Source organism: Nelumbo lutea, chromosome 1 (genome assembly GCF_056320005.1).
Source record: "Nelumbo lutea isolate HS-2025 chromosome 1, American lotus-T2T, whole genome shotgun sequence".
NCBI classification, from domain to species: domain Eukaryota; kingdom Viridiplantae; phylum Streptophyta; class Magnoliopsida; order Proteales; family Nelumbonaceae; genus Nelumbo; species Nelumbo lutea.
The window spans coordinates 166288674-166410556 of NC_142684.1; the positions used below are offsets into that span (position 1 = coordinate 166288674).

Consider the following 121883-nt stretch of genomic DNA (forward strand, 5'->3'; position numbering starts at 1 on the left):
GATTATTTTTTTTTAATTTGTTTAATAATAAATTTTCCTTTTATTTATTCTTTGAAAAAAAAGGGAAAATTTATGAAAGAAGGAAGAAGAAAAAGAAAAGCAAGTGATTTTAAGAGATCTCCAAGTGGGACCTACCAGATGAAGGGTATCCAACCATCCATCTTGTGGGACCGGACATGTTTATAGTTTCTATACACCTGGACAGAAATCCATGAAGTAGTAGTAAGGTGACAAGGTCTCTACTCTAATCAAAATGGGAACGGAAAGGAGTTCTGCGTGGCGCGGTGGAGTGTGGAGAGGGTATTTTGGTTAAAACATAAATAGGAAGGAAAGGGGATTATATTTTGACGCAAATACCCTCTTTTTTCCCTCTGCCCTAGCTTTTTATCGCTAAAGGCTTCGGAAGCCCTTCTTCTGCCCTTTGCCCCTGCAATTCTCATCTCCCACCTTCTACCCCTCCGTCTTTCAGGTTTTCCTCTATTACCCGCCAAATTCTTGTTTCTCTTTTCAAATGTTTCGTTTGTAGGAAGAAGCTCCACTACTGCTCTTTTCACTTCTCTTCTTCCTCGAAACCCTAATTGCAGTTTCGGGTTTTTTTTTTTTTTTTTTTTTTTTTCCTTCATTAGATCTGTATCAGATTGTTCTCTGTTTCTAACCTTGTTTTTTTTTTTTTTTTTTTTTTTTTTCTTCTCGTGTTTCCAGCTTCGTTTCTGTGAAGGTGCTCTAAGCTTTCGAAGCAGTTTCTGTTGGAACGTTCAATCGTATTCGGAATTAGGGTTTTTTGAGTTCTTTTACTTTTGGGGATCGGGTTTCTCTACTTTGGTGATATCTCCGCGGAAGTTTCTTCCCTTTTGAGGTATTGTTCAAAACTGCGCTTTCTGGTTTTTGTAGTTGTTGATTTTGTTGGTCTGCTGTGTTACGGTGTTTTTCCTTAGTTTTACAGTTTTGCTTAATGGGCTTGGTTTGCTTATTTTGATTTTTTTTTCTTCTTATATTACCAGCGGTTGTGGAAGAATCCATGTGTCAGTGGGAAACTTGGAGGGGTCGTGAATTCATTGTTTTTGGTGATTCACGGATTCGAGAAGCTAATAGTTGATTACTCGGGTGGTGTTATTCTCTTTCATGTTTCTTCTACTTGTTTGACTTCTTTTACTTATTTGGTGGAGGTTTGAATCGGCAAAAAGAAAATCAAGACTGTTCTTTTATTTACATCATCTGTTCTGCAAAACAGGCTTGCTTGGATAGCGTATTGAAAAGCAGGTTTTTTAACAGTAAATTGAGCATTTTGCTTGAGGGATTTTTAATAACTGTCTCGTGGTTCATTCTCGATGGCTAACCACGATTTGATTCTTGGGCAAAACCACGATTTGGCGCTTGGGCAGAACCAGCAGTTGGCTCTGGGGCATAATCATAATCTGGGTTTAGCACAGAACCATGATTTGGGTCTTGGTCAGACCCACGATCGTGACTTGGGTTTGGGGCAGACACACGACCATGAACTTGGCTTGGGACATGTGCATGATCATGAACTAGCCTTGGGGCAGGCCCATGATCATGAATTGGGTCTCCGGAAGACACATGGCCTTGATGCAAAAGAAGATAATGAATTAACACTGGCTCAAAATCATGACCCTGAAGCTGGTGAAGATGATGATGACACTGATGAGAATGATCAAGAATTGGCTATTGCTTCACAGAACCATGAGTTAGTGTTGTCGGAGAACCATGAATTGGCTATTACTGACAACCACGAACTTGATCAGGACCTAGAGCTAGCTGTGGTCCAGAACCAGGAGATGGGGATAGAACCTGCTCAAGATATGACTCCTCAGCAGACTCAGCTGGTATTATCCCCTGTTCTTCAGACCCGTAGTATTATTACAAATCCAGATCACCAACTCAGTGTTGGGCAAGAATTTCCAGATGTGAAGAGCTGTCGCAGAGCGTTAAGGGACACTGCCATTGCTCTTCATTTTGAAATACAGACTGTGAAGTCAGACAAGACACGGTTTACTGCCAAATGTGCTAGTGAAGGATGCCCATGGCGCATTCATGCTGCGAAACTTCCAGGTGTTCCAACTTTCACTATCAGGACCATAAATGATCAACACACTTGTGGAGGAATCACACATCTTGGCCATCAGCAAGCATCCGTTCAATGGGTTGCAAATTCAGTGGAACATAGTCTTAGGGAAAACCCACACTACAAGCCAAAGGAGATATTGGAGGAGATCCACAGGGTTCATGGGATAACCTTATCATACAAGCAAGCCTGGCGTGGGAAGGAGCGAATCATGGCTGCTGTGCGTGGATCCTTTGAAGAAGGGTATCGCCTCCTTCCACAGTACTGTTCTCAAGTAAAGCGGACAAACCCAGGAAGTATTGCTTCAGTTTATGGAAACCCAGTAGATAATTGCTTCCAACGTCTCTTTGTCTCATTTCAAGCATCAATTTATGGCTTTGTAAATGCATGCCGACCACTTCTTGGTCTTGATAGGACCCTTTTAAAGAGCAAGTACCTTGGAACTTTGCTTTTTGCCACTGGTTTTGATGGGGATGGTGCTCTATTTCCTTTGGCATTTGGGGTGGTTGATGAAGAAAATGATGATAACTGGATGTGGTTCTTATCTGAGCTGCATAACCTTCTTGAAGTTAATACAGAGAATATGCCAAGGCTTACTATCCTGTCAGATAGACAGAAGGGTATTGTAGAAGGAGTGGAGGCAAACTTCCCAACAGCTTTTCATGGTTTCTGTATGCGTCACCTGAGTGATAGTTTTCGAAAGGAGTTCAATAATACCATGCTTGTCAATCTTCTCTGGGAAGCTGCTCATGCTCTCACAGTTATTGAGTTTGAAGCCAAGATACTGGAGATTGAAGAGATCTCAACAGATGCTGCTTATTGGATTCGACGTATCCCACCGCGCCTCTGGGCTACAGCATATTTTGAGGGAACACGATTTGGGCATTTAACTGCAAACATAGTTGAATCATTAAACTCCTGGATACTTGAAGCCTCTGGTCTTCCAATAATTCAGATGATGGAATGTATACGTCGGCAGCTAATGACTTGGTTCAATGAACGGCGTGAAACAAGTATGCAGTGGACAACAATACTTGTTCCTTCTGCTGAGAGGCGTGTTCAAGAGGCTCTTGAGTGTGCACGCACCTATCAAGTGCTTCGTGCTAATGAAGCAGAATTTGAAGTGATTTCTCATGAAGGAACAAATATTGTGGACATACGTAACCGTTGCTGCCTGTGTCGAGGTTGGCAGCTCTATGGGTTGCCCTGTTCACATGCTGTGGCAGCACTTCTTTCCTGTCGGCAGAATGTGCATCGCTTCACAGAAAGCTGTTTCACAGTTGCAAATTATCGGAAGACATACTCACAGACTATTCATCCTGTTCCAGATAAAAGCCTCTGGAAAGAGTTGTCAGAATCTCAGAATGGAGAAAATAAAGCTGTGGAAATTGACATAAATCCGCCAAAGTCACTTCGGCCACCTGGAAGACCCAGAAAGAAGCGAGTTCGTGCCGAAGACCGTGGCCGTGTGAAGCGAGTTGTACATTGTAGCCGTTGCAACCAGACAGGTCATTTTAGAACAACATGTGCTGCACCTATATAGTGTCTTTGGTCAACAATAGCAAACTGGGGTTCTTCCATCTTCTTGTGCAAAAAAAGAAAAAAGGTTTAGGTCTGTTTAATACATCTACAGCTTCTATCTATAGGTTAGTTTTATTTGAATCAGGGCTAGTAAGGCGGTCCAAGTTCCAGTTTTCCACAAGAAAGCTTCACTTTAATAAATGTAATGATATTGAGAATGTGGTTCATTGTTTTAGTTTTCAATTTACAAAAGATGTACAGTTTATTTTGGGTTTTGCTTCTTATGGACTTCACTCCTAATAACTTCTAGAGTTCTTTAGTCTTCGTTGGCATTTTATATTAGTGATTAATTTTATGGCATCGATGTGATTTGGTACCTATTTTCTGAATCCTATGCTGTATTAAAGTTTCCTTCTCTAATTTAATTTGATTTTCCTCGTCACTATTATTCTTTCCATTTATATCCTGATGCATTTCTCACTTAATGGTAACATGTGCATTGACCAGTGCTAAATATTTCCTTAACAGGCTGCTATTATGCTTTAAATGACCCATTGGTTCACTTTCTTTGAGTAACTAAACTAGGCCTATCAGGTGCAGGAGCAGGACCTCTTTAAAATGAGGTCAATGAGGTCTGTTCAAACAGAACAACCAATAATTTTCTTTTCAGCTTATGGTTTGCCAAGCATCAAATGTATCTTATCTCATGGTGTTGGCACTAAATTCAGAATATTACCTATCCTTGATCCTATGGTGGAAGACATTTATAACCTTGTTGAATAGGGTGTTATGGGGAGGTTCTTCACAGATTTCCCATATAGCTTTTGTTTCATTTATATCCTGATGCATTTCTCACTTAATGGTAACATGTGCATTGACCAGTGCTAAATGTTTCCTTAACAGGCTGCTATTGGGCTTTAAATGACCCATTGGTTCACTTTCTTTGAGTAACTAAACTAGGCCTATCAGGTGCAGGAGCAGGACCTCTATAAAATGAGGTCAGTGAGGTCTGTTCAAACAGAACCACCAATAATTTTCTTTTCAGCTTATGGTTTGCCAAGCATCAAATGTATCTTATCTCATGGTGTTGGCACTAAATTCAGAATATTACCTATCCTTGATCCTATGGTGGAAGACATTTATAACCTTGTTGAATAGGGTGTTATGGGGAGTTCTTCACAGATTTCCCATACAGCTTTTGTTTCAGTAGCAGTAGCAGTGAAGAGCCATGAGTACCATTTGATTAAGAGCCTATTTTCCCGACAAATTTGGCTACATGCATGCATTGGCTTCAACCCAGAGTTATATGAGGAGATGCAACTCTACACATAAATTCAGAAATGGATCCAAAACTTGGACGTGCATGTAAATTTATCATGATATGTATAAAATCTTTGTAGATAGATCCTTCTCGTCTTGTTCTCAAGCAGGTGTTGGTTTTGTTGTCCTCGCTATTGATGATCATTTCGTTGCAGCAGTAGGTCAAAAGTGTATTATGGTCCAGGTCGAGGGCAAGCAGAAGAATGAGCTACCTGCCCTTTACAATTGATTCAAGCTTATGGTTTGTGAAAAGTAAGTTTCTCAGGTTCATTCAACTTCAATGGTGACACAGTTGAGCAAATATCCTAACAAATGGACGGAACAAGCGCTCATCCAGGAAATCAAATGGATGTTCACATTTTTTTGATATATATGTAGTGTACGGTATATAGAAAGGGGATATAAATATAATAGTGTATTAGCTCATATTTGTGTTTCTAGCTGGCTAAAGGGGTTGTTTTATTTATTTTGCTCTAGCGATGCTTGGCGTTGTAAGATGAATTTAGTGTGAATAAAAGGGTCTCTTTTTGCCAAAAAAAAAAAACATATTTCTGAATTCTGACGATATAAGAAAGCAGTTACGAAATGATTACTTTCTCGTGTAGCCAGTAGCCACCACTGAATTTGAAATTGAAATAGTCACGATTCAGTCAGATGCAAAATTATACACACTCCACTCCCTTCTCTCATCTCCATTGCAAAATTTGCACTGCCTTTTTCCTAGCTTCTCTCTTGTATTGAATGGGGACCACATTTTTTATTCATTTCAAATAAACAACCCTCTCACCTTCATTGTCAATTTACTTTCTCCCAAACAAATAAGGTGAAGCATGAACCAGAAGTATACCAGAATTTGCATTTAGGTTATTTTGCACTATCATATATATGTAATGCAAAACAAAAGCGCCTGAGGTTATTTTGCATTGGGTTTCTTCCAATTAAATGGTTCGGAACTTCGGATGAAGCCAAAGCCTTCCATCTAGCCATTACTCATCTATAGACTGTAGAGTATCATCTCTAAGATGAAACAGTTCCACTGTGTTCAATCTGTTCAAATAATTGCTGACTTGTTTAGTTATTTTCATAATTTCGTGCTCTTTCATTCCATCACATTCAGCGTCATGAAAATCAGATGGCTCATACTTTGGCTACTACCTTTAGACATTGTAATTGTGCTCAAATTTGGGACCACTTCCCTCCGGATATTATTTGTAATCTAATCAATGCATAATTTTCCTTTGCAGCTAAAAAAAAAAAAAAATCTGTTCAAACAGATGGGCTCCCTTGAAATGAGACCCAGTTTCCATAGGCTCAACGCTGCAATCAATTTTCTGTCACCTGAATCGGGTTGATTTCGGTATTTTCTTCATGGAATATGGAAGAAAATAAAACTGATGGGAGATTTTGATATAATTTTAAGGGTAAATTGCCAAACTTCAGGAGAGATGATTTCATTTTAATTACCAAACTTCAGGGCAAGTTTCAGCAATTTACCCTAATTTTAATGTTGATAAAACACAATTTTGACATCAGTTTAATTTGATAGCGTTGATCACTGCACATTCCTTGTAAATGTCAATTAAAATCTTTTTGGCCGTGTTTGATTTGAAGAAAAAAGTAGGAAAAGGAAAGGAAAGGAAGGGAGACCTTTACAAATGTTGTATAGGTTTCCCTACATTTCCATTCCTTTCCATACTCTATCCTTCAAATCAAGCATGGCGTTAATGAAGAGAGCAGGATAGATTTTCGATGATGGTGAGGTTGTTCCAGGTGCGACATCAAGTACAGAAGATCAGTTCTGTGACTTCTGTCCATGACGATATTCCTTTGAGGTTTCGAGGTCAAAGTTCAAAGCAATGTTTTCAAAACCGGACCAGATTGGACAGTCAGACCGGAAAATCGGGACTTAACTAGTTCTGTTTCAACCTAGAACCATTTTTTGGCCAAAATTTGTTGATTTGGTCAGCATACTACTGACCCAGGTGGTTGAACCATCAATCCATTGACCCGGATGATGGTTTTTGGTTGTTTTTGTATTACTTTTTAAATTTTTGCCAGCATGGACCATCCATTCGGTTCAAACGGCCGAACTGTTCTACTTGAGAACTGGACCCCAAAATAGTTCCCTTTCCAGTTTGATTTTAAAAACCTTGGTTTAAAGTATCAATATGATTGGTACACAATTTTGTTTTATCACATGATTTAAAAGGGGCAAAAAAAAAGTTTTACGTTGCAAGCTTTGGATCAGGCCATCATCACTGGAAAGGCTTTCCATAAAATATGACCAATTTTCCTAATGTATCGGTTACCTTGAAAACCGATATGCATTGGCCGTATAACATCCAACTTGTTGCTTAGGCTCAGTTTGGAAGGAGTACAAATACAAATATATAGGGTTTGTATTTTGTATTTTGTACAAATACAATTTAGCATTAAGGCTCAGTTTGCACTCTACACATTTGCATTTTGTATTTGTATTCTTTCCAAACTGAGCCTTAATGCTAAATATAAGTTATATGAGACATGCAAATTAAGATATTAGCTTCATTTCATCCACGAACATCATGGTGTAGATGTAAGAACATAATCCGGAGAACTCAAAACAACCTTGAATTTCGAAAGGGATTTCGCCATCTCCTTCAGGTATAAAACTGCCGGGTTAACCCACACCCATCCCGAAAAAGTCAGGCAAGATTGGATTAAGTTGACAATCAACTTAACATTAGGGTTGAATTTTGTCAACCCAACTTCACTTCGGGTTGGGTTAGGTTAGGGTTGACCGCTTGAGCAACCCGACCAACCTCAATCCAATTCTTCTACAATGTATTGTAGTTAAATGACATACAATAGTATCAATTTGTGTGTAATGGAACTACATACAAATAAAAAAGAAGTCTCAATTTTTCTCAACTCTTAAACCCTAATCCTAATCACAAGTTGTCTAGTGATTTTCATTCAATGAGTTTATGTTTTCTTATTATGATTTTAAATTTTCAATGATTGATAATGGGCTCTAATCATTTGAAACATTCCTCTTTCACATTTGTACTACAAAATAAATAAATAAATACATGGTCAATCTATGGTCATGATTTCAGTGTTGGCCTCTTAATAAAAGATCAAGAGAATTTGAAACATTTTGAGATTTCAAGATGGGAGAAAGGTAAGGTTGGCCTCACCCAAACCCAACAACTTCGGGTTGGGTTAAGGTTGAGTGATTTTAGGTTAGGTAGGGTTATGGTTTTACTCGGTCAGGTTCACAGGTTGGGCTAACACTAACCCGTTCTGACTTGCGCACCTAATCACCTGCTAGCAAACTTCAAATGGTTGAATGATTTGAGAATTTGGGACATTTGAAGGGTTTAGAATTTGATTTATGTTCTTATTATGTTTTAAAAAACGTCTCTAATTCATAGACGTCTTTTTTATCATCACAATGTTACATTGCTCCCCATAAATAAATAACCAATTTAAGTTTATAGAATTGCCCATCCGCAACTAGCCAACTACAAGTATTCCGGTTTAATTAGAAAGCACAATAATTAGATCCAAAATTTGAACATATTCGCCCCAGGATAATCAAAATTTGAATGCTTTCACTCCAAGATGCCCTCTAACAAGTAATTATAATATATTTTATCGTTCTGGATCAATCAATAATTTTACATGACATCACGATGATTGTTGCAGGATTCTAGCAGCTACAGGTTGAAGTGCAAATGTGCAATTGCCAACCAAAGCAAATGGACTAATCGCCATTGGCATAATAATGTTGGCTTCACTCCATGGTTCAGAGGTTCAGAGGTACAATGCGTGTCTTTAAGGCCCTGCTCTCCAGGCTCGACCATATATGTTCGTCATGTGCTGTGACTTTCATGCTTCTGTTCCACTGCTTAATTGGAGTGTCATTTTTATGTTCATTGCCGCTAATTCTGCAGCCAAATACCTGAATACATAGGGCATGGCAACAGTCTCCATCCCTTTACTCGTTTTACAGGCATGGCAAGTTACCTTTTTCGGAATCCTCCCTGGAGGTAGTCCACCAAACTCCCGCACTGCTCTCTTTTGTGGTTGAATGAAGGACGTTGTGAGGATGCTACCGCAAAGGGAGCAGACATCAGCAATGTGATAATCAGAGCATGTGTGCAGCCTGTCATGCAACAAATAAGCAGCCCCATGAGCAAGGATCGAGTCTCGTTCCATTTCCCCGAAACGGATACCTCCACCACGCTTTCGTCCCTTGATGGGTTGTCTGGTGACCTGATCCAAAGTCCCAGTAGATCGAACCTGCGCCCAGAAGTGTATGTTAGCTAATCAGATCACCGTTAATTAAGTCATCACAAAGGACCAAGAAATGCTTAGTGGCACATCAACTAATAAACACATTGTGAAATGTTGAAATTAACTTGACTATTTCTTTTTTGGTGCGTGCCTGTGTGGGTGCATGTTTTGCACATTCAGCGTGCACATGAACAGGCGCACAGATATAGGAAAAAGGTTCCTTAATCTTGTCAACCGGGAAGCTTCCAAGTAACTTAATTAACATAAGACATCCACAGGTTAGGGTTTTTGGGATAAAATTGTTCAAAATTTTCTACAAATATCTCCAGAAGAAAAAAAAAAGGTTAGGGAAGGCAAGGATTATTGGGATCAAAGTTCCATAATAGAGTAGATGAGAGGAGTTTGAAAGGCTCCCTCAGTCACCCTGTCACATGGAAGGTTCTTGATTCATTTATACTTGTCTAGAAGAAAGCAATTCTAATGAAAATTCACGTGTATCTGTAATTTCACGAAAGAAATGACATTGGATCATCTAGATGGTGGAGCAACAATACAGCACATACGGCTCTGAAATCTGAGTCCAATGGAGAGAGGCCGAAGTATAAGATTGTTTCAGAAGGTGAACAGGTGGAAATCTGAGTTGAAGGTAGAGGCCAAGCGATTTTTGTTTGATCTTGGAAGGGCTGGGGGCTGGAGGTAGAAACCGGCTGAAAATTAGAGAAGACAGAAGGGTGACAGTAATTCTAAATGATGCAGCAGTTCTGTGGTTGAAAGGTTTTATCGATGGAGTTGCTTATTCTGCAAGGAAGGAAGGTTGGAGGAACTCCCTAGAAATCCATAGGAGGAGATTTGAAGTAGACTGAGAAGGAATGGAAAAGGCTGGTTCATTAGTGTCACTGAACTCTTTGATAAAAGGAGAAAGTTGGTGTGCTTTCCAGAAGGGAAGAAGGGACAGGGCTGGTTGGAGGTTGCTAATAAGTTACAGGAAGTTTTGTTACATACTACTGATGGACTGTTAAAGGTGCAGGATGCAATTTTGGAGGTGTCCAGTGAGCATAAGCCCAAGACCCAGATAACAGTGGACAGAAATGAGGGAGTACTAGAAGTTCCAAAACAGAGGTCATCCTCTGGTGGAGAGATATTCGGCAGTTCGATGGAGGTTAAAAGATTCCTGTTTGAGGCGGAGAAAACTATGTGGGAGAGGAGAATGGTAATATCAGCTACAAAAGAGGTGAAAAACTGGAGGAAACTGCTCGGCACAGTGGCCTGTAACTTAGGCACTTCGGCTAATTTAGCTTTGAAGCCATTCTCTGACAGGAAAGCTGTAATCGATGTTGGTGAAGAAGATTGGGACTTCACTATCTTTGAATCCGAACTGGGTTTGCTTCAGTTCCAGAAGTGGAAACCGTTCTGTAATGAAATGGAACAGCACTCGGGAAGCCTTTCACTTAAGTAATTTGGCCTTCCATTTCACTTGTGGAGTGAGCTAAACTTGGAGAAACTGGTTACGTTGCTGGGAAGAACTGTGGTGGAGTTTAACCTTCAAGATCTTGTAGCTTCCGAGGTCAAGGTTGCAGGAGTGAAACCAGAAATGATACCCAGATCTGTTGAAGTGTTTTCAGAAGGTTGCTGGTATCATGTGTGGCTAGTTTCGGAAGTGGAAGCGTCTCTTTGGGGAAGAGGTTCCAAGGTTGAAGATGCTGATGTGGCGGGCTAGTACACACGTGGCGTACACTCGGTGGTGAATAACAGAGGCGCGCAGAGAAGTCCCCATGGGGAAGCTGAAAAGTTAACTAAGGAAAACCAAATGTCAAGTAATCTTATTGAGGAAAAACTTTCAAAAATTTTCAAATTAATTGGTGTGAAGGTGGGCCGCTTTTCCTTTGCTGACGTGGCCAAAAGAAGGGGTGGGTCGGTCAATTATAAGGGGCGCATGGGTGACTCCGAACCAAACCAGGTTAGACCCGGTTCTTTTTTGAAGGTTTTAGCCGGCCCACGTGACTGTTTAAGTGATCACGTGGGTAGGGGCTTGTCTCGTGTGACACTAGACCGAAAGAATGGTCTAGCTTCTTCTCCACCGAAGCCTATTAGGGCTGGTTTCGACCAGACGTTGAAGATAGGCTCCAGACGCCAGTTGTGGTGGTCCGCGCGCTCAGAGGAAGTTTTGCAAGGTGCAGAGCATTCCGTCTCAGGCAGGCGAACTCCAAGGAGTGCTCAAGCTAGTGCGTTTGCTGGGAAGGAAGCGGTTTTTGATCGGGTGGCTTGCAGTGTGGAGGGGGTTGATGAAGAAGATGAATCGGTTGGCTCTACCAGTCTGGATAGTGTAAGGGAAGAGATTTGGCAGCTAGAAGAAGTGGAAGACACACTATACCTAGGGCTCCTCTTTTCGGAAGAAGATGGAAATGAAGTCCTTGGTGAGAAGCCCCTAACCGTTGGAGAAGAGGAGGTCAAGTTAGCAGATTGCAAACAAGTGCGTGGGGAAGGAAATCTGCTCTCAAAGACAAGCGCCTTTGCCGAACCAGTTTGCTAGGCAGGATGTATGTAAGGAAGGAATTGAGGCTTCCCAGTGGCAAAACAGTAACGCTTCAGCAAGGAATAAACAGTTGGGTACAGAGAGTAGTCCATGTGATTTACAACAGAGGAAATTTACCAGCCCAGTTCCATCTCGAGGGTTTAGGACACACTCACAAACCAATACAGGGAGTGCCGGATTCCACTCTCAAACCCTGTAACCCTCCTCGTCTTCAGCAAAAGTCAGGTATCTGTGTCCATTCGTTTTGTGTTACTAATGACTTTCTCTTGTCTGCTGTGCCAGATTCAATTCCCATTCCAGAGGACGTGGTGGAGTAGAGGAAACAAAGGAAAGGAGTAGAAGTGGTGAGGGTAGGGGTAAAGGTGGAGGGGCAGAGGAAGGTAGAGATAGAGATACAAGACTTAGGGAAATTTTTAGGAGGTTGGTAGATGAGCTTGGGGAAAATAACACACAAAAGGAGAGGGCAGAAGTTTTAATTTCTGGGGTAGGAGGAGGTGAAGAAATAAATGAGGATGGGGGCTCTGAAGGGCGAGAGGTTACGAAGGTGGATGGTGAGGATACTGTGGCAGATTTTGTGCGGAAACTGGGGTGCAAATTAAAAGACCCAAATGATCTCAAATTTATTCTGGAAAAAAAAGGAGGGGGGTAAGGTGAGGAAGAAAAAATTGAATGAGGTTGAAAAATTGACGAGAGATTTTGGAGGGGAGAAGAATGCTGGTATCAAGGGGGATAGAAGGAAAGGGATAAAGTATTGCGGCTTTGGGTTTGAAGGGAAAAGAATAACTCAGTAAAATGAAAATTGTCAGCTGGAATGTTAGAGGGTTGGGTAGTGCTAGGAAGAAGGGCAGTAATTAAAGATGCAACAAAAAAGGTTAATCCGGATATAATTATGATTCAGGAGTCCAACAGAGTAGAGTTTGATGTTAGGTGGGCTAGGAGTATATGGAGAACTAGGGTGGTTAGTTGGGGGAATAATAACTTTATGGAAAAGTCAGGTGTGTATAGCAATGGAGGAATTAATAGGCCGATTCTCAGTTTCGTTGAAATTTAAGCACGTGGAGGATGGATATGAATGGGTGTTAACAAATGTCTATGGACCTAATGATTATAGAGAGAGGAGGAATCTTTGGGAATTGGGGGGATGCAAGGGGATTGTTGGATGGTCTGTAGTGTTTAGGAGGCGATTTTAATGTAATTAGGTTTTTGGAAGAAACAAATAATCCCAGACAGAGGGTGACCACGAGCACGAGGAAGTTTAATCAATTTGTGGAAAGCTTTGAACTTAAAGAAATCCCATTGGCCTGCAGTAGTTACACTTGGTCCAATTTACAAGTGAATCCCATTTGCTCTAAGTTGGATAGATTTCTTTTTTTGGTGGATTGGGAGGAACATTGGGGTAGCTTGGCCTTTAGAGCACTTCCAAGAGTAACTTCAGACCATTGGCCCATCATGATTGGTGTGGAAGAGATGGGAAGCACAAGGCCTGCACCTTTCAGATTTGAGAATATGTGGCTTCTTCACCCGGGTTTTAATAATAAAACTAAGGAGTGGTGGTTAAAGAGTGACCCTGTAGTTGAATGGAAAGGAATGAGGTTCCATAAGAAATTACAACTATTGAAGGGTAAAATCAAGGAATTGAACAACTTAGAATTTGGGCGGTTGGAAGAGAGAAAGCAAACGGTAATTGATCAATTGGAAGATCTGGATGGGAAGGAGGGGAGGGGAGAGATAACACAGGAGGACAATGAACAGAGGTGGAATTTGCGGAAACAAATGGAGGATAAATTGTTCAAGGAGGAAGTCAGTTGGAAACAAGAGTCAAGGTGTATATGGTTGAAGGAGGGAGATAGGAATACAAAATTTTTTCATGTTTGGCAAGTGGGAGAAGAAGGAAGAATTTTATTTCAAACTTGGAAATAGAGGGGATAGCCTTATCTGATCAGGGGGAGATTGCTAGGGAGTTTACTAACCACTTTAGGTCTATATACAAAAAACCCTTAAGTAATAGGGTTTGGATTGAGGGGATGGAATGGTCGAGGTTGAGATCAGAAGATAAGGAGTGGTTGGAGAGAAAATTTGAGGTGGAGGTCAAGGAGGCAGTATTCTCCATGGATAGATCAAAGGCTCCGGGCCCAAATGGTTTTACGATGGCATTTTACCAGGATTGTTGGGAGGTATTGAGGGAAGAGCTAATGTTAGTATTTGAAGAGTTCCATAGAAGAGGGGTGATTAACTCGGGGTTGAATTCCACATTTATTGCTTTGGTTCCCAAGAAGAGAGAGGCAACACATCCAAGGGATTATAGACCTATTAGCCTAGTGAACAGTCTATATAAGATCATTGCGTAGGTGTTGTCCCTTAGGATTAGATAGGTGCTCAATACCATCATCTCAAATAATCAAGGAGCTTTTGTGAGGGGCAGGCAAATCACTAATCAAATTCTTATAGCAAACGAGAGTGTGGAGGACTTCAAGAGATGTAAGAAGAAGGGGGTAGTTTGTAAGCTAGATTTGGAAAAAGCTTACGACTTGGTAGACTGGTCTTTTTTGTTGGAGGTGATGACTAATTTTGGGTTCGGTGATAGATGGGGCAGATGGGTGTTGGGGTGTATTAGGTCTTGCCACTACTCTATTTTGGTGAACGGAATGGTGGTAGACTTCTTCCCAGCATTGAGGGGAATAAGACAAGGAGACCCCCTTTCTCCTTTCTTGTTCACCTTGATTGCAGAAGTACTAGGGAGTCTAATCTCTAAGGCAAATTCTAGAGGGCTAATTAAGGGTTGGAGAGTTGGCAGGGAGAGTATACCACTAACACACTTGCAGTTTACAGATGATACGATTTTGTTTTGTGAGGGGGGGGGGGACATGAATTGGATTAGAAATGTGAAACTTACAGTAAAACCATTTGAGCAAATGTCCAATCTGAAAGTTAATTTTGATAAAAGTTGTGTTGTAGGTGTGAATATGGGGGAAAGTGAGATCCTTGAGTGTGCAAATATTTTGGGTTGTGGACTTTTGAATTGGCCTTTGATTTACCTCAGTCTTTCTCTAGGAGATAATCCTCAAAAAGGAGGTTAGAAAAGAGACTTGCTTCTTGGAAGAAAAACTACCTATCTCTTGGGGGAAGAATTACCTTAATCAGGTCTACCCTAGCTAATCTACCCATCTATTATCTCTTAGTCTTTAAGGTACCTGCAAGGGTTGCTAGTAAGTTAGAAAAATTAATGAGGGACTTCTTGTGGGAACCAGGAGAGGAAAAAATGGATCATAGGGTTAGATGGAAGATGGTGTGTAGGAATAAGTAGGATGGAGGGCTAGGCATTGCGAAAATTAGGAAGAGGAATTTGGCTTTGCTAGGGAAATGGTTGTGGAGGTTTTCTAAGGAGAGGGAGAAACTGTGGACGAAGGTAATTTATAGTATTCACGGTCTTGCAGAGAATGGTTGGGACTCTGGGATTCCGGCTATAGCTACAAGAGCATCACCTTGGAAATCCATCCAAGATGTTTTGCCTCTCTTCTCTCCTTGGATCAGGTATGATTTACACTCGGGTAATCTCATAAAGTTCTGGGAATATGTTTGGGTTGGGAAGACCCCTTTGAAAGAACAATTTCCGGGTTTGCTTGGAACTTGGGTTTGAGAAGAGCACTCAGGGACAGAGAACTAGTTAGTGTTTCATCTCTTTTGTCCAATCTTGAGGGGATCTTCTTGGAACCCACAAAGACAAATAGTAGGATCTGGTCTTTGTCTCCCTCTGGATCCTTCACTTGTGCATCCTTCTTTAAAGTCTTGATATAACCAGAAATTCCTTTTGGTCCGTCATTCCCTGTCAAGGAAGTGTGGTGTAAACCTATACCTCCGAGGGTTAGGAGCTTTTGTTGGGAAGTTTTCCTTGAAAGAATCAACACAGGTGACCTACTTCAAAGAAAAAGACCCAATAGCTGTTTATCTCCACACTGGTGTGTTTTACACAAAGTTGCTGGTGAGTTTGGGTACCACTTACTAATATCTTGTGTTTTGGCAAAAAATATTTGGGATTGGTTTACTTCCTTATTTGGGTGCAGGTGGACACCTCCAAATAGTCTGCAAAGCTTGTTTTCCTCTTCACCTATTGAATGCTCAACGAAAACATCAAGAATTATGTGGAGATGCGTGAGAGCTGCTGTTTGTTGGACACTATGGGAGGAAAGAAACGGAAGAATCTTCTCAAAAAAGGAGAGAGGCTTGGAAACTTTAGTAGAGTTGATTCATATAAGAGTAATACACTGGCTGAAGACAATGAAGGAGTTTACAGATTTTTCAACAAATGATATGCTAAGAAAGTGGAAAGAAGTTGCTAGCTCAGTTACAAGGAAGAAGACTTTGAATCTCATGTGGAACCCTCCACCTCATGGTTTTGTCAAACTAAATTTTGATGGCAGTAGTATGGGGAATCCAGGGCCTTCGGGTATTGGGGGGGGGGGGGGGTCCTAAGGGATGAGAGAGGTAATGTACTAATGTCCAATTGGAGTGGGAGACTCCTTGAGGGCTGAGGTGTTAGCAGTGTTGGAAGGGGTACAAAGGGCCAAAGAAATTCGAGTCAAGAAACTGCTTATAGAAGGATATTCTGTGATTGTTGTGAATTGGCTGAAAGAAGACACTTCCAAGATGTGGAGCTACAGCAATGAGAAAAGAAAATTCAAGTGGCTGATTAAGGATATGGAAGTCCAATGTACATGGGTTAGAAGAAATGCTAACTCCTTTGCTGATGGATTGGCTGGGCAAGGATTTTTTAGAAATTCTGGGTTTTGGGCTCAAATGTGAGGGTCTGAGTGTTTAAATAAGTTGTACTTCTTTTCTGGGGAGTTAAGTATCTTTAGCTCCCCTTCCCTGTAACTTTTTTCCTATTTTAATGAATTATGTGGTTATTGATAAAAAAAAAAATAGAAGAAAGCAATTCTATCTTACCTGAAATTTGTCAGAAACCATGTGCCGGAGACGCTGGTAATAAACAGGCCCAATAAAAATCTCACAGGTAAGCTCTGTCCCAAGAACTCCGCTGTACAATACCTCTACACCATGATAATTGAACCCATAAGAGGTTAACATGGACCCCAGTTCATCAACAAGTGAGCTTGATTTGGATGATGACTTCTTATCATCTTCCTCAACTGAGCTTGCAAAGGGCGTAGCATTAATAAATTTTCCATGCAAGCTTCCTCCCTATTACCAAGACACTTAAGCACACACCTTTAGTAAGCATGTACTATATATCATTTAAAAAAGAGAATCATGAATCAAATTCTCAGTATGAATTTCCTAAAGCTATTCAAATAAGTAAAAATGAAGGTAGAAATGCAATAACCATTAAACAGATATTACTGGAAAGGAATCATGCTAGTTTAGGGTATGATATTCTTAATGCATCTGGTGAATACTTTGTACTCAATAAACTGCAAATTAGATTTTTCACAGCCACATGCACTGAAAGCATATTAAATAAATTAAGACATATCATACATTGAATGTAACAGGTTGGTGGAAAAATTGCACACTCCAAGGGATATTAAAAAGTTAGGGAGGCTCTCTTAGAGTAGAAGTTTTAGCTTTGATGGAAGGCATATAATCGGCAAAAGAATTGAACGTTAGAAAACTGATTATTGAGGGAGATTCGAAATGACTAGTGAGCTGGATACAAAGTGAAGAGATGAAGATGTGGACTTACAGCCATGACAAGAAGCAACTTAGGCGGTTGGCAAGAGAAATGGAAATCTCTTTCAATTGGATAAAGCATTGTGCTAATTCTGGGCACAGTTGTAAATCAGGACTTGGGTGTGGGGAGAGAAAAGAGCTTTTGTCTCTCACTGTCCATTTACCATTTACACTATTATTTCTATGCTTTGTACATTCATTTAATGTTTCTTAATAAAATTTTGATGTTATCAATCGAAAAAAATGAGTAATCTTCAGATGATTCCAAATCAGCCAATAGCATAGATGAGGACTTTGAAAAACAAGGAGTCAATAGGGGACAAATATATCAGGGTCTGGTCCCACAGAGCGGGAACTTGTAAACAGAAAACAGTTTAATAGGAGGCTAGATAAAATTTTCTGCAATAGATAACAAAATGTAGCATAAAATGGATAACAAATATGCATTTCAAATTAAGCATATCCGATTTTAATCTCAAAAAATGATACAAAATATTGAAAGCATAAATGACAATGAAAATAAAAAGAAATTAACTTCTAATATGATAACTAAAATCCTGGAATAACAATGCATTTAAAATCACTATTCTATGAAGTTCAAGGGGCATTCTAAGTTGAGCAATGTGTATGTTAAGGCTAAAAGTTTGGGTTAAAATATTCATACAAAGCACATCTTGAATAATTTAAGTTGGATACGAATCAAATTAAGTGGATACATATCATTCCCAAGATCATTACTAAGATCACCCAAATGTGTGCCACATCAATCTCAATTGATGAAACCATGAGGATGTACTAGAGTTCAGTGAGCATGTTAGACAGTAATCCCCTCATTTCATTAGTGCACTCCAACCTCACCATAACATCATCAGTGAAACCACCTTGGTGTAAGGCAAAGGGTTATCTGAACAGGATCTTTAAGGATCCAATCACTTCAAACAATCAAATATGGACAAGGATTTGGCAAATCTAATACATATCCCCTATCAACACCCATGTCACTTTGTGTCCAATACAGGTACTTGAGGTAAGATGGAAGGTCCAGATATAAGAAGCTCCAATCTTTGTAGAGCTTCACAAGTAGATAATTAACAAGGCAATCTCAGGACTTTTGTCTATTATATATATTGTTTATGCAAATTGGGCAATATAAATGCAAAGATAGAGCTTCAGTGGGATGAAGTTAGTTATGCCCAGGCTCTAAGGTATAGACATCCATCTTCACTGTTACACCCCCTTACCATTTCAAACTATGCATAGAAAATAGTTGGGGTAGCCACCACCAGCATGCTGGAGGGATGACAGGGACATAAGAGAAAACAAAGGAGGAAGTGATAAGATGCTTTCCTTGTAAAAGGACAATATGATGTGCACGAGAGGAAGGAAATTTATTTCTTACATATAAAAATGAAAAGCAAAAGGAATAATACAATAGTTTTAATGAACTGAGCCCACCAAAGAACCTACAGGCCAATTAAGGTTAGCACTTGAGACTTGCCATGGGCGTGATCCAAGACGGAGCCTGAGTCTAACCTTAAAGTGTCAGGCATGAACCAAGCTAGGCAAAAATCAGCTTCTTTACACCCCTGGGTATCACTACATTAGATGCCAGATATGGTGTTGTTAAAGAAACAGACATGAAAAAACTGAACACAACTTATTTTTCTCTTGAAAATGCAGAATGGCATATACAAATATTACACAAAAGCTTGCACTACATTAGATGCCAGACATGGTGCTGTTAAAGAAACAGACATGAAAAAAGTGAACACAACTTATTTTTCTCTTGAAAATGCAAAATGGCATATACAAGTATTACACAAAAGCTTGCACTACTTGATCTTAGGTTATGTTGCTTCAGAGTATTATACCTATGGATACATGTATTATATTATATTTATATATGCAAAAATTTGAAGATATGTTAGGTTCGGATTAGGTCAGATTGACCAGGCCCTCGACCTTGACCCAACCCAATTTTTCAGGTTGGTTTCAGAAGCTTATATGAGTTAATAATCATAGATAAGCCTTGTTTTGAAGGAAATTGTTACATAATATCCAACTTGGAATCCAACAAACAGAAAATGAAACTAATCACCCAACTGGTGATTGATTGGTGGTACCTTGGCGGCTATAGATTCTAGAAGCATCCCAATTGTCATTCTTGAAGGAAATGCATGTGGATTGATAATAAGATCTGGTTGCATTCCTGTTACTCCTGAGAATGGCATATCAATATCAGGCCACAATTGAGAGCAAACACCCTTCTGCCCATGTCTACTGCTAAACTTGTCACCAATGATTGGATTTCTAGGACGCCTGAAACGAATGTTTACCTGTGTAAAGTAATACCAAGAATAACGTAAGTCAAGGTTATGGAAGCATAAAAGGAAGTAATAATCCACATGCTAATGGTATGAAGTGTAAAAAGCAAAAGCATTTGAGAAATGTAGAGTAGCTTTAAGCAAAACCCTGATACAATGAATATGGTTAAGGTGTTCTGTGTAGTTAGAGTAGCTTTAAGCTATAAAATAAGAACAAAAATTGTATAAACCAAGTGAAAGAGAAATGTATTCCATAAGAGACTAAAAGGTACACAACCAATCCTCTTGTAATAAACATGGTCCTAGAAAAAAAAAAAGAAAATTAAAATATCTTCCATAAGGAGAATAGCATATGGAAGAAAGCTACACAAATTTTCTTTCCAATGAAGAAAGAAAAAAATCTTCATAAAACAGAAACGGAATTTGTTCATTGAACATCATATAATGGAAATGTCTCCCAGTGGAACTGCATTTACAAGTCTTGTGCTAACCGATTAAACAATCTTTTTTAATTAGCATACTTCCATAGACCACCATCTTCTTTTGCAGCCAGCCAATAACCAATTTTGAATCCCCTTCAGCAATAAGCTTGCAACAGTTCAACTCCTTAGCCTTCTTCATACCCCTCCACTACTGCCATCAAAGTTCAGTTTAACGAACCCAGGGGCTGGGGAGTAATTTTGGTCTTTCAAGGGGATGAATCAACCACATCCTTCCAATTCCACTGTACCACTCTAATAGAAACTGTCTCAATAATGGCCTCCTTACTCCTTTCCTTGTCGGAAAACATTCTTGAGTTCCTTTCTTCCCAAACTGTCCAGAAAATAGCAGCCCTAACACATCTCCATAGAGTTCTACCCCTCTTCTTTGGACGTCCGAAGAAAGAAGAGGCAAACAAGCCATGTACATCCAGTGGCTATGTGTGTGTGTGTGTGCGGGGGGAACCAAACCCAAATATTTGAAACAAACAGGTGGGATATTAATAAGTGGTAGCAGCTTTCACCATTAGCCTTACACATGATACACCATTTGGGAGATAAGCACCAGTTAGGTCTTTTTCTTTGCAGCAAGTCACAAGTGTTACACCTTCCTAGAAAGGCTTCCCAACAGAAGGCTCCAATCCTAGGAGGAATTGGTTTGCCCCAAACTTTGAGGACCGGAAAATTGTTCGCCAGGCAATCAAAAGGCTGCACTAAAGCTTTGAAAAAAGAGGCACAAGTAAACACACCAAAATAAGTCAAAGTTCAAACCCTATTATCCTCTCACCTCCCAAGATCTGAAATAGAGCTGAGAAAGAATAGACTTCAGAATCCCTAAAATCCCTTCTAAAACCCAAGTCCCAATCAAAACCAAAACATGAGTCTGGAGGAACCAAAAAAGTGGACACTGACTCATCTTTAAAAGAAATGTGAATAGGAAGAGGAGAATTGGTCTTTCAAGCACACAGCCCACCCAAGAAGTGAATAAGAACCAAGATAGAATGGACTTCAGAAACCCTAAAACCCCTTCTAAAACACAAGTCCCAGTCAAAACCAGAACCTTTTGTCTGAAGGAACCAAAAATTTGGACACTGGCTCATCTTTAGAAGAAGAAGAAAGGGAGTACAAATGGGTGAGTGGAACCCAATTTCTACCCACCTTCCAACCTCTCATCAGGTTTCTAGAGTTGGCCCTTGTTATCAATCTGTCGAAAACTTTGGCAATTACGGTGAACAAGAAAGGAAGGGGGTCCACTTGTCTACTCCCTTTAACTACAGGGAAGTGATCTACCACTACACGATTAATGAAAATAGATTAGTGGCAAGTCTCTAAATAACCATGTATCCACTTGCACCACTTTGTCCCAAATCCAAAGTTCTCCATCACCTGCAGCAAGAAAGACCAGTGCACCAAATCATAGGCCTTTTCCAAGTCAAGCTTACACATAAATCCCTTCCTCCCACTCCTTCTCAAGTCCTCTACAATCTCATTAGCAATTAAAATCTGATCAGTTATCTGATGTGAGGGAGCAAAACTCTCAACCTCATCGAAAGCACCTTAGCAATGATTTTGTACAGGTTGTTTACCAAGCTTATTGATCTAAACTCCTTAGAGTGATTAGCACCCTCCGTCTTTGGAACCAAAGCTATAAAAGTAGAGTTAAGCCCCAGATTTATCACCCCCTCTCAAAGAATTCATTAAAAACCTTCGAAAGATCCTATTTTAAAATGCCCTAACAGTCTTGGTAGAAAGCCACTGTAAACCTATCTGGTCCTAGTGCTTTAGCTCTATCCATAGAGATGATGCTTCCTTAACCTCTTCCAGATTAAACCTCCTTTCGAGCCACACTTCTAAATCTTTTGGAGCCTTTGGCCAATGGCCAGTCCAACCCCTCCAACCATACCATTTAGGGGCCTCCTAAAAATAGCTATAAAGTGATCCACACATGTCCTGGCTATCTCATCAATCACAAGCTTAGAAAAGTTTTTCCTCCTCCTCCCGTTGGCCAAAGCATGAAAGAGCATTGTATTCCTAAACCTTTCCTTCAACCATTTATGTTTGGATTTTTGCCTTCAGCTCACTTCTTCCTTAAACAATAGATCCTCTAACTGCTTCCTTAAATGCTACAGATTCCACTCCTTGATTCTAGATTTTAACTCCTTTAATTTCTAGTGAAATATATAATATACATTATATGTTATAATATATAATAAAGTAAATTTTATTAAAATTCGGTTTTAACCAAAATAACCAAAAACCAAACCAAAAATTTTGGTTTCAGTTATTTCAGTTTTGGTTCGGATTTTTTCTTTAGTTCAGTTTTTAAAATTTTGGTTTTTAACCAAATAAACCAAATTGCTCACGAACCAAATAAACCAAATGCTCACCCCTACTTCCATTCCACCATTATTTTACTTTCCCAACAAAACACAGGTGATAGAGCCACATGTTTTCGAACCTGAACAGGGCTGGGCCCTAGCTACCCATCTCTTTTTTAGCAATGGAAATAGGCCAATGATCAGAAGTAAATATAGGCAAAGCTCTGGAAACCAAATATCCCCAATGTTCCCCCCAATCTGTAGTGAACAAGAATCCATCCAGTTCAGACCAAGTAAAATCATTGTGCAAGAGAGGCAATTCCTTTAACTCAGTATTGGACTAAGCAACCAATGCTGGCATCAAAAACATAGGCTGACTCCCTAGTGTCAACTAGAAGGATATTTTTAACCATTGTTACTATGGTGCCAAGTCTAGTTTGGGTGACAGTGGAATGCCTTGTTATTTGAATGTAAGAGATAATAGAATGAATGTGAGTAAAGTTTGGGTGACACAAAATTGATCTAACATGACAAAAGAATCACAACAGGGACACAACCCTTGTTGTTTGAATGTGAGAGATAAGGAATGAATGTATGTCTTTATTGCAAAGAAAAGAAAAGAATTCATAGTGTAGGGATAAGGAAAATGAATGCTTGTCATTACCGCAAAGAAAAAGGAACAAAAGAATAAGTGCAAGGATAAGGAAATTGAGACCTACCAAAAGAGCCCTGTTATGTAAGTGGTTGTGAAGGTTCTCAGTGGAAGCTGGCAGCATTTGGAGAGAATGGAACACGACATGTGGAGGAAGATTAGCAGAAATTACACCAAATTCATCAAAGAAATTCGTTATAGGGCTGGTAATGGAGACCCAGTTAGTTTTTGGAGGGGTCTATGATGCTCTGATAAGCTACTGATGGAGATGTTTCCAGGCCTATAAGATAGCTGGGAATAAGCATGCTTCTGTTGCTGATTGCTTTGAAGCAACTAAATGATTGGGAATTTCTAATGATGAAGGAACACTTCACAGTTCTCTACAAGCAACAGCCCTGTAGTTCTGGCCAAGACTCCAGAGTCTGGGAATGGGGTCTAGGGAGATATTTTCAGCTGCATACCTCTTCCTTTATCTAACTAGGTATGTCAGGTTAACCTACCTTGGGAACAAAGTTTGGATAACAACCAGTGTTTTAAAAGCACAAGGGGCATGCTGCGCCCCAAGGCACAAGGCATACACCTTTTCGAAGCAACGCACAAAACCTATTTGAAAATTTAAGATACATAAACATAACCTGTAAAACATATTAAAATGAAAATTTAAAAATAAAATCAAGCAATAGCTTATAAAACATATTCAAGCATTAAAGCACTCAATCTCTTTATTCTTTTTCCCAATTCCATTACTTCATAGTTCATATAACTAATGTGATGTTAAGCATTATGCTAATTCTACAAACCACCTTTGTACCAAGTCCCTAGAGGCAAGGTGCTAATTAAATTCTTAATTGTCTTTTAAAAATATCTTTTATTAATATGAATGTATGAGAAACATTAGCAAATATGGGGTTTTCAGAGCTTTGGTGAGCAAGTGAAGTGAGTGAACCAGAGAAGATACCAGTCACTAGGCTGAAGAGCAAGGCACACAACTAGCCGCACCAAGCACGCCTTTTGAAAGTGCTGTTCCTGCGGGCGAGGCGAGGTGCATACCTTAAAATGTGCATTGCCTGTGCACCTAGGCACCTGTTGTGGATGCATTCGTGGGAAGAATTACCGCCGCCGGCAGCAGCAGAGAGGGGGGCCCACACAGCAGCTTATCTTGCCACGTCAGCTCTTCTTGCCAGCTCGCCAATAGTTTACTTATTCCAGTTCTGTTCTTACTTATCTAGTTCTGTTCTTACTTATCTATTAGATATAGGAACTGAGTTCTGTTAGAAGTCTGTTAGAAGTAGTTCTGTTCTTACTTATCTATTAGAGATAAGAACTGAGTTCTGTTAGAAGTCTGTTAGAAGTAGGAGTTTGATTTAAAGTTGGATTGTCCTAGCTTAGTCGAATGGAGTAAGGAGTCTCCTCTTGTAATCTCCTATTTAAGGAGCTGTGATTTGGGAATAAAGTATTCAGTTTCCAGTCAAGAGAAGAGTAAAAGGAGAGTTTGGGTGGTCTCTTGGACAAATCACCCATTCGGTTTTCCACAATAGGGTATGCACGCAAGGGAAGGCGCAAGGGGAAGCAAGAGGTTCTCCCCGTGGACCGACCAGTGACGAGATCCTACGCCCGGGCCCATAACATTCTGGTATCAGAGCCTACCGTCATGGGGGAATAGGAGCCATTGTCTTCCAGGGTCCACGAGCTGGAGCATAGGCTCGCAGAAACCAGCATGGAGGTTCGTGAAGTCAAGGATGATGTTCGGCAGCTGCGACGCCTGCTGGAAGCGTTCCTCTCCAACAAAGAAAGAAGTTCTGAGGGAACCGCCACCACCAACAGCCACCGTCCAGACTGGGCAGAGACGTCCAACGAACAGCAGATCGCTGCCCCGACCGCCGCTGTTATTCCCAAGTATAGCCGGCTGGAATTTCCATCTTACAATGGCACCGGAGACTTGTTAGGATGGTTGTACCGCTGCGAACAGTTCTTCCGTAACCAGCGTACTGATGACAAGGATAAAGTCAGTCTGGCCGCCTCCCACCTATCAGAAGAGGTGCAACTTTGGTTCTACAGACTTGATCAAGAATAACCCGGTCTCAGTTGGGGGCAGTTTAAATCATATTGTCTCCTTAGGTTCGGACCACCGTTGACAAGCAACCCACTGGGCGAGTTAATCAACCTCAAGCAAATTGGAACCGTGGCAGAATACCAACGCCAGTTCCAAACCCTTCTCGCCAGAGCAACCTCGGTTTGCGTAGATCAGCAAGTCGATATGTTCACATGGAGATGCAACACCCTCCCAACCTGGTCACAGCCATGAACCTAGCACGCGCCTTCGAACGCAAATTGCAACTCAGCCACGGAACCTTCAGTATGGGGCGGCCTCCATCAGCATGGGCATCCCCGGAACCACTCGGAATGGCTCCATATCCAACAGCCAGCCAAGAACGGAAGCCACAGACGAGCACCAATTCCAGATCAGCACCCAGTGTGGGGAGCAGCGTCGTTACACCCCCTATTAAGCACTTGTCCAAGGCTGAGATGGCAGAACGCAGGGCGAGGGGGCAATGTTTTAATTGCGATGAACTCTACTCAGTAGGACACAAGTGCAAGAGACTTTTCTGCCTCCTGGTGAAACAAGAGGAAGATGAGGATGAACCCCCTTCATTAGAACCCGATCCAGGAGGGCAAGGTCATTCCACCTATCCGGGATTCCTTTGACGGTGTTTCCCAACACCCATCCTGAATTCGAGCTTGAGGACAAGCTCGTAGTCCAAGAGGGGAGTAATGTTGTGGATGTATTCATGGGAAGAATTACTGCCGTCGACAGCAGCAGAGAGGGGGGACCCACACAGCAGCTTATCTTGCCACGTCAGCTCTTCTTGCCAGCTCGCCAATAGTTTACTTATTCCAGTTCTGTTCTTACTTATCTAGTTCTGTTCTTACTTATCTATTAGAGATAGGAACTGAGTTCTGTTAGAAGTCTGTTAGAAGTAGGAGTTCTGTTCTTACTTATCTATTAGAGATAAGAACTGAGTTCTATTAGAAGTCTGTTAGAAGTAGGAGTTTGATTTAAAGTTGGATTGTCCTAGCTTAGTCGAATGGAGTAAGGAATCTCCTCTTGTAATCTCCTATTTAAGGAGCTGTGATTTGGGAATAAGGTATTCAGTTTCCAGTCAAGAGAAGAGTAAAAGGAGAGTTCGGATGGTCTCTTGGACAAATCACCCATTCGGTTTTCCACAATAGGGTCTGCACGCAAGGGAAGGCACAAGGGGAAGCAAGAGATTCTCCCCGTGGACCGACCCGTGACAAGATCCTATGCCCGGGCCCATAACAGCACCCCTGAGGGGAACACCTTTTAAATCATTGCTAACAACAATGAAAATTTTCCTGCAAAATCTCACTTATGGTATGGACTGCCCCTAGGGAGAAATCTCACTGCATGTATAATATGTTCCCAGCTGGAGGAAAATAACAACCTAATTTACATTGCTGGCTGGCCCATGAGATTAGGTGTTCGCATATGTATGATCAAGCTAAAGAGGCAAATTATTGTGGTCCTCTTTTACCAGCTGCAATCGACAAGAGTTTCATAGTGCACACCATGAAATGCAAGATACTTGCCATTTTATGGGCCTGGATGGATGTAATCCTCTCTACAAGTATGTATCTTATACATCTCTTTTTTGTGAAGCTTTTGAATATACAACCTTTTCTTTGTACAACAACTCATAAGTAATATAGTAAATACTTTACCTTATTCAAAAATATAATAATAAGCAAAGTATATTCTATGGCTCTCTAAGTTGAAAACTAGTTTTTATTTTTATGTTTTTTTATGATGCCGCTTCAGATGCATACGTTTATATTCAATTTGAATGAATTAGTTGCACACCTGTAACCATTACATCTCCCATATGGAAACACCAATGCAAGGCACAGTGCAACCCCAAAAAATGCCTCATCGCCTATGCAACTATCTAGGCAATAATGATTAGACAGCTACATTTCAAACTATACTGCTTTTTCTCTTATGCCTTAGAAGATCTCAACATTTGAAGCAAAAATTATGAATCAAAATGAGAAGTGCAGAACCATGCTGAGAAAAGGATGTATGAATTTGTGCACACCTGTAACCATTTCAGTAAGGTTGTTGGCCCATGCACAGTGCTTTTATTAACCAGGGCTTTTTGCATGTTTTGATTTTCAGATAGTTCAATGCAGTATATAACCTTTTTCTCAAAAAATATTGTATATGAATGAATTAAAACTCTTAGCGTATATGGAATTCCAAACAGCTATTTAAAACCTTGAATATTTGAATAAATTAAAAAGCACACCTAGAAATCTTAGCATAGTTTCCTAGCTGCTAGCTACTTCCTCTGATGATGATCCTAAGGCTGAAGCCTAACACGCCACCTAAAATATTGGAAAACAAGAGTCTAATTACCTTCTGCATAGGCTTCTTAGGCTTTCTCACATCAACAGCAACATAGTCTACAATAACGGGTTCTGAACCCTTTAGTTTGGTTGCTTTTGTTGTACCTGTAACTGTGTTGTAGATGCTACAATATGGTTCATCTGGATGAACTTTCTGAAAGCAGATAGAATGAGATCAAGGATCAACAAAAAAAAATCGAAGAAAAAAAAGAGCCAAAAGAAAAGAATCAAACCTGTCCAACATATGGAAGTCCATCTGAATCAATCAAAGAGTGTGTAGACTTGTCCACATTACTCCTTGCAAACAGTTTCAGATCTTCATCTGACTTGCCGCTTTGATCTGCCAAGTCAATAGTTTCTGTCTGCATAAGAACAACCATTAGCATGGAAAAAGATTAAATTTGGAAAGATAACAGAGACCAAGTGTAAAGAGACTGGGCCGAATGGGCCCTAACATCCTCTCTTGTAATATCTTTTATTTTATTGTTGATGGGCCACACTTAATGGGCCTGTTATTTATTCTTGTTTTATTCTCTTTATGTAACTGCCAAGCTGGCCGCCCACTTAAGGGCATTCTTGTCATCATCTATTTTTTTAGATCTTAATAAAATAGGCTTAGAGGAGAATGAAGATTAATTTTTGACTCCTTCTCTTACCTCTACTTTTTGCCATCTTCTTATCTTGTATAGCTGTTCAGACCTTTTCTTTACTTCTTTTAATCCCTAAATTTGTTCTTGATATTTGAGGACTGATTTACATCTTGGTATTAGAGCAGGTTTAGTTCTTTCTTTTTCTTCGTTCCCATACACTCTAAAATCAAGAGAGTGTATGGAGAGATAAGTTCTCTATAGTATAGAAGATCACTTGCCTAGTTGGTAGAGGGTGTGGAGAGTTTAGATCTGGCTGGATTTTGCCAAGAAGCGGTGTTGTTCTAATGCTGCCCGAAACCCTAGCCAACTAGAGATTTTTGAGGTTACCAGGAAAGGTGAAGATTGGGTGTGGCGCTCTGTGCTTGGAAGGTGTCTCGTGATTGTTAAAGGAGGGCGGTTCAGGTTTGGAAGAGTTTGGGTTGGTCTAGTAGGTACGGCTGCATCTTCTCTCTTCCTCCCAACAACTGGACGGAGCAAAACCCTAGTTTTTCAAGAACCCAAGTTCTAGTTTGACTTCAAATAAGTTTATATAGACAAAATTTCTGGTTCTTTGATTTTCGTTTGATTGATGGAAACATACGGAAGTGAGTTCAAGCAGGTGCCGGTTTTTGGCCTTGGCTTAGTAGATTCCGTTTTGACTGGTGTAACCACAATCAAGCTAGATGGGACAAATTATCTTGCTTGGGCATAGTCTATAAAAATCTATTTCTGTAGTAGAGGAAAACTCAGGTATCTCACAGGCAGTAAGGTGAAACCCGAAGAGACAGACCCTGAATTTGAAAAATGGATGCAAGAGAACTATACTGTCATAGGATGGTTGGTCAACTCTATGCAACCTCATATAAGACAACACTATCTCTGAATGTCTTCGGCTAAGGAGATATGGGACAGTGTTACTAAGACCTATTCACAAAAATTGAATGTAGCCAGAGCTTATAAGTTGAAAAGTGATGTGAAAAACCTGAGACAAGGGGAGAAGAGTGTAGCAATCTACTACTCTATACTGAAATCCCTATGGCAGGAAATTGATGTTATGGAGACAGTGGTATGGGAGAGTAAGAAGGATGTTGAAATGTATAGAAAGCTGGTGGAGAGAAATAGGGTGTTTGAATTTCTCACTGGACTCAACCCTGAGTTTGACATTATTAGACAAAATATCTTGGCCAGAGACGAGGTTACTCTTTCATAGGCGTATGCTATGATAAGTAGTGAGGAGAGTAGGTGGCAGATTCAGTTGCAGAGTACACCTACAGAACATTTTGCACATGCAGAAATGAAGCCAAAGGGCCCTACTGAGAAAAGAGAGCAAATGTGTGAATATTGCAAGAAACCAAGACATACAAAGGACACCTACTGGAAGCTTCATCCTGAGCTTCTCCCTGATAAATTTAAGAATAACAATAACTCTAAGAAGGGCAGTCAGGTAGGAAAACCTAAGACTGCTAATGTTGCTACAGTACCTGAAGGAGGAAGTAAGGAGAGTGAAGAGAAATCAACCATTGAGCAGTTGGCTTCAATGAATCTGGATTTTGAAAAGTATGGGAGGCTCCTAAATCACTTGGAAGCTACGGTTTCTTCAGCTCACCCTTCCAACAACACATCATCTTCATCAGCTTTTGCTCACTCAGGTATTCGTGCTTCTGCAAATCATGCTTCAGTTTCAGGTAATCATAAAATCCCTTGGATTATTGATTCCGGTGCATCAGACCATATGACCAGCATGTCTAACCTTTTTTGCTCATATCACCTTCTCTCTAGAAAAGAGAAAATATCCTTTGCCCCCATCTCTGGTAAAGGTGATATAAAGACCTCTGACACCCTTTTCTTATCCTCTGTTCTTCATGTCCCTAAACTTAACACAAACCTTTTATCTGTTAGTAACTTAACAAAATCCATGAATTGCAGCATAACCTTCTTTCCCACTCATTGTGTTTTTTAGACCCTGCAGTCTCAGAGGATGATTGGGAGTGGCCATGAGGTGAACGGAATATACTTGCTGGACACACTGGATCAAGCTTTGGGACCACATCATGGAGTTGCCTTAGAGTCAGTTGTGTCGGAGTCTGTTAACAAAATTTTATTATGTCACCTTCGGTTTGGTCACTTGTCTTTTTCTGCTTTGAGTCATTTGTTCCCAGATATGTTTAAAGGAGTGTCTTTATCGAGTCTTCATTGTGAGTCATGTGAACTGGCAAAGCATTGTAGACATTCCTATTCAATTAGCAAAAAAAGATCTCTTTTTCCTTTCCATATTATTCACTCTGATGTGTGGGGGCCATATCATATGCCAACCATTGGGGGTTAAAGGTACTTTATCCTTTTTATTGATGATTATTCGCGTTACACTTGGATTTATCTCATGAAATCCAGGGATGAAGTACCAGCTATTGTGAAAACATTTCATGAACTCATCCTCAGCCAGTTTAATACTCGTATCAAAATATTCCACTCTGACAATGCTAACGAGTATTTTGAGAGAACCCTCTCCACCTATTTAGAAACTTTTGGGGTTATTCATCAAAGCTCTTGATCCTACACTACACAACAAAACGAGGTGGCGGAAAGAAAGAACAGACATGTGGTTGAGGTTGCCAGATCCCTCTTATTTGCATCTCATGTTCCTATAAAGTTTTGGGGAGATGTTGTTCTTACTGCTACTTTTCTAATCAACCGTATGCCCTCCCGGGTCCTTGGCTTTAAAACCCCTTTTAGTCTTCTCTTCCCAAATGAGGATATCTTTTCTCTTCCTCTCCGTGTTTTTGGGTGCACTTGCTATGTGCATATTCATAGTCATCAAAGGCACAAGTTTGAACCTAAGGCTCATAAATGTGTTTTTCTGGGATATGCTTCCACACAGAAGGGTTATTGCTGTTTTGATCCAGTTCGTGGCACCCGCTTTGTATCTCGGGATGTCACCTTTGCCGAGTTGACTCCCTTCTTTAGCATTCCTCCTAAGGGGGAGAAATTTGACGAGCCCTTTGCTATGTCTCCAGCTGTTCCTCTTCCCATTCCTTGTGAGTCCGATCATGGGGTGTCCACTTCCCCCACTGGACCTACCTCTGATAATCCTTGTGAGTCTGATATTCCTGCTCCGCTCTCCAAAGGTGGTACCAAAGGCAGAGATTCAGACATGTGCAGGTTGTTTCCACTCCTTCAAAAGAGCATCTCGCTACTCCCATCATTCCTAAGGTAACAGGTCAGCCCTCTAAAAACCCATCTCTAACTGCCCCAGACCTTGACCTTCCTATTGCTCTCCGCAAGGGCAAGTGGAAGTATACAACCAATTGTATCTCCAAACACTTGTCTTATAGCCTTCTCTCCCCTTCCTACTACTCCTTTCTTGCCTTTGTTTCTTCCCATGTGATACCCAGGTCTGTACTGGAAGCAATATCTCAAGTTGAATGGAGGGATGCTATAATGGCCGAAGTAGATGCATTGCATAAGAACCATACATGTGATATTGTTGACTTGCCAGAAGGGAAGGAATCAGTGGGTTGTAAATGGGTGTTTACCATTAAATATCACTCGAATGGCTCTGTTGAGAGGTTTAAGGCTCGGTTGGTTGATAAGGGCTACACTCAAATGTATGGAATTGACCATCTTGAGACATTTGCTCCTGTAGCTAAGATGACCTCAGTCAGGGTTTTACTATCTCTAGCTGCTACTTTTGACTGGCCCCTACACCAGTTTCATGTTAAAAATGCCTTCTTGAATGGAGACCTGCATGAAGAGGTCTATATGTCTCTACCTCCAGGAGTGTATGGGAAGGAAATGAAAAGCAAGGTGTGTAAACTACACAAATCTATTTATGGTCTCAAACAGTCTCCTCGAGCTTGGTTTGAGAGATTTCGGGCCGCTCTTGTCTCCTTTGGTTACACTCAAACTCAATATGATCATACACTGTTCTTGAAGAGAAATGACTCTCTGGTGACCTTCTTGATTGTTTATGTTAATGATATTGTGGTCACGGGTAATGACACTGAAGAGGTTAGTAAACTAAAAGGATTTCTCAACTCTGAATTTGAAATCAAGGATTTGGGAGATCTTCGGTATTTCTTGGGCATTGAAGTTGCTCGATCTAAGGATGGTATCTTCATCTCTCAGCATAAATATGTCCTTGATCTTCTTGCTGAAATTGGTAAACTTGGAGCTAAACCCATCTCCACTCCTATTGATTCTAATCATAAGCTTTCTACTACAGATGGTGAGCTTTTGTCTGATAAGGGTGTGTTTCAGAGACTGCTTGGGAAGTTGTTATACCTTTGCATGACTCGGCCAGATATTTCCTATGCAGTAAGTGTTATTAGTCAATTTATGCATTCTCCCAAAGATACTCATTTAGCTGCTACAGAAAAGGTTCTGTGCTACTTGAAAGGTACCACAGGGAAAGGTATTCTATTTGCTAAACATGGTCACATGAGGCTGGAAGCTTTTACTGATGCCGATTGGGCAGGATGTATTGATGATAGAAGATCCACCTATGGTTATTGTGCTCTGGTTGTTGGGAATATTGTGTCATGGAGGAGTAAGAAACAACATGTAGTTGCTAGATCCTCAGTTGAAGCAGAATACAAGGCAATGGTACATGGTGTGTCAGAATTACTATGGCTACGTTCCCCTCTAGAAGAATTGGGAGTGGACTACAAGAAACCAATGATGCTCTATTGTGACAACCAAGCTGCTACCAACATTGCATATAATCTTGTTCAACATGACAGAACTAAGCACACTGAGGTTGATAGGCATTTTATAAGGGAAAGAGTTTCCTCGGGAGAAGTTTGTTTACCATTCATCACATTAGAAGAGCAACTAGCTGATATCTTGACCAAGGGAGTTCCAAGAGGGAAAATGACACACTATATAAGCAAGCTGGGCATGATTGACATCTATGCTCAGCTTGAGGGGGAGTGTAAAGAGACTGGACCGAATGGGCCCTAACATCCTCTCCTGTAATATCTTTTATTTTATTGTTGATGGCCGCCCACTTAAGGACATTCTTGTCATCATCTATTTTTTTAGATCCTAATAAAATAGGGTTAGAGGAGAATGGAGATTAATTTTTGAGTCCTTCTCTTACCTCTACTTTTCGCCCTCTTCTTCTCTTGTATAGTTGTTCAGACCTTTTCTTTACTTCTAATCCCTAAATTTGTTCTTGATATTTGAAGACTGATTTACATCTCCAAGCAAGCCAGTATGCAAGTACAAATGCACCAACAAATCAAAGGAGAAAAATCAAAATGGAAGCTAAAAAGAAAAAGTACCGCATTCAACTAATTGCTGAAAATGGCATTATTACTATTTATTTCATAAAGACCAATGTGTCATTCAAATTTCAGTAAAGTTGGTCAATCAACAAAAACAATCATATTCCTTGGTACATTTCTCCACATCACTCCCTCAAAAAGTCAAGTGAGACCAAATTGCCTAGATTCAGAAAGGACAGTTGAAACTTTCCATTCAATTCAGACATCACAAAAATTAGATATTTTGACTTTTCTGTAATTACACAGAAAAAGGCTGGAAAAAATAGATGCAAACCACATTTAGTCCATCATTTAGCTCTTTTAAAATCATGCTGGATTAAAACCTAAGAATTGTTTCTTCAAAAGCCCAGACTGTCTGGACATCATCCGATTGTGTGGATGACATTAGAGGAAAGAGTGGCTCATGTCATGGTCAGGTCACGCCTGGTTTATAAATTTAGTTTGAACAGAAGAACTGAAAAGAATTTTCTAGCAATTTGTCTTTTAGAATAATATTCTTGAAATATAAAATTTATCAATATAAAAAGAGACGAAAATATACATAAAAAATGTTGAGCTTGTTATAGTGATGGCATGCATAATAACAAACACAAACCTGATATATGTAGCCATGACAAAGGCCACGCTCTACAGAAGACTTATTCAAGATCATGGCATCCTCCATATCATATCTGGCAAATATAATTAAATTAGAGCAGATGAATACTCCAAAATAAACAAAGACTAAAACTTAAATACTTACCCAGAATATGCTAAAACTGCAACAATAGCATTAGTTCCAGTGGGGAATTCATCAATGCTATACTTTGTATATGCACTTGTTCGTACAATTGGAGTTTGGGGAGTCTACATAAGCATGCAAAACATTGTTATAACAGGGCAACAATGCAAACAGAGAATTCTATGAGAGGAATTTCATACATACGACGTGCACAGTAGGCTTATGTAGATTACAGTTCACCAGAGTAAACCATGGTTCATTAGTATTAAAAACAACAAAAAAGTTCAGCAGAAGGGTAGGCAAACGGACTACATTAAAGAAAACCCTCTGACAACAAAAAATACACAAACCAACTTAATACATAGATCATAGTGCAAATACGTAAGATTCTACTATGGGTGCTCATGAGAGATACTAAGCATAAACTACACTTCCACAGGAGATTAGTACCATCTGAGATTTCTAATTTATCTTTCGTAAATGAACCAAGCCCCCAATATAGTGCCGGAAAAGATGGGGTTCTCCCTCCCACCTCTTTTATTCAAACCTCATAGTTACAATGATATTACCAAGATTAGAACTTCTGAGGATAGCAGTTCTTTTAACCCAATTAACTCTCACACCCATGACTCGTGTCAACCATTTAAGTTTCTTTTTTTCACTGTTATATTTCAACAACCTGCCTTCTTCCTTTTGTAGTTTACCCACCACCAACTTTGAATCTCCTATAACCAACTTACTAATGTGCATATCCTTTGCTCTTTGCACACCTTCCATCATAGCTAAAGCCTCAGCCCCCAACAAATCCCCTACACCTCTTGGCCCTGAAAAAAGATCAATAATATTGCCCTCCTCATTCCTGAAAATACCATCGATGCCTGAAGAACCTGGCCACCTGGGTTGCTAGCACTACTCCCATCAAAGTTTGGCCTGGTGAAGCCCTGGAGTGGTGGGGACCAAACAGGACTCATAACAGACTTATGTCAATCTGAACAAGTCACATCCCTCCAATTACCCATAATATCACCTACTATAAAATCAGCAAACAACTCCAATGAAGGGGGTTTCTGGTCCCTGCATACCTGAACTAAGATGAGAGGTCAAAGCTTCAAGTTTCAGAGGACTGGCTTCTAGCTTCTTGGTTCTTGCTCCGAAGAGGGTTTTCAGCACTGTTTTGTTTGGTGTTAGTTTCTATTGGGCTCCTCCCAATAGCGTGGCAAACTTGTTTTATATCAAAACCAGTCTTCTAAATTCAGTGTTGTGAGAGGAAGGTATGGGAGAGGAGAGGAAGTACAAGGTGGCGGGGAAATGGAGACTGGAGTTGTTCATTGAAGCCAAATCTTTCCTGTTTGAGCAGGGAAGGACAAAGGGGAAGGCCCTCTTGAAAATCAGAGAAGGGAGCAGGGCGTCAATTCTCCTACAAGAGGAGGCCTGTGTGTGGTTGAAAGGTTTTGTAGATGGAACTGTAAATTCCTTATGGGAAGAAGGTTGGAGAAACTCGTTGACCTGTGAGAACAAGAGGTTCGAATCTGTGCTAAAAAGGAATGGAAAAGGGTGGTTCATAATGGTTACCGAACTCTTTGGTAATAACAAAAAGCAAGTGGTGTATTCCAGAAGGCCTGAAGCGGAGAGGGTGGGCTTCTTTCGCTTCTAATCTTCAGGCTTTTCTCTTGGATGTCGAAGGTAGAGTAGAAGAAGCCCCTGGTTCGAAGGTTTGTTCTGTCCTGTGTAATCAGGTGCCCTGCTCTAAGCTTTACCCTGAAGTTTTGGTGTCCAGCTCGACTGTCCTCCGACGAGTTGCTTTGGAAGAAGGGAGTGGGAGCTGGGAGAAGAGGGTGGTCCTAGTGGCAAAAAGGGTGATAGAAGATTGGACAAAAGTTTTAAAAGTATTAGCAGAGAGGTTGGGATTAGATGAAGATGTAATGTTGCTGCCTTTTGCTGAAAAGAAAGCTATACTGGATATTGGAGTTAAGAAACTGTTCTCCAATACTTTCCTTGTAGAAGGAAGTTTGATTCAGGTCCAGAATTGGGCTCCAGATTGCAACGAAGTTGAACCCAGAACCAGCAGCCTTTTGATTAAACTTCTTGGTCTTCCCTTCAACCTTTGGAATGATCAAATACTGAGGAAAATTATTAGAGCGTTGGGTGGAGTTCTGTTGGAGGCTAACTTAAGAAACTTGAGAGCGGTGGAACTTAAGGTTGCTGGGATCAAACCAGAGAACTTGCCGCAGACCTTCAAAGTTCTTTCAGAAGGTGCTTGGTACAAGGTCTGGTTAGCTTCAGAAGATGAAGCCTTGCTTTGGGGAAGACGACCAGAGGTTGAAGGAACTGACGAGCTCGCAGGGTGGTGTACACGTGGCCTTCAGGGGCTGGCAGGAAAGCCTGTTGTGTGTGGGCGAAATACAGCGGAAGGGGAACAGTCGTAGGGGCGCCCCAAGTCTCGAAGCCTTCCTTTTAAGGCTTCTTTTTCAAATTTTTTTGAAGAGGGGTTGTTTAAAGAGGGTGGCCCGTCCTATGCTGACGTGGCTAAGTTGGGAAAGAGCCGTTTGTGCTCTAAGTCTCTATCTGAACCGGCTTTAGGGAAGGTCGGGCCGATCGGGTCAGTGGTTGGGCCTACTCTCAGTTTTAAAAGCCCGCGTGGCAACTTAAGTCATCACGTGGGGCGGGGCAGGCTTGGGGCGATGATAGATGGCAACTTTCATCTATCATCGTCTAAGTCTCCCCCTCACTCCGGCCTTTGTGCCGGGTCCGACGGGCAGCCGGCGACGTGCAAAATCTTAGCATTCCTGATAGCCCGAACCCGCACTATTCGAGAGGCAGACCAGAAGAGAAGGAAGAGGCTGATCAAGGTTGGCTAAGTTGCGGTTCAGATTCTGATTATGATGAAAGTTCAGAAGCCTGTGGGAGTTTAGGCAGTGCGGCAGATGAAGCTTTAACTAAAGGTCAGAACAGAGATACTTTTAGCCTGAACTGCTTGTTCTTAGGGGATTCAGGGGGGGAAGGAAAGGAGGAGGGGGAGGAGCGGGTGTTTGATCTTAACCCAATTCTGGCTGAGCCCCCCCTAGTTCTAGTGCTTTGCAAGAGGCCGAAAAGGAGGTAGCTCGGGTCTTCTCAGAGCGGAACAAGGGTACCTCACAGAGAGGTACATACTTGGGTACAGAAAGGGGTCATTGTGTTGATACAACGACAGGGATTTTCCTCCCCCATCTCTGGGAGACAGAGTGCTCTAATTTCTCAAAAAAGAAAGTGACTACCTCTCCTTCGCCTTTGCTCTCTCCTCACTTCTCTACCTCAGGTAAATCCCTCAACTCTGTCAATTCAGTTTTGGATACTGATGAGCGCTCCGTATCTCTTGTTCCATATTCTCTTCCCAACCAAGAGTCGGAAGCCCTTGGTCTAAAAGCCACAGTGAGTCTACAAGGGGGGGAAGTGGGGGAGAAAACTTGCAGAGAGACAATTATTTGGGAAATCTTAGAAAGCCTCTTGGGTGAAGTGGAAAGGAAGGATTTGCAGAGAGGGAGCCTGGAGGGGACAGACAGGGTTGTAGTTGGAGGTAATGTGAGAAGGAACAAGAAGCTTCTTAGGAGTGAGGAGAGTGCTTCTTTAGAAAAAGAGGAAACTAATGGGGAAGAGTTAGTTGCAGAGTTTGTGAAAAAGTTGGGGTGCAAGCTGAAGAACCCGAATGATCTAAAAGCCTACATGCAAAATAAAGATGACAGCAAGATGAAGTTTAGAAGGCTGAGTGAAGTGGGGAGGTTAAAAAAAGATATTGAGGGGGACAAGAAGTTTGAAGTGAAAGAGATTAGAAAAAAAGGGTCTAAATAGATCTTGGAGGAGTTAGGGTTAAGGCTTATAGTTTTCAATGAGAATCCTAAGTTGGAATTGAGGGAGTTGGGCAGCATTAGAAAGAGAGCAACAATCAAAGAGGTAATTAAGAAATTTAACCCGGATGTGGTTATGCTTCAGGAGTCCAAAAGAATGGACTTTGATTGTAGATGGGCAAGGAGTGTGTGGAGTTCTAGAGGTATTAAGTGGGTGGCTTCTCCTTTGTGGGGTTCCTAGGAAGGGATTGTGACCCTGTGGAAAGAAGAGATTCTCTTAAGTGTGGAGGAGCTAATTGGAGATCACTCTGTCTCCCTAAAGTTCAAACAGGTGACCGATGGATATGAATGGGTACTAACAAATGTGTATGGCCCCAATGACTATAGGCAAAGGGAGAAATTATGGGAAGAATTGAGTGACATTAGAGGCCTTTGGGATAGACCTTGATGTGTGGGAGGGGATTTTAATGTAGTATGGAGGAAACCAACAATCCCAGACAGAGAGTGACAACAAGTATGAGGAAGTTCAACCAATTTGTGGACTCTTTTAATCCAAAGAACTTCCTTTCCTAAATAATAACTTCACTTGGTCCAACCTTCAATCACGATCAATTTGCACCAAGTTGGACAGATTTTTGTTCTCAACAGATTGGGAGGAACATTGGGGCAATATTACTTCTAGGGCTCTCCCTAGATTTACTTCAGACCACTGGCCAATAGTTTTGGTCAAGGAGGAATTAAGAGGAGTAGGGCCTACCCCTTTCAAGTTTGAAAATATGTGGTTGACTCATCCGGGTTTCATTGAGAAAATCAGAGAGTGGTGGGAGCAAGCTAATCCGGTAGTTGTTTGGGAGGGAATGAGGTTCCACAAGAAACTCCAATACTTAAAATTTCAATTAAAGAAGTGGAATAGGCTGGAGTTTGGAAGATTAGAAGAGAGAAAGAAAGTTCTGGTGGAGCAAATCGAGGACTTGGACCTGAAGGAAGAGAGAGGCCCCTTAGGAGAGGAAGAAAGGAGTTGAGATGGGTTTTAAGGAGGCAGATGGAGGACATCCTGATTGAGGAAATCAGTTGGAGGCAAAAATCTAGGTGTAAGTGGTTAAAGGAGGGAGACAGAAGTACAAGGTTTTTCCATTCAGTGGCAAATGGAAGGAGAAAGAAGAATTACATCTCTAATTTGGAAGTTGATGGAGCAGTTTTATCTCACCCGGCTGAAATTGCGAAGGCCCCAGTAAACCACTTCAAATCTATTTTTAGAAGGCCTATGAATGAGAGAGTGTGGTTGGAGGGTTTGGATAGGCTGACTCAAAGTGCAGAGAAGAGAGAGTGGTTAGAAAAAAGGTTCGATATGGAGGAGGTAAAGGAAGCAGTTTTCTCTATGGATAGGACAAAAGCTCCGGGTCCAAATGGGTTCATAATGGCCTTTTACCAGGATTGTTAGGATATTTTGGAGAATGATCTTTCATCGGTTTTTGAGGAGTTCCACAGGAGGGGTGTAATAAACCCGGGCTTGAACTCAACTTTCATTGCCTTAGTCCCAAAGAAGAAAGATGCTTCTCAACCAAAAGATTTTAGAGCTATTAGTCTGGTGACTAGCTTGTACAAAATCATTGCAAAGGTTCTATCTCTCAGGATAAAAAAGGTGCTCCACTCTATTATTGCACCCAACCAAAGTGCTTTTGCGGCGGGAAGACAGATCACCGATCAGATTCTCATTACAAATGAGAGCTTAGAGAGCTTTAGAAAGTCAAAGAAGAAGGGAGTGGTTAGCAAATTGGATTTGGAGAAGGCTTTCCACTTGGTTGATTGGTCATTCTTGATGGAGGTGTTGAGGAGTTTTGGTTTTGGTGACAGGTGGTGCAAGTGGATCTGGGGCTATGTTAGGACTTGCCATTATTCTATCCTGGTGAACAGGACTGTGGTTGACTTCTTTCCGGTGTTGAGAGGTCTAAGACAAGAAGATCCTCTTTCCCCTTTTCTTTTCACCCTTATTGTTGAAGTTTTTGGGCAATTGATCCATCGAGTAGACTCGAGGAATCTGATAAGAGGGTGGAGAGTAGGAAGGGAGAAGGTTCCCTTAACTCTTCTACAGTTTGCATATGATACTATCCTTTTCTGTGAAGGAGGGAACCTCAGTTGGATCCAGAATCTAAAGTTGACAATACAACTTTTTGAGCAGATATCTAACCTCCAGGTAAACTTTGACAAGAGTTGTGTGGCGGGAGTGAATGTGAATGAAAGAGACCTAAGGGAATCTTTAGATGAGCTAGGTTGTGCTATTATAGACTGACCCCTAACTTATTTGGGCCTCCCTTTAGGAGATAATCCTAAGAGTGTTAGCTTTTGGGCTCCGGTAGTGGAGAGGTTTGAGAAGAGGCTAGCGGCCTGGAAGAGGAGTTATCTTTCTTTAGGTGGAAGAGTTTCTCATTAGATCTACCCTAGCTAACCTTCCTGTTTACTTTCTGTCAGTATTTAAGATCCCCTCAAAGGTTTCAAATCTTTTGGAAAAATTAATGAGGAACTTTCTCTAGGAGCCTGGAGAGGAGAAGAGAGATCATAGGGTGAGTTGGGAGGTGGTCTCTAGGTGTAAAAAACTAGGAGGTCTTGGGATTGGTAATTTCAAGAAAAGGAACATGGCTCTTCTGGGGAAGTGGTTGTGGAGGTTCTCTTTGGAAAGGGATAAATTGTGGACTAAGATTGTGGCTAGCATTCATGGGCTGGAAGACAATGGTTGGGATCCTGGAATCTTGGCAAGGGCTTCAGCTGCTTCTCCTTGGAAATCCATCCACAATCTGCTTCCAGTTTTCTCCCCTTGGATCAGGTATGGTCTAAACTCTGGTAACCGAATAAATTTCTGGGAACATCTTTGGGTCGGGGATTTTCCTCTGAAAGACAAGTTTCCTTGTATGCTCTTTCAGACTTGAAAAATGAACCCATTTCTTCTTTCTTAGTCCCTTCAGCTTCCACTTTGGGCTTTGGTTGGAACCTTGGCTTGCGTAGGGCAATTAGGGATACGGACTTGGATAGCTTGGTAGCTCTGCTAGCCTCCCTTGAGGGTGTCTTCCTAAACCCTGCTAAGGAAAACACCAGATTTTGGACCCATTCTAGCTTTGGTACCTTTTCCTGTGCTTCTTTCTTTGAAACCTTAACTCAGCCTCCTACACCCCCTGGGGTTGTCCTTTCCAGTTAAGGAAATTTGGAGCAGACCTATTCCTCCTCGGGTGGAGTTTTTTTGTTGGGAAATTTTCCTGGAAACAATCAACACTTTAGACTTACTCCAAAGAAAGAGACCCACCTATTGTCTACTTCCTAATAGATGTGCTCTTTGTAAAGCTGATGGGGAATATGGCTACCACCTCATGGTCTCTTGTAAGGTTGCTAAAACTATTTGGGAGTGGGTTTTCTCCTTTTTTCAGTTGGCCTAAGAAGCGAGGGAAGACTATGTGGAGGTGTATTAAGGCAGCGGTTTGCTGGTCTTTGTGGGAAGAAAGAAACACATGCATATTTTCTGACAAGGAAAAAACATTGGAAGATTTGTTAGATCGAATCCTTTTAAGAGTGGTCCACTGGCTAAAATCTTTGGAGTTGTTTTCAGATTGTCCTACGGATGACTTGCTAAGAAACTGGAAAGAGATTCCTTCCACTGCTAGATGCAAGACGACTCTTTGTCTTTTTTGGTCCCCTCCCCCCTCGGGCTTTATAAAGCTGAAGTTTGATGGCAGTAGTGTCAGGAATCCAGGGCCCTCTGGGATTGGAGGAGTCTTCAGGAATGAGTAAGGGATTGTTACTGCTTTATTCTCTGGCCCTATTGGAGAAGGTGACTCTCTTAGGGCTGAGATCCTTGCAGCGCTTGAAGGAATCCGAAGAGCAAAAGATTTAAATATTGGTCGTTTGATTCTGGAAGGTAACTCGAAGGTGGTGGTTAATTGGTTGAAGACAGAGGACACTGGTTTGTGGAACTTTAACAATGAGAAAAAACAGTTCTTATGGCTGGGTAGGGATATTGAGATTCAGTACAGCTGGGTGAAGAGGAGTGCCAACTCATTTGCGGATGGGTTGGCCAAGCAAGGAGTGAATAGGGAGGCTGTTTTTTGGGCTAGTTTTTAATTTTCTTTGCATTCCCTATGTTTTCTGTTTTGGGGGAGCTAAGTTATTTTATCTCCCTTTGTATTCTTTTCCCTCTCTTCTCTTAATTTAATGAAGTTGATGTTATTGATAAAAAAAAGAGGGTTTTCAGCACTCTATTGATGGTAAAGCTAATTGATCCAAATCCTAATCTTGCCTATTTAGATGTTCAAGCTTCGAGGTATGAAAATGTGAAACACTTTCTTCCCTTTCCCCTTCTTTAAGCCTGTATCTTCATGCTAAACATGTTTTTATTTTGTTTGTTTTGAAATCTCTCTCTACCTTTCTCTGTTTTTGGCATTCAACGAGATTCCCAATGTTCAAAAAAATAGGAAATAATGTAATTTTTTGTGTTTTTGGTCGGACTTGGTTGACATTTGATCGAACTATCGGAAATGTCAAATGATATTTTGTGTTTTCCTTAATCACCTGAAAGTTTCAGCCGATGGGTCCCAACACCAACATACGTCAGGCAACATTTCCCGACATTTTAAACCATATGCTAAATATCAAGACAATGCAAGTGAAAGAAAAAGAAATTCCTACCACACTGCATTCTGCATCAAAATAACATGAAAAAAAAGGATAGTTTTCTGGGCATCCTAAAGCTGAAGCACATGTAAAATGAGGAATTTTGTTCTCGCTAGAACAAAAACAAATAATAAGTTCTCACCTGAAGATGGTACAGCTTCTGATCTGCACGAAACCGTATTGACTGTGAAGAGAAAGCCATTGTTTGTTTTGCCATCTATAATTGAAACAAATGATGAAAAGCATTAACTATCAAAAATGGTAATAAGCATTACTGAACAAAATAACAATACTAGCTACAGAAGACATAGACAAAAAGAATAATCACAGAATTTTAATACATTTGGATATTATTCAGATTAATATGCAATACTTAGAAGAGGAAAAGAAAACCTGGCATTGGTACATATTACGTGGACTTTGATTATGATCAGACCAGGGCGTGAGGTTGGCTACCACACTAAGTATTCCAGTAGGATGGATCTCTTCATGAGTTGCAGGGAAAATGCTTCTCCTCCCTCCATTTCCACCATCAGCACATCTGATTTCCATGTACACCTAACAATAGACAATAATCACTATGCAACTAAAAAGTAATGATTCCATCTATGACTTTTTAAAGAAAATTACCCATAGGCATTCAGAAGAATCAAATATTACTAGTACTTATTTCATATTATTTTTAATTTTCAAGCCTTTTGTTCTAGGGTGGGGTGAGTGTTAGGACCTGCCTAACTCAGGGGAGCTTCAAAGGTCCCAACCTATTGAATACAGAGGAACAGGAAAGAGAGAAGAGGGAGAAAAGAGAGGGAATACTATCTTCGCTACTCCAAATTCAAATAAACTGCCTTAAATAGGCTTACATTACACATAATTTTGTTGTAAATAACTCCCTGTAGACTTGTGTACTAGTGCATGGGCCCTGTGCCATTGACATTGTAGTGTGGAAGACAGTCCATTCAATACTCCTTTGGGCTTGGGCTGGCTGCTGTTGTGGGCCTATCAATACTCCTCGCCTGGAGATCAAACTTGTCCTCCAGATTCAAAAATACTGCCTTATATAGGCTTACATTACACCTCATCCTGTTGTAACTAACTCCCCATATAACTTGTATAGAAGAATTGGTGTGTGGGTCCTCTGCCATAGACATTGTTGTGGACCTTAAGGCTTACCCCTTTCAGCTTGGACTGCTGTTGTGGGTCTGGCAATAATACCCCTCGCCTGGAGATCAACCTTGTCCTTGAGGTTGATAGTAGGGAACTCTTGCTGGAGCTGTACAATGAACTCCCAAGTGGCATCCTCCATTGGAAGGTTGGACCATAAAACTAAGGATTCTTTCTGCAGTTTGTGAACCTTATGAGCCCAATAAAGGTTTATATCTTGTGGGGAGTAACCTGAAGCTAGTTGCCATCTGACAAATCCAGCAGTGTGGGCATGCAAATCACATTTCTGGGGATGAACTTCTTAAGCAAGGAGAAGTGGAATACTAGATGGAGTACTGACAAAAAAGGGAGTTCTAATCTGTAATACAGGAATGGCCCAAAATAACGCAAAGCCAACTCATGCCACATTCTCCTAGCCAAAGTGGTTTGGCAGTAGAGCTGTAAACGGAGAAAGACCTGTTCACTAATCTGATAGCTCAAAGCTCTATGCTTTTTATCATAGTTGGTATTCATCATTTATTGACCAAGTGCAAGGTTTTCTTAGAGTTCTTTTAGAATTTGACATATAGCCAGATGACAGTTGTTCATCCACCGCCACCACTAAAGTTGATCCCCTTTCTTATGGAAGAATAGGTGGGGGTTCTTGGCCATACAAGGCCTTGATTGGAGTCATGCCACCTGAGGTATGAATGTTTTAGAATAGCTTTATCCAAGGCAACCACCAAACCCACTGCTTTGGGTGTTCTCACTTCTCAGCAAAATCAAAGGTAAGTCTCAAGACACCTGTTTACCACCTCCGTCTGAACATTGAACTGTGGGTGTGGTGGACTGAGCCATCTGTGTACCCTGGAGGCAGAAGATCTAAAGCCTAAAAGTGGCTCATGCAAACAGCATCACGGTCGGATACAATAGTTCTAGGCACTCCATGTAACTTGATCACGCCCTTCACAAAGGCATCTGCTACCAAGGCCATTGCATAGGCATAAGGTAATGTGGCAAAATAAGCAAATTTGGAGAGACAATCAACAATTACCAGGATGGCTATTTTCCCTGTTGAAGGGGATGGACTGAAGGATGCTAGCAGGGAACTGAGAGAAATACTTCTGCTGTTGGCAAATTGGACAAGGAGCCATGACCTTCTGCATGGTCTTCCTCATGCAAACCCAATAATAATTGCAGGCCACTAAATAAAATGGCAAGACCATTCAAATCAGGAAAAAGAGCCTCTAAATAAATTGGTCCAATTCAATGTCTTGTTGGCCTGTCCAATCCATCCAAATTGATTTTTGTTCTTAAAACATTGTTGTTAACAGGACACAAAATTTAATTAAACTGCATTTAATAGTAATTTAAATTTTAATTACTGTTACTAGTATAGATTAAGGGTAATACTGAATTAACAGAATTTAACAGGTTTTATTAATAGCAATATTAACAAAATTCAATTATTTAACACTAATATTAATAGTAAATTTAATACAAATAACATAAACTTGGGTACAAATAGGAATGATTGTTATACCCAAATAGGAAATTGGCCAGTTTCACTATTTTCTAGCAAAAACATTTGAAACCAAGATATCTTGATGCTTTCTTTACTTTCTAAATCTTCTAAGTGCCAGTGAATCCTTGAGCTCCAAGGAAACAATAGGATCCTCAATGATCCTTTCCAATTACAATACTGTGTTTTTGTCAAAAAACTGAACACCATTCAACTTTCCACCTTTTTCAATGTCAGCTTCTTCAGTTCTACATGAAATGAAGTTCCCGCCATCATCAGACAAAGAAGGATATTCCTGATGATTTGTGTAGAGATGTAGAACAATAATGTGGTCCCCACTCCTGCACGTCTATTTATATTGCTGTATGTTAGGTGGATTAGTTGGTAGTTATTTTCTGTTATTTATAGCTTATGTAAGCAGTAGGGGTAATACTGGTTTTTTTACCTTGTTTTAAATCATTAATATAAATAGTTGAGTGGGACAACAATCTCAGTTATGGCCCACATTCTCTGAATTTTTTCTCCTCTTTGTGTTCTCTCTTCTTCTCTTCTTCTTTTATTCTCTGCATTATTTCATTATTTCTTGTTTAATTCAGATCTAAACTAAGACGGAATGCAGTCTTACTAGACAACTTGGTATCAGAGCCAACCTAGGGCTTCTCATGTGAGTTTAATCCGGCCGACTGCATGAGAACTTCCTAGGGTTGGAAGTTTTAGCAAAAAATGTCAATCAACTGGTTCTTGGAGATTGCTGGAAGAGTGCAGCAGATGCCCAAGGGATTGTAAGGCCTTGGGAGGTGTCCAGTGATGAGGAAGAATCAGAGGAAAGAAAGAAAATTCAAGATTAGGGTTCAGACTGTGGATTGGAGGTGGCGACCAGACTTTTCTGGGTAGGTTTCAGTTTGTTTTTGAGATCGACTTCAATCAGAATTTAATTTGAACATTCTGGAAGGAGCAGCTGGAAGTTTTCTACTTTCTCTGAATTTTTTAGGGTTTTTTCTTTACCTACAACCAGTTCTCAGATTTAAACCCTAAATATATAACTGTTATCAGTTTCTGGGAGATTATTAAGCCTGGTCCAATATTTCTGCATGATTGCTAGACATATTTCAACCTTCTAGGTCGGCTATTAGCAATTTCTGGGTGTAATTACATCTGTTTTAGCATTAAAGGGGTTTACTTTTGATAAATTTCTTGAAAGAGATGGCAGGAATAAAAATCAAGGGTCTTTGGGGCTGGTGGTACTGGAAACATGACTGAGAAAATGTTTCAGATCACCACTGTCAAATTTGACGGATCAAATTACTTGGAATGGGCTCAGTCAGCCATGATGGCTATTGGGAGTAGAGGAAAACTGAGCTATGTGATGGGGGATGTAAAGGAACCAACCAAGGAAGACCCAACATATGCCAAATGGGTTCAAGAGAACTATTTGGTTATGATTTGGTTGTGCAACTCTATGCAGCCTCACATCAGCTGAAATTGTTCAATTTTGCATGTTCCTAAACTTAGTACTAACTTGCTTTTAGTTAGTAGCATCACTAAAGGTCAAAATTGTTCAATGACTTTCTTTCCTGATCGATGTGTTTTTCAAGATCTGGAGACGAGGAAGGTAATTGGGATTGGCCATGAGACGAATGGAATCTACTTGCTTGGAGGGAATTCAAATGGGGAAGATTGTGAAGTTGGGAGGTATTTTATTTCTCAGTCCGTGAGTCAGGTTATGCTTTAGCAAAATCAGTTAGGGCATTTGATGTTTAGGTCTTTAAAGAGTTTGTTTGAGTCAATCCAGATGTCCAGTTTGAAATGTTAAAGTTGTGAACAAACAAAGCATTGTAGAACAACCTATTATTTGAACAATAAAAGAAGTAGCATTCCTTTAGAAATTGTGCATATTGATGTTTGGGGACCATATCACATCACTGCTATGGAGGGATACAGATATTTCTTGTTGTTTGTTGATGACTATACATGTTTTTGATGGGTTTACCTTATGTGTTCTCGAGATGAGGTTCCTACCTTGACTCAATCTTCCATCAGATGGTTTCGACCTAGTTTGGGGTCAAAATCAAAATTTTCAAAACCGATAATGCTGAAGAGTATTTTGCAAAACCATTGGCTTCATATTTCCTTGACGATGGAGTCATCCATTAGAGCACTTGTTCCCATACACCTCAGCAAAATGGGGTTGCTGAGAGGAAGATTAGATATATATTGGAGGTGGCCAGAAGCATTATGCTCAACTCCAATGTACCTATGCACTTATGGGGAGATGCTATTCATGCAGTTGTGTGTCTCATCAACCAAGTTCCTTCACGGGTCCTAGACATGAAAGTTCCATTTACCCTATTATATCCTGATAAGGAGATGTTTACTATTCCCCTTAAGACTTTTGGATGTACTTGCTTTGTTTAGATCCTTGGGCCTCAACGTTCCAAAGTTGATCCTAAAGCCTCAAAATGCATTTTCCTTGGGTAAGCACAAGCCTATATCAGGGAAACGGTTTGTTTCTATGGATGTCACATTCTTTAAGGATGTACCCTATTATCCTAGAGTTTCTTCTCAACGGGAGAGTAGTGAGATGGGGTCTCATTCATCAAAAATCCCATTACTTGTCCTAATCACTGAAGGGAAGTGTAGAGAGGAGGGTTGTCAAAGGTGTTGGGATTTTAGGGTGTATCACAAGCAACGAAGGCAGGTTGATTTCGGTCATCAACGGTGCAGGCCAACTCCAATTTCCTCTGTGGCTCCAGAACCATGTACCATAGTTCCTTTATCCCCCACTACAAATGAAATTCCTTCCATTGTTGATCCTTCTCCTCCTCCATTGGATGATCTTGATCTTGATCTTCCAATTAAAGTTCCTTTATACCCCACTACAGATGAAACACCACAGTCCCAATGAACTGCCATTGTACCTCATCTACAACTCATTGTATTTCCCAGTTTCTGTCTTATGATCATTTGTCTCCATCCTACAAGTCCTTTTTCGCATCTATTGTTGCTATTTCCGTTCCCATAACAGTGCAAGAAGCCTTGTCAATACCTTAGTGGAAGGATGCAATGAAGTTAGATATGGATGCTCTTCTAAAGAACAATACATGGGAGTTAGTTGATCAGCCTAAAGGGAAGAAACCGCTTGGGTGTAGATGGGTGTTTACAGTGAAACATAATGTTGATGGTTCCGTTGAAAGGTATAAAAGGCCAGATTAGTTGCAAAGGGGTTTACACAAACATATGGCATAGACTATTTGGAGACTTTTGCACCAGTAGCAAGGATGAACATTATCAGAGTTTTACTATCCATTGCAACCAATTTCTTGTGGCCATTGTTTCAGATGGATGTTAAAAATGCCTTCCTCAATGGTGATTTGCAAGAAGAGGTATACATGGAGTTACCTCCTGGATTTTATAGTGTAGAAGCAAGGAAGAAGGTCTGCCAACTTAATAAGGCCTTATATGGACTGAAGCAGTCTCCCAGAGCCTGGTTTGATAGATTTAGACAGGCCCTTGAAAAATTCGGCTATGTGCAAACACAATCAGATCACACTTTTATTAAAAAAATGGATTCCACCTGAACTCTACTTGTTGTATATGTGGATGATATTGTAGTGACAGGGAATGATACATGTGAGATTAACTCTCTTAAGCAACTACTTCATCAAGAATTTGAGGTCAAAGACTTGGGAGAACTACGTTATTTTTTGGGCATTGAGGTAGAATGGTCTAAACATGGGATTTTTCTTTCCCAAAGGAAGTATGTTCTTGATCTTTTGGAAGAAACTGGGAAGCTAGGTGTTAAACCTGCTAACACACCTATTGAACAAAATCTTAAGATCAGTGCAGAAGGTGGAGAGCCACTTGAAGATAAAGTTATGTTTCAATGGTTGGTTGGGAAACTACTCTATCTTTGCCTAACATGACCAGACATTTCTTATGCAGTTAGTGTTAGCCAGTATATGCATTCTCCTAGAAACACTCACCTACTTGCAGTTGAGAGGATACTGACTTATTTGAAGAGATGACCAGCAGAGGTATACTCTTCAAGGATAATGGTCACATGAAAATAAAAGTTTACACAAATGCTGATTGGACTAGTTGTGTTGATGATAGGAGATCTACCTCTGGGCATTGTGCTTTTGTAGGAGGAATCTTGTCTCTTGGAGAAGTAGGAAACAAAATGTTGTTGTTCGCTTAAGTGCTGAAGCTGAATATAGATCTATGGCAAATGGTGTGGCTGAAGTCTTATGGTTGAGATCCCTATTTGAGGAGATAGGTATTGCTTATGAGAAGCCCCTAATGTAGTATTGTGATAATCAGGCAACTATTAACATTGCCCATAATCCAGTACAACATGATAGAACTAAGCATATTCAAGTAGATCGACACTTTATCAGAGAAAGAGTTACTTCCCAAGAAGTATGTCTTCCAGATTTCGCCTCTAATATGCAGCTTGCAGATCTCTTCACTAAGGCAGTTACAAAGACCAATTGGAGACTGATTTGTGCAAAATGGGAATGACTAATATCTACTCCCACTTGAGGGGGAGTGTAGAGATGTAGAACAATAATGTGGTCCCCTCTGCTGCATGCCTATTTATATTGCTGTTAGTATGTTAGCTGGATTAGTTGGTAGTTATTTTCTGTTATTTATAGCTTATGTAAGCAGTAGGGTTAATACTGGTTTTTTACCTTTTCTTAAATCATGAATATAAATAGTTGAGTGGGGCGACAATCTCAGTTATGACCCACACTCTTCTCTGAATCTTTTCTCCTCTTCATGTTCTCTCTTCTTCCCTTCTTTTACTCTCTGCATTATTTCTAGTTTAATTCAGATCTAAACTAAGACTGATTGCAATCTCACTAGACAACTATTTGCATCATCCTCCCTCACAGGCAATGGATATTTCTCTTCTACTTCTCTGAATTTTTTTCTAACATAAACCTCTCTCCACACACAATGAATATCCAAAGCTTTGCTCACTTCAACTTCTATATTTACAATCTTTTCCAAATCAACTTTTTTCCAATAACATAGGTTTCATCCATTGCAATCCCTTCGTCTTCTGAATCATTTGCGCTCCTTCCTCCCCCTCACTTCCTCCTCTTCCAAAACAATCTCATCACTTTTGCAATGGTCTTGTTCCCCAACTGTTTTTCCACATCCCTCTCCAATTCTTCCTCATCGGTAACAATAATCTCTGCTTTTTCCTCTCCTGTAGTGCCCCATGATTCCTTCTAACTTGTCTCTTGAAAGTTATCCTCATTCTTCTCTTAAAAGCTATTGAAAAGATCACCATATTAATTGGAACAAAAGCTATTGAAAGCTCACCATATTGTGAATTTATCAGAAATACTAATTGAAGAAGAACCGTCCATAAAGCCATCCACCTTAGCTACTACTTCTGAAGCTGCAACTAAACCTACTTGTGTTTGCTCACCACAACCACTGAGAATGTCTATGATTTGAAGGCTGAAATGGAAGAACAACAGGAGACTATTTTGTTTTTGTGGTCAGAGAAGGAAAAAAGTGAAGGAATAGAGAATTTTTCAAGTGTTTTCCCTACCCAAAGATCTATCCAAAATTTCCTTGTGTCTCCAGAGTAGAAATCAAATCTAGTGTGGGGTCAAAACAAAGGTAAAATAGTGATAACCGATTTCCATAGAGAGTCTCACGTACACCTAACTACAAGTCAAGCATCCCAATCATCTGAGATTCCATGAATGCGTTTTATTACTGCATACCAAGGTTTGTCTGTACCCAGGGTAGAAAGTATGCAAAGAATTCAAATTAGTCAGTGATGCTAACTTAAGGAAAGAAATGCCCCCCCCCACCCCTCACCCTCCACCAGGAGTAAACTTTGGGGTTTGAAGAAAAAAGAAAAAGAAAAATTCTTGAATCTGAACACTCTGTATAAATAGTGCAGCTGGCTAACATATATACGCATCTTTTTGGCCCATATTGTGTCCCTTTGTATGGATAACTGTAAACAACTGCAAATTCTCGATTGTATTTACACTAATACTTTGTTAAACAAATGCATCAAACTTGACCTTCGCCTGAAAGTTGGTCCCGGCTGTCTGGGATCTTGGAGAGGTGGATTGAATATAAGCCAAATTTTACCACTCTCAGACTCGAGCCCACATTTTCATGCTTGCCTGCCTGAAATTTCACCATGCACCAAACAAGGATGGCTAATTGCCAGCCTAGAGTACTTATGCCCAACAAAACTCAGTTAAATCACTAGCCAATTGCCTAATCAATTGAACAGTAATCCCCAACTGCTGCCAAAAATCTAAATTTCAAAGAAACAGCAATGGCAGGAAGGTTCCTCCCCTACATCATAACCAAAAAGGGCTCTCAAATACAAGAGAAGCACATATCCAATCAAATTCACCAACACCCATTGTACTATATTTTGTTTTGATAAGAATTTCTTTCACTGTCCTTCAAAAGAAATAAAAAGAGAAAATAAGGCATTCCATAGTTAATGCTATAAGAAAATGTAACTAAAGATCAGTAACAGACCTGTTCAAATGGCCCAATAAGTTCAATATCCTGGCCTTCCTCTGAAGAAACAGAAATGTTCCTAACTGGACGAGCAAACCTTGATGGAGATGTGAAAAGGTACAAGCCAGGATATGCTCCACCCATGGTCAGCGGAACATACCCAACCTCCAAATCATTGGGAATCTGCAACATCATTCAATTAATTATATAAGAATGAAAGCAAATGGGAAACAGATTCAAAAAACAGTAAACTCTCCAAAACCAAATAAATACAGACCCCCAAACATGCTGAAAGCTTTAACCTCCGTAAATGTGCAACAGCATTCTCAACCTCAGGGGAAGATATAGAGCCAACTACACGCCCATCCAAAAGGACAGAAAGAACTTCAGGTGGCCCAGCTCGTACAAGCTTTGGCAGAGAAGGCATCATTCCAACTCCAATTAAAACACTCAGGATGGACATCCGAATTTTGAAAAAATCTTTCACATTTCCATGTGAATCGAAGTAGGATGTGATTCCTGAGATTTATAATGAAAAATGCATATGAATTAAATATGGAACTACATAGTAACCAATAGTGATGCTTATGAGTATCATGACCATCATCCATGACTTATCCCAACCATATGGGGTGATGCTTGGGTGTAACCATATTATTATATATTCCACATGAAGGTTATATATATATATATATATATATATATATATATATATATATATTGATCAATAACACTTTCATTAAATCATCAATAGAAGATTTACAAGAGGAAGACAAACACACTTATCTTCCAAGAGCAACAGAGAACCTCAAGAAAAGGAGAAAAAGAAAGAAAAAAAAAAACACTAAAGTTACAGCTTAGCCCAAAACAGTGAATCCCTTTCTGCCCCTCGTTTAGCTAAACCGTCAGCTAGGGAATTATATATTATATATTAGTTGTCTTTGCTTTGAGTAGAGGGGGAGTGAAGATAATTCACAACATTTAGTTGTACAAAGTATGCAAATAAGCAGAAGGGTACTGCACCTATGGAAATACATTGAAACCTCAAAATGCATGAGAAAAAATAACAGCACAGAAGAAATAAACTACAAAAGGAAGATATCATCTTACGACAAGTAGAAGTCAAATGGTTCAGCAAACCACATGGCTCTCCATCAGGTGTGTGAACAGGGCAGAGAAACCCCCAAGTTCTGAAAACATAACTAGCAAGATTACAATATAGAAATCATTATCAAACTCTTAAATAGATTAGCATGACAAACCATACTCTGGAAGCAATTTCCGTACGCTTGTAGTGCGAAGTCCTGCAAATGAAGCTCCTCGATGAACAGCTCGAAAATGTGAAAGAAAACGGAGAAAATTCAGCCTCTCTGCTTGAACAGACATTCCTTCTTTCTATCACAAAAATTCAAAAAAAAAAAAAACCAAAAAATTATATACATTTTAAGCATAAATCAAAGTAAAAAAAATCATATAGGTTAATATAATTAATATAATAACAAAAGACACATGCAAAGCTTCAAAACAAATTTTTACATAATTGCACAATAATAACAAAAAGTCAAGAAAGAAGAGAATAATAAACTTAAACATAAGCCAATGTCATTAAAAAACTCCTTCAGATAAAAACTTCAAAATAATTATAAGGCTACAACCCAGGTTTGAAGGTGTCTTAACCCACAATACCAAGATCTTTCTTATGGATAAGATAACTGGTTTGTGTTGGTACTTTGGCTAATGCCTAATTGACACCTCTCCAATGGATATCCATTAAACACCAGGGATGAATATTGAACATTCCCATTTCAGACACAAGCTGTCCGCAACAAATGAGACACCAACATGCATTGCCTAATGCATTGAAGGCAGACTGTTTGTTTTAAAAATGAATAGCATTTGCGCTGGGTGGAATTAAACGGTATGCACTAGAAGTACTGGTCCAGTTTTTGTTCAGTTTTTACTCTGCTTCCATCTGTTTACAGGGACATAAATGAGAAGGATATTTTAAGAGATCAGCATATCATCACCACTAGAGACAACACTTGTGACTTGATTAACTGCAAACAAAATATAAATGAAATCCCCCATAACACAGTATTGGAAAAAGCTTTGCACAAAGCCTACATAACCAAATTGCAGGACTCAGATCTATCCAATGACAGTGACATGGGTTAGCTATCTAACTATAAAACGATATGGTCAAAACAATTTGCTCTAGGGTAAATTCCATATAACCCTCCCCCCCCCACCCACCCACACAAACTTTCACAGCCCAAGATGTGCTAACAGCATAAATCAATTTAAAAAAACAAAACCCTGAAGAAGAGATCAAATTTGCTGTCTCACGACTGAAGAAGAAGACTCCGAGTACTACTGGAGTTGGAGATCAGAGCATTAACCTAATAAGCCTCAAGTGTAGTTTAACAAAGTCAACAGTTTATTACAAATGTACCACTCCACATACAGAACTGTGGATATAAAGTAACAGTTGATGGTACCAAAAGCATCCTGTCCAATGGCCGGACATGTCTCAAGCTCAGGATTGCTGTCTAGGTAGTTCCATAACAGGATTCCAGTATACAAGGAGAACAAGGCAGAGATTAACAGTATAGAGAGGCCAATCTAGCCTCCTCTTGCAGCATAGCAAATAGACAGGATTTCAACACTGCAAAGAACATAAATGTCAAAACAAACTGTTCATAGGAGCATTGACATGCAACTGGGATTTCGGTTGAGACCTTGTGGGGATCAGGGGTTACCTTCTTTGTAGAAGGTTCTTTGCGGGAATAGGATGAGGAAACAGAAATGAGAGCTCTGCCTCTGCTGTTGTAATTGCCTCTGCTGGTCAATGGTCACCAGCTACCAGGTATAACAGAGGCTTCACCAATAAGGACAGTATCTCACGTGTGTGCATGTGTGTCTCCTTTTTGGCAGGGATGAAAGGAAAGTACTTCTGTAGGAGTGTAATGAAATCCAATATTAGGATAAGTCACGCTAAAGTACATATCCATGGGTTCTTTTGTGGATGGCTTCCAACTGATGAAGCATGGGATAACTCTGAATCATTTTTATCATCTGCTTCCTTGGTACATCTGATTTTGAAACAATGAATCTGTTACCAAGTAATCTGCACCTGATCCAATTTGGTCAACTGATGTGCCGAGCAGACCTTGGTGCTCCGGCATGGTTGCCTGATGTGAACAAGCTAAAGAAGCCCCTTTCTCATCTTAAAAGTTCAAATGAATAAGACAGGAGCAAATACATCCATAAGGCTTGGTTGCCTGATGCAGACAATCATTTTTCGCTTATTTTTCTGATGGAATATTAGCGGAGGGACTTCTTTGCTTCTCTTGTGAAAATTCAGAGGGAATCCAACTCAAACTAAATTTTAGGTAATCGAGTGATGCACCCCCCATAGTGTGAAGGGTATATGAAGTTTGCCCTTTGTTTATTGCTTTAATACAATTTTTTTTCTCTGAACGTAATCCCTTTTCAAGTATATTTTTATAGCTGACACTTCTATTCTTACTTAGATTGGAAAGAATTTTTAATTACTTGGTGTAATGGTAAAATCTGGGCTGCATGTGTGAGAATGCAGAAAAAAGAATGCCTTTAAATAGCTTAAAGCTTGTAGGAAGATGAAGAAGAAAAGAAGTTGATATATTATAAAATAGGCAGCAAACTAGTAAAGAAAGAAGAAAAGAAAATAGAGAGAAGTATTATAGGAAAGAGAAGAAATATCTGGCCACTAGCAGAATTCACTAAACTAAACATTTATTCATCACCAACACTAACTATTTAAATATTCAGTAACAATGGCTCCTTTTATAGAATCAATATAAGAGCTGAATCTCCCTTTACGGAACCCAATTCCAACTTGGAAAGTGAATAGAAAATCACTCCTATTTACTTTGAAAATAAAGCAAACCCATATATAACTTCTAAGGACACATACACATAAAATGTAGTCTTTTATGCATATGTATTTAAGCAAGTGATGACAAAGAATCAAGAGAAGAAACTCGAGAGAATGTTGCAAGAGGAACCGTCAAATTTAAGTCCATATTCTAGGCAGAAGTGTTTGTTTTCTTTTGATAAGTATTTCATTACAATTTAAACTTAATGTACAAAATCACACACTGATTTTATAGAGACCTTAGTCTCTCACCCAATTGAAGTAACAATTTGCCCAAAACATATGATCCCTCATAACCCCTTGACTGGCTAATGTGTCAGCCAAAGAATTAGCTCATCTTTAAATGCCTTGCACCTTTATACTTCTTGCCAACCATTTAATCTTTTAATTTCACTACCATAGACCCACATAACTTCTTCATTATTCATCAACCATAAACCTTTGAGTCCCCCCCCCCATAATAAGTTTCTGTATGTTCAACACCTTTGCTCTCCTTAGACCTTCCACTATAGCCATCGCATCTACCCTCAATAAGTTCCCAAGTCCCAACTCCAAACAGTTCAGAGATCATAGTAATTATATGACTTCTCTCATCCCTAAACACCCCACCTACACATGACTGCCTGGTGTTCCACATGCTATTACCATCAAATTTCAGATTTATGAAACCCTCTTGTGGTGGTTACCATTATTTATTACAGAAGAATCAATCACCTTCTTCCACTTTGTTCCTTGAGATTATAAGGAGAATAACTATGAGGTTTTCACCCATTTCGCAACCCTCACTGAAACACTTCTTTCTTACAGAAGTTGCGCTACAATTTCTCTCAATCCAACCATTAGTTGAGCAGAATTTTGGAAATATTAGATCCAATGAGTGTAAAATAATGCTTCAAAATATTAGGCTGATCAGACAAGTAGATGGCCTTTATCAAGCTGCCTTTTGATTTATAATAACTGTGGACTATCAATAGTGATCAACAATCAAGTCAAATTTTCAAAGTTTCACCACATGGACCCTGCCTGTTGTTTTGCTAATGAGTTTAGTTATCTCTGTTAAAGTTTCATTAATTTTAGTTTAGTAGTTGGTGATCCAGAGTTGAAATTTCAATTATGAAGAAAAAAGGTTAGTTTTTTCATTTTAGTTAGTCAACTCAATGGAATTTTATCATAGGATAAATTTGGCAGATTTTAATGTTACTTATTACTGCCAGCCGGTTGTGGGTAGTTTTTTTGCTGATCAATAAACTGGTCATGGGTAGATTGAGGAGTATATCAAGAGTACTGTAAGATTTTAGAAAACTATAAAAAGTACTCCTAGACACTCTACATGCATTGTTCATCTTTTTTTTTTGGATAATTCTTTTTTTTTTTTGATAAATAACATCAATTCCATTAAAATAATGAATAGATACAAGAAGATCCCCTTAGAGGCGCGAGGAGCAGCCTCTCCAAACAGCAAATACACAAACTACAACAGAGAAAACATGAATGTTGAAATTAAAACAATAGTTACAATTGTGCCTAGAACAATGTTTCCCTATTTATCCCTTGTTTTGCCAAGACATCAGCAAAAGCATTAGCTGATCTCCCAACCCATTGTACAGTTATAGACATATTTCTTGTCAGCCATTTGAATTTCTTTAACTCATTTTTGTAGCCCCAAGTGACATCCTCCGGATTATTTAACCAGTCCACCACCGTCTTAGAGTCTCCTTCAATCAGAAGCTGCTCCACGCCCACTTCTTTTGCAAAAAGTATTCCTTGTATTGCAACTAGCAGTTCTGCCCGGATAAAATTCCCAACTCCTAAAGGGCCAGAGTAGATTAAGACAACCTCCCCAGCCTCATTCCTCAGTACACCTCCCATCCCAGAAGGACCCGGGTTACCCTGGCTACTCCCATCAAAATTCAGCTTCAAAGAACCAAGAGGAGGGGGGACCCAGCTAGTCACTGCCCTTCCCTTGTAGGAGGAACAGCTTGCTACCAACTTCCAATCCTTCCAACAATCAGTAAAAGTAAAATGGTTAAATAATTCTAGAGTCTTTAACCAATGTGAAGACCTGGACAAAATGCAGTCCTTTAAGGTTTGACTGCTTCTTCCCTTGTAGGAGGAACAGCTTGCTACCAACTTCCAATCCTTCCAACAATCAGTAAAAGTAAAATGGTTAAATAATTCTAGAGTCTTTAACCAATGTGAAGACCTGGACAAAATGCAGTCCTTTAAGGTTTGACTGCTTCTTCCTTTTTCGTGGAAGATTCTGGCATTCCTTTCTTCCCATACTATCCATAACAATGCTGCTCATGAGCATCTCCACATTTTCCTTCCTCTTTTATGGGGCCAAGAGAAGAAATAAGGGTTAAAGATTGTGCTTACTTCTGATGGCATATCCCAACTAGACCCAAACAAAGATAGAAGCCAAGCCCAAAGCTCTGTAGCAACACTACAAGATAAAAATAGATGATTACAATCCTCACCATGAGATCTGCAAAGAATGCACCAGTTTGGTGAAATACAAAGGACAGGTCTTCTCTTTTGTAGGTTGTCCATCGTGTTTACTTTACCATGCCACACTTCCCAAGACAAAGCCATAACCTTGGGGGGACCGGCCTACACTAGACTTCTTTGAAAGGGAAACTCTGATGAGAGGGAGATTGGCAGAGGAACTTGAAAAAGGAACCACAAGAAAAAGACCCTTTGGGATGAATGGCCCAAATCCTTTTATCAGGTTTCGAGGGATCCAACCAAACCTTATCAAGGAGACATACAAGAGTAGACAAACACTCAATTTCCTCATCCCTTAATCCTCTACGGAAACCAAAATCCCAAGGCAAAGCTGGAAATTCTTTGGACAATTCATTGTTCATCGCATTTTAGTCATTGATAATCTTATTTATGTAGTAATAAAATACAAAGGAGGAAAACCTTCCAAACTTTTTTATTGTAATATTCCTAGTAAAATACTATAAATATATAAGTGTATCTATCAAAAAAAAATACTACAAGTGTAGGCAATTTTTTTTGGTAAATGAATGGAATTTTATTAAGCATAGAAGAAGTGTACAATCAGCCTAAGAGGAGGCACAAGATGTTACCTACCCTTAGAGCTGAGCACTGAGAAAAAGCACACTCCAACCAGAAATTACAAAGTGCGGGCAAATATTCAAATGTGACAAATTCTCATTTCTCATAATTTTTCCTGTATTTTGATTTTTGAGGTATTTACTTAGTTATATATTTACTTATTTTAAATTAATTATTAATTAAAAAATCCATGTTCAGGAGGTTTATGCCTTCGCATCTCAGACCTTATGATAGTGGAAAACCTTGCTTCACGCCTCTGGGGTCTGCAATTTTAAAATGATGCTTCATAATCCTTGTCTATATGATGATCAGATCATATACTCTCTTCTCTTCATATGTAAAAAAATAATCCTCATAGAAATAGCTTAATTTTTATCATTTGACTTGGTGATTTCATTGAAAGAATAGGATCTCAGGAGGCATAGTCCCATGCCTTGAGGCTTATGCCTCATCGCACTCCAGAAGATTCTATCACCTCACTTCACACCTCAGCCATCTAACAGAATGCAAAATACATATATGTATTCTCTCATACACAATTACATACATGTATGCATATACATATGAATATCAAAGCCTAAGGAAAAATCAAACACTAATAGTTCAACCCAGAGTAATACAGGAAAGTATAAACCATGAAACATAAAATGTCATAGAGAATTGACAAAGTCAATATATTTACCATAATATAAATACCTGTTGTAAGTCTAGACCAGTTTGTGTAACCAGCCTTCCAGTTTTCAGCATATTCTCGAGAGCTAAACCAATAGATTTTGGAGAATTTTTATCCAAGACCTTCTTCACATGTGCCACTATATGCATATCAGATCCAAAATCAATTAATTAAGGCAATAGGGAAATGATTAATGTGAGTATAAAACAAAAGTTTAACACTTTTTTTTCTATAGAGCGTTTTTTCATTTGTGGGGAAAAATCTTACTATAACCATGAAGAACAAGGAATAAGGTCCTATACAAAAACAAATACAAGCAGACATATAAAAGTTGCTGCTTACAGTAAAGATGTTTTTAATTATTTTAAAAACCACCCATTCCTTTAAAGTTTCTGCAAACTTGAAAATCTAAATGCTGCCGGAAGGATTGATTATGGGTCAACTAAGAGAGTTAACTGGGTTCCACCTTTAAAAGTCCTAGTCCACTGGTGTATCTATCCTTTTATCCCTTGAACAATAAATACATACTGTTATTGATAAGGAGAATAAACTGGATCATAAGTGGGTTGTCCTGGGGAGATCACACAGTTTTGAAGGAAACTAATTTTAAATCAAAAAGTAAATTTGAATAAGGAAAGTCGTATCAGATGCAATTGTTCTGAGCTAGTTGACATTCTGTTCCTTTTCAATTTTCATCACAGTTCACAAGGCGTCAAGGTGGGGGCATCCACCATATATTTTAGATAAAACTAAAATTTAGATTTATTTTAAGCAATCTACTCACAGGATAGGTATTGATGATTCCATCAGGGCAGAATTGATGGCTGTCTTACAAGGCATTTGAGTGCTTAGTTCACTTAATCCAAAAGATGTGGTGGTGGAAGGTGATTCGAAGGTAGTGGTAAGGTTGTTAATGAAGAATACTAAAGAAAGATGGAAATACTACCACGCTATGAGAAACATTAGGCATCTAGCAAGGGAAGATCAATGTGGAGATGTGCGTGAGGAGACTTGGTTTGGACAATATGGGAAGAAAGGAATGATAGAATATTTCAAGAGAGGAAAGAAATAACCAGCAACTAAAAGACTGTGTATTGAATAGGGCAATACAATGGTTGAAGACTTTGGACCTATTCCATCAGTTCTCCTTTAATGACTTTTGGAGAAACTGGTTGGCAATAGCGAGGTGCTCTTCCATCAAGAACAAAGTAGTCTGAAGGCTCACTAAAACTGAATTTCGATGACAACAGCTTAGGCAATCCAGGGCTCTCTCGAATGGGGGAGATTCTAATGAATGAGCTTGGAGAGGTTGTTCTGTTGTACTTGGGTCCTTTGGGACTTGGTGATGCTGTCAGGGCAGAAATGCTAGCTGTGGTACAAGGGGTGCAGTTTGCAAACCAAATGGGGGTACAACAACTAATTATTGAGGGGGACTCAAAGGTGGTGGTGGGCCTGTTAAGGAAACCTGATGAGACTGTTTGGTGCTATAAGAATGAAGTTAAGAAAATTAAATGGTTAACAAGGAACATGTCAGTCTCTATTCAGTGGGTGGATGTTAGCCAAGCAAGGGGCAAATAGGGAAGAATTGTTTTGGGCTCAGTTGTGATTCCAGTAATTGTTTCCTAACCTCTTTGTATTTGTCAGGAGGGGCTGCAGATCGCACCTCTCTAAAGGATCTTGCATGAGATTGTAATCCTGAATCAGTTTCTGTTTTGATAAAATTGCACTATTACTCATAAAAAAAAAAAAATCATATCCAAGGCTTTGTTGAGATCCTACTTCCTAGATCTGCAAACACATTGTTTGACACGACAGCCAAGCAATGGGTAAATAGGGATTGGCTTTTTTGGACTGAATTGTACAGTAATAAACAATAGGATTAGGTGAATAACACCTACCTATCATCGGGATATTTGAATGTTGTAAATACATCATTGTTTCATTGATGCAATAACATTAATTGTGTTATACAATAGAAGCAATGCTTTTCTCTCTCACTGCTCATGTTTTCAATAAGATTAAATGTGTTACTAAATTCCGAGTGTTTTAAAAGCACAAGGCACAAAAAAAAAATGCAATGGGCTTTTTGCACCTGATGCCCAAACCACAAGGCGAGGCATCTCCGTTCTAAAGCAGGACGCGAATTTTTGAAAAAAGAAATGCAAAATATCGGAAATATTAAAAATAGTATTACTTAAAAAACATATATAATGCATATTCAAAGTGAAAATGTAAAAATAAGATTAAATTCAAGCACATGAAACTGTTAATCTCTTTATTCCATTCCAAATCACATTACCATAATTCTATGAGCAGCTTTATACAGAGACCCTTGAGGCAAGGCCAAACAAATTTATGCTAGAGTCCAAAATCTTTAGTTCATGCACAAAAGATTGATTTTGTTATTTTAATTATAACTCCTCATCTTTTAAATATGTCTTGTATGAAGAAGGATGAATGTACAAAAGAGCAAAAAGGAGCACCATTTAGCTAAGCCACAGGCCTAGGCACGCCTCAGTCGCACATTTTAAATCACTGTAAATTCCTCACTCTTATATAGCTACATATTCTAGATAGGATGCCACAATGTGTAGGTTGTTAACATGCAAAAGGTATGCCCATAAATCGGCTGATTACGATTCTTTTCTCTCCTTCAATTACTCGTTTTCAATATTTCCTCCTTCATTGGAAATAAAAGGCGATAAAATCACAAAAATAGAGCAAATAAAGAATAGCAAATATCTCCCAGACTAATGAAGCACAATTATGCAAAAGCTTTAGGATATCAATAATTGCACCATAAAACCTGATCTGGATTGGTTATTTGAAGGCACAACTATCAAAGTAAATAGAAGAAAAAATATGAAATATTTTGTGCTTCCAATCAGAGGGACCCATAGAAGAGTGCAGGACCACAAAACTTCTCATCCATATCATATTTCATTGACTAACAAGGAAATAAATTTTAAGAAAATGCTGAACAAAAAAAAAAGCTGCAAAGAGATTTTTTATTCTACAACAAGCTTAAAAAGGAAAAAAAATGAAAGGAAAACATAAGGGTATGACATACAGCTGAGAAATTCAGAACTTTTTCCCTTGTTCTTTATCTCATCATAAAGTAGCCGTCTTCCTTTCAACAGCCAATCCTGTAGCTTTTCCTACAACTCATTGTAAAACAAGTACAAAGAAAACCAAATTAGTTAGATTCATATGACAAAAAATAAAATAAGCAAATCAACTTAAGAACCACAAAAAAGTAATACCATGATTATTGTTGTTAATTTTATTATCATTGCCCCCAATCTTATCAGATTGAAATTCCTACTTTTTTCTTTTAGAAACATCAAGTGTTTTAATTAAATTGACCATTTAAATCTGAAACAGTCAATCCTTACATCCCCAATAAGGAGAGATAGAGGAAAGAAAAACACAAAGATGGGACGTTGGTTGCTTTGTAAAGTAGACAAATGAGTCATTTCTGTAGGCCCGCAGCCTCCTGCATTTTGTGGTTTCTTTTCTTGTGGTCAGGGCTTCATCGGTTAGGCATTTTTTGATGTAGGATACAAGCACCTGGGGCTTTTTCCTTTGAGGCTGGCATTCTTTGGATAGGTGTTTGATCCATTGGTGTTTTTGTTGTACCCATTGCCCCTCTTCCCTCACTCTTATTTTATGCTTATTTTTCTTTTTTTCTCCTCCTGTACTTATCAATCTCCTCATTGGATGAAGAATCTTTGTAACTATCCAAATTAAGTTTTAGATTTATACCTTAAGATAGATAGTAATCAAGTGTCCAGGCAGCAACACCTCCTGATTTTGCAGAGTATCAGGGTTATCTGGCACAGTAGTCTGATCTACAAGTGAAAACAGCTTCTGTAGCATAAAACTACAGCAAAGCACAAAAGTATTAATGTAATTATAATAATTAAATCAAGTCTGTCAAACAAAGAAATCCAGAGAACTCCAAAAATAGAATGTATGATGGTAATATAAGGAAGTGTGGGATATATTTGATGAAATTTCAAAGGAAGAAGACACTAACATAAGCAAATTAAATTTGTCATGATTGTTATCAAGATGAACGAATATGTAGTCCTTCAGAACAACTTCCCCAACCTACATATATTAAAGCAATTAGGAAGACAGAAGCCCTCAGACAATTATTTGGATAGATAAATCTATACGTATAATCAATGTATTCAAAACACTGAGGTGATTACTTACAACTGAATGAGATTCAGTTTCCAGTCCATCCATGATAGCTTGGAAGTACTCACCTGCATTCAATAGGGAAAGGGCCATAAACATGAAGAACATAAAAAATTATTAACAAAGAGAACACAGACAGGTGAACTTGACAAGTACCAATATGTTGTATACACTGAAGGCGTGTAAAAAGAGATAAATCCCGGACTTCATCAAGAATAATTTTGACTCTTTCACCAACAAGTTGAGTGCCAACTGTTCCCTTTGCCTTCTGATTTACCTCACTATGACATGTCAAACTAACATAGATTTCATGGTCACTAGTGTCAATGAGGGCCTGTCAACAATAAACACTAACCTCATTATCATAAACAAATCATCCATTTATAGTTTTAAAGGCACTAGAAAACAAGATAATAAATGCTCAATTAAACTCGCCACAATATACACCTAGGAAATGCAGTTGCAACTATGAAAGTAAATAATTCTTATATCAGTTGTATCTGTGTACAAAGAAGATTTCATATTAGAACTGATTTCTTTTTTAACAGGCCACCCAAGGTTAATTGAACCAAGGGAGGCTCTAGTACAATTCATTTCTTCCTTTCCCACTTCTAGCACTGATTTCTTTTTTAACAGACCACCCGACCACTATATGTGTGTCTCCCTCTACCTTCACTATGAAACATCCTAGAGAATAAATCAAAAAAAAAAATCCCTTAAAGACAGACTATTAAGGGAATTCTGAGACAGTATCATACCTAATGAAAGACCAAAAAGAAGGAACTAAAACAACAATAGATTTCCTAGGAGAAGCTAAGGTGCCCTGGAATTCAGACCTGTGTCCCAACCATGGGTGTTGACACTAAAAATACCTCACGATTACCACAAGAAATCCCTCACGATATTTTCTAACCTTTTTTCCACTAAAGAAGGAATCCTAAAAACAGAGAGCTAATAAATGGGTAGATTGGATAAAGTAGAATGAATTTGTGAGATTCTTTCCCCAAGGGAGATGTAATTCTTTCTTCACCCTGCTAGCTTTTTAGAGGACATATCCACCACTTGGTTCCAAAAATTCAAGCATCTAAGATTGCCCCCAAGAGGGAGCCCCAGGTATTTGAAAGCTCAATGAGAAGTTGAGCATCTCAGGATATCTGAATAACTTTACACCACCCCCCCCCCTCCAGATTTACGCCTGCTAAGCAACTCATTCCTAAATTTACCTTCAAGTTATATACTCTCTCAAAACAATTCACCAAGAGTAAGATTTCCTACCCCCCTCTCCTCATCGTCTATGCAAAATATTATAATATCATCTACAAATTGTAGATGAGCCACTACCACTCACTCCCTTCCTACGCTCCAAGCCTTGAGAAGCCCCACTCTTTACTCTCAAAATCTGAATAACATCACATTACACCACACCCCCCTCCAGATTTATGCCTGCTAAGCAACTCATTCCTAAATTTACCTTCAAGTTAGAGATTCTCTCAAAAAATTTCACCAACAGTAAGATTTCTTACCCTCCTCCCTATCATCTATGCAAAATATTATAATATCATCTGCAAATTGTAGATGAGCCTCTACCACTCACTCCCTTCTTACCCTCCAAGCCTTGAGAAGCCCCACTCTTTATTCTCTCAAAATCAGCCTACTAAGAACATCTACAACAAGGGTAAAGAAAAATGGGGAAAGAGTCCTTAGCTGAACCATTGACAATAAGGAATAGTGAACATTACTAACACAACCCCTTATCCACCCTCTCCACCTTTCCCCAAAACCACAAATTCTTAGAATTCCTTCAAGAAGGACCAATCCATATAATCATAATCTTTTTCAAGGTCCAACTTACAAATCCATCCCTCGGTCATCCAAGGAAATTCATATATTCTAGACCCATGGGTACTAGAACCTACATATTACATTAGAGATGCTATAACTTCTTCATGGATTGCAATTTATACAATTTTTTACTATGATATGGTGCAGGTTGGGTGGATTCACAGGTTGTGAATTGTTATTTAGTTGATGAGGTGGAAGGTTCGTCATTTCCATGGAATCATCAAAGAAGACATCAATCCTTAGTTACTAGTGTGAATATCTTGTTACAATAGCCTTATGTCATTCAAATTTTTAGCTAAGAATAAAGCTAGGAGTAGGATAGTTGTTGTCATTTTATTTTGAGTTTTAGGTTACAGTTATACTGGGATGAACCTCTCTTGCCTCAGTTTTCTTATCAGTAATCAGTAATCAATTCATTAATTTAAAGTATACAATACAATGGGTTTTTGTTACAAAGGAAATCAAATCTTTTCAAGCTTAGATGCCCCAATTACAGATCTGCCCAAACCACTCTGGTTTTAGTTAGGTACTTCTGTTTTATAAATAAGTGTACAATCAGTCTAAGAGGAGGCACTAGATGTTACAGTTATTACCTCCCCCTTGGAGCTGAGAGCTGAGAAAAAAAAACACATTCTAGCCTGAAATTACAATTATAAGGCAACCCAAAACAGATCTCCCCTTGATAGTTGATACCCCTTGTTTAGCCAATGAATCAGCCATACCATTTTCCATTCTGCTGACCCTCTGAAAACTAACTGCCATTTTCCTTGTCAGCCAATTAACTTTCTTCAGAAGATCCCTGTAACACCAAAAGACTGTTTCTGGATTTGACAGCCAGCCCACTACTACCTTGGATACCCCCTCAACTATCAAGTTCTCAACTCCAAGTTGAATGGCAACCTGTATACCTTGTACTGCTGCTAATATCTTAGCCCTTGTAGAGTCTCCAACTCCTACTGGTCCTGAGAACAAAGATAGGATGTTGCTGTCCTTATCTCTTAGGATCCCTCCTATACCCAACTGCTTCCATCTAACCACTCTTTTGGGAGGGGGTTTCCATTCTGCTTGTAATCTATTCTTCGTGGAGGTTGTGGATGCCACTGCTGCCAAATTTCTCCTTAAATCATAGTAAGAATAATTCACGAACACGCCTGAGGTTTTCAACTAGAAGATTGTCCTTGCCATTATACACTCCTTTACTTCAGCAAGGCTTCTCTCCTTTTCTTGAAATTTTCTAGCATCCCTCTCCTCCCAGATTGTCCACAAGCTAGCTGCTCTGATACACTCCCACATTAAATTCCCTCTCTTTGTCAGTCACCCAAAGGCAAACAGTTCAAATAGCAAATTTACTTCAGAAGGCAACTTCCACCTGCACCCAAATAAAGTTAAAACCCAATTCCAAATACTAGTAGAAAAAGAGCAAGATATCAGCAAATGGTGGCAATCCTCACTCCTCACTTTACACAAAATGCACCAGTTTGAGGACAGACACATATAAGGTTTCTTCTTTTGCAAGTTTTCCAAAGTATTGATCTTACCATAAAAGGCTTCCCAACAAAACACAACAATTTTAGAAGGAATTGGCCTTGACCAGATTTCTTTAACAGGAAAAACCCGAGAGGAGGGGATAGAGGGATTTAAAAAAAGAGGCCCAAGTGAAGGAGCCACTCGAGGTCAGTGTCCAAATCCTTTTATTAGGTCTATTGATAAAAAAAAAAAAAGAAAAAAATCCTCTTATTAAGTCTAGGAGGGCCCGAACACATACTCTAGAAAAAGCAAGAGCTCCTAAAGACAAACGGACACACACACACACACACACACACACACACATATATATATATATATTCGCCATCCTTTAGGCCTCTACAAAACTTAGAATCCTGGTTTAAGGCCAATGAGAGAACCAAGGGGGAAAGGAATCTTGAGATTGGTTTCTTTTTAAAGAGGGAGATAGAATAAAGGAACGGGAAACGGTCTTTTAGAGGCTGTGCCATCCTAAACATCTTCCCAAAAGAGGACTGAATTTTCAGAGCAAACATCATACCTTGCAAACCTAAGGAATTTGGGGAGAGTGCCAAAAATTGTCTTCCAAGGTGTTGTCATGGCATGAATTAAAAGAAAAAACATTGCTACCCAACCAAAAGGGAAAAACAAAAAAGGAATTGATGGCATGAACATAATAAATCATGTAAGAGAATAAAGATTCAAAACGTTATTACTTATTAAGTTATCAATGATTCTTCTAGCAAGAAATTAGGCCAGCATTCATCTACATGTACTTAAAAAGAACATAGTAGTGTGCATAAATACCACAATTGACTACCAATTAATGAACTAAAGAGGCAGGTTAAAGTGGCATTGTTCATAAACAATAAACAGTTCAACAACTAAACTCAACTAAGATTTATCCCAACTATATGAGGCCAACTACATCAATCCTGTTCTGCCATTCCACTTTGTTCAGTGTCATATCCATGATTAAATGATGCATGGTTTCAAATGTCGCCAAATGTCACTAATGTCACCCGATGTATGTCGATTTCGAGGCTCACCGATATGAAAGTGGATGGTAATATAAAAATACATTATGTCGGTCGACATTTCCTATATTTCGGAAATGTCGACCAAATCAGTCCAAATAACCAAAAAAAATACAGTTTTTCCTATTATGTCGACTAATGTACATTAAAAATATAATATATTAGTATATTATATTAATATAATACAGTATATTAATATAGATTATTCCATTAATAATTTCTATTTAATATTTCAAATAAAATATTTATCAAAAGAATTAACAAAATATAAAAACAAAAGAATAAATTAATTACTTTATAATATAAAACATAAAATATTTTTCAAGTAATAAAATATTAACTAGTTAGTATTTTTTTAAATATTTATTAAAATCAGAAAATGTTTATTAAATTTTATAATAAACCATATTCTACATTTAATATAGAAAAACAGAATAAATTTAATAAATTTTATACTAAATCATAATTTATTATAAATTTAGTATTAAAAATCATAATAAATTCATTAGGTTTTATAAAAAATCAGAATTAATTATAATCTTAATACTACAAAAAGGAGAATCAGTTTATTAAATTTATAATAAAACATAATGTATTATAACTTTAATATTTAAAAAATCCGAATAAATGTCTTTCTATTTACTAGTGTGAAATAAATATATTAGAATTTATAATAAATCAGAATTAAAAATAAGAAAAGAAAATATCAGATAACCTTGTAAAAACATCAAAATGCATAAGAGACATTTACTAATAAATCAGGAAATATGTATTAATGCTTCTTTTATCATTTTACAAAATATCTTTGCATATTTCCACATATTTCATAATATTTCCACAATGTCTCTAATTTTTACAATATTTCCCCTCGACATTTCCGACATATGTCCTATATTTTGGTAAGAGACATTTCCATCGACATCGACATTTTAAACCTTGAAATGATAGACCCCCCAAGTCATTTCTCACTATTTCATCCCATAGCTTTTTTGGCCCACCCCTAGCTCTTCTAGACTCTTCAACTCAGAATGCATTACTTCTTCTCACTGGAACTGTAGAACAGTAGATGGTTTTCTCCAAATGTGAACAAACATTTTAGTCTGCATTCCCTCAATTTATCACCTAGCAGGACTGTTGTTAGGTTCCTACAAATATGTTCTAGTGAGAAAGACCAGTAATGTTCTATCATGCAGAGTGTTGAGCAATTATTAGACAACATGCTGAAAAAAATGAGTATAGCAAGAATACCAATGGTAAGATGGATGAGTGGGAAAATATGTTTACCAATTAAACCATAAAATTAAAAAAACAAATATATTGACAAAACCAAAGAACAAAAAATATGATAATTGCTAAATAGATCAATTTTACAACACAAACCTTCAAAACAATGCCCACAGGAAGCAAGTATTCCTTTCCTCTTATCCTACAAAAGTTTCAAAGGAAAAACAAATTTCAATTCTAATACACAACATAAGTTAATAATAAAAATATTCCATAGTTCTAAAAACAACAAGCCAGCATTACTCACCAAAATCCAAGCCTTGAACTTCCGTTCTGAAGGTAATATAATTTAACTGTCACCGCTGATTGATCTTCTCTCACACACCTAAAATAAAAAACAGAAAAGAGACACTACATCCATGAAATCTTGAACTCATGTTCCAGATATTATCATGACTAATAGAACTGAACAAATGGAACACCATAGACTAAGTGATTAAAAAACATTATACACCAAAATTCTAGCAAATGAAATAACAATTAAAAAACTTCAGCCATATTTTTTTCTAAATTAACAGTTCAGCACATTGTCATAGCCTAATTTCTTTAACAATGTGTTAGATGGTATTTTTCCCTCAATCAATTAAGGAAACACTTAAATGATAACATCTCGAGAATCAACCTTTTTTATCAGCAACACAGAGAAGATTCATTAATTAGGAAAATCAAGTACAATAAGAAGTTCTGGGCAGACAAGCAGTCCACATTGTCCCACTAAATACATCACAGCCCCAAGCAAACCCAAAAGACAATCCCTTTAATTACAACACAGCTAAAAGGGTAACCCAAAAGAAATTTCCTACTAACTAGAACATAGCCCAAAACATACATTGTCTTTGAACTCCTTGTTTAGCTAGACCATCGGCCATGCTGTTAGCTGATCTTCTAATCCATCCTATTTGAATCGTCATATCTTGAGAAGCTTTTTTGAAGCGCCTGAACTCATTCCTTAACTGCCAAATAGTTCCCTCCCCTTTCTTCAGCCAATTCACCATGCCTTTAGAATCAACCATTGGCTACAATATGGGCTGTTTGGGTGAGAAATTCCAGAATATTTTACAGAAATTCCCTCCAATTGAAATCATGTTAGAAACATCAGTTAGTGTATTCATGGATTTCTATAAAAAGTAATTCAAAGAAGTCCCCACAACCCCCTCCCCCCCATCTTAATATCTTTATTTGAAACCCTATATTCCTATGTGACTCAGTGACGTGGAATTAAGTAGAAAATCTATCCAATTGAAATCATGTTAGAAACATCAATTAGTGTATTCACGGATTTCTATAAAAAGTAATTCAAAGAAGTCCCCACAACCCCTCCCCCCCCCCAATCTTAATATCTTTATTTGAAATCCTGAGTGACTCCGTGACATAAATTTAAGTAGAAAATCTCAAAGATCTTATCTATCCAAAAAATTCTCAAAGAGGTTTGTCATGGGTGTTGTATCATTGAGAACGGAAGAACCAGGATCAGCAATTATGCAGTCATCTGCTGCATTATGAAAGTTAATAAGACTAAGACTCGGGTTGAGAAGGATGCACTTGTCCATGGATGCCTGGTAGATCATTGCGTGTCGACAAACACATAGGTGAAAGAGGAAGAATATTTAATTGTTAGCACCTGAAAGGCAGAAAGAATAGGGAGAAAACTATTGTTGATTGTGCTCTTTGATGTATTCTGGACTATTTGGAATGAAACAAATGTACATATTTTCAAAAGCATGATAAAAAATTGTTCTTAGGAGGGCAAGGGGAATACAGAGATAATGGCGATATTTTTTTTGTTTATAAATAAAAGTTCAAAATTTAGTATTGGGTTTTTAGTAGCATTTGAGAACATAATATATGTTCTACATTTTCTCTGTCCCCAATATACAACAGGTCCTTAGTGTACATGGATACATTAACACTTTAAGGAAGCAATGAGAAGAAATTCTGGAAAGCAACACTACCACTAGTTCATCATGACATTTGCAAAGAAACACATGCATAACAAAAAGATACCACGATACCATTCAAATAACATTTCATTACATCAGCCAAATGAATAGAAAACAACAAAAAGCACCTTATAACAACTGCTTTGTCCGTATATCCTTCCCTCCGCTCACGAAATGAATTCCTCACCATACTCATTGGCTGTAAAATTAAATTCCAATTCAACCACCAAATTAGTGGGAAAAAAACTAAAAGAAGAAAGAAATACCTTCAAATCATGCACATTATGTGCTAGAGAATCTCAAATTTTTCCATGGATTAACAAAATAACTAAAGGCCTAACTGGATGACAAGTATCTGATTAAGATGAAAGTTGACTAACATAATTCCAAAAAAAAAGTTGACTAACATAATTTCGCTTTGGCATAATTAGAAGTCGAACAAGTCGCTCCAATCCATTCAAGATGAAATAACTGAAAGACAGAAAACAAATGTTATGCCAAGAAATATAAAGAATGAAGTTCAAAGTCAAGAGTAATAGACAAAAATAAGCACAAAATAATTAAATTCCAATCAGCAAATGAAAAGCAAATTATAAACATTTACAATCCAAAATTCCAATTATTATAGTAATAAGAAAGTTTTATTCAAAAGAAGAAAAGATAGGAAAAGTATAAAAGAAATATATGAGCAAAAATTGTCTAACCATGTATAAAAGTGCTATCATATAGAAATAAAAACAAAATAACTAAAATACAACATACAAAATACCATTTTTGATCATGCAAACTTATGGTACAAAAATACTATTTTTTTATCAATATACAAAATACTATTTATTATAGTTAGGAAGGATTTACTAAAAAGAAGAAAAGACAGGAAAAATACACAAGAGGTAATATGAGCAACAATTATGTAACTATGCCAAAAGTGCTATCATATAGAATTTAAAACAATATATCTGGCATTTAAAAGTCCAGCAACACTAGAGAGGCCCAAAAACTTTTACTGTTATGCACTATAACCTACAGCTCCAAAACTTTCAATGCATTCACATTTATATAAATACAATTTAGCGAATGGATGAAACATTTAAAGTTTGGAGATATAAGAACAAAAGAAAGAAACCAAATCAAAGATGACCCCAAATCTCAAGAAATTGAAGGTCAACTAGGTTCCTAGTGGGAGTAACAAGGCCCTAAAACAAGGAAGTGGGGGATAAGAGGATGCTGTCATTCGGACAAAAGGATCAAAGTATCGGTGTCAGGCATCATATCAAACAACTCAGATACAGATACAAATACTCTTTGGAAATGCATGGATATGGATAAAAAAATGGAAATGCTTGGATATGCTAGGGAATACATACAAATTCCATAAATACATTAGTAACACTAAATTTGGTGTCAAAATAGCCATAAATAATGTATAAATGCACAGGAATGTATATTTTAATAATATATATATCAAGAAATATATTATAATTAATATAGTGTGATGCATATATAGATTTCAAAATTTTGCTAATAATGCATCAATCAAGAGTCCAAGACACATATTATACAAAACAAAGCCATTATTTTGTTATTTTCTATTTAAGACTAAAGCACAAAATATATGCAACTATTATGTTTTAATTATTATATCAATTATTTTTATTAAGCTATTTTTACTTGTTAACATTAACAAAAAAAATCAACTAAATATTAAATTGTCAAATGTTTGTGAACAATATTTTTATTTATGTAAACAATAAATATCTTTAAAAAATTGTTAAAATATCTTAGATACGTATCATATGCAAATTCATAAATTTTAATTCTAAAATAATTATTCCATTATTGATCCATAATTTTCTGAAATAAAAAACACTTTTGATATAAATGTGGATTAGTGGATTTGATAGATACAACTTAAAATTATATTCTTGAATATATTGTAAACAATATTTTTATTTTTATAAATAATAAATATGTTGACATTTAATATTAATATAAAAAATATATAATTTAGAAAAATATATAAAAAATTAAGATGTTTATCATGTGCAAATTTATAAATTTTAAGTGCTAAAAAATTATTCCATTATTAATATTTTTGTATAAATTTCTTGAGATTAAAAATCATTTTTTGATATAAATGTAGATTTGATAGATTGTTTGTTCCATTAGTTTATGGAATATCAAATTTGAATATTATTCTTTTTAATTTTAAGTAAGTTGTTGAACATAAACATAAGTATTTGTTTTGATTGTATATGGATACAAAAGTTAATAAAAGCTACTTATTTCATTTATTATCATAAGAACCAAGGTGGCTTGGTGGTTAAATGGAGCATTTAAGGTTTGGGTATAAAAGTGATTTGTGTTCGGGTCACACTAGCAGCATTTTTTTTAATAAAGAGACTCAGCATAGATGCATTGTATCGATATGCATTGGTCCATATCAGTACATACCAGACCGATACAATGCAATACACACCAATATGTGCCCGTATCAGCTCAATACGCAGAACTCAAGGGATGATCTAGGGCAGTATACAGATCAGATTCAGATCGAATCAGGCTACATCCGCATTTGCATCCAATTACGAAACCTCTAGATCTGCATCTGCATCTGCATCCAATTATCATGTTGGATTTTGAATCGGATTTGGATTTAATCTACAACTATGTTATTGTGTTTAAAATGACCAAAAATTTAAATAAATTTTAAAAAAACCAAATTGCTTTTATCTTATATATGTATAATAAATATATATATATATACAAAAATATTAAGCTTGTCAGTTTGAACTTTATAAATTATACATAATATCTTTCTATATACATAATTATACTACATATATACATAAAGGAATACTTTTTTATCAGACTCAAACTTTAAACAAATTGGATGGGATTTGATCTGCATCTAATCCAATTATTTAAATGGATGCCATTTCTAACATCCAAATCCAGGATAATTAAATTCGTAGCCGAATCAGGTATCGATTTTTCAAAGTCCATTCACAGCCCTAGATGTGCCCTTGTTCATAGCATATCATGTATCGGTATGCAGCAATAGCGATACAACACACCTTGTGTCGGGCGTATATATCAATATTTCAATCCTTGTTCAAACTACCATCAAAATAAAATGGGGGATGTTTTACTAGCTGCTTCATAGTTGATTTGCATGCTTTGCCGCAAGTTGCTGAATGATTTTTCAAGGGCCTTGGTTGCTGGCCCTAGGGTTCATCCAAGCTCTCATGCTAACATGTTTATATAATATGATACCTGGATAATGCAGACATGCCTAGCATACTGATGTCAGATATGATATCAGATACTGCAATGGATACTTCTATATGTATTTTATAGAATTAACATAAGTCTTCAAAAATGACATTTAGTTTCAAAACTACATATAAATTCATGATATAAGCATATTGCATGGGAAACCCATACCCATATTCTTGTTCAGGATTTAAGGAAATGGAGAGTTGCATCCCCATTTCGTAGATTAAAAGGTCTGCAGTTGGAGGATTTCTTTAGTTATAGGGGTCCTACAAATTTCAGATCTGCTGGTGGGTTTTATGTAGTGGAAGGGTTTGGTGAGATTAGAAATGAAGAGTATGGACAGAAAAGCAAACAGATAGCTTTCTTTCCACCAAACAACAAAGAGATAGATCATTAGAAGAAGTGAGAGAGGAGGGGAAGAAAAATCCATGTGAACAACCAGAATTCACTAAATCAGCAAAACAAGATATTCCCTCTGGCTATTAGGAATCATTACCAATTATGCAGCTTGGCAGATGACACTAGCAGATCTCATGTCTATCAATTTTACAAGAGGCAATCTTGTTCCACTGGATTAGGACTTGGGAACACATGGACCATGGACATGGATACAGGAATCAAAATCCAACATGTATCAGGGAGCCTAATTCAGCAAGATGAAAAAACAGGAAGCCGTAAATATGTCTGCACAAAGTACAAACTATCAAAATAGTCCATACTTTTTCAAATTCTAACATTATATACCAATAAAAAGGCCTACAGCTTTAACTTTGTTACTTAATAATAGTTTCTAGAAATCATGACATTCGTTCTGCATATTAGCTATTCATTTTTTATGGATAACAATGTTATTAATTAATTGTGGCAAAAGAATTAATGTCAATTACAGCATGTATTTTCTGTTAGGCTGGATTTTCACCACCTAATCCCATTACTTGCATTTCAGAATTATAGCTATATTTCATCTGCCGATCCCCAGTACATATATTCCTTGCTGGGCCTCTGTTTAGCAAGTGTACTGATCTAAAGAGTCTAAAACCACACAATTGACACAATCCTCTCCCTTATCAATTGCTTAATTTCCCCTAATGTATGTTTCTGCTCAATGTTCCTTGACTTCTATCCTGTAACCAACTTACTATTGCCCTTGAATCACCCTTCACTACTATGCTTTTCAAATTCAGCCTTCTGCTCAGTCTTAAACAATAAAAAACTGCCAGCAACTCGACTTGCATGGAAAACCCAACACCTATAGCTCCTAAAAATAAAACAAAACACAGCCCCAAGGTTGTCTTTAATATTAGCTATTATTTTTGGCCAAATAAGCAAGTTCATAAGGAAATTGCTATATTGAAGCACAAGAATCCGTGGAGTGTCAGAACCCAACAGGTGTCTAACACAAACAATTCATCCACTAGGAGAGTCCATGCAACACTGATTAGGAGGGATGAGAGCTAAGGTCAAATAGAATTAGCTACACCCTTATATGTAGACCAAGAGAATATAGCCACATAACAACTTCCATACTTGAAGTGCCCAGGTTGACCTCCAATATGACTGTAAGAATCCAATAGGAAAGGAGATCGGCTAATGGAATAGCTGATTATTTAGCTAAGCAAGGGATACATAGGTATCATCTATTTTGAGCTCAACTGTAATCTGTTTTTTGTAATTGAGGCTGTGCCTTGTGCCCCTCTGTGGAAAGCTCATTGTATAAGTTGTTATTGTTGAGTTTTTAATAAAACCATTTACTAACTATCAAAAAAAAAAAAAGTGCCCAGATTGCCCAAAGAACACGCGTCAAAGTTTGGATTGGTGGATTCAAGGGAGGGGGTTCCCAAATATAGGCTGCAATCTCTAAAGAGGCAAAAGGGGAAGCCATAAATGCCCATCCCCTCATCAGCGGAGAAATCCCAGAATGCTTCTTTGGCACATATCCAATGAGCCACCCTAATGGTGATGAGAATAATAAGGGCTATCCTTTTTCTGTCAGTCAGAGAAACCCAAAAAATTTCTTCTTCCTAGATCAACGAAAAGAAGCATTGTTCTCAAGCATTACATATGATCTTCCTCCTTGGTATCAAGGGGAGAACCATAACGAATCAAACATAGCATTAATTGTATGGGGTAATGAAGTTTTGGAAATGACAGAATATTTCCTTTTATATTAAGTCATTAGCACTCTTTTCATATACCAATTGTACACCTTTTATTTTTATCAATAAGAAGATCGAGAAAATAATGTAGGCATTATTGTAATTATGATATATATGTATGTATGTATGTATGTTACCAAAAACACAACTCTACAAGCATGCAACAGCATAGCATAATAAGCTTAAATTCATATTTTCAACTGACCCTTTTCTAATTTAACAATCAATTTTTCCATTTAATAAATTCCTTCTATGTGAAATGCATGAGGCTGGTTAGAATACTGTGCTGCTTCTTGTAGTGGGTGCTCCAGTGACTAGTGAACATGATGGTGGCATCTTTGGCTAGTGCAACATTCATTCCTATGTTTCATCTTTCTTTCTTCATGATCTTCTTCCTAATATATTTTCTTCTTGTTATCAAATCCAAGAGAGGGCGGGCATTGGCGCAACGGTTGGGTCGCTCCATTGCGACCTAGGTGACCAGGGTTCAAATCTTGGAAACAGCCTCTCCCTATGTGTAGGGGTATGGCTGCCTACATCTGTTCCTCCCCAGACCCCACATTGGTGGGAGCCTCATGCACTAGGCTGCCCTTTTTTATAAAACCCTAGAAATTTGGAAACCCAAAATTCACAACTAAAGAAACATCATAGCTTCATCAAGAAAATAGGAAGAACCTTGAACACAGGATACCACCAATTAAAGCTCCAAATGCTAGCATGCATGCATAGCATCACACAGTCTACAGTTGGAAAACATCAGTATTGCTGTATATGTTTACTCACCCACCCATTTCTGTTGCTTCTTCTTTGTAAGATACCAGTTTTTGAGGATCAGCACCTCTCAGGTGACAAACCTTTGACTACACAAACAACAAACCAAAGTCATCAAATGAAAGAGCAAATTAACGATAAGTAAAAGATACAGAGAGTCTAAGCTTTAAAAATTTTGTCAGGTCAAAACATGCCAAGCTATTCAATGATTCTCTTATACAATCCTTAATTTAAAAGTTATCTTCTTCTTACACAATATTTACCTCATCACAAGCAGTTAGATTATGACAAAGATTATAAGTAAAAATGTCTCTCGAATTAAAATAATATGAAAAGCAATCAAAATAAATAAATGAAATGCAGCAATGTAACAATAAACAATGTAGAAACTATAAATCTTGAGCAAGTAACAAGATCCATCAATACAACACTTAACAATGGCTTCTTTTCATCTGGAAAAATCAATACCTACTTTGCAAGTAATATTTTCTATTTAATTTAACTATTATAATATTGTATGCAAACCTTGGCTTTGAATGCGATTTGGGTTACAAAAGGGGTTTAAGGCATTCAGAGGTTCCTTGTGTGCTTAAACTTTTACAAATCCTTCTATTTAATTTAACTATTATAATATTGTATGTAAACCTTGGCTTTGAATGCGATTTGGGTTACAAAAGGGGTTTAAGGCATTCAGAGGTTCCTTGTGTGCTTAAACTTTTGCAAATCCTTCAAGGCATTTTCCTGGACCCTTTAAAGTCCCATTGTTGGGTTTAGACCAATGTTTTAAAAGCGCAAGGCAAGGCGCGCGCCTTTTTGAAGCAAGGCGCAAAATTATAAACAAATGCTAAAAAATCAAAAAAAAATGTCAGAAAATTCAAAAAAATGTCAAAATTTTCAAAATAAAAAATAAAAAACACTAAAGATAATATTAATAAAAATATTATCTTAAATTTTAAAATGATGTTTTAAAAAACCTATTATCTAAAATTAAAATACATAAATATAAGATGTAATTATGTAAAGCATATTCAAATGAGAATTTAAAAACAAAATCAAACATATAAAACATTTTCAAGCATTTAAAACCTCTAATCTCTTTTTTCACTCAATTGCATTACTTCACGTAGCTAATGTAATGTACAACATATTAAATTCCTGATTCTACGAGCCGCCTTTGTCCTACGCCCCTCGAGGCAAGCCTAAGTAAGTCCACGTTAGGTCTTAAGTTCATAGTTTTTACACAAAAAATAGTGATTTTATAGTTTTGCTTGCTTTTTAAGAAGATATTTTATTAGGATGAATGAATGAACAACATTACCGAATTGGGGGTTCTCGGAGCTTATTTAGGCTTGCCTCGAGTGGCGTGGCACAAGGGGCCGGGGGTATGTTCAAAAAAGGCAAAAAAGCATAAAATTTTCAAAAGGCGCATGCTTGGGCTGAGGCGCAAGGCGCATCAGGCGTGCGCCTTTTGAAAGGATTGCACCTAGGACCTAGGCGAGGCACATACCCTGAAATGTGCCTCGCCTGAGGCACACCTTTTAAATCATTGGTTTAGACTCCCTCTTCTTTTAGTCTTTCCTCTTGTGCTTCCTTTTTCTAACTGTTAACTGACCCTCCCCCGTGGTGCAGATTTTTCCTATTAAAGAGATTTGGCATGGCCATATGCCTCATTAAATCATAGCTTTCTCTTGGGAGGTTTTAAATGAGAAAATTAATACTTGTGATTTACTTCAAAAAAGGCGACCATCATGTTGTTTTGTCTCCTCATTGCTGTTTTCTTTGCAAAGCAATGGTGAGCCATGTTTTCACTTGGTAATCTCCTATCCCTTAGTTTCTTGTATTTGGGTTTGGCTTTTCTCTCTCTTTGGGTGCAGATGGAATCCTCCAAACAACATGTAAACCCTGTTTTCCCCTATGCTAGCTTGGAAGAAGAAAAGAGGAAGGATATAATGTGGACATGCACTGGGGCTGTAGTTATTTGGACCATATGGTTGGAAAAGAACACATGAATGTTTGTAGAGAAGGAAAGAAGCAAGGACGCAATTATTGATGTATATCAGTCAGGGTAGTTCATTTTGAATTTATGAGAAAAAAGGTGGTTCGTTTTGAAAGGGGCTATGTCTGCACCTAACAAGGTGCATTCCTTGAAGTGTGTGTAGGCATGCCTTTTAAATCACTGATATGGAACATCTTCAACAATGAACAAGCCACTCGACAACAATGCTTTCAACAAAAATACATTGAGTCTTCCGTGGTCTGTCCTTTCACATGCAAAGCCAGAAATGTTGCTAATAAATAGCATCAAAAGAATGGTAATAGAATGAAAAACTTGTAAACTGTGGAGTCAGCCAATTCTTTTGACCTAGATAATTCATCAGTAACTATAGTTTTTTTATAAATGAAAGAAATCGATATTAATAGTGAAACAGTAATCATACAAACAGCCTAAGAAGAGGCACGAGATGTGGCCTCTTCTTTAAAGATGAAAGCACAAAACTCAAACCAGACAGAAATCAGTTTACAAAGTTGCCCAGTACAAAGAAACCCTTGAGACCCCTTGTTTAGCAAGAGAATCAGCCAAAACATTTGCCTAGGTAGCCATTTGGCAAGACCATAACACCCCTGCTTTTCAGCTTGCATGAGTTTCAAGGAACAGAAAGCCAAAAGGCAACATTTGGTGGAAAACACAAAGCAAAGTCAGAAAGGCCCTCACCTCAAGCTTCTCTTTTTTAGTTTTCCCCAGCTCTCTCTGTAATTCACTTTAAAACTTCCCATATAAGACAGAAATGTCCTTTTCTCTCTTCCTTTTATTAATTTCCACTCCTTTAATGCCACCATCATCTTTTCATAATGACAGAAGCACCAGGTTCATCAAGTGTTGGTTGCCTCTTTCCAACTACTATTCCTTGGTAGCTTTCTTTTTGAGTGATTCCTTATTAGTTATTGTTAAGCATCCCAACTTAAGCTTAAGCCCTCCCAAACAGGCCGTCTGTATAAATTTAATACTGCGTTATCAATGGTAGCAAGTAACATCAGTGTTTCATAACAAACGTAACCAGCCCACTTTTGGGAGCTTCCAACGAAATTAGAACAAACATGATGATCCATAATTGAAATAACAATCTCGTTTCATCGATTTAATATGCAAACTGCTGTAACAAAACTTGCAACCTAACAAAAGAATTTGCGAACCTATAAATTTTTGAAAAATCGAATTCAATCTTCAAATGTAGCATGGCACAAATTAAGAGAAAATCTGAGGACACTTAGAAATGAAGTTAAAACACTAAATTGACCAACCTTTAGCATTATAGGGAGCTGTCCAAAGCCAAATTTCTCTCTCACGACGACGCCGTTATTGTATTGGAAGCAAACATCCACCATGAATTTACCAGAATATGAAATTCCAGCTTGCCTACACTGTTGCAATCCACCAAAAAATTGTAAAGAAAATCAAAATATGAAAATCCTGTAGAATAGAAGAAAGAGTGGAACATAACTATTACAAATTAAGGAGAAACACTACCTCGAATGGTAACAGAGGATCACGGATTGATTTGGAAATTCTTTCTTTTTGTGGAGGATATAATTCAGACTTACCAAACCAAAGTACGATTAAGTCAAGAAACAACAAAAGAAAAACATCAATCAAAATGGAAAAAAAAATAAAAAATAAATAAAATAGAGAGACAGAAGGGCGTGAATGTGTCATGTGTATGAAAAGGATATTTCGAAGCTTGGTTTTGGTGAACGAATCAACAATTTCGACAGGTTTGATGTGCATAAGCATGGTTTCCAACCCGGCATCAACGAAGTAATCGAAAGAATCGATATGAGGTTTGAAAAGCTCGCGCAGCGACTCGTAGTCATGCTTCGTATCCTTCCCCGCCCCCATCTTTCCAACGCTTTCGTCGACCAAAGTTTGTACAAAACAGTGAAAGAAATCTATCCGTCCCTTCCCTCTCTAGTCTCTCTCTCTCTCTCTCTCTCTCTCTCTCTCTCTCTCTCTCTGTTACAGCGACTGATAGCAGCAGAATTGTGGTTTTACGTCGGTCGCTCGTGAGGGAGTGGGGACAGGGGGGGGGGGGGAGAACTCAGGGTTTAGCCGTTTATTTAGGGTTTTAGACTTTAGAGATGATTTAAACCAGCCGGTTTGTAACAAACGCGGATCGACCCGAACGGTTTAACCAGAACTCTTTCCGTACAAGGTTTCATAATCCAAAACGGATGAGTCCATATGTGTGTTTGTATATATAAACAATCTGCGGCCTTCACCAAAAATAGTAGGAGATTTGTACCTTTCTCTTCCTTCTCCATTCATATAAAGGCTTTGAAGATGAGGATCAGATGATGTGACCCCATTCCTTGCTTTTGTATACAGAGAAATTGCAGTTGTTGTGAGGAGAGTTACTGGATTTCTCCAGGTCACAACTGCGATTCTCTGTACAAAAGGAGGGTGTTGGCTGTGGTTGGATCCAAGATATGCGTGTACATGTGATTCGTGGGAGATGTGCTGTGTAAGTACTGATTTGGCTGAGTTTTGCTTTCTGTGAACTCAATAAATAGCCTTATTTCTACTTGATTTTTACGCATCTGCTTTTTTTGTGGAGTTTTAGCCCTTGGAGATGTGCATATATGCGTAGTAACTCTTGATCGTTTCTTGAATTGTATAGCAGAAAACTCATGTGATTGATAGGTTGGAAGTAAACAGGAAGGAGAGAGATTCATTAAAATAGTAAAATTCCTTTCTTTCAGTTTAATACAAAACATTTATATGTGGGGAAATGGAATCTAACAGTACATTTTACCCTTTTTCATAGAAATTACAAGAATACCACTTTCTACCAATTCTTTCTCTCTCTTGCATTTTTTTTCTTTCAAATTTCAAGAATGCCACTCTTTCCTACCAACTCTCTTTCTTTTGTTTTATTCTTTCAAATTACAAGAATACCACTCTCTCTTACAAGAATGTCATCTCTCTCCTTATAGATTACAAGAATGCCACTCTCTCTCCAATTGAGGGAGACCTCAGCTTGGCATCTCGATTGATAGGGAACCTGCGATCAAAGGTAATCGAGTTTGACCCGAGCCAAGCTCGAACTTCTAACATCAAGCTCAAGTCTCTAATTCGAATTGAGCTCGAGCTTGATGACACCTCAACCACTGAGGAAGACCTCGGCTCGACACCTCAACTCAGCACCTCGACAACTGAGGAAGACTTCAGCTCGGCACCTTATTAACTAAGGGAGACCTTAGCTCAACACTTCTGCTAGGGAAACCTCAGCTCAACACTTCAGCAACTGAGACAGACCTCGATTTGGCACCTTAGCAATTGAGGGAGACCTTGACTCGGCACCCTAGCCGCTTGAGAGATTTACAATCAAAGGTAATCGAGCTTGAACTTCTAAGCTTTTGACTCAAGCTGAGCTTGATCTCAAGCTCAAGTCTCTAATTCGAATTAAGCTCGGGCTTGATAGTTTATGAGTGAGCCCCTGCAACGCAGGGTCCCCTCCACTAGTAAATTTCCTTTGTTTCAGTTTAATACAAAACATTTATATCTATATCTATATAAACATATTAAGTTGAAATGTGTATGTAAGAAGGCATGAGGATGAGGGAAATGGAACCTAATTTTTTGCCTTTTTTCATCAAAATTACAAGAATGCCACTCTTTACCAACTCTCAATATCTTTTGCTTTTTTCTTTCAAAATACAATAATGCCACTCTCTTCTATCAACTCTCTCTCTCTCTCTTACATTTTTTTCTTTCAAATTACAAGAATGTTGCTCTCTCTCCTACCAACTCTCTCTCTCTCTCTTTTACTTACAAATTACAAGAATGGCATCTCTCTCTCCTTATAAATTACAAGAATGCCATTATAAATTACAAGAATGCCACTCTCTCTCTCCAACTAAGGGAGACCTCAACTCGGCATATTGGCTGCTGGGGGACTTGCAATCAAAGGTTGTAAAGTTCGAGCTAAGCCAAGCTTGAACTTCTGAGCTCAAGCTCAAGTCTCTAATTCGAATCGAGCTTGAGCTAAACAACACATCGACCACTGAGGGAGACCTTAACTTGACACTTCGGTCACTAAGGAAGATATCGGCACAGCACCTCAACAACTGAGGGAGACCTCAGCTCAGCACCTTGTCAACTAAGGGAGACCTTAGCTCGACACTTCAGCAGCTGAGGGAGACCTCGATTTGGCACCTTGACAATTGAGGGAGACCTCGACTCAACACCTCTACTGCTTGAGAGGCCAGCAATCAAAGGTAGCCAAGCTTGAACTTCTTAGCTTTTGACTCGAGCCGAGCTTGAGCTAGACGATACCTCAACCACTGAGGGAGACCTCGGCTCAGCACCTCAATCATTGAGGGAGATCTCGACTCAGCACCTCAACAACTGAGGGAGACCTCAACTCGATACCTTGTCAATTAAGGGAGACCTTAGCTCGACACCTTTCTTGCTAGGGAAGCCTTAGCTCGACACTTCAACAACTAAGGGAGACCTCGATTTGGCACCTCGACAATTAAGGGAGACCTCGGCTACTTGAGAGAACTGCAATCAAAGGTACCACCCGAGCTCAAACTTCCAAGCTTTTGACTCGAGCCGAGCTCAAGATTGAGCTCTAGTCTTTAATTCGAATCGAACTCGAGCCTAATAGTTTATGAGTGGGCCCCTGCTACGCAGGGCTCCCTCCGCTAGTAAATATATTAAGCTGAAATGTGTATGTAAAAAGGCCTAAGGATGAGGGAAATGGAATCTAACAGTATTTTTTGCCTTTTTCATAAAAATTACAAGAATGCCACCATCTACCAACTCTCTCTCTCTTTTGCTTTTTTTTCTTTCAAATTACAAGAATGCCACTCTCTCCTACCAACTCTCTCTCTCTTTTGTTTTTTTTTCTTTCAAATTACAAGAATGTCACTCTCTCTCCTACCAATTCTCTCTCTCTTTTTCTTGCAAACTATAAGAATGTCATCTCTTTCTCCTTACAAATTACAAAAATGCCACTCTTAGTCCAACTGAAGAAGACCTCATCTCAACATCTTGGCTGCTAGGGTACCTGCAACCAAAGGTAGTCAAGTTCAAACCGAGCCAAGTTCGAACTTCTGAGCTCAAGCTCAATTCTCTAATTCGAATCGAGCTCGAGCTAGACGACACCTCGACCACCAAGGGAGGCCTCGGCTCGGCACCTCAGTCACTGGAGGAGATCTCGGCTCAACACCTCGACAATTGAGGGAGACCTCAACTCGACACCTTGTCAACTAAGGGAGACCTTAGCTCGACACCTCACCTATAGAGAAACCTCAGCTCAACACTTCAACAGTTGAGGAAGACCACGATTTGGCACATCGGCAATTGAGGGAGACCTCGGCTCTACACCTCAGTTTGTTGAGAGAACTGCAATCAAAGGTAGCCGAGCTCGAATTTTTGAGCTTTTGACTCGAGTCGAGCTCGAGCTCGAGCTCAAGTCTATAATTCAAATTGAGCTAAAGCTTGATAGTTTATGACCGAGCCCTTGCAACACAAGGCCCCCTTCACTAGTTATTCCTTTAACGTGGAACAAAGTTTAGTTATTCATTGGACACTGGTCAGGTATTTATAGCCAAATAAATGCAAACTCAAGTACATTTGTGATGATTTGGAGAACAAATGAGAAACTTTTATGAGTTGTGGGAAGCATTTTAAGGGGAAGATCTACTAAATTAATCTCAATCCAGCCATTATGGGAGGCAAAGGCTCCATCCACAATGGAAACCTAGGTTTTTTAGGGGTGTATTACACAAGTGGATGCATGTGGTGTCAGTTGGAAGAGTTCGGCTTCTCTCAAAGCAAGTTGGTGCTCACATTGTTCAAGCAGCCCCTCTCCCATCAAATAAATTACAATACGGAGATATTCCCAATGTAAGGCTGTAAAGGTTGTTGGAATGGGCTTTGCCCTAATGGACTCCAATTGGAATGGGCATTGTTTAGAAGAAATGCTCACTTAACACTTTACACACTATATGCCACAAAACCAGGGGTGAGGTGAGGCACATAGTACATAGCATGGAACCATTGAGAGCTTGTGGTAGGGGTGATCATGAAAAACCAAACACTGAATCAAATTGACAATATCGAACTAAAATTTTTGGTTAATTGAATTAATTGGTTTGGTTATGGTTCGGTATTTTTAAAATACCAAATATACTTATTCTGCTTTGGTTAATTAATATAAAATTTGGGAGTTAATTGAATCGACTGCTTTACATATATTTATATATGTTATCTATATATATTTTTATATATTTTATATTATCGATATATTATATATGAATATGTTTGCATTATATAATATATATTTATAGTTTTTTTATTATGTATGTGTTTGGAACCGTGGACATTTATTTACTAAATATTTTGTACTTGATTTGTTTGGAAAATCGAGAAAAGCCTAACGGTAGGCACACACATAAACCAAAGCCTACTTTTGCAAGTTCCTATATGTACAAATTCATATAAAATGTTGTAGTGGTGCCTATGTGGCAGCGTTTATTTCATAAACACCCTCTATATATTTATTTATAATATATATTATAAAAATAAAAAATCTGAAAAACCAACAGTTAACCAAATCAATCAACTGGTTAACTGATTGACTTTGGTTTGGTTTTGATTATTAGTTTTTCAAAAATTGGTAGCATTGGTTTAATTTGCAAAATAGGCCCGCGGCTAACCAAACCGTGAGCACCCCTAAGGTTCTATTTGGAGGGGGGTCAAGGATACCATGTAGGCCCAACTGTGCCATCGGCATCCCTAGGAGTTCATCAGTGAGCCAAGTCAATAGACTCTAGCATTATGGGTTTATGGGGCAATAAAAATAAACGATTTGTATATGATACCACAAATATACATGATAGGAGAAAAACTTACACCAAATCAACCGAATCATAAAAGAAATAACCAATGTATTCATCAAAATTTACACATTTTTCTTCAAAACAAAATTAACAAGATGACCAGTCTTGATAATGGAGTTAAAATATACTTTCTACTTATTTTTGAAAGAAAATACACTTACTACTTACCAGACCTATAGATCATGTATACTTTCTACTTACCAGACCTGTAGATCATGTAATCTTTCTACTTACTAGACCACAAAGTTTTAGGTCTTTTTTGATAAAAAACAATGGGTTATACAAGATGGGGCCAAGCATGCCCCCAAGCATAAAAAAAGCAAATTTCTAGGCAACTCCAAATAAGAAGGAACCAAAGTGTGATTTTATTATCCAACCATGTGGGTATTTATCAAATTCAAGGTGGGTTGGGGCCTTGGAAGTGGGATTTGAATGATTGAATCCATATCATGTCTTTCCTAGTAGAAAGGCATATAATCATAGTTAACTAGTATCATAAAATAGTTACTTGCCAACTAATGGGTGGCTCAATTGGTATATTAGCTAGCTTGCTCTAGATATGAGGATTCAAATCCTGCTACCACTAACTTTGGGCATGGGGGTTATAACTATGATAGGCATATCATCAAATACCAAAAAAATAAAAAAATAAAAATCATATAACTATTTATTAAATTCATGGAGGGCTTTAATTGGTCAAAACCCTAACAAACAAGATTGGATGCTAATATCAACTATAATTATATAATTAGGGATGTCAATAGGTCGGCTTTGGAGAGGGCCAAGCTCAACATGAACCAACCCTAAACAAATGAAATTGGATACTAGCCTGACCCCGTCACATCCCATGACTAATACCCCACCCCACCCCCTAGGTCTTTGGGTACAGACACTCGGTCAATGCCATTTTACACCACGCCAATGGGTTGGGTTTGATGTGGGTAAGTCTCAAAACGCATATCTGACCCAATCCCTGACCCGATGGAGTCAAGACAATGCAAGTTTACCATTTAACCCAACACATTAACATACCTAAAAAAATAAAAAATAAAAGATACTTCACCCAAATCCTAAGTGAAAGGGTATTGATGGCAACAAGATGGGTTTAAGGAGGATTTTGTAAATTATAGATTCTACCCCCCATTTCTCAACTCGTATTTTCTCCAAAACCTACACTGGATTTGATTTTCAGAATTCAAATCCTCCCCATGCATGAAAAAGCAAAATCGTCCCCCATCCTACCCTCCTCACGTTTGAAGGTGGGGGACGTCAAATTGGAGGGTTGGATCTAGAGCCCATATTTAACTCCACGTTTATTTGTTGTTATATACAAGTAATAAATAAGGAAAATAATATGACATAAAAAAATCCAATTATTTGATTGAACATATAGGAAACACATCAACTATCAATAATCCTTCACATAAACTTCAAAACATTATTAAATTCAATACATAGTCCATACGTGACAATAAAAAGTACTGATTTGGGAGGGTTGGATTTAGCCTAAACCTGTCCTTATCCCAAAATTTGCTTTTCAAACAAACAAGCATGCCCTATCAAGTGGTAGGGCTGTTCATAAGAAGGCCCAATCCGACCAAATCGACCAACTCGGGCCGACCCAATCCGAGTTGGCCGGGTTTTCATTAGCACTGGTCGGTTTCGGGTAGTACAAATTCATAAACCGATCCGAATTGAACTGACTTATTTTCTACTTAACTAAGCTGTTTCTATCCTAATTCCTAATTACAACCTAACCTAGTCTTCTAATTCCTATTTAACTAAGTTGTCTCTATCCTAGTTTCTATAGTCTTTTACACCAAATAGGCAACCAATTTGGCAATTACAATTAGAACTAGGTGTCATTTTTTACTTAGATTAGAACTTAGAAAGTCTCTTGAAATATATAAATTTCAGCATTCTTTCTATAAAACAGTTTGACTTTCTATTTTCTTGATAATTTTTGTCTTCTATTCTAATTCTAACTTTTTAAAATATATTTTCAGAAAATATCTTAAAAATTTCAGTTTTCAGTTTTCATAATAGATATTTCCTTCTAGGCTTCTATGTCTTTTTTGTACAGGAGCAAAACCGAAACCGACCCAACCCGACTCAAACCGACCAGGTCGGTTTTGCTTAACACTGGGTCGGTTTCGGTTTCCATCTCAAGTAACCCGACTAGGTCGGGTCAGTTGGAAAAACCCCAATAAACCGACCCAACCCGACCCGTGAACAACCCTATCAAGTGGATAGGGGCAGGTACCCATTGGTTAGGGTGGAAATTGCCATCCATATAAAAGGTTAGAGTGCCAATTAGATGGGCTGGATTGAGATATGGGTGGATGAGCAACACACCCACACAATTAATGTATCTATATATATCTATATCTGTACTATTATTGAAAATGTGAATGATAGTGTGAAACTTTTGTTTGACTAAAATACACCAATTTTTTGAATTTGGTTCCTCTAATTGTGATGGCACAAAATGTAATTTCAACTACTACATTTCTTATCATTCAATTCACTCTCATTAAGTCTTATATTTAGAGTACTAATTATCATTCTTTCATTGAATCATATATTAATTAACTATACTAAAAAAATAAGTGTAACAAAAAATAATTATTTTTATCGATGGTAGAAATAAAATACAATTTTAAAAGCAACAAAAAATTGAGTTGTTTTTCATTTTGGTGGTGAATTAACAATTCAACCTTTTGGGTCACATGTATCAATCCTATATGTTATAATTAAATAATAATAAAAAATAAAAAAGATGAAAACACACCAAACTATAAAAAATACAAAAAAATGTAGAAAACATTTCAATACATCTCTAATATTGTATATTCATCATATTAAACAAAAACAAGTGTGATAAGTAAGAAACATTTTTATAAACATAAAAATATAAAAAAATGTAAAAAATTTTGGAAACATTTTATTTACCATAATCATAAAAAATTGCCATATGCACACTAATTAGTCTAACCCAATCAAATCCGCCCAGAAATATGAAAAACACCATATGGATAGAAATCAGCATAAAGTTTAGAGAACACCAAATGAGTACCCATAATAGATCCAACCCACCTAAATTCACTCCGAGCACAAGCAAGTTGCCAACCTATATCCAACTTGCTACATGCTAATTTTGACCATTACAGATCTACTCACAAATTATTCCTACATCCATGCCCCCACAAGACAATACCGCCGTGTATTGGAACAGATCCATGCTCATAACTTGACAAGAAATAACTGAATAGTGGAGTTTAATCTTATTAGCATGTTCTAACAAATCGAAAGGTCATACTTGCATGCTCGAACATTTTGTCACATGACTCCTTAGCTTTAATAGGGTTTATGAATGAGAAGGAAAAATTGCAAATAAGTACCTTGAACTTTCAAAAATTAACAGTTTAGTCTAACGCCATTAACCAACATTATGGTGAGTGGTAAAATTACCAAACTATCCATTGTAAGTTCCTTTTATACAGTCCTAATAATGAATATGTTAAACTGGTTTTGGAAAATGGTCAATTTTTTACGCAAAGTCACCCTAGTGGACCTCAAAGAGCCCCTCATGAAACGCCTCATAAAATATATGAAAGAGTGGCTTTGGGATTTTGAAATGTTTCAAGGTGCACATAACATCACACATTGTAGATAACTAATAGAATGCTAATGGCTAGACTTGAATATTGGTTTTTGAATGTTTAGGGTATTTGGTTGTCACATTTGAAAGTTAAGGCGGTTAAGTGTCACTACTCCAAAGTACAAGGTACTTATCTGTAATTTTGCCAATAAAAAACAATTCAAAGTTCAGCATGGGGGTAAATTTACATCCTTACATCCTTTTGTGTTGGCAACCTACTTTACCAGAATGGGTTGAGTTAGTGGTGTTCATTCACATACATACATCATTGTCATTCTACTGCAATTTCCATTGATGGAAACTTAGGCACTCCATTAATAAGTTTTGTGGCTGGTTGTAGTGGAGACTAGAGATTGGAGATGGCAATTTGACACACTCCCATTGGGTTTGGGTGGATTTGGGGAGATGGAATTCATTCCTTAGAAAACAATGCTCACACTGTATTCATAACTACTTATAGTTGTGCATTGGAAATATCTTCCCATGAATAAAAACATATAAGTATGGAGATATTCTCAATACACAAGTACAAGTGGCTGTGAGGACGGTGTGAGAACTGTTTTGTGAGGATTGAATCTATGCTTAGATTTTGGGAAATTTGAAACTTTGGTGATTGGGGATGGGCTGGGCGTGGTATTTGTCCACCCCACCCCAACCACAATTCCAAACCTGCCCTGACTAAATGTGTGTGTGTAGTTCTAGGTAGGTTTCAAAACAAAAGAACAAATTTATAAGGAGGAATGACCAGGGTAGGTGGGGCAAATCCATGGGATGGGGATGGGGTTGGGATTTCTAGCCTGGTTAGGGTACATTGCGGGGTATTTGAATTTGTAGCCCCATAAAGCCAAAAAACGAGAACACTGAAAATCAAGATTTGAAGATAATATCAAAATTCAACGGGAGTAGTGAATCGTAGGTGGAGTTGTTGATATATAAAACCTAAAACCCTAATAAAAATCCCTAAGGTGGATTGGATTCTTAATTTCCCAAAAATCTCCCATATACATTAGAGACCACAACTTCTTGCTTCCTATTCACTCTCAAGCAAACGATCTCCTCATATCTTCATTTCTTTTTCAAACAAAAATAGGAACCATTTCGTTTACTTCTCACAAGGACAAAAAAATAAAGAAAAAGTCAATATAAAACCAGTGAACCAGAATTCATACTTAGCCTATTTGCATTCCCATGCATTTACATCATTTACACCAATGGCAAATGAAATTCACAATGCAAGCACACTACGCTTCAGAGTTGGGTTCAAGTTAAACCCCCACCCCCATGCCATTTGTAGGGATCCACTACCATTAAGCCATTACATTTGTGCATTGAGAACATGTTCCTTGTCATTCATGGGAAGATGTTCCAAGCTTTAGTTGGCTCCTACCATGGTTCGATGAAAACATCCAATTATCTCTTGATTTTTATGTAAATTCCAAATCTCAAACCTTAAACCTTTAAATCATAAATTCTAAATCCAAAACTTTTAAACTTAACTCTAAACCCTAAAACAAATTCTAAACTTGTTTTTGGTTCTTAAACCTAAAACCCTTAAGGGCCTGTTCGATTTTGGATTTTGAGAGGGGGACCTTGGTCAATGAGATTTCGATTCTATTGACCAAGATACCCATGTGGTCATGTTCCTTTTTCAGATTTACCATGGGTATCACTTACCTGGGTAAGTAATTTTCCCACATGGAGTGAAAGTTACCAACACTTGGATAGGACAAAATTATTTGTTTTAATAATGGACTTTTATGGTTAAAATAATTATTGTCGCATTTACATGAAAAATAAAAGAACATGGATAAATGCGTTTACTCGAAAAACACTCATACATGGAGATGAAGATCAACTATCTTTTGGACTTGTATTAGTTAGCAATCATTCACCATTCAAACAAAACTTGGGATTGTCTTAACATGAAATGAGATATCCAATTCCTTGCTTACTTCCTTTTTATTGGGATGGATGAGATTTTCTTTTCCAATACTTTCAGTAAATTGGAAGAGAACTCTAAACCCAAGTAAGTGAACGAGGCCTAAATCTTAAACTCTAAAGCTTGAACCATTAAATCCTAACCAAACATAAATCTGAACCCCTAAAATGCTAAAATTTTAAGGGAAATTTTCATAAATTATTCTTATGGTTCAGCTAATTGATTAACTCTACCCATACTGTCACTGTCTTAAAGTACCCCCCAAATTTTCTGACAATTGACTAATTACTCCCTTACCGTTAGGGTTCTGTCACAATCCACTCACATGCCATACCACATGATTGTTATATTTTGAGAAAATGACAATAATATCCTTTCCATTACCCTTTTAGTGTTGTGATGTTCTCTCTCTCTCTTTGGTGATGTTTTGAAATTTAGCAGGGACCTCCTATTTGTGTAGACTCTCAAAGGAGTTATGGTCCATCGTGGTTGCCTCTGTGCATCTATGCAAATTGAAAACACTGACTTGATATTCATTCTGTAGGGATGAGAGATCCATCATATGGATGGCCGAACCCTACAGGAAGGTTGGGCGAAATTTTAAAATTTCTCTCTCTCATGTGGGAATGACATTCCCTATTTTAAAAAACTGCATTTTCAAGGATCAATCTAGAAATCAAGCCGAACTAGATCTAAAACCAAAAGGGAATAAAGGGATATACATGATACGGAGTAATAGTAAACCCCCAATGAAGGTGTTCATGCCCAAGGAGAGAACCAAAGACTGCTTCCATTGAAGATGACACGGTGTGAGGTGAAAGGCAATATCAAGATCGAACTGGGTAGGGCGGCAAGAGCAGGAACAAGAGCAGAAGACAGAAGTAGTCAAACTGTATGTTGTCTTCTCTCTTAATTCAGCAGACTATCTGTTGTATTTTGAGGGTTCGCCCTGCTCTCCAATTTATAACCTTAAAGAGGGGTTCTCCTAATCCTATTAGGAGTTTACTAATCCAAATCTTTTATTTGGATCTGGACTCTCTTTAAGAGAAAAGGATAATCCCTTATCTTATCTGCAGAAAAAACTCAACCTTCATAATCAAATTAAGAGTTTCTTGATCCAAATCTTTATTTGGATATGGACTCTTTGAGTGGATAGGGATAATCCCTTATCTTATCTGTTGATCCAAATCCTAGAACCGCCCTCATTTAATTAATCTTATTAAGTCAGTTCGAATTAGGCTTTAGGCCCATTAAGTGTATGTGCTCACTTAACCTCTTAATCTGTTGCCCATTTGGCTATCCTTGTATGGCATGGGACCCAAACATTGATTTACACATCAACCACAAGGGTTCAGCCCAGTCTCTGTTACAAGGCCTTGACGAATTCACTGTAGGAGTCAGTGAACCCCTGAATCCATTACCATGGGCTCTTAATGGGCCCAACATTTACACTAAATGGACCTTGGGTCAAGCCACTTATAAAAACCCAAGGACTGTGGGCAGATGCAAGATTAGCCCATCAGGTATTATCCTCAATGGTCTTACACTTAATTTCTTAGCCCATAATAATCAAACACTACCCGACAAGAGAGGACATCTCCCTCGATTGCAAGATATAGTGTTGCACTCTCTACTCACATGGATCATGGGAATTAAAACCTTTTGCAAACACTTTGAAACCATAATATATATATATATATATATATATATATATATATATATATATATATATATATATATATATATATATATATATATATATATATATATATATATATGTATGTATATCTTTATATAAATATATTTTGCAAAACAAATTTCAATGGTTAAAATCGATTTCCGTTTGGTTTCCATCAGAGAGAGTGCATCCCCGATCATTCACTTTGTCTGACAAAGGGGCTAATTCTGTCACTATGATCACCCACTCAGATGAATTCTCGGACTGTCCCAACATACCCAGGTTTTGACCCCCTCTATGGATCTCACTGATTGGCATATCAAAGACAGTCTAATCTGACACCTAGTTTAGTATCATAATCGAGTCTAGGGGTCAGGTGTAACATTCCAGTTTTGCCCATCTATCTCCAAGGTTTAGGGCAATACTGGAATTTTGGTCCGGTTCAAGGTTTGAAGAAAACCCACATTGCATGTACATCAGGTCTCACCCTAACAGCTGAGACAAGCCACCCTAACCAACTTGGCAGCACATCAGTGTCAGCCTTAGCAAGATAAATCTCCCCATATCTATCCAACGGCTGTGAAGATTCTAAACTAACACAAGTCTCATATGTGTCCAATTTAAGGGTATTACACAGAAACACACCATAATAACATGAATCAAATATGTACTTTATTCATTTACATTAAATGTCATAATGTACATCATTTTGATTGGAGCTAAGGGCATACACTGTCTAACACATTCTACATAAGAACGACCAACCTACAAGGATGACTCAGAATCGTCTCCACTTCTGGTACGATGATCACTCCCTATATCTATCATTTCCGACACGGCGAGAAAGTGGTCAATAGACCTCCCATCCTTCCTCACAAACTCCTTGTAACTACTTCGATTTAGGTCATGTTACAATCCTTTCAATTTCCTTCCTCAAACGTGTACAGGAGACTGCTCTCCGTTTGTTGGGCGACTCCAACTTCGATCCAAAGCTTTACCTCAATTTGTCTCTAAAGTTCAATCTTTCAACCATGGAGGAGGCTTTTGATAAGCTACCTAGGTCAGCAAATTGTTTTGTTTCATATTATAAAAGGCAAAAATTTTCAAAAAAGAAAAACGAATTATATCTATAAGGAACAAAGAGAATAAACAAGATTAACTTCATTACAAAGTTCTAATTTGTGAGCGAATGCTTTAGAGTTTTAGAGAACTAAAGAAACTCTCTATTCTACAAACATGGTGATCGTCACTCAACCAAAGGTGAAGCTTTTCAATAGATGGCCTTTTGACAATGTTCAGGTTGGTGATATATCTTTGGTGGATTACATTGGTGTGGTTCCATCCAAGCATGCAACCTACATACCACACACAACTGGGAGGTACTTTGTCAAGAAATTTAGGAAGGCTCAATGTTCCATTGTGGAGAGGTTGACCAATTTCCTAATGGTGCATGAAAGGAGCAATGGTATGGAGTTGAGACAAGCGTTTAAGCATAAGCTTCACTGGCTGGTTAAGGAAGGGAGCTCAGACAACTATTGTTACAACCGATTCTACATCATGAATGATGAATACAAAAATTAGAGGAGGTTTAGTCCACTTCAACTTTGGGTAGCTTTCCCTCAAATAGAGATGCCCCCCATGGATGGCCATCTATAGACTGGTGGGAGCAAAATGAGCTCTTGGATTGAGTTTCTATAACCAGTGACATCTCCATAGCAGTTATGACAATCTTCTCTCTCTGAATGGCGAAACTAAGGGACAGAGTCGATGGACAGTCGAAGAGATGAAAAACAATGAGAAAATGAGGGGAAAAGATGAGAGAGCATGAGAAAATGAGAGAAATGGAGAGGGAATATTGTCGTTGTTGTTGGAAGTTGCAGTGGCGGTAATGAAGTTTCAGATTGAGAACAAGGGGAAGGGAAGGCATTTGAACCGATGAATCAAAAAGGAAAAAATAGTACAATGAGAGAATGAGGGAAAATGATGAGAGAGCATGAGAAAATGAGAAAGATGGAGAGGGAAGATCATCGCTACTGCTAGAAGTTGCAACATAAAACAGGGGAAGGGGAAATGTTTGAACCAATGAACAGAAAAGAAAAAACAATAGCTTTCTGTCAAGTAAAGTAAAGTAAAGATCTATGCCCCTTACCTCACTTGTTTCCCAATAGCTTTTCTGGTGTCTCTCCTAAAGACCACCAAACACAACACCACCCAAATCCCTCATTTGAGCCTCAAGTATAGTAGCGGTGTAGATTGAAGAGACGATAGACATGAATGTGCCATCCAATGGAAAACGGAGACAAAGGCAGAGACAGAGATGGAAACGAAGACAAAGTAGAGCGATCTGCTTCCTATTCCTAAAATTATTCATTAATTGGGTTTTATTTTGAAAATTTGAAAAATAATGGAGGGCAAATTCAATATTTTGTTTTTTTTTTGTTACCACTTAACGACGATGTCTATTGTCAGAAAGAGTAGGGGTACTTTAAGATAATATGTAAATAGAAAGGGTAGAGTTAGTCAATTAGCTAAATCATAAAGGTAGTTTAATAAATTTGCCCAAACATTAAAATGGGTAAAATACAAAAACCTCCATTTAAGTTGCTAACAATCATAAAAACCTCCCCTATAATTTCACTTCAGCAAAAACCTCCCCTTTATTTAAAAAAAAAACCAATAAATACCTCTCTTCCTTCAATAACACAGATGGAAAATGTGTATAGTTGCATTTTTTCCCCTAGATGTCATCTGATCATTTTGCAAAATACTGTATTTGCCCTTAATCGAGCAGCTTTTTACAATTCTTGTTCTCTTTGACAAAACACTCGAATGCAAAACTTAATAGTTGCAACAATGTTATTACTTGGAATATTCCATCCATTTTCCAGCGACCATTCTTCATCAAAGACTATCATTTACTGTTGGATGATCTCATATTTCCATTTTGAATATTATTATGTGTTCATTCTCTGAGAATCCAAGGATTATCGATATAAAGGTTAGTGCTTATGTGAGTTCATTTTCGTATTTCTTTGATTCGTTTTCTTGTAGTGTATATATCTTTTTCATTTTCGATTTCTTTACCGAGTTGGATTGGTATTTTTTTTCTATGTTTCCTTGTAGGAGTTAAGATTTATTCATTGATTTTAGGATTGTTCAAATCATATCTTTGCTATGTTTCATTGATTTTAGGATTGTTCGGTTTTATTTGATTGTGCTCAATCATTTCTTTGCTATGTTTTCTTATTTTTCTTGCAGAAGCTTGATTTCCTCATTGATTTTAGGATTGATAGAATGAGTTTTTTTAAGCTTCTTCTAGGTTTTATTTTTATTATTTTGAGTTTGATTTGATTTGTTTGCGCTCAACCACTTCCCTTTTTTTTCTAAATGTTTTTTTTTGTGCCTGTACAAACACTTTACCTTACAATATAGGAATCGGTTCCCCACTTGGTTGAACATGTAGCTCTCTATTCACGCTAATACCAATGTCGAACAATAAAACCCTAATAAGTTAATGTGGGAAAACCTTTTCAACAATGCATGGTTTAGAGACAAATCGACTTCAGTGCTCAGAAGACAATGCTCACACTTTTCACATAACCTTTCATAATTGTGTTATTTATTTCATGGATAGAAAATACTTATATTTTTAGAAGATGATAATTGTTAGGAAGGATGGTAATCCCTTAATAAAAAAAATTGCGTTATATGCATCTAAATTATTTTTGTGTTTAGTTACTTACCTGTACTTGTTTTCAGCCATCTGAGTAAATGGAAACTCATACTAGACACCTTGTTGATAATGAGGAGCCTGAAGTTAATTGAAGACATTGACCTAAATGTGCCGAATGAGGAGCCTAAAGATGAAATGTTTGATTATGAGTTTAGTGAACATGAAGTCAATGATGGGGGTAATGTTATTTTTGATGTTGATATGAATGAAGAGGATGATAATGGCCTACCAAATTATGGACCTTTATCAGAATATAAGAGCCTAGTAGATTCATATGATGATGATACATGACATGCACCCGAAACACCATACAATATTGAAGTGCCTAATTTACAAGTGGGCATGTGCTTTCCAAGTGTAAAAGAATTTAGGGATGTTCTCAAAGAGCACATTATTATATATGGGTTTCAAATCAAGTACATAAAAAATCAAAAGTCCCATGTCACAGTTTAATGTGCATGGGAAGACTGTCCATGGCATATACATGCTTAAGTACTACAAGATGGCCTCACTTATTAAATTAAGACACTTAATACTATGCACAATTGTTTACATATATATCATAACAAACAAGCAACTAACACCTAGGTTGCTAAAAATATTGGAGAAAAGTTGTGTCAAAATCCCACTTGGAAGATAGATTCCATAATTATGGAATTGAGACAAAGGTTTGATGTAGAAGTTCCAAGGAGCAAGGTATACAACAATGTTAAAGGCAATGAAACAAGTTGAAGGGTGCCAACAAAGCATGGATGGTTAAGTTACCAAACTATTGTGAAGCAATATTAAAAGAGAACCCGGGAAGCACCACTAGAATAAGTGTGGATAAGCTCACTCTTAACTCACCTCCCATCTTTCAAAGAGTGTTTGCCTGTTATGATGCAATGAAAAGAGAAGCATTAGCTAGATGTAGGAGATTGGTGGGTTTGGATGGTTGTCACTTGAAGGGACCATATGGGTGAATTTTGCTCATTGTTGTTCATTTGGATGGCAATAATGGCATTTTTCTAGTTGAAATTATTGTTGTTGAGGTTGAAGGTAGGCTTAGTTAGACTTGGTTTCTATAGTAATTAGAAGATGCTATTGATACTGCTGGTGGCCATGGATGGTGCTTCATGTCAAATCGGTAAAAGGTAAGTGTGTTAATTTATTCAATTTTGTTTTATGTTGAAGATATGGTTACATATTTATTAATACTTTTTTTATTGATTAAATAGTACCTTGTTGAAGTTGTACCGGATGGAATGCCCAATACAAAGCATAAGTTCTGTGTTTGTTACTTGTACTCTAATTTTAAAATAATACACAAGGATGTTGCACTAAGAAATGTATTTTGGGAGGCTGTAAAGGCATACACAATGCAAGATTTCAATAATACACTATTGAAGATGACGGCCCTAAGCTAATCCACCTGGTAATAGGAAAAGGACATTCCTTAAAAAACATGGACCCAACATGCCTTTAACCTTAATATCAAAAGTAATGATTTGTGATGGGTTTGTCGAAGCCCTCAAAATTATTACTAGTCCCACAATAAAATATTTGCAGTAAAAGTGGTTCTAGGTCGAATCCCACAGGGAGCAAATCAGTAATTTCTTAGCCGAATGGATAAAGTAATTGTGTGGGAAAATTAAATAACTAAAATTAAAAGAATAACAAACTAAGCAAACAAGAGAATATCAGTCTTACCGAATTCTGGTTCAAGGGTTCGGGTTGAATCGATTGGCCATCGATCCTAGGTACAATTCAGCATTCTTGCAATTCAAGCATTTAACTTTAGATTTATTAGGATAGCCATAATAAGCCTTGTGTTTTCCTAATTCAGTTGACCAAACCCAGCATTCGATCAACACTTATCACCACTCAACTGGGTACGATAGCATTCTATGTTAAACAATGATAGCATTAAGATTTGTGAAAACGGTTTTAAACCAAAATAACAATAATTGAGATAGTTGCAATTACTGAATTTTGTTCCATCGATTCTTTTAGGTTGAACCATGTTAAAACATTGGTCAAAGGCTGTCACGAACAATTGACCCAAAAAGATATCAACCTAATTGCTACTTGTACCATTATTCGTGACAATTACGGATCACCGAAATCATGGATAGCAGTAGGAAAATCAACATTAATTTAGTTTGTCAGACTAATTAACATTAACATCCAATAAAAATATGCACAAGAATCAATGAATACTTGAATTAAAAAGCAAGAAAATAAATTAACTACAGAACCTCACAATGACACAATCGAACCTCCCCCCTTGAACCAGAAAAAGAAGCTTAGCTGCTCATGATCTGCGCAATCTCCATGCTTTGCTTCTCCATGGCCGAACTGATCTTTTTGAGTTGCTTGGTCTTCTTGATGATCTCTTGGATCTTGGAATGAGTGATTGCTAGAGCTAGTTCGCCCACCTCTTTATATAGCCAAAGGAGAGGGCTGTTTTCCAACTCCTTCTAGGAGATCATCTTATCCTTAGGGAGTTTTGATCTTATCTTGAACTAATCATATCCTATCTCTTATCTAATGCTCTAATCTCAATCTTCTTATCTCTCTAGGATTACATTCAAGACTTTAGATCTGATAAAACTCTCTCCTTGGAGATTACATTCGAAATTCGAACTCTTAACTCTTGAATTCGAGTTGGGCTGCTTCAAGGTACTTCTGCGAGTTGGGCTTAAGTTGTGAAATGGGCCTGGCTGCGAACTTGCTCTGACTTTGGGTTCGTTTTCGTACTCGATGCGGGCCGAATCTGTCAAAATCAAAAACATAAAAGTTGTGGGCCTTCCTTTCATCTTTCTAATGCTTATTGAATTGTTCAATTCGGTGTCCGGAATTGAGAGTTAGGCCCAGATTACTGACTGTTGCTGAAACTGTGCAAAATCACCCGATTTGCCCTGTTTTTTTCCAATTGCCTTCTTTATTGCCCTGAATCGAAATACAAGAGTAATGAATCCATTTAAGTGCTAAATAAATGTAAAAGAGTGAATATTAGGGGATAAAATTAGGGTTCGTTTTGGTCTCATCAATTTGACAAATAACATGTTAGAGTCATTTAACAAATGGTTATGGATGTTAGGTTTAAAGCTATTATTCCTCTCCTAGAGTACATACAACATAAGTGGATGATTAAAATCAAATCTAGACATGATGTAGCATCCAAGGACACAAATACTCTTTTACCAAAAGTTGTTAGGTTGGTTGAGAAGCAAAAGTGGCTTGTTAAGCATTTATTTAATTGGTTATCAATTATTATTTACAGATTCTTTGTGTTTTCTTGTTTATTCATCTTAGTGTAATTGTTGAATTGAGGGAATTGCCAAGTCTTTAAGTTTGGAGAGTTGGAGTATAAGGTGCAATATAACGACATATGGGAGAGTGTTTACTTACAACACTCTTCTTGTAGTTGTCAAGTTTGTGAATTCCTTGATAGCATGCATTGGCCGTGGCAATTCATAGGCAAGAATGAATTGAAGATTATTTCAACGAATGCTAGAAAAGAGAGAAATATTTGACAGCCTATGCACCAATCATTTACTCTTATTGGATCAAAAATATTGGTTGGAAAGTTCTTGGGATCCCATTGAAACACTACATTTAAAGAGACAACTAGGAAGACCAAGATTTGCTAGAATAAAGGCACCAGATGAAGAGCCATCAACAAGGAAACATTTATTTTAACATAGGAGAATTAAATGTTATAGATGCAAAATATATGGACACAATGTTAGAGGTTGTCAAGGGTCAGCACCAACAAACAAAGGAAGCAATTCTGGTTCAGCATGTGGGAGCGGGTCATCTGCACAATCACATAATTTGTAGGTCCTATTAATATATAAGTAATGAGGTGCATTAATTTTACTTTCAATTTATTGTTTCCTCAATGATAATTGGGTATTTATTTATAGGTGGAAAGAGTAAATAACGGTGAGAGAGGGTCTAACAAAGCCATGAGGCCCCAAACTCAACACCAAGTTACAGGACCAAATGTTATTTTATAGGTATTAAACCAACAAATTTATAAATGGTTTTTCATCTCAAATTGCATATACTATTATATTACTGCAATCAAACCTCGGTTTCCTCTTACATATTTGAACAAATTTGGTTCTTTAAGACTTTATATTGATTACAGGAACATGTACAACCTCAAGAGGTGTCATTGTATTTCAGATTCATGAGACCCCAAGTTCATCATCAAGTTGATAATTTGTAAGGACAAGAGCAGCCAAGCAGTCAAGCACTACACTATTCACAACCATTTTGAACACTTGCTTGTTTGGACTAATAAAGGAACAATAGGTTGACAAATCTAAATGAATTGATAAAGAACAGCAATAGGAATAATTTTGTGTATTTTTTTGTTAGGTCTAATAAAGTAACAAAACATTAACTTTGTATGGGTTGGTAGAGAGGTACAAAACAAATCATTTTTGAAAACAAATTCAATTTCCATAATAGTAAAATCATGTTATTTTTGTTGATTTCACGGTTATTTTTATTTTCTGACACAAAATCATATACATTGGTGATTTAATAGTTGTTTCCATAATAGCTACTCTTCACTTGGCTCCAAATACACTTATTCAATCAAACTATATATTTGTGCATTGTTTTCTCTTGTTGGATCAGAATCTTCAACATATATATGACATTGGAACTTATTTTTGTTGATCTTATTTGTATTTTTCACCTAGCAATTGGTGGTTGTTTGGTTGAGAGGATTCATGGAATTCATCAAGCCAAGCTGTTTATGGGTATTTGAGAGGAACTAGGGATATTGAACTAAAATTATAATTTATAATCTCCTAACTAATGTATATAGTCAATAGTAGTAAGAAACAACTCTTTCCAACAACTGAAAGAAAATGTAAATTAGCTCAATTAGCATCCAAAAAACACTATGAAATGAAAAAGATTATAGTCAATTGGTACATGGAAAACACTTAAAAGAATTGAAAGAAAACCAAATCTAGGTCATCTATTAGAACCATCTTCCATGGAGCCTAGGTTATTAGTTGCAACAAGAAAGAGAAAAAAGTTTCAGGTGTATGAACCATGCTACCTACACTAATTTCACAATACTCTTCATCAAAATTCTCAATAAAGGTCTCTGCACTCTGTTGATTCTTTTCAACTTCACCATGGAAAGATGAACCGAATTCTTCATAACACCCACAATCATGATCTTCCAAACAAGACACCTTCATTAAACAAACATCTTCAACATGTGGCAGCAGGGTAATTTCTTCAATAGTCTGTTTGGTCTCACAGCTAAATGAGTCAAAACCGAGGTTGTGACCACTAGAAATGGTTATTCAATTAACTAATAAATAAAGAGGTTGTCAAATTCTACACTTAACTATCTCTATCATGGAAATTCATTTATTTTCTTGAAATTTTTATATAAAATTTAAGTTTTACTTTACCCCATTCTCTTCCTTTTTTCTTTCTCTTGTTTTTTTTTTCTCTCTCAATCCTCAAACCCATTTCTCTTTTAAGCCATGTATATCAATTTTTGCCAAACCCATCGCATGAAGTGGAAAGGATTAAGATAGTTGCACTAGGACAATTGAGTGACTCATTTAAAGAATATTGTTAAAAATATACAAAAACACTATATACTGGTAAAACTCTTGTGCATTAAAATGAAAATAGAGAACCCACCTGACTGAAACCTTGTTCATTAAAATACTGGTAAAACCCTTGTGCCTTCTTTCCTCCTGGGTTCGTTCCTCTTGAGTTGCTCCTCTTTAGACAGAAAAAGTTGAAGCTAGGATAACGAAAGAGGGCAAAGAGTATAATATGTAGATAAGGGGTATTTTAGTAAAACAATGCAAATTAATTTTAAAAGGATAAAATATGTATTTTGAAAAAATGATTATCGGTTTAACATTTTCTATCTTGATCATCGAAGAAAATGAGGTATTTGTCGATTTTTTAAAAAATAAGGGGAAGGTTTTGCTAAAATAAAACTACAGGGAATGTTTTTATGATTGTCAAAAACTTCAAGAGAGATTTTTGTATTTTAAAATGGTTCTCGGTCGTATACATGTTCTACTACCAGCTAGGCAGCTCGGATTTCGTACCCTCAAGAACTCTTTCTATATTTCCTAAAAAATTCCAGAGGTCGGAGCGGTCACTTGGAGGTTGGTAGTCATTAATCGTTACGAGAGTCTATGGTCGTTGACTCATTATTTAACGCAAAGAAACACTGTTAGCTTCTACTATGGCGCTTAGAAGAGCCGCAGCAACTGCAGTTCCAAAACCAAGAAGAGATACTTCAACTCAAAGCGGTACCTCCTTTCTATCCTCTGTTATTCGTCGCTCCACGGATCTACATGGAGTAACTCGGACTCACTCTACAAGCGAGTGTAGTGTTGATTTTCCTGATAGAGGCAAATTCGAAGCTTCCATCAGAAACCGATGTAAATCGGATGCAATGAGTCTTGAAGAGTGCCTCGATTTGTTCCATCAAATGGTTCGAATGAAGCCCTTGCCATCAATTTTCCCTTTTAACCAGATATTGGGGGTAATAGCTAGAATGAAGCATCATTACACTGTGGTTTCCTTGTATAAGGAAATGGGTTCAATGGGAATCCGTTGTGATGTTTGTACATTTAACACAGTAATTAATTGTTTCTGTCACTTGAAACGGGTGGATCTCGGCTTCAGCCTTCTGGGGAACATTCTCAAACGCGGTTTTGAACCAAGTGTTGTAACTTTCAACACTCTGATAAGGGGGCTATGTGTGGAGCATAGAATTGATGGAGCTTTGGAATTGTTCAACCAGGTAGTAGAGAAGGGATACCCATGTTGTGAAGTCACGTATGGTACAATAATTGATGGGTTGTGCAAAACAGGGAACACAGGAATGGCTCTTGGGTTGCTCATGGAGATGGAAGAAAAGGGGAAATGCAGGCCGAATGTAAACATGTATAGTACAATTATTGATAGTCTGTGCAAAGACAGATTAATAGATGAGGGGATTGAACTGCTTTTGGAAATGATTGATAAAGGCATGTTACCAAATGTTATCACCTACAGTTCTCTAATTCAGGGTTTATGCAATTTAGGCCGATGGGAAGAAGCTTCGAGATTTTGTAACGACATGATGGCTCATGGAATTCAACCAGATGTAGTGACCTTTAGCATTCTTGTTGATGCTCTTTGCAAAGAAGGGAAGGTCAAAGAAGCACACTCCCTGTTAGAATTAATGATTGAAAGAGATAAGGAGCCTAATACAATCACATACAGTTCACTAATGGATGGATACTGTTTGCAAGGGCAAATGGATGTTGCTATAGGAGTCTTCGATTCCATGGTGAATAGAGGGCATGAGGCTGATACAGTTACCTACAGTGTGTTGATCAATGGGTTTTGCAAGATTAAGAAGATAGATGAGGCCATGATGCTCCTAGAAGACATGCATCGCCATGGATTGAAGCCCACAATTGTTACTTACAATACTCTCATCAATGGGTTGTGCTTAGTTGGGAGAATTACAGATGCACAAGAGCTCTTTAACAAGTTGCAGGATGATGGTCATAATCTAGAGATATCCACTTACAACATTTTGTTGGATGGTATGTGCAAGAGCAATCATCTCGATGAGGCAATGAAGCTGCTCCATCTGATGGAAGGAAGCACAGTACTACCTGATGTTAGAACTCACAACATCATTATCGATGGTATGTTTGGAGCTGGTAAGTTTAAAGATGCCAAGGAACATTTTCACAACATATTTACCAAAGAATTGGCACCTAATACTATAACATACAATGTAATGATTAAAGGCCTTTGTAAAGAAGGATTGCTGAAAGAAGCAGAGGAATTGTTCTTGGAAATGAAAGAGAAGGGTTATCTGCCAGATGAATCCACATTTAATATTATAGTAGGGGCTTTTCTTGAGAAGAATGAGACCCATAGAGCAACGCAGCTTCTGAATGAAATGATTGAGAAGGGTTTCTCACCAAGTTCACACGTTACATCACTAATAGTGAACTTGCTTGAAGTGGATGGCATAGATCATGGATATGTAGAAATGCTCCAGAAGTTCTTGCCAAGGACAAGGAAATGAACTAAACCCAAGTTAACATTCTGCACAGAGTGTAGCTACTCATCTCTCTGAGGGTCATATTTTATATCTTGAAATTGATAAAGGTGCAGCCTTTGCAAGAGTCTCAATATAACGCCTGAAGACTAGGTATAACCATTCATATGTTGAGAATTGTTTTTGGATGCTAAGCTGTCAACTTGCGTTCTTGAGAGGGGTGGCTGGATGCAAACCTAACCTTTGGTTTTTTTTTTTTTCCCCCACAAAGTGGATTTTTCTAATCTCTGAAAACAACCACCATAGAGATAGAGGTATACAAAGCATTCATATATGATGGCATTTCTCAATCTTTATATCGAAGAGAATAAGTCATAATACAGAGTATCATCTTAGGTGGGAAAATCGCATATATGATGACATTTCTCAACCTATCCATTAAGTTGCATGCTACATTACTTGATATCCTGTTCCAGAATCTTGTGACCTGTAAATTTACTTGGTTGTACTTGCTGTTGCAGCTTTTCCATTCACTCTTATGGTCATTCTTCTTGTTGCCTATGGTTGTTTAGGTTCCATGCTACAGTCTTCTGACACGTATGCTCCATAAGCAAGGTGATCTTCATTAGAAAAAAACAATGCTACAGAAGATATTCCTGTATGACTTGTCTGAGTTCTGAACTATATTTTAATGTATGCTAAAGTATCAGGTGTTGACCCGTCTGTAGACACAATGGATACATGATTAGTTTGACATCCAAGTCCAAATGTCTACTAGAATATTAAAAAATTCATGGCCATGCAAGTGCCTTTCTGGAACTGCATTGCTGCTAGACGAGAATGACGAGGATTCCTCTCCTTCTGGGGACTGGAGTAATGAGGTTTGTTTGGGTGGTGCAGCTGTTTTGATAATCTCAAATAGTAATGCTTAATCCATGACCTCTCAACTCAACTCAACTCAACTATGCCTACCTAAAGCTCTACCAATATGAAATAGTAATGTTTTTGAACTGCTGTTAACCCGGATGGTTGGACCATTCGGCCTGGGAACCATTCAGGCAGCTGGTTTCGTTTTACCCCAAACCTGATCCCTGGCCAAAAACTGTTGAATTGGTCAGTGACCCGCTGACCCGGGCAGTCAAACCATCGATCCATTCAATGGTTTTGGATGTTTTTATTCTTTTCATTGGAATGGGCTGTCTGTTCAAACCAGATGGTCGACCGTTGACCCGGAAACCAGTGACCAGAATGGTTCCAGTTCCAGGTCAGTTTTTAAAACCTTGATGAAATATTAATCTTGATAATTCCTTGTCGAGAGGCAATTTAGTACTTGCATGGTCTGATAATGGTCAATGGTTTCAGATCTATTGTTACTAGTTAGCTTGACTAGACTAACAAAGGTTTATGTATTGATAACTTCTACAGTAGCAGAATAGTGTTCTATATATGCATCATTCATTATTTATGTTAATATGGGAGGTTGGACTGGGGAAGATATATTTTGACAGGTACTGAGATGTGCTCCATGATTGGAACTGGTGATGTTTGGTGAAAGAGCATAACAGCAGAGCATGTTGGAACTGGGAATAACTGAAGTTCATGAGCACAGACAGCACTGACATAGTGTGACATGTGCTCATTAGCATGCCTCACACCAACCTCAGCGCATCCCATCCGTGCTTTGAGAACATCTCTTATATTTGATGTTATAATTCATGGGAAGATATTCCTGCACGACTGCACTGCAGTGTGAAGTTGGTGTGAGGCGCGCTCTATAAGGAGCAAATCCGAATTCTTTGCCGGGGGCTTCAGCTTTGATTTAGCTGCACTGAATGAGCCGCTTTGATAAGCAACTATGCTCATAGAGAATCGTTTACTTCAGATAAATTTAGTGTTTTTTTTTTGGAAAACAGGAAGTTCATTCCATCATGAAAAAGAGAACGACTACAGAAAAACAGGAACACCACTAACAGTGGCAACTAGAAAAGAAACTAGAAGAAACAAAAACCAAGCAACTAGCTACTAGAAGCACGAGGATCAGAACCAGCGCACAAAAGTTCAGATAGCATCAGAGGGGCTGCCTGAAAGCTACTTTTTAGCCCCAAAGCAGAAGCAGCGTGGGCAGCAGAATTTGCACTTCTGGGGTACCAGCTGAACTTGAAAATCCTGTTAAGAGAATAAAACCTTCAAAGAAGCGTTCTTGATGGCTGTCATCACCAAATATGGCTTTCCGTTTTTTTCGCCATATATGGCTTCTATATTTTCCATATTGGGCCCACCTTGCAAAGCCAGAAGCCGCTGCGTTGAAGCCCTGTCAAGTCCCAAACGAACCAGCTTAGCTGGATTTTCAGCTCAACCATTGGGATATGCTTCTCATAGAGCGCGCTTCACACCGATCTCATAGCCACATCCCACCGTGTATAGCTGAATCTCCCATGAATGTATAGGAGATGTTTCCGACGTTCAGCCAGGACAGACTGTGAGGTCATAGTGAGGCGCGTTTTTGTGAGGAGCAGATCCGGGCTCCCTCCCAAGTCCCAAACGGGTATATGCATATTAGCGGGGCGGTACTTCATGAAGCTTGCAGACCGGATGGCCGGATGGGTTACACATTTTGTTGTTACAACGCGAGCTGAACTTCCATCTGCGTTGTAACATGTTGCTCTTTTACAGGAGGTAGGTTAATACTCTCGTTACTCATTTTTTTAAACAAAAATACTGAAAAAAAAAGCATTTTTCGACAAGTCGTCTCTATTTTTTGTCTTTTCTCTCTGTGTTTTGGAGATGAAGAACAATGAAGAGAGCATCTCAATGGGTAGAAAACTAAATAGAATTTAGAGTGGGCAGTGGAAGAAAACTTGAAGGACGGTGGTAGAAAAGAAGGTTTTTGGCAAGTCATATATCCTTTATTCTTCATATGGAAGATATAGACTGATTACTCTCTCTCTCTAGCTTCTTGGGTGAATGGATTTAAATAGGGTGAAACTTATTTTTTGAATGGGTTTTAAACTTTTAGGGTGGAAGGTTTTGAACATGTAAAATTTCATAAATGGTTGCTTGAACAAGAAACTTATATGAGATTTCAGAGATCTTCGAAGACAATCAAAGCCTCCATGTATAATATATTGGAGTATAGGGGCTTGTTGTAAGCAAGAAAGACAACAAACTATCAAGGATTATGGACTTGGCGTGATATTGTTTAATACGGTCTGATTAATACCGTATAAGAAATTTGAAACCTCTGTATGATTTCAGAGATCTTCAAGACATTTGAAGACTCTATGCTCAATTATTAAGGTATAGGGGCTTGTTTCGAGAAAGAGGTGTAATAAACTAACAAAATTTATGAAGTTAGTGTCATATTGTTTAATATGGTCTAATTAATACCTTATAAGAAATTTATGTGATTTTAGAGACGTCAAAGCCATTCAAAGCCTCCATGCTCAATTATTGAGGTATATGAGCTTATTTTGAGTGAGCCATAATTAAGGGTGTTAATGAGCCCAGTTTTTCACAAGCTGTTAGTTTGTGAAAAGCTCGATTCATCTCTATTTCAATCGAGCTTGAGCTTCAATATATATATAATAAAATTATAGAAAATAATATATATAATAAAAATATTATAATTCTTAATTTTTTAAATATCAAATAAAAATAATTTTTATATATAATTTTTTATTTTTATAAAACTTTTTTTTTTCAAATCGAATTCGAGAAGTCGAATCTTATACAACCTTAGCGAGCCAAACTCGAACCTCATACGAAGATTTTGTACAAGGAGGGGGTCGACTTCTCAGTGGGTAGATAAATAATTAGAGAAACAAATATCTGAGCAGTAAAGGACTTCATGTAGCCCATTCGATATCTGATGCTCGAAGGTGCGTTTCCTACCGGGGATCCAGCAATAATTCCCGCTCATGGCATCACATCCCCAGCCCTATTTAGCTCGAGCTTCTTCCAACGGACTGGTCTCGTCTCACAAGTCCCAACGTCACCCAGGCAGCCGGCCTGCGACGAGTTCCTCACAAGAAGCAACACTTCGGCCTCCCGGTATTTGATTGTGTAGGAGAAGACGTTCTTAGTGCTGCTTCGCTGCTCATGCTGTTCATCAGAACCAAATGGCTAAGCTTTTCCTCCGACCTCTTTGTTCTATATCTGCGCTTCGCGCAACTCTGTCTCACTTTTCCTCTACTGTCAATGTTGTTCCTACTACTAAAACTGTTGAAAAACAAAACTCGAACAAGTTGTCGGAAGGTTTTCTGAGAAAGAGGTGCACGTCTGGCTCCATTACTCCTGAGGAAGCATTGGGTTTATTTGATAGGATGGTCCGAATGCAACCCTTGCCATCAATATGGTCTTTCAATCAAGTTCTGAGAGAACTTGCAAGACTGAAACATTATTCAACTGTTATTTCTTTGTACAAAGAGATGAATTCGTTGCCACTCCGGCCCAATGTTTATACGCTCACCATCCTAATCAATTGTTTCTGCCACTTGAATCGCGTGGATTACGGTCTCTCTGTCCTGGGAAGCATCATGAAACGTGGGCATGAGCCAAATATTGCAACATTTAACACTCTCATCAAGGGCCTTTTTGCCAAGCATGAAATTGGCCCTGCAATGGGATTGTTTAATAAAATAGCGAAGGAGGGGTATCCATGTACTGAGATCACCTACGGGGTGATACTCAATGGACTTTGCAAGACCGGAAACACTGGTGAGGCTCTCGAATTGCTCAGACGAGTGGGACAGAAGGATGGATATGAACCTAACTTAGTTATGTATGCTACAATCATCGACGGTTTCTGCAGAGAGGGACTGGTAGAAAAAGCAAGAGAACTCTTGTCCGAAATGATCGAGAAAGGCATCTCACTAGATGTTGTCGTGTACACTTCTGTGATTCGTACACTTTGCAATACTGGCCAGTGGAAATTAGTTGCAGACTTTTTGAATGAGATGGTGAATCAGGGAATCACCCCAGATGGCGTAGCCTTTGAGACACTAGTGGATGGTCTTTGCAAAGAAGGAAGGACTGTAGAAGCAGTTTCCTTGTTAGAAAAAGCAATGCATCACAAATATGGGGAACCGAATGTTTTTACTTACAACTCTTTGATTCGTGGGCTATTCAATTCAGGACAGTGGAAAGAAGCCAAAAGATTGTTCAGTGAAATGATGGAACGACAGATCTCACCAGATGTGTTTACATCAAGTACATTGGTGGATGGTCTCTGCAAAGAAGGGATGACCAGAGACGCACACGAACTGTTAGATGTAATGATCCAAAGAGGTTTGGAGCCTGATATAGTCACATACAATTCTTTGATTGATGGGTACTGTTTAGTCGGTCAAATGGATGAGGCAAAAGAAGTCTTTACATCTTTGAGTGGAAGATGTAACCCAAATGTCAGAACTTACAATATCTTGATCAATGGCTATTGCAAGAAAAGGCGGATGAATAATGCCATGCAGGTTTTCAAAGAAATGAGTCAAAAAGGATTGATGCCTAATGTTTTTACTTACTGCACTCTTATAAGTGGGTTCTGCAAGGTGGGCAAACTTGTGTCTGCTCAAAAGTTCTTCACTGAGATGAAAGATCAAGGCATATGTCCTGATCTCGTTACATACAATACGATGTTGAATGGGCTATTCAAGAGCCATTGTCCCGCTGAGGCAGTTGCTTTATTTGATGAGATTAAAAGCTCTCAATTAAAACCTGGTATAATAACTTATAACATCCTTATTAGTGGCTTGTGCAAATGTGGTGAATTTGAGGATGCAAGGAAAATATTTTACAGCTTATTTGAATTGGGATTGGAGGCTAAAGCTAGAACATACAATATAATGATTGATGGGCTCTGTAAAGAAGGGCTGTTGGATGAAGCTAGTAAAATGCTTACTGACATGGAGGAGAAGGGTTGCCCACCTGATCAGACCACCTTCAATACTATAGTCCATGTATTTCTTCAAAAGAAAGAGAACCAGAAAGCAATGCAGCTACTTCATAAAATGGTTGAGAGGGGGTTCTCACCAAATACTTCCATTGTACAGATGTTAGCAAACCGATTATCAGCATGATTCAGATGGTGACTGTCCGGAAATGCGTTGCATTTTCTTCTTTTTTCTAAATGGACAAAAAGAAAAGCAGAATGGAAAAACTGAGTGACAAAGGACTAGTTAAAATGTTTATTATGTCTATCATGATGAAATCCACAATTTTAACATACATGTTCTTTGGTTCTCTATGAGATAGGGACAGTATGGAGTTTCTCATTGAAATGCAAGGTTTTGAACAACATTTTCGTATCTTCACATAAAATGGTGCAGAACTCGAAATCGGAATTGCCCTGGACTGCCGTAATACAGAGGTGTTCAAAGTGAGGATTCATAATTTTGGAGAGTCAGCATGGCAGGCATTTCCATAAATCCATCCGATTTACATTATAGCTGTGTCCAATAAATATGCATTGATTCACATGTTCCCCCCAAAGGTGGGGTGCCCATGCAACACTAGCAGAATATACTTTTGTAAAATGACTTGCATAAGTTATTGTGGATCTGGACATGATGTTGCAATTCCTAATGTCCAATTATGAAACTTCTCCATCGACTGGAAGTTCATTTTCTTATTTGGGCCCCTGTGGGTGGCTCTCTGACAATGAATTAGAAATGTGATGAATGGCCATCTATAATCGCATATATACATATGTGCATTAAACCGCACTGATCAACAATATATTTATTAAAGGGCAAATATCTTAAAATACCCTTATGGTTTAGCTAATTGACTAACTATACCCCTACTGTTTAACTATTATATTAAACTACCTCTATTTCTGATTGTCCATCTCAAGACCTTCTTCATGAAGGCCATGCCATTACATTGGACCCTGAAACCCCTGCAACCCCTAAAATGCTGGATTGACCGGTCAACGGAGAGAGGTGGGAGATCTCCAAGCAGCTCCAGAATTTTCGAACATAAGAGGGTAATATTGGGTTTTTAGATATTTGCCCTTGATTAAATTAGAAGGAGAGGTATCTAGTCAATGTAGTCATCCACATGGCAATGACTCAATTATGGATGTCTCATGTTGGCAATGAGTTTCTTGTTGATATAGGTTTTGCTTGTTACCAATTGGTTGATCAATACAAATTGTTGTTTCTGCCTCAAATGTCAAATTTGACATATCAATGATGAGTACTCTTTTTCTAGTCAATGTGATGCACATATGATGTGACAAGATATATTTTTCACCAAACACATCCATAATGATCCTTAATGCTACCTAACACATCCATAAGAATCCTTAATACATTGCCCCGAGAATGATTAGAATGATTATCAAAACAACTCAGAAAAGGAAAGATCAGAATTTGTGATCACCAACTAAGCATCAATCACATCATTATATATTAGGAAAACACAGACGGAATATTTCAAGTTTTCAGTTTCCACCATCCAAGCATCTACAGTCGGTTGGACTATCATAGTTGTAGTACATGCATCAGGTGAGAAACTCTAGCAAGCATAATATGAAGGTGCATTATTGCCTTTTCCACTCCTTTGTCTATGTTTGTTGTGATGCAAAACACTGATATACCGTAGTAAATGCAAATGGGTGTGAAAACCATGAGTGAAAATCTGGTTCAGCCATGATTTGGCGTTTGCACTCGTTTATTTGTTGTAGGGAGCAAATGTGGGTACATTTTCCCAATCCTTTGTTTGGACAACTGAAATGACAGCAAGATTAGAATTTGTGATCACCAACTAAATATCAGCCACATCACTATCTCCATTGCCATTAGGAAAACACAAATTGGCTATTTCAAGTTTCCACTATCTCTAGAGTCTGGTCATCAACAGTCAGTAGATTAACTAATGATAATTGTGGTATATGCATCAGGTGAGAAACTCTCTCAAGCATAATGTGAAGGAGCATTATTGCCTTTTTCACTCCTTAGACTTTGTTTGTTTGTGGTGCAAAACACTGATGTATTACATTAAATGCAAATGGGTGTGAAAACCTAGAGTTCAAATCTGGTTCATCCATGCATTAATGTTTGTACTCATCTTGTTTGTTTGTTACAGGGAGCAAATGTGGTTGCAGTTTCCCAGCATTTGTTTGGACAAGTGAAATAACAATAAGAATAAAAAGAAATCCAATAGAAAATGTTTTTAAGTCATTGGCGTATTTACATCAATCATGTGACGGTGCAAAGTTTGTATCCATATCTTGGAAGCAAGCTTTGCATCCATTTTGAGACTAAACACGAATTTCAATACACATTTGCAGCCTTTTTTCAAAGAAATTTTTCTGTCCAAAAAATATTGAAAATACTGTTTTCTGCATAATCCTTCTCTATAATTTTTAGCATTGAATTTTAGGTTTCCTTCACAAACCTTCTTTGTGTGGGACATTTATTGTTGCACTACATGTCTAAACACTAGGTTCTAACCCTTTGGTAGAGATGGTACTCAGAAGTTCCTTTGCACATTCATGAATGAGTCCATCTCATGAAACATTTAAAATTTTTAATGTCTCTGACAAACTTGTCGCACAAGTCATCCATCAATATGGATTCATATAGAGTATGGATATAGAGATGAGCTTTGAGCACATGCCAGCAGTGACAACTACGAATTAAGCAAATTATGAAGGATATAAAAGTGAAAAGAAATTAAAAATAACGGATCAGAATTGGTGCTTACCAACATAGCTCGGACACATCCCATGGTTTTGTCATTAGGAAAATATTTACAGAATATCTCAAATTATACATTGTCGGGGGAGGGGTAGCCCATTCCCCAACCCTGGTCAGGGAGGGATTCAATCCCAAGTCTCCACTACAACCAGCACCAGCCAGTTGTTACCTTGCAACCAACTGTCATAGTTGTGGTATGTACATTGGGTTTTTAACTTCTCTCAACCATGGAATCAAGAAGCTATAATGTCTTACTCGTTTCATTCACTCGGATAAAGCCTCGAACCATAGTGTTCAAAGTGACATCATCTGGTGCATAACCACTTCTTTCCATTTTCAATAATAAATCCTCCGCTTCCTTGAAAAGACCTTCTCTACAAAAGCCATTAATCATTGTATTATACGTCATAACATTAGGTTCTAACCCTTTGGAAGTGATAGTACCAAAAAGTTCTCTTGCATCTTCAAGCTTACCAGCTTTGCATAATCCATCAATAAGAATGGTGTAAATAACAATGTCAGGAATCAACCCCTTAGTTTCCATCTCATGAAATAACTTTATTGCTTCAACAAGACAGTTGTTATTGCACAATCCATCCATTAATATTGAATATGTATATAAACACGGGTTCTGCCCACAAACCTGCATCTCACTGAAGAGTTCTTGTGCAGACACAATTCTTCCTGCATGGCATAACCCAGCTATAAGAGAGTTATATGTAGTAGTGTTTGGCATCACTCCCCTGAGGGTCATTTCTCTGAAAAGCTTCATGCCTTCATCTATCTTTCGATTCTTGCAATGCCCATTGATTAAAATATTGTAAGTAACTACATCAGGCTGGCAACCCCTATTACACATTGAAACAAAGACTTCCCTTGCCTCCTCCATTTGTCCTTGCAAGCAGTATCCATCCATCAATGCATTGTATGTGGTTGTATTGGGTTTTTCACCTCTTTGAATCATTAGTTCTAATAGCTCATGTGCTTCTCTAGCCATCCCTTCCTTGGAAAGATCATCAACTAGTGTGTTAAAAGTAACTACATCTGGCAAGGTTCCTTGTAGAACCATTTCATTTAGTAACCTCACAGCTTCTTTCCGTTGACCTGAATTGCATAAACCATGAATTAGAGAATTGTAAGTGAATCTATTAGGCTTAACACTTCTTTGGATCATTATGTCTAACAGCTCACATGCTTTTCTAGTCATCCCTTCTTTGCAAAGACCATCTATCAGCACGTTAAAGGTAACAACATTAGGCGAGACTCCCTGCCCAACCATTTCATTTAATATTCTTGTAGCTTCTTTCCATTGACCTGCACTGCACAATCCATGAATCAAAGAATTATAAGTAACATTATCAGGTCTAATACCTCTTTGAATCATAACGTCTAACAGTTGATATGCTTTGTTAATCATCCCCTCTTTGCACAGAGCATCCACCATCGTGGTAAATATAATAACATCTGGCGAGATTCCCTGCTCAACCATTTCACTAAACAACATTGTAGCTTCTTCCAACTGGCCAGAATTGCACAAGCCATGAACTAAACAAGTGTAAGTGATGACATTAGGTTTCTGACCTCTTTGAATCATGACCTTCATTAGTGCTCCTGCTTCTTTGATGTCCCCTTTCTTGCAATGAGCCTTTATTAAGATGTTAAAGGTTCTTGTATTTGGTGAGATCCCACGATCCATCATGCCTTTGAAAATTTTCCCAGCTTCTTCCCACTGGTCTAAATTGCACAGGCCATGAATTAGACAGTTGTAAGTTATGACATTTGGCAGAATTCCTTTAGCAATCATTTCTGAGAAAAGCTGAAGACCTTCATCCGCTAGTCTGTCCTTGCAGAGACCATCAATGATCGTGTTATATGTTATAGCATCAACCTTGAAATTCTCCTTTCCTTCCATCTTCCTAAGCAACTTAAGAGCCACGCTAGTTCGTCCTGTTTTGCAGAGTCCATTAACTATTATCCCATAGGTAACTTCATCACATGCGTATCCATTGTCCTCTAGTTTCTTTATCATCTCCATGGCCTCCACTACTTTATCCTCCATCACTAGCCCCTTGATCAGAGTATTTATTATTACAAAACCTGGCCCATACCCACGTTTCAAGATGTTCCCGAAGACGGAGAAGCCGAAGTCCACCCGATTCAAGTGACAGAAACAATTAACTAAGATATTGAGCGTACATGCATCAGGTTGGATTTGACAGTAGCCCAACTTCTTATACAGAGAGAGCACAGAGGGGTACTGTTTCATCTTGGCGATGGCCGCTAATATATGATTAAAAGCAAAAACCGAAGGCGTGGGTCGCATTTGAATCATGCGATTGAAGAAACCCATTGCATCATCAAGGCTAATGGATCCCGATTTACACTTAATTTTCACTAGATTCTCGAACTGAGTATGACTCGATATACCAGGAGCTAAGCTACTTGAAATATTGCTGATAGAAAAAGATTGTAGATAAAGATAGCTACTAGTAACAGTAGAAAGAATTCGAACTGGAAGAAGAAAACCGTTAATACTGGACTCACCGGAGCAAAGATGTAGTATGATGCTTTCCCTTCTTGTCATTGTTTACGTCGGACACGAAGAAACCATAGCAAACCCCACCACGACGGCCGGCCGATAATTTTGGTATCAACAGTGATACCAAACCATACAGACTACAGAGACAGCGTAGCTCATGCTCTTGATTTTTTTGGGTAAAAGATTTAAACCTCCCCTGAGGTTTCTTCTAAATACTAAAACCTCCCCTCATTTTCTTTTAAGGACTTAAACCTCCCATGGCAGAAAAACACACCGTCATATTTCGCGGGACCAATAAAAAGACTTCTTTACCCTTAAGCATTCTTTAAATTTTCAAAACATGTGAAAAGCCGATTCAAAAATGTTCATGTAACTAATAAAAATAATTCCGTCTCACCATTCACCTTTGATTTGTGCTCAAAGCCTTTCTTGTAGATCTTGAATATTGAATCCTGACATTAGCAAAAGGGAGATGCGAAGGGCTTTTTCTAAACAAGGTGAAACATAAAGTGTGAAGTTCATTTTGTGCTTATTTTTATTGTTGGTTTGTGAATATGGAGAGACCATGAGACTCGGTTTCTAATTAATGAGAACCGTTTGAGCATTCGGTGCTTGATCCACTGATAAGTTCCTTTTGTTTTCAACTTTTTATCAGGAAACTCATTGGAATATGGAGGATGTGTTGTACTAACAATACAGATGATACAGAGGAGCCTGGGTTCTATTTCCTGAGGACTACAATACAGATGATACAGGGAGAAAGAGGGGGGGGGGGGGGTAGAAAAAATTATGAAGAGAGAAAAGGGATCAACCGAATCATTTGACCAAGGGTATAATTGGGATTTTTGATGCCACACATGTAAACGATTCATAACAGATGGTTAAAAGAGTATAATATTTGTCTAATGAAATCATCAATGGGGGAGGTTTAAGTCCTTTCTGAAAAATATTTATAGGAAGGGTTCGACTATTATATGGAAAAGATATGATATCCCAAAAACAACTTGCCAATAAACTAAAATCATGAATGTGTAGGAATCAGGTGTTATTGGTGAGTTTTGATTGGTCAAACTAGTTATATACTGCATCTTGCACTGACCTTATAGTACATTACAGCCATGCTGATATCGTAAATTTTTATTCACACTGATGTTTTCAATGTAGGGCTGAAACATGCTGTGAGGTCGGTGTAAGGCATATTGTGTTGGGAGAAGATCCGATCTCATATTGTGGCATTAGACTGTTATTTATAATTAATTACCCATGTACTTTCAATTTACCACAAAGACTCCCCTTTACAATGGGGTTAGTGGCAATTATCCCATACTTTCATTTGGGATAAATATCCTCATGAACTTTCACTTAGTCTCAGTTTGGAAAAAGTATATATACAAATATGTAGAATATAGATACATACCAAATAATACAAAATATAAGGCTTTTCATTCTACACATTTGTATTTGTACTCCTTCCATAGTGAGCTTTAGTGATAAATACCCCCTCTATTAGAGTTCCATCGGTTTACTTGGAAAAGGTTCTTATTTAGCTATTTAAAATTTTTAATCCCCAAGCTAATTTTTTTCTTATTTATTTGAATGGTTTATAATTTGATTAGTTTTCTAAATATAATATTGAAGTCATCTTGGTTGTTATAAAAAATCCTTGTAGATTTTTGGCTGGATTTAATATTGGATAAATTACAGAGACCCCAATGCACTATGGCCTATGGGGTTAGTGGCAAAGACCCCTTGTACTTTAATTTGCGACAAAGACCCCCTCTGTTAGCCTGATGTCGGTTAACTCCAAAAAAAAAAATTTATGTGGTTGTTTAAAATTTCTAAATGCCCAAACTACACTTTTATAATTTACTTTACCTTTTTCTTTTTTCTTCATTAAAGTTCATTGTCTTCTCCATAGAACAAACAAAAAATAAGCAAACCTTTTTAGACAAAACAAGCAAGAAAGAAAGTCCCATAAGGGGGAAAAAGGAAATGAAAGAAAATTTATATTGTCTAGACAACAGGCTTATTGATTGCCCATCATCGTCTTCAACTTCTGCAACCATCCCCTTGTCGGAAAGTCTGATTTGCTGGAAGCCGCCCTTTTGCTTCAGATGAAAACGATACCAAGACGATGGGACCAACAAAAGACGTAATAACAAGAAAACCAACAACCATGGAAATGATTGGGGAGATCCTACAACAACTAGTTATCATGTTAGAGAAATTTTTGTGCCTTTTTTTTCTGCTACACTTGTTTGTATTTGTATAGATTGGCAGCATTATCTTCTTCTGTGATCAGCAAAACCCCATGAATCTGAAGTTGTTTCCATGGAAACACACCTCTCGGCTCCCACCAAGCACACCCAAAACTGAATAAACATCTCTTAGCTGTCTAACAGATTCTGTTAGACAACTGTCATTCAATCAGATAGTTGTTAAGACAGTTGTTAGTCGAAGATGTACACTTATAAATATTTAACATGAATGTCAACCTAGATACAATTTTTCCATTCTCAATATTTCTCTGTACCATTTTACATGGTATCAGAGCGAATACTCATCGCAATTGTCTTTATCGCGCCTTTGAGAATTCTTCACCGCACGTTGGTGCCAAAGAACTACTCGTACCTGTTTTAGTGTCAAGAACTCATCGCACTCTACGTTGGTGTCCAGAATTCATCGCACCTATTTTACTTTAGATCAACCTCCAAGAAAGTTGAAGTCTTGTATTTGTCGACAATCTCTCACCGGAATCCATGGCAACTGGTAGCCTTGACATCCTTTATGATCCAAAATTGTCATACTTCATCCATTCATATGACCATCTAGGAGCCGTATTGACCTCGTTTCTTCTCAATGGAGACAACTATTCAAGTTGGAAGAGGACAATGAATGCTTTCTAACAGAGAATAAGCTCGGTTTTGTCAATAAATCCATCAAGAAACCGAATAAAACTTCACCAGAGCTATTTGCATGGATAAAATGCAACTCAATGGTCACTGTCTCGTTGTTTAATTCACTTGCTTGAGACTTACACAAGAGCATAGTGTATGTGGAGTCTACAGTTGATATTTGGCGAGATCTTGAAGACAGATTCTCGCAACCGCAGATCTTTCATCTCTGGTGCGAACTGGCCCTGATCAGACAAGAAAATCTGTTTGTATTAGCCTATTTCACTAGATTGAAATCATTGTGGCATGAATTATTTGTATATGTTCCCATCCCAAATTGTACCTGTAGCAATTGCACATGCAGAGTTGTGAAAGAAATTTTCATCCAAAAGGAACTTGAAAAGGTATATCAATTCCTTCTTGGTTTGAATGATTGTTACAATACAATTCGTTTAAACGTCCTAAGCATGGATCCATTGTCTAGAGTCAATTGGGCATATGCTTTGGTAATGCAAGAAGGGCGACACCAAATCTTTGTTAATTAGCGATCTTCCTAGGTCGAAGTGGAAACCTTCTATATTGGTGGTGTTACATCAAATCCATAAGCTCCATGCAACTCAAGTCAGCCAAAATTGAAGTGTGACCACTGTAAACGCAATGGCCACACCAAATATCGATGTTATGAATTAGTAGGATATCCCCCTGATTGGGAATCACCCAGTAACAAGAAACAAGATTCTCAAACATCTTCCTCAGCACAAAATGTGTTCGCTGAGACTGCCCTATCCTCTCTTGCATGTCTTACGCCAGAACAATATCAACAACTGATAGACCTTCTGAATGCATATAAATGTCATGGTTTGGACAATTTTTCTGATAGGGCCTCTGATCTTCAAACTATATTTGATAATACAATCACTTGGATTCTTGACAGTGGTGCATTGGACCACATGACTTATCATGAGTCCATGACAACAAACACCGCCTGTGATACCAAACCTATGCGGCATCCTAATGGCACAACAGTGCTAGTGAAATCTCAAGGATCAGTGACCTTATCGATAGGTCTTGAATTATCAAATGTATTGTGTTCCAGACTTTCGCTGTAATATGATATCAGTTAGTAAACTAATAATTACAATGAATTGTGCAGTCATTTTCTTTCCAACATTTTGTGTTATACAGGACTTAGCCCACAAGAAGCCGATTAGTGTGGATAGGCTGCACAATGGGCTATATGTGTTTTCAGATCATAACTCTCCATCAGCCCTCCACACGACATCAACTCCATTAGATGCAAAATTGTGGCATTCTCGACTTGGTCATGCCTCATATGATCACCTTTTTCTCATATCTAACTTAGGAATATCGTCTTCACCAAAATCAAGTTGTTGTGATGTTTGTAATAAGGCCAAGCTGGCACGGTTGCAACAATTTTGTACACAAGCCACTTGGGTTCTTGTACTCAAACGGAAGTCTGGGGCCTCTTCTTATTTGCAACAATTTTGTACTTATGTTAGCACACAATTTTACACATCGATCCAGTGCATTCGTTTAGATAATGGACTTGAATTCTGTTCTAGACCAATGTAGTCGTTCTATGCAGCCCACGGCATTAAACACCAGAGGACTTGCGTCGACACACCCCAACAAAATGGAGTGGTGGAACGCAAACATAGACATGTGTTGGAGATGGCACATGCACTCCGATTTCATGCAGGATTACCAATCCAATTTTGGAGAGAATGTGTAATGACAACGACCTACCTAATCAATTATTTGCCCACACTGCTTCTTACTGGTAAATCACCTTATGAAATGCTATTTGGTAATCATCTACATGTATTTGGATGCCTCTGTTATGCTCAAATTCATGGTCACATACATGATAAACTTTCTCTAAGAGAAACCAAGTGCATATTTCTTGGATACCCACATACTCAGAAAGGGTTTCGAGTTTATGATTTGGACACTAAACAAATATTTGGGTCCCGGGATGTTCAATTTTATGAAGACCAGTTCCCCTTTCTTGAAGATGGAAATTCAACTGAATTGAATAGACCTAACATGGACGTTCCCCCATATCCTAATCCAATCCTTGTGGATAACACTCAATCTCCTTATTCATCCTCAAATCCCTCAAATGAATCAAGCACTAAGAACATCACTCAGCCCATC

The 121883-nt window shown here is 38.1% G+C and overlaps 4 protein-coding genes and 2 long non-coding RNA genes across 13 annotated transcripts; 3 read left to right on the top strand and 3 right to left on the bottom strand.

Moving 5' to 3' along the window:
* Positions 1-213: 213 nt before the first annotated feature.
* LOC148878960 (uncharacterized) lies at positions 214-3982 on the top strand. 2 transcript variants are annotated; one of them, XM_088960306.1, is made up of 3 exons: positions 214-469; positions 703-856; positions 1002-3982. In XM_088960306.1, exon 3 carries the CDS (start codon positions 1329-1331, stop codon positions 3624-3626), a length of 2298 nt encoding a protein of 765 aa, XP_088816432.1. In that variant the 5' UTR covers positions 214-469; positions 703-856; positions 1002-1328; the 3' UTR covers positions 3627-3982. The 2 variants fall into 2 exon arrangements, with proteins under 2 accessions (XP_088816432.1, XP_088816433.1); XM_088960307.1 differs by having other exon boundaries at positions 463-583.
* A 4518-nt stretch (positions 3983-8500) lies between these two features.
* On the bottom strand, positions 8501-81702 carry NRPA2 (nuclear RNA polymerase A2). 4 transcript variants are annotated; one of them, XR_016104062.1, is made up of 27 exons: positions 81332-81685; positions 81129-81211; positions 80903-81022; positions 77615-77691; positions 71804-71867; positions 71525-71595; positions 69704-69781; positions 69553-69598; positions 63947-64124; positions 63806-63858; positions 63624-63697; positions 63350-63467; positions 62655-62742; positions 59608-59723; positions 53179-53306; positions 53022-53101; positions 52189-52430; positions 51930-52094; positions 43130-43294; positions 42879-42953; positions 34281-34384; positions 34134-34209; positions 27858-27986; positions 27635-27778; positions 19550-19762; positions 16683-16951; positions 8501-9211 (listed from the first exon to the last, which is right to left on the bottom strand). XR_016104062.1 is itself a non-coding variant. In XM_088960308.1 (27 exons), the coding sequence occupies exons 1-27, from the start codon at positions 81495-81497 to the stop codon at positions 8798-8800; spliced, it is 3522 nt and encodes a 1173-aa protein (XP_088816434.1). In that variant the 5' UTR covers positions 81498-81702; the 3' UTR covers positions 8501-8797. The 4 variants fall into 4 exon arrangements, 3 of the variants coding, with proteins under 3 accessions (XP_088816434.1, XP_088816435.1, XP_088816436.1); XM_088960308.1 differs by having other exon boundaries at positions 16683-16937; positions 81332-81702; XM_088960309.1 differs by lacking the exons at positions 81129-81211; positions 81332-81685 and having other exon boundaries at positions 16683-16937; positions 77619-77691; positions 80903-80946.
* On the top strand, positions 15056-16681 carry LOC148878962 (uncharacterized). The gene is made up of 2 exons (XR_016104063.1): positions 15056-15717; positions 15800-16681. It is a non-coding gene; the product is annotated as an uncharacterized LOC148878962 (long non-coding RNA).
* A 17926-nt stretch (positions 81703-99628) lies between the features above and the next one.
* LOC148878963 (uncharacterized) lies at positions 99629-103300 on the bottom strand. The gene is made up of 2 exons (XR_016105394.1): positions 103188-103300; positions 99629-100448 (listed from the first exon to the last, which is right to left on the bottom strand). It is a non-coding gene; the product is annotated as an uncharacterized LOC148878963 (long non-coding RNA).
* A 241-nt stretch (positions 103301-103541) lies between these two features.
* Positions 103542-112254, top strand: LOC148878964 (uncharacterized). Its single transcript, XM_088973723.1, has 4 exons — positions 103542-105595; positions 106095-106170; positions 106352-106454; positions 109656-112254. Exons 1-4 carry the CDS (start codon positions 103750-103752, stop codon positions 111645-111647), a joined length of 4017 nt encoding a protein of 1338 aa, XP_088829849.1. The 5' UTR covers positions 103542-103749; the 3' UTR covers positions 111648-112254.
* A 1994-nt stretch (positions 112255-114248) lies between these two features.
* On the bottom strand, positions 114249-116990 carry LOC148878965 (uncharacterized). Of its 4 annotated transcripts, none has more exons than XM_088960313.1 (2): positions 115854-116990; positions 114249-115586 (listed from the first exon to the last, which is right to left on the bottom strand). In XM_088960313.1, the coding sequence occupies exons 1-2, from the start codon at positions 116854-116856 to the stop codon at positions 114514-114516; spliced, it is 2076 nt and encodes a 691-aa protein (XP_088816439.1). In that variant the 5' UTR covers positions 116857-116990; the 3' UTR covers positions 114249-114513. The 4 variants fall into 4 exon arrangements, with proteins under 4 accessions (XP_088816439.1, XP_088816440.1, XP_088816437.1 ...); XM_088960314.1 differs by having other exon boundaries at positions 114249-115376; positions 115644-116990; XM_088960311.1 differs by having other exon boundaries at positions 114249-115376; positions 115464-116990.
* Between the last annotated feature and the right edge of the window lie 4893 nt (positions 116991-121883).

What these genes read in the sequence shown, in the direction of transcription:
- LOC148878964 (XM_088973723.1), top strand. Translation starts at nt 103,750, where the DNA reads ATGGCGCTTAGAAGAGCCGCAGCAACTGCAGTTCCAAAACCAAGAAGA. An exon ending in ATGCTACAGTCTTCTGACAC is followed by an intron (nt 106,171 to 106,351) that starts GTATGCTCCATA and finishes AATGTCTACTAG; the next exon opens with AATATTAAAAAATTCATGGC. An exon ending in CTGGGGACTGGAGTAATGAG is followed by an intron (nt 106,455 to 109,655) that starts GTTTGTTTGGGT and finishes AGACGTTCTTAG; the next exon opens with TGCTGCTTCGCTGCTCATGC.
- LOC148878965 (XM_088960311.1), bottom strand. Translation starts at nt 116,856, where the DNA reads ATGACAAGAAGGGAAAGCATCATACTACATCTTTGCTCCGGTGAGTCC. An exon ending in AGGGATGACTAGAAAAGCAT is followed by an intron (nt 115,377 to 115,463) that starts GTGAGCTGTTAG and finishes TATGCAATTCAG; the next exon opens with GTCAACGGAAAGAAGCTGTG.
- NRPA2 (XM_088960308.1), bottom strand. Translation starts at nt 81,497, where the DNA reads ATGGGGGCGGGGAAGGATACGAAGCATGACTACGAGTCGCTGCGCGAG. An exon ending in CACCAAAACCAAGCTTCGAA is followed by an intron (nt 81,212 to 81,331) that starts ATATCCTTTTCA and finishes ACTTAATCGTAC; the next exon opens with TTTGGTTTGGTAAGTCTGAA. An exon ending in TTATTGGGCCATTTGAACAG is followed by an intron (nt 43,295 to 51,929) that starts GTCTGTTACTGA and finishes GTCTATTGTTAG; the next exon opens with GTGTACATGGAAATCAGATG.
- LOC148878960 (XM_088960306.1), top strand. Translation starts at nt 1,329, where the DNA reads ATGGCTAACCACGATTTGATTCTTGGGCAAAACCACGATTTGGCGCTT.